General features: G+C 51.8%; 1 protein-coding gene across 1 annotated transcript; it reads left to right on the top strand.

The window, feature by feature from the left end:
• The first annotated feature begins 21,579 nt into the window (after positions 1 to 21,579).
• Positions 21,580 to 91,892, top strand: SPSB4 (splA/ryanodine receptor domain and SOCS box containing 4). The gene is made up of 3 exons (XM_004588349.2): positions 21,580 to 22,131; positions 36,938 to 37,785; positions 91,708 to 91,892. Exons 2-3 carry the CDS (start codon positions 37,092 to 37,094, stop codon positions 91,833 to 91,835), a joined length of 822 nt encoding a protein of 273 aa, XP_004588406.1. The 5' UTR covers positions 21,580 to 22,131; positions 36,938 to 37,091; the 3' UTR covers positions 91,836 to 91,892.
• Positions 91,893 to 101,366: the final 9,474 nt, after the last annotated feature.

Genomic DNA, 101,366 nt, shown 5'->3' with positions numbered 1-101,366 from the left:
TGACTCAGTCTGTCTCCTACACTTCCAAGTCCAAATCTGGGAATTGCCCTATGATTGTGGAATACCATAAAGTGCTTTCAGTTGTAAGGGAAGAAAAAAAACTGTACCACCAAAGGTGTAGCTACAGAACCAACCCTACTGGCAGGCCTTACGCATAATGAGTGTGTAATCTTGAAACCATGGTAGAACATTAGATTATTTAATCCAGACTTTGATTTCCTAAAACTTAATGCCCAGTGTGGAATAACATGAGTCTAAAGGTGGAAACATTTAAATTGTTAGGAAATAGTGAGCATTTAATTATTTTACTGGTACAGATGTATTTTAGATGTGTTTTAAATCACAGAAATACTGGTTTGAATTTGAAGGCGTTAAGTTCTGAAAATCAGTGTATTAACCCCTCCTCTCCATCAGCCACTCGTGGCTGGCTGGCTGTTGGCCCGCTCTTCTGCCCGCCCTTAGTGCGGTGGAACTCTCTCGGGGCTGTTAAACATAACGTGGCCTTCTCCTCTAACAGTGGTAGAGTCCTTAACATTGCTGAGAGGAGAGTTGTTTTGGAATGGTTTAAATTGAAGGGATTTGCCACTTTCTGTGCACTTGTACATCTTCTCCATCTTGCCCTTAGGTTTTCCATGTGTCCGCACGCTCATCTTTATGCAGGTCCTTTCTGAAACAGCCAATTGTAATTACACTCAGATTTGGTATTAAGCTTTTTGAATGTGTGCGCCAGTTGATGTGAACAATTAAATTATGACCTACAAGTCATAGCTAATTAGTCAACTTCAAATGACTTGGTAGCCTTTGATCATTCATGTGACCTTGCTGTTCTTGAGTTGTGCACATTGCTGTAAATCATGTGCGTTTTTTCTGTATTTATGTTAATCAGCCAACTTTTACTTGAATTGCTGTGATTCAAAAATTAAAATATGCGTATGAAAGTATGGTATTCTTTCTTTGCTGTATCTCAGTATTTTGTTGTTTGTTTACTGTATTGATATTTTGTTTATTTACTATATCAGTATTTTGCTGTTTGTTTACTGTATCTCAGTATTTTGGCAGGATGAAAGTGCAATCCTTTTCTCAGGGTTGTTCTAAGTGCCGAAGGATTCATGTCTGGCTTGTTCATTGATTGAGTCGACAGATTTTTTGGGCACTTCTGTGTTAAACCTGCTGCTCTCTCTAGAAATCAAAAGGCCACATAATCTGTGCGTGTTTCACACGAGCTTTTCCTGGGTAAATCCAGGGCTTTTTCGTGTATTGAATACAGTTTGCAAGGAACATTCAAGAAACAGCCATATTACAATAGTTTATATTCTGCTAGGCTAGGATATGTTTAGTAGACGCTTTCTTGGTTTCAGCTGTGGCTATTTGTGGTAATATTAAAAACATGAATAGCATAGTACAGTAACTCCTGTGTTAGAATGATAGAGTGAGGGCCTGGCGCAGTGGCTTGATTGGCTTATCCTCCCCCGTCAATCACCAGGATCCTGTTTGATGCTTGTGACCTGGGAGGACAGCAGAGGATGATCCAAGGCATAAGAATAAGTGACACAGAGAAAGAGTAACGTACTTTGTTTTATTTCAAGTTTGCTAGAATTGTAGCTAGTATCAATCATTACATAATTGAGAAAACCAGAAAATCTCAGAGTTAATAGAAGCTGAAATAGTTGACCAGTGGGAGTCCTGTACTGACGCTGGCAGAGTCATGGCTGAGGTTGGTGTGACCGAGCTCACTATGCCTAGTTTAAATTGGATGTGGTTTTGTTACTAAATGTTGAGCCGTTGTTGAGGAAGGAACGTGTTTATGGTTTCTCAGATGTGGCAACTACACAACTCAGGCAAGCCAGAAAATGATTCGGTGATTTCCTTTGTTTTCACTGCAAAGACCAGTTGGTTGCCTTAATTAACACATTGAATCGGGAGAATCAAGGTGGCAGAATATGGTAAAGACACGTTTAAAGAGACGGAGAAACGTTAGCGAGTGTGAAGCACAGAGGGCACATTCCAGGAAATAGGAGAGGACAGAATGACATCAGAGGGGCACCTGGAGACTGACAGACACAGGCAAGCAGCAGACACAGTGGTGTGGTGTTGCAGTGACTGATACCCCAGCAGCATTCAGCAAGCTACGATCTGAACTGCAGCAGCAACAAGGTGGGAAGGGAAGTTTACCGGGAGCTCAGGAGGTGAACCCAAGGAACTGCTTGTCTTGCTGGTCTGTTTGATTTGAGCAGGAGCAGAGGCAGAGCAGCAGGTCCCAGGAGGGCAGTGCAGGAACAGGATAGGTTTTACAGCTCGGTCTGCACCTAGAGCCGAATCGGGCACCAGTTTGTATAGGGAGGCAAAGGCTATGAGAGAGTACTGCACATGCAATGAGCTGGGAGTGAACTCAGTTCTGGCTCAGTGAACTGCAACAAACTGGCATCTTACTGGTTGCACCCAAGATAGGCAGCCCTCACACGTGATGGCCAGCAGATCAAGGACTCTATTAGTGGCACATCAGGCTCCATTTTTACAGTGTGGCAAACAATTTAAGACTGCAGGTGACAACAGTCATCATATGGGTCAAAATACGTCCATGTGGCCCTCAGACCTAATGGCCAACAGGTTCCAGCAAGATTCGCATCACCAACAGCCTAGCTATATAGGATACCTGGTGTCTCCCTAATCCTGGGACCTGTTCCAACTGTAAGTGGGAGAAAGGTTGTACAAAGATGCAGCCCCAGCAAGGTATCTCAGGAGGTGGAGAGTAGAGAGCCAAGAGCTGTGACTATGGAGACGTGGTAGAAATCTAACATAAGAACCCAGACCTGGAACTTACTAGAGGGAGTGGCACAAGTGACCCTACTCCAGAAACTAAAAAATAATTACCAAGACAACTCAGTGTTCACCTCTAATGAGAAGTAAGTTAGGAAAAAAAAAAGTCACCTCAACAGCTTTTTCGATCTAAATGTAATCCCAATTGGAAAGGCTTTCAGGAAGGTAGTGGAAGGGTGCCCCCAGGGGGCGCCCGACACTGCAGTGGTCCCTGGAGCCACGTCCAGGGTCCCCGGGGATGCAGAGGCCCGGCAGGACTGGGCAGCGTTCCTGCCCTTTCAGAGGGGGCCTGCACGTCTCTCTGTTCGTGTGCAAGGTCCCGAGATGTCAAACAATTACCATCATTAGAACGTGGGCAGAAGTGAAGGCTGGTTTTGCGACGCTGAAGAGCACTTGGAATGCCATCCGCAGCAGTCCATTACCGTTCGGAGCTGGCCCTTTAACGTAGCCGGTAGTACCGTTGTGCGGCTGCAGATGTGTGCTGAGTGTTAATAACTGTGTGATTGGATGCAGAATGGAGCTCAAATGAGATGAGGAAGTTGAAACAGTCGCGGGATGCTCTCACATTCCCTTTGCCATGGGAGAATCATCTAAAAAACACTGCCGTTCTCTTGTTGAAATCATTTCACTCTGATTCCAACTGAAGCTGAGACAGATACCCCCTTTATGCCTCCCTGCAGCGCGTTTAATGTCCCTCCCCACCACTCACGGTGGGCTTGCAGCAAGTGCTTTGCCATGTCAGGCAGGAAATCAAGGATTTCAAGTTGAGCTGTGTTTTACTGGTGCAATTCCCTCCTTGCTCCCTGAGGGTTTCACTTGAAAGCAGGTGGGCAGAGGGGACGAGCTCGCCGCTTCAGGAGCAGGTCCCAGGCCAGGCTCACTGGCGACAGGCGAGGGTGCTCAGGCCCCAGAAGCAGGAATGCATCATTGTTTTCTGGTTGGTTCGTGTGTTCACATTCAGCAAATGCTTCCTGAATGGCTGCAGTTGGGAACTTCCATCGCTGCTGCTGCTGTGCGTCCCGTGAGAGACCACTGAACTGGCGCAGTCCAACAGTTATGAAGGAGAGGACTGTTTCCCCTGGCACCTGCCAGGTCGAGTTTATACTCCAGCTCGTGCCCCCGGAGCATCCGATCTGGGGCCTGGGACAGATTGAAGGGCAGAACACACAGCCTCGGGCTCTTGTGAGACCGCGGAGGAAGATGAAATTGCTCGCTTAGTGGCCAAAGAACAGCCATCACCTCCTCGCCTATTCCGGGAGTCTGGGTGAGCCATTGTCCATGGCTTTCCCCTTTCTAAAGCGACTGTTTTGATACCCAGGGCTGCCTTGGACGCTACCTGGGACATGCACCCGTGAGAAGACTGGGCAGAGGCAGAGCTGGCACCCTGCAGGCTGCCCTGGGCCAGGCTTGGTCTGGCTGACTTTTGCTCAGGAAAATTTCTGCCAGTCTCTTTCTTTACTTTTACAAGAAAAAGGAAGAAGCTACATTGGAAAGGAAAGGAAATAATTGAATAAAGCTAACATTTGTCCTCCTATCAACATGAAAAACAGAAACAGAAGTCAGGAAGTCACATGTTTATCTGGTGCCTACCAAGGGCAAAAGTGAAATCTCGAGGCAAATTTACCTGGCCAAGTGTTCTGCCAAGCAATGCCAGGGCTGGCAGGTGAAAAAAAGCTGCTCAGTGTCTTAGAAGAAAAAGTGACTTCTTTGCCTGTGGCTGCTTCCACTCCTGTCATTGCTTTTGGGATCTCTCAGAAATTTTCATCTTGAAGGATCGGCCACACAGTGACCCCGTGCTCTGGGCTGGGTCTCATAGAGGCTGGGATCATCTGGGTCCAGGCAGCTCTGTGCAGTTACATTAGTTCTTCCCCAGGTCTCCTGCCTCACAAGACGATGACACCAGCCCCACCCTAGAGTTGCCCTGTGGACCCAGAGAAGCCCTGCTGTCCCTGTGTGGGATCACCCTGTAAGTAGGAGGTGTATGTCCTGCTGGCATCACTCAGCGGGGGCTGCCCTCAGCATTAGGGGCATTGCAGAGGACCAGAGAGAAGGATGAGTGACAGGTGGTGTGGGACGGACCCACAGCACAGGGCTGTAAGCAGCAGGCGCGAATACTCTGTTACATACCAACGGTCAATATTTTGATGTCAGTGTGTTTTCTGGAAATGCATGTGCTGTGTGAATCCAGGCAGAGAGTGCTGTGTTTGATTTGATTTAAAACTTCACTAAGGGGACAGGCATTTTGGTGTGAAGGGTTAAGCCACTGCTTGCAAGCGTACTGTGCCCAGCTACTAGCTCTTGTTCCAGCTCCCTGCTCATGCACCTGGGAAGGCAGAAGGTATTGGCTCACGTGCTCCGTGCTCCGGCCCTGCCAGTCAGGTGGAGCTCCTGGTCTCATCCTGGCCCCGCCCTGGCCGTTGGGACCATTTGTGGAGTGAGCCAGTGGACAGAAGATTTCCTTCTCTCCCTCCTTCCCTCTCCATCATTCCCACTCCCTTTGGTGTTTTCAAATTAATTGATTTTATTTTTTAAAAGATTTATTTTATTTTTTGAAATCAGAGTTACAAAGAGAAAGGGAGAAATAGAGAAAAAGATCTTCCATCCACAGGTTCATTTCCCAAATGGCCACATGGCTGGGGCTGGGACAGGCTAAAGTTAGGAGCCAAGAACTCCATCCTGGTCTCCCACATGGGCTCCAGGGCCTCATGCACTCGGGCCATCTGCTTTCTCAGGCAGGTAGCTGGATCAGCAGCAGAACAGCCAGGACTCAAACTGGCACCTGCTTGTAGTGCTGGCATTGTGGCAATGGTTTACCCATTGATCATCACACTGGTCGCTCAAAGTAACTGATTTTAAAAATTAGTATCGAGAGTTTGTTGCGCATTTGGAACGTCATAATACCAAGTGTGGTTCAGGTACGGGGGGTGGGGGTGTGTAAGTGTCTCAGGGTTCAGGTTCTTGGATACGCGCATCTGCATGACAAGAAATCTGAAAAGATGAAACCAAGAGTAACTAAGCAACTTGTTTCCCACACACCTAGAGACTGGCATCAGGGTCATTTGGTACAATGTTTCAATCTTGATTTAAAGCCATGCCAAGAGATCAGCGGTCGAATATTCCACAGGTGATGCATGTCAATGCTCAAAAGCCTTCAGGGTCTAGAGTTTGGGGATTTTGTGACTGGGGAAGCTGCTTATCCTTTCTCTATTTGAGTCATAAATAGAACGTCCGTGTCGTCAGCCTGCGTCGGACACTGCCACGTGTAAGGTTCAGGGTGTTGGCAACTGCCTTGCAACTCCGATGTGGGTGTGGCCAGGTTAGGCCAGTGTTGAGAGCCTGGCCAAGCGTTCCCCGTGCTGAGAGGGCGTGCAGCGGGACACTGCGTAACTCTGAATCAGTCCAGAGCTTTGCCTTGCTTCTGCTTCTCACAAGGAACTAGAAACGAACTTACCTTGTAACTCCATTTTGCACAAACTTTCTCAAAATTGTTAAAATTTTATTCTTTGAAGGGCAGAGAGAGAGCGAGGAGTCCCCTCTGTTCAGCCCCCTAACCGCCCACGACATCCAGGGAAGATGGGCCAGGCTGAGGCCAGGAGCTCAGACTGGGCCTCCCACATGGGTGGCAGGGGCTCAGCTCCTGGGCCATCACCATCTGCTGCCCCCAGGGTGCACATTAGCAGGAAACTGGAATTGGAAGTGGAGCTGAGGCACGATTGGAGACCAGTGGTAGCTTAGCCGTGTGTTACACGCCTGCCCAAGGTTAGTGCTGATGCCAACTTGAATCAGAAAAAAACAAAATTAAAATAAATAAATAAATAAATGGCTGCAGCAAGGCAGAGGGCTGCTTCTCTCACACACAAATGAAGTCCCAAGGGTGGGCTAGCAGGCAGCTCTCACAATTGCCAGGGACCCAGTGTGTCCTGCAGGGCAGTGTCCGCAGTCGTCAGGGACCCAGTGTGTCCTGTGTTTCTGTCCCCGCAGTCGTCAGGGACCCAGTGTGTCCTGTGTTTCTGTCCCCTTCTCCTTCAGTGTGCAGGTTCCACGCTGAAGGCTTTCAGGATTTGAAATGACACTGAGGTTCCAGGCATTGTGCCAGTGTAAGAGGTAATTGAGGAGGAGCAAGACTGGGGCCATGAGGTTGTTGGCAGTTGTCTGTCCCCGAGCAGGAACTTGGCCAGACCCCCTCCCACAGCTCTGTTGGCTGTCCACTTCGCTGCTGGGAAATGTAGTCTGTCTTCTGAGCACAGTGGCTCTTGCGATGGTAACAAAGGAAGGACGCTGGTGTGGCCTCTCGCAATGTCAGGGCCCACTGCTGCTAGCTCCCTCCCTTGCCAGGCTGAAGGAGGCCGTGGTCATGAAAAGAACAAAAGCTGGGACGTCCAGGAGTCCTGGCTCATATTACAGCCACTTCCCTGGCTTGTCTGTGGCATCTGTAGCCAAGTGACCCAACTTCTCTGAGCCTCATTTTCCTGGTCTGTATAAAAGGGCAGAAATAGTATCTACTTTCTAGGTCAATGTGAGGTTCAAATGCTTGTTAAGACCCTTAGCAACCATGCACTCTCCTAGCCTCCCTGCAGCCCCCTCCATACACATACACAGGTAGCAAGAGCAGCACCAGGTTCCTGCACCTTGTGTCAGGTATCGGGGTCAGGGCATAGGGGAGCCCCAAGCTCACGCCTGATAGCCCTGGGGCCAAGTGCTTGGGCGGTTGCTCAGGGCCAGGTGCCTTGGGCCAGATACTCAGGGGGCAGGTGTCCTGGGCCAGGTGCTCAGGGTAGAAACAGCTGCTCTTTTGGCCTTGTCTGGCTTTTCTGTTATTTTTCTGGCTACCTAGCCAGAGACCGCAATCATAAGCACAGTCCAGTCTCTTCAGGGTCTGCATTTCCTGCTGTGCCAGAACAGATCTGACCCACTGGTGGCTGGGTCGCTGCTCCACCTCACTTCTGGAGTGAAAGTGCTCTTACTATGCTGTGTTCAGGGCTCGCACGGTGGTGTAACACACTAATCTCTGCCTGCAGAGCCGTCATCCTATATCAATGCTGGTTCAAGTCCAGGCTGCTCCACTTGCCATCCAGCTCTCTATTTATGGCCTGGGAAAGCAGCAGAGGATGGCCCAAGTCCTTGGGTTCCTGCACCTGCATGGAAGACCCAGAAGCTCCTGGCTCCTGAGCTGAGGTCAAGCCATTGCAGCTATTTGGGGAGTGAACCAGCAGATGAAAAATGTCTTTCTCTGCCTCTCCCTCTAGCTCTAACTCTGATTTTCAAGTAAAAATAAATAAATCTTAAAAAGGAAAAGCTGACTATAGTCACAGAAGCACCATTTCCTGCACAGGGAGCCAGGGCTCCCTGGAGAAGTGGCCATTGCAGGTTGGGACAAGAGAAGCCCAGGCAGGAAGCCTTCAGAGGCCACCTTGGAGAAGCCGTCAGTGCCCAGAGAGGGCCCTGAGCATCAGAAAGAGTCACAGCGTAACAGGGCGAGAAATCGTTTAAACTTTTAAAATGATGTTCATTAAAAATGTATTATGGAGTTCCTGCTTAAGAGTAGTAGAACAGTCATTATTCTGGGGAAAAAATGGAAGAATTTAGTAAGGGCATTTATCTTTCAGAATAAGCAGTTGATAAAAGCAGCAAATGATGGCCAGTTGCATGGGCCCCTGCACCCCCACACAGGACAGCACAATGCAGGGGCCCCTGCACCTCACGCAGGACAGCACAGTGCAGGGGCCCCTGCACCCCCACACAGGACAGCGTCAGCCTGGCCCAGCACTCGCAGTGGCAGCCCTTTCTAAGGCAAATCAGAGGAAAGACTGTGTGTGTGTGCACATGCATGCGTATATGTCCCTTTGCCTTTCAAAGAAATCTTCAATTTAAAAAAGAAAGCCAGTGAGAACGCAGTCCTCACCAGTCAGAATGGTGCACATGCCAGAGGACAAATGATGCCATTTCTTCAATGAATAAATGATATGGAATGAAAAGTCAAACAAGAAATCACTAGATATTAAAATAATGGGAAAAGACATGAAAGACAATGAATCATATGCAATGTTAGAAATTTAACTAGATTATGATTTGGGAAAATCAACTACAAAAAGTCATTTTAACATAATTGGGAAAAGCAGAAGTGAGCAGTCAGGACATGAACCAGTTACCCAGGTGGGATGCCGGCGCTTTCAGGTGGAAGATTAGCCTGTTGAGCCACTGTGAAGGCCCTGTAGAACCCTTAGATATATGGATTTTAAATAAATTTGCACCAAAATAACCATAATTGTTCATCTCACTTTTCACAAAATTTTAAAGTTCCTTCTAAAGGAAAGACAGCTAGAAAGCAGCCCCGTACCCTACACACAAGGGAGGCTGGGACAAAGGGCCTTGTGCACCCTCTTCTTCCTCCTAGGTCGGCCTGCCCGGCCATTTGTGCCTCAGGTTTCAAAAGGGAGGAAGGAAGTTAGGAAGTAGAGGAAAAACAGTGGGAAAAGAAAACACGGGGCTGAATCAAACCCGGCCATTGCTTTGCTCACAGGGCAGGACTCCCTTACGCAGGCCTTGCCTCCTAGACAGGGTGGCCCAAGGCTGGCTCCTCCTCAGCAGGGTGGCCCATCCCCTGGAGGCCAACCCTACAGCGGCCCCTTGTGTCACTCAGGTGGAGGAGGTGGGTCCTGGGGCCAGCACAGTCCAGCTTAGAGCGTCCTCAGCCAACTTGGTCACCTGCACCCTGCAAGCTGGGTGCTGTGTCCCAGGGATAAGAGAAGCCAGGAAGCCTGACCTGGCTCAGCAGAAGGTGAGAGGTGCGGGCAAACTGGGAAGCCTGTGCCAGGGGGAGCATGGCAGCTGGGTGCCTGGATGAGAGCACAGAGCAAGAACGGAGGTGGCACCTCCTGCTGACGGAGCCTTGGGGTCTGCAAGACCCTGGCCCTCCCCATGACCCTGGTTCTGCTTCTCTTATGGAGACAAGACTGCCGCTGACAGCCAGAAAGGCAGACAGCACCCCTCCCGCTCTCTGTCCTGCCCCCCTCTCCCCACTCCTTTTCCTTATCAAGTTAGATCGCCTGTCCCCCCAGTTCAGCTGGAGGGTCCAGCACAGTCCCATACGGGGTCAAAGCATGCCCCTTCCCAACGCCACAAGTATTTGCAACACCTGCAGATGCACTGTGCGTTGGAATAAGACACGTCTCATCCAACCCTTTCCTGGCTGATTCCTCCTGTCCACTGTGGCGCATTCTGCCGTGTGCTGGTCCTAGTTGACACAGGCTGGGCTGCTTGCAGCTTTCCAACTCTAATCTGAGGCTACACCGTGGGCAAGAGGCCAGGGGCACGATTCTCACAGCCTCGCAGGTATAGGGAGCAGGAGCAGAGGCCATGGCCACAGACTGCTTGCTCTGACGCCGAAAGATGACCACTGTCAGGGTCCCGTCATTTGTAAGATGCCAGTTAGAGTGGGGCCGTGAAGTGTCAGGCAAGGGGCCCCACCACTCCCAGCCGGCTGCGCACAGCAGAGTCCTTTCTGTGTATCTGGGGGCAGTGGGCCAGTACCAAGGCCCCCCACCCCCACCTCTGGCTCTTTCTTCATCCCTTTTGTCCACCATCTGTCCAGCCCAGGGGCCCGCCTCCCTCCGAGCCTCAGCCGGCTCCTCCTCCCCCAGCTGCAGAACAATGCCCAGGGTGCCTTGTGGGGACTGGGTCAGGCCTGGCCTTTGTGTCTGTCTGCCAGCCTCCCTCCCTGTGAGTCAGGCCTGTGTGGATGGGGATGTGGGAGCCAGGAGGACAGGGCCAGCCATGGAGATGCCCAACCCCCTGTGGCAGGGCCCACACACAGGGACAGCGCTGACCAAGCGGGGCTGACTGGTGGAACACACACACCTGTGTGGGAGGTGAACGCTTCACCCACCCTTGGCTGTGCCTTTCACTATAAGGTGCTATTCATGCAGGAGCTCACTCAGGATTCTCCTGCCATCACTCCTGGACTCACTCATTCTCTCTCTCTCTCTCTCTCTCTCTCTCACACACACACACACACACACACACACACATTTTTTCTGAGTTGGATTGAGTGTGTAATGAGATACGTAAAAGATCAGAAACAAGTCATTGGTGTACATGGAGATGGAAACCCAGTGAGGACCCTGAGTGGGCAGTCTGTGAGGCAGCTAGTCGCCACCTCAGAACACGCTGGAAGCCAGAAGAAGAGGGACACCCTGAAGCCACACAGCTGGCAAATGGCAGTGGCAGATGCCCACCTGGAGTCCAAGCCGCCCGGTCTCAGGTAGGACATCATGGCTGTGAGAGGGGTGCTGTCATTGTCGTGTGCCTTCCATGGGAGGCCCTCTGGGCTCAGGCTCCCTTCCTGTCAAGTGCAGACACAGAGGCGGGGCCTGAACTTACATCAGACAACGAGTGTGGAGGGCTGTGTGAATGTTTGCTATCCCACGCCTGTGAGCGGTGCAGGCCTGGCCAACAGTCACCTGACAGGAAAGACATGCCACATCTCTACGGCTCCAAAGTGGAGGAAGGGTGTAGTGAGGAAGAGGGTGCGATGAAGATGAGAAGGTGAGGTGGACACAGACAAGGGCAGGAAAGCTGATCCAAATCTTTCAGGCAGAGCCGACGAAGGGGAAACACAAATGAAAGGAAGCAAAAGCTAAGAGAAAGTCCCTGCATGGGATCCCAACTTTCCGCATATTTGGACGCCCCCAAACACAGCCTGCGCCCCAGAATGCACCAGAGGTGTCCAAAGCTGGTCCAGTTCTGTGCTCTCCAAAGGAGAAGCAAGGACTCGGATGGCCAAGACCCTGCCAGGCTTTGCCCTCGGGTACAGAAGAGCACGAACATGGTAACTATCAATAGGGCCCAACATGGTAACCTAGCGGCTTAAGTCCTTGCCTTGCACATGCCGGGACCCCATATGGGCGCCGGTTCTAATCCCAGCAGCCCCGCTTCCCATCCAGCTCCCTGTTATGACCTAGGAAAACAGTGAAGGACGGCTCACCCTTGGGACCCTGAACCCATATGGGAGAAGAAGCTCCTGGCTCCTGACTTCAGATCAGTTAAGCTCTAGCCACTGAGATTTTTTGGGAAGTGAGCCGGCAGTTGGAAAATTGTTCTACCTGTCTCTCCTCCTCTCCATAAATCTGATTTACCTTTTCAATAAAAATCAGAGGGAGAGGCGTAGCAGGCAGACCAGCAACTGGAGGAATCGGGTAGCTCATGTGAAGCCTTGGAGCTCAGGTCCTGGGCATGGACCCTGTGGTCTATTTGCTTTTCCTTCTCATCCGCTTGCTCGTTTTCCTTCTCCATCCACCTCCTTGTTAAACTGTGATGAAAATAACTCGGATTGAATTCAAAGAAAACGCAGTGACCCTTTCTCCCTTCCCTATTGTTGCCACAGAACTAACCATCACCAAAGTCTCTTGACAGTTCTTCCACAACTATTTCACCAGCACAGGCACATATGTAAACTCAAAAACAAAACCCAAGAACCTGATGTGTGAGACAGAGGGGTTGGCTCTGTGCACAGTTTGCTGCACTTGACGATGCTCACAGAGATCATCCTACTGACCGTGTAGAACACAGTCCAGTTCTTACAGGTTACATAGCACTCCAGTGAATGGAGGTACCACAGCTACTTACTCGATTCCTGGATGATGGCTGCTGTAAGCTCCTTTTAGTTGCTACCAAAAAAAAAAAAAAAAAAAGATATCTTTCGGACCCAGCGCCATAGCGTAGTGGTTAAAGTTCTTGCCTTGCACACACCAGGATCCCATATGGGCGCTGGTTCTAATCCCAGCGGTCCCACTTCCCATCCAGCTCCCTGCTTGTGGCCTGGGAAAGCAGTCTAGGATGGCCCAAAACCTTGGGACCCTGCACCCACGTGGGAGACCCGGAAGAGGCTCCTGGCTCCTGGCTTTGGATCGGCGCAGCACCAGCCATTGCTGTCCCTTGGAGAGTGAATCAGTGGACGGAAGATCTTCCTCTCTGTCTCTCCTCCTCTCTGTATATTCACCTTCCCAATAAAAATAAATAAATATTTTTTTAAATGTCTTTATGAACAATCATAAAGACATACTTGGGTATGTGTGTGAATATCGATCTGGGCTAAATGAAATTGTTTCTGTGGAATTTCCTGATGAAAAGGCGCGTCCATTCTGAATTTGACAGGCATTGCCAATTTGTCTTCTGGAGACATCCGGCCAAGGTCCTTCCACTGTTCACCTGCTCGGAAGCATGGCTTCTTGCCAGGGATCTAAGGAAATGATGGAGTGTGGAAAAGCAGATTTGAGCTTTCCTAACACAAAGGGAAACTGCCAATTTGAGATCGATAAATATTTAATTAAACCTCTCTACAATGTATTCCTTGTAATATTATCACCCATAGAAAGTTTATTACATTAAGAAACAATTTGTATTACATTAAGAAACAATGCATTTTGCTCATTTCTCATGAATTCTCATGTAGGTTTAATGACTATTGAGAAATATCCAACTATACACTAAGTAACCTTAATAAATTAAATAATGCATCATAATATTTACTTACTGGAGCGGGTGTTTAGGTCACCAGGGAAGACACTTCATCCTACGCTGCAGGGCCAGAGTTCGGTTCCCAGCTCCAGCTCCGGAGTCCAACTAGTCACTGAGCACATGGGAAATCTCACTCGTTCTGCTCCTCTGTCTGCCTCTCTCCCTCTCTCTCTGCCTCTCTCTACATATATATACATACAGATATATACTTTATATATATATATATATACATGTTAGTTTTACATAGGTAAAAACTAATTCAAAAGCAAATTGACACAAACTCCTTTATCCTTTTCATATTCCAATATTAACAAGCAGTGCGGTTAACATGGCTGCCCTGCCTGTGTGTTTTAATGTAGTTTATATACTTTAGGACACAGCTTCCACAGCCAAGAGGGCCTGAGACTTACAGAGGTCTTCAATAGCCTTGCTTGAGCCAACCATGTTGGAAGCGATCCTTATACCCTCATCAATTTTGCATATTTTCAAACATGTTTAATATGTGCGGATATAATAGGAAACTTATTCATTTGTCTCTTAGCTTTTCATTTATATAATTCTGAGGGCAGTTGAGCCTCTGTTGATATGTGTATCTTGATTTTCTTTGTGCTTCTATGCAGAATTTTCATCTTTTAGATCTGTTTTCCTGCTCCTGTGTTGATCGTTTACTTGTTGAGATCTATTTACTTAGTTAGGAAGTCAGAGTTACAGAGACAAGAGTCTCACTCACAGGTGGCCACAATGGCCAGCATTAGTCCAAGCTGAAGCTGGGAGCCTGCAGCTTCATCTGGGTCTCCCATTGGGATGCAGGGGCCCAAACACATGGGCCATGTTCTGCTGTTGTCCCAGACTCATTATCAGGGAGTTGGATTGGAAATGGAACAGCTGGAACTCAAACTTATAGCCAGATATCAGCATCACAGCTGGGAGCTTTATTTACTAAGCCACAAGGCCAGCCCGTTTCTGGTTGATTTTCAAGGTCTTTTTTTTTTTTTTTTTTTTTAAGATTTATTTTTATTACAAAGTCAGATATACAGAGAGAGGAGGAGAGACCGAGAGGAAGATCTTCCGTCCGATGATTCACTCCCCAAGTGAGCCGCAACAACCGGTGCGCGCCAATCCGATGCCAGGAACCAGGAACCTCTTCCGGGTCTCCCATGCGGGTGCAGTGTCCCAAAACATTGGGCCGTCCTCAACTGCTTTCCCAGGCCACAAGCAGGGAGCTGGATGGGAAGTGGAGCTGCCAGGATTAGAACCAGCGCCCATATGGGATCCCGGGGCTTTCAAGGCGAGGACTTTAGCCGCTAGGCCACGCCGCCAGGACCCAATTTTCAAGGTCTTTTTACATAATGAGGAGTACATCTCTTTGTTAGTCTTGCGGAATTACAAATATATACTTCCAATTTTAAAAAATGATTTATTAATTTTGATTGCAAAGTCAGATACAGAGAGAGGAAGATCTTCCGTCTGATGGTCCACTCCCCAAGCAGCTGCAGCAGCTGGAGCTGAGCTGATCCGAAGCCAGGAGGCTGGCTTCAGCCTGGCCCAGTCCTGCTGTTGGAGCCATTTGGGGGAGTGAACCAGAGGGTGATTCTTTCTCCTCCTTACTTTCTCCTTCTTTCTGTCTCTCCATCTCTCTGCATCTCTTCTTTTCAAATGAATCTTTTATGATCTTAAGAAAAAAGAACCAGCAGACGGAAGATTGGGAGACTCTCTTTCTCTCTCTGTCCCCTTCTTTCTGTAAATCTGCCCAATAAAAATAAGTAAATATATTTTTTAAACAAATGGAGGGACAGTTCCCGGTGCAGTAGCCTTGTGGCTGAAGTCCTCACCTTGCAAGAACCAGGATCCCATATGGGTGCTAGTTCTAATCCTGGATTATCCACTTCCCATCCAGCTCCCTGCTTGTGGCCTGGGAAAACAGTGGAGGACAGCCCAAGGTCTTGGGACCCTGTGCCTGTGTGAGACACCCCGAAAGAGGCTTGTGGCTTCGGATTGGCTCAGCTCCTGCCATTGTGGCCACTTGGGGAGTAAATCAATGGACGGAAGATCTTCCTCTCTGTCTCTCTTCCTCTCTGTATATCTGACTTTCCAATAAAAAATAAAAATAAAAATCTGAAATAAAATGGAGGGACAATAAAGCATCTGGCAAGAAGTAACCCCCAAATTCTTTGGGATGATGAAACTGATCACTGACCGAAATAGCTCAATGAACTTGTGTACATAGACCATAGAGAGTGACACCATGATACATCGTGATCACACTGATTAACACTATTGATGAAGCAATTGTGGTGTGGCATGTTAAGTCTCTACCTGACAAGTCAGCATCCTGCATCAGAGCACCAATTTGAGTCACAGCCACACCACTTCTCATCCCACTCCTTGCTCGTGTGCCTGGCACGGGAGACCCGGATGGCCAGAGAGTGAACCAGCAGATACAAGATTCTCTCTCCTCTCTCTCTCTCAGCTGGTCTCTCCCTTAAATAAATAAATCAGATAATATTTTTATGAAGGAGAATTTTGAAAGTCTGGACTGTGGGAGAGGGCATACATTTAAAACTGGGTCCCCCCGGGGGATGACAGCAGGTTGTCAGTCGCAATGAGGCAGCGTGTTTGAAGTCCTGGTCTCAGTTCCTTTAGCACTGCCACAACCAGTTCCAGAGACAGGGTGTTCTGTGAAGGTGAGGGAATCCTGGCAGCCGGGGAGGTGTTGATCAAGCTCTTGGCAAGACTGCTCATCTTGCGAGGGCTCCATCTTCCACAGGGACAAGCCCTGGGTCCTCCCAGGACTGGGAGCAGCTGGGCAGAGGATGGAATACCTTGGAGCCTCTTTATTAAAGCTCTGATCTCACGCTGGGGTAAGGAACCCTGTGATGTCACCACTTAGCGGGCCCCACCCCCTCAGGCTGACCACAGTGCCAACACCGAATTTTGGAAGAGACACACTCAAACCAAAACAGGGCTGAAAAAAAAAATCCATCAACCTAGAGTTCTTTTTGATGCCATTCAAAATGAGGTTAGAATTTGCAGATACACAAATACTGGAAGACCGCATCAACATCTGGTGTGCACCAGAAGAAATGTTAGAAGGAAATCCTTTAAGGAGAAGATAAGCTACTTCAGCTGGAAGTGTGGATCTAGATTAAGGAAGCAAAATATGTAAGTGACACCAGATAAAGACTTGAAAGTTATTGCTTAGATTTCTTTAACATATAATTGATGACAGCAAAAATAATATATTAGGAGATTTATAGTGTATATAAAAGTAAAATGTATGGCAACATCCTACAAAACTTAGAGAAAAAATGAAAATACAGTTTAAATTCTTACACTGTAAACAAAATGATGGGAATTGGACCATTGGAATTGGACATTCCAAGTAATTGAACATTACTTGGAATTGGACCGTGAAGTTAAAAACATAAGTATAAACTCTAAAAAAGAAATCACTAATGTAAAACAATGACCTCTAGGCTACACACCAAAAAGTAACCAAAATAGACTTTGAAAAATACTCAATCAAAAAATAGACACAAGAAAAGGGGAAAAAATCAACAAAAATGGTATGGACAAGTACAATACAAATAAAATGGTAGATTTAAATCCTATCATGCTAAGAATCATGTTTATGTAACAGTCTAAGCACTGCAAGCAAAGGCAGAAACTACCCAATGAAACGAGCAAGCCAAGCCACAGCTATTTGCTGTCCACAAGAAACTCATGTTAGACATAGGGGCACATACCACTACACAGTAAAAGGATGGAAAAGGCAGGCAAAACTAACAAGGTGGTGATATTAGTATCAAAAAGGGTAGATTTCTGAGCCATGAGTATCCGCAGGCACACACAGTGTTAGTTCTTACAGGAAGTAGGAGGAACAGATGTCTTGGTCACAGGCTAAACTGGGGCTTGGGCCATCGGTGTGGCACCGCGGAGTACCAGCTTGAGGCCTGGTTCGTCTGCTCCCATCCGTCTTTCTGCTGATGATTCTGGAATGCAACAGATGACGGTCCACACACAGAAGTGCCTGTTACTTGCAGGGGAAACCCAGATGAAATCTCAGGCACCAGCAATTTCCAGGGATTTGTAGAATAAACCAATGAATGGAAAATCCCTATCTCTCTCTGTCTCTCCCTCTTCCTTCGTAACTCTGATTCTTCAGTGTAATACACCTTTAAGCATAAAAACAAAAATAAACCTTAAAAAGCAAGACACTAGAAAAAGAAAAGGAAATGGATCCCCAGGAAAGTAGAATAAAGGAAATACAAAGACCAGAGCAAGGTCATCAAGGAAATGAACACCAGAAGACTAGGAAAATAATCGACACCCAAAGCTGATTCCTTGAGCAGATCAATAACCTTGCTCAGCGATGACCAGACTGCATAGCTATCTAAACAGTGGGCGGGGGGTGGGTGCTGCAGTCAGGTGACCTGACACACTGGTAACCACTACAGGCGTTGGTTGCTGGGCCTGGTTGCTGTTAGCAGCTTCCGGCTAATAGCCGGCTAATAACCCCTCTGTGAGAGACCTGGGTGAAGTTCCTGGCTCCTGGCTTCAGCCGGGTCCAGTGCTGGTCATTGTGGTCATTGTGAGAGTGAACCAGTAGATCATTCGCTGTCTCTCCCTCTCTTTTTGCAAATCTGACTTTCAAAACCAGTCAATAAATCTTTTTAAAAAAAGAATAAAATGACTTAGGAGCCATTATTACCAATTCCAAATGTATCAAAAGGATAAGAAAATAGCATGGTCGATTTATTTTTTTAAAAGATTTATTCATTTTATTACAGCCAGATATACACAGAGGAGGAGAGACAGAGAGGAAGATCCTCCGTCCGATGATTCACTCCCCAAGTGAGCCTCAACGGGCCGGTGCGCGCCGATCCGATCTGGGAACCAGGAACCTCTTCCGGGTCTCCCACACGGGTGCAGGGTCCCAATGCATTGGGCCGTCCCCAACTGCTTTCCCAGGCCACAAGCAGGGAGCTGGATGGGAAGTGGAGCTGCCGGGACTAGAACCGGCGCCCACATGGGATCCCGGGGCCTCCAAGGCGAGGACTTTAGCCGCTAGGCCACACCGCCGGGCCCAGCATGGTCGATTTATAACACTATGTTCTACAATTAGATTGAATGGGCAAATATCTTGAAAAGCATGAACTATCGTAGTTCACTCCAAAGCAGATCAGGCACTGTGGCACCCATGGGGTGCTCACATGCCGTATGCCAGCTTCAGTCCTGACCGCTCTGCTTCGGCCCCCATTCCCTGCTGGCTTGCATAGGAAGAGTGGACAGGCCTGGGGACGTGAGCTCTTGATCGCATGGGGGAGTCCTGAATCAGGGGCCTTGATTCCTGGCTTTGGCCTGCTGCAGTCTGGGAAGCGAACCGGCAGAAAGGAGATTGCCTCTCTTTCTCCATGTTTCTCTCCTACGCTTTTCAAATAAGTAATGAATATTTTTTAAAAACAGGTAGCCAGAATAGCTCCATATCTTTAAAAGATCTTAAAACTATGCTTTAAAAACTCCCCCTAAAAGAAAACTCTAGCACTAAATTACTCCAGTGATTGACAGAGTCCAGGTTACACATACGCCCAATGGCAAGGGAGTCTAGGAAATGAAGGCTTGATTAGTTCGATTTAATCAAAAAATCAAGTGTGAAGAAGGTTTTCAAGAAACTGGGTGGCCATGCCTGAGTGGCGTTTTATTTGCACATGGAAATGACCCTGCTTCGTGAATTGGAAAATTCACTGAATTTAGAGACATGATCCAGCTGCTCCCAGTCTGAAGCAACAAATGCCACAGAAAAGGGTACTCTTTTTTTTTTCTTTTTTTTTAAGTTTTATTACAAAGTCAGATATACTGAGAGGAGGAGAGATAGAGAGGAAGTGGAGCTGCCTGGACTAGAACCAGCGGCCACATGGGATCAAGGCGAGGACCCTAGCCACCAGGCCACGCTGCCGAGCCCAAGGGTACTCTTTTTAAAAAAAAGGATTTATTTTCATTTTGATAGAGTTACAGAGAAAGAGGGAAAGAGAGAGATCTTCCATCCATTATTTCACTCCCCAAAGAGCCCCAACAGCCAGAGCTGGGCCAGGCCAAGGTCAGGTACCAGGAGCTTCTCCAGGTCTCCCAAGCAGGTGACAGGAATGCGACACTTGGACCATCTTGTGCTGCAGGGAGCTGGGTGGGAAGCAGAGCAGGTGGGACAAGAACCAGCACTGCTATGAAATGCCAACCTTGCAGGTGGCAACTTTACCTGCTATGCCACATGCTGGCTCCTAGCTCTTCGTCCTGATGGACCGATCCATGCCAGGCTGTGAGGAAGAGACCCTGCTGACCGCTGCTCTCAGCAATTTTCTCATTTCTTTCTGTGACATCTGTCGGCCATTGGTCACCAGGGTGATGCAGCTGATCTGGCTGGTTAGGTGGGTCCTTCCTCCTTCACACCCCATGTGTGTTGCTAGGAAGCTGTGCTCAGGGTGAACTAGGATGACTCCCTGCTGCGGGAGGACCTGTCTTCGGTCAAGGTTTGCCTCTCTTTCCCCCTACCCCCATCCTCCTAGAACCTCCCAATAAGCCCTCAAGGTCTTTTCCTTCAAATGCATCTTCAATTATTTGTAGAACAGAGTACCAGAGAGAACTGGAGATGGTCCACTCTGCTGGTTCTCTTCCCAAGCAGCTGTGAGGGAGGCCAGGGCCGGTCACTTGGAATCCAGGAGCTCCATCCCGCCCTCCCACAGGTTTACAGGCACCTGAGGCCTTGGGTTATTTTCTGAACGATTCCATCAGAGGGAGCTGGATCTCCAGTGGAGGCCAGAGCGGCCTCCCCACGGGCTCATAGCCCGGGTGCTCCGGGAGCTTGCTGGTGAGGCGGCAGGAAGGGGATTCTGCGAAGGTAGGAAGTAGAACTACAGACCAATCAGATTTACCCCACGCGTGCTCGGAACTGGCAGATTGCGTGTGAGAGATGAACAGCACACAAACGCTCGCCTTCCGAGGGTCTTCAGCTGCATGAGGGAGTCATGCAATCAGGGTACGTCCAACGCACACTCGGCCAAAGCACCCTTACGGCCTAGCTCATGGGGCGCCATCTTCTGCTTGGACCACTGCAGCAGCTTCCAAGCAGGCTTCCTCCACCCACACTGCTGCTGGGAAGTTTTTCTGAAATGCAAATCTGATGAGCTCGAGAGGCTTCCGCAGCTGATCTTGGGGAAGGGTGAAGCTGCTCCAAAGGTTGCCATGCTCACTGTCCACCGCGCTCCCTCTTCTTGGCCCACTACAGGGCCACTTCTCCGGGGCACATCCCCAGAATGGGATCCCCGTGAAGGGTAAGAAGCCCCAGTGCCTCCTTGCACACATTGCCTCACTGGGTGCAAGTTAGGTTTCCTGGTGGCCTCTGTCCCCATTAAGAAGGGCACTCCAGCTAGGCGCATCATCCGGTGCCTGTCACAGAGCAGTTGGGTCCGTAAGTGGCTGTGGAATGCACCTGAAGTCAACTTTGGAAACACGGACCAGGGTACCGAGATCCGAACTTCCATGTCCCCAGCAGCGCGCTCCCAGCCTGGGCTCTGGCCACGCCCTGCGCCTTCTCTCCGGGCTCCGGCGTGCTCTGGAGCAGCTCACAGTCCTCACCGATTGCTGGCAGAGCGGAGACCCACCTCCCCGCGCCTCGGGAGGGCGGGCAGGGCTCCGCCAAGCAGGTGCCGCTTGAATGAGACTTTGACAGATGCCTTGGAGCCTGATCTCGAAAATAAAATGTGGACCCGGGTGTTTGTGTGTGTCCATTAAAACGCCCCCTTTCCATGCTGCTTTTTCCCACGTGCGTTGAATGCAGGCTCCTAAGCCGTCTGGTGACGGTGCGGTCTCCGCTGGCTCAGGGGCACCCACCCTTGGCGCTCCGGGCGCACTTGAATGAATGGGGGAGGCCTGTGCGCATGAATGAGTGAGAGCGGGAGCGCCGGCCAGTGAATGGCGACCGCGCCGCCGCCTCGGCCCAGGGACGGGCTCCATTTCCCTCTCCCGCCAGCTGGTGGCTTCGGGAAGGTGGCGGCGCCGGCAGCGGCCCGAACTGGGACGGCCGGGCCCGGAATGGTGGGGGAAGGGGCGTTCCCGGCGGCCGCGCCTTCCGCGGCTATTGGATTAGTGGCCTTCAGGGATGAGCTCAGCCGGATCGGCTTTCAGCTGCAGCCTCCGGGCCGGCCGGGAAGGCGGGGAGCGGGCGGCGGCGGCGGAGGAGGGGGAGGCGGCGGCGGCGGCGGCGGCTGCAGCATCCAGAGCTGCCCGCGGCAGCCGGCGCGCCCAGCGCACAAAGGCTCCTGGCCTCTGGGGAAGGCGATGAGCGCACTGCAGCCCCTACCCGGGCCCCAGCTGCAACCACTACTGCGTGCGTCCTGGGCTCGGCGCAAGACGCCGCGAGCGCCCGGGGCGGGTGGCCCAGGTGCGGCCCGTGCGCCCTGAGCGCGGGACTCGCCGCCCTCCGGGTCAGCGCGAAGCTTTGGAGCGGTTGGAGCGCGGCCTCGGCGCGCGCCTCGGATCGGCGCGGTCAAGCGCTTTCCCACACCGGGCGCCAACTTCGCCAAGAACGCTCCCAACTCCCGGGCCACCCCGCCAGGCAGAGGGGGCGCTGCTGCCGGCCACCAGCCGCGAGAACGCGCCGCTGGCCCTCGAGAAGGAGCCAGCATCTGCGGGGTCGCTCGGGCACCCCTGAGTGGGCGGCGGCGGCTGCAGACGCTTCTCACGGGCGGCGGAGACCTGCGAGCGCTGGGGATTCCTCCAGGGCGGGCGCTCGCTTTCTCTTTTATGGTGAGTACCCTGGAGCTCCCCGGAGCCCGGGTAGGGGCCAAAGGCCGACTGCCTGCGGCGCGGACTTGGTGCGGGGTAGCACTCATCGCAGCCTAGGCTCCGGGAGTCGGTCAGCTCGCGTTCTCCGGGAAGCCTCTGCGGAGGGTGGCAGTCCAACCTGGTGGCTTTGCGCGCAGCACTGGGGCGCTAAGGGCAGTCGCTTCGTACCGGGGTTCCAGAGCCTGCCGTTTCAGAAATACCAACTTCTGAGGTCTCCCACCTGGCTTTGGGTCGCAGGTCCGTCACTCTGGTGACCTTGGGCAAGACGCCTAACCTCAGTTTCCTCATCCTTGAGATGGGGATAAGAAGGGCCCCAGCTTTTCATGGCTGTTGGGTACCCAGGGCTTCGAGGGGATGCCTGGCACACAGGAAGTACCCGCTCATTTCTCAGCTGACGTTTTAATGAGCTTTGGGAGCCCAAGCGTGCCATCCAACTTTCCCGAGCTGCGGCAGCTCCTTGGTTAGTGTAGCTGGATCGGCCATCCCTGCCGAGTCTGCTGGTCCAGAGGATTCAGGCTGGAGAAAAGTAAGGCGCCCGGCGCGGCAGGCACTGAGAAGCTGCGACTGTTGTCACTTGCTCCTGACTCTAGGGGTTTGCGAGGCTGGTCGCCTGCCCGAGAGCTAGCTGCTTGGGTCGGTTCCTGGCTTTGCTTGGATTGGAAAGGCAACCGTTTAGGGGCTCCAAGAAGGGAGAAGGGGAAGCCAGAGCCTCGCACGTGGCTAATGTCCCGCCCTGGTGGTACTGGCCGCACCATGGGCTCCAGGCCAGGACTGGCTGGGGAAACTGTTGGGGGGAGGGGCTGCTCCTGCGCCTGTGGCCCCGAGCTTGGGGCTGCCCTGGGCCAGAAGGACCGAAGGACCAAGAGGACACTTCTGTGTGGTTGTGGCCCCGGGGGTGGAGGGTTGGGCCGCCATCTCCAGCGCCAGCCTGGCCTGTGACCTTGAGCAGGTTATATTTCCTTTTTTTTTTTTTTAATTTTATTGTTATTGGAAAGCCGGATATACAGAGAGGAGGAGAGACAGAGAGGAAGATCTTCCATCCGATCTTTCACTCCCCAAGTGAGCCGCAACGAGCCGATGTGCGCTGATCCGAAGCCGGGAACCTGGAACCTCTTCCGGGTCTCCCACACGGGTGCAGGGTCCCAATGCATTGGGCCATCCTCAACTGCTTTCCCAGGCCACAAGCAGGGAGCTGGATGGGAAGTGGAGCTGCCGGGATTAGAACCGGCGCCCATATGGGATCCCTGGGCTTTCAAGGCGAGGACTTTAGCCACTAGGCCACACCGCCGGGCCCTATATTTCCTTTTTATGATAAAGATGGATCAATTCCATGATACAGAGAAGGACCTGTCCCAGGGAGGTGTGTGGGGGGGGGAGTCAGGGAGGGAAAGAAATCCTCATAAACCTCAGATGACGTAAGACAGATGGGAAAGAATGGCTTCTATCGCAATGGCCATGGTCACTTTTAATGTGTGAAAGACTCTTCAAGTCAACATGCAGAAAGCCAAGTGGGCTGGTTGGGAGGTAGTACCCTCCACCAGACGACCAGAGTTAGAACCCCAAGTCCACTCCTAGTATCAACTCCAGCTCATATGGCCCTGGAGGCGAAGTGATGAAGAGGTTGGTCCCCAGAGTCCACCCAGCCACGCGCTGCCTTTGTTGCCTCTGGGGAGCTGACCAGTGGCTAGGACCTCTGCTTCTATGTCTTTCTACCTCTCAAAGAAATGTCAAAAAAAAAAATTAACCTCTCAAAGGACCACACTGACAAAAGACACTTTATGCACAAACACGAAACAGCATCAGAACACCATGAGAGGACCCACCTGACTCATGCAGACACAGGCTAGTTAAAATCTACACTCCGTCTTACCAGCACATGGCGACTGAGCAGCAGCATCGCTTAAAAAACATAAGTAGATTAAATTCCTGCCTAGCTCAGGTCTTCCTCCAAGCTGTCCTGGAGTCAAGTCTAGACGGCACATAATACTGGGGTATGGTTGCTGCCCCACTCCCACCCCTCTGGCCTTTTTCTCTCATCACCCCTGGCCTTCTTGGGTTTGCTCCAGTACTTCAAAGACTTGCTCACTTGCTGTTGCCCTGCCCAGGCTATTTTCCCTTCAGCTTTTCATGGGGTTGGAACCTCCTCATCATTCATGCAGGCCTACTCTTGGGGCATTTCCTTCCCAGCCTTGGCAGCGGCCAGGGGCCAGCCGGGAGAGTCACCTTGTCCTTTAGCAGCAATCCCCACGCCAGGGACCGAATTTTCTCTGAGCTGCCTGCCTGTCACACGTCCAGCCTCCTGACGGATTCCTTCTCTGTCGCTACAAGAACCAGGTTTCAGGCTGCCCCCGCTAGAGGAAGCCACTTGTTAAGGACAATCAGCCGTATCAAGGTCAACAGAAATCTCTGCCTTGCAGTCGTTAAAAAAAAAGTACTTACTGTGTGCACTTGCTCTTGTAAACATGGCCGTAAGTATGGGGCAAAGATTTTAAAAATAAATATGAAGCCAGCAGCATACATAGCAGCATAATTTTAATAACACACCATTTTTCTGCTTCTGTTCAACTTATGAACTTAAGAGTTGTTCTAAAACTTTAGGAAAAGCAGCTGCTTTTTTGAGAAGGCGAATGGAGCAAAACCCACAATGCCTTCAGAAGAAGTTTATTGGACGGAATTGATTGCATGTGATTTTTAATTCACACACTGAGCATTAAACTTAGCCTCCCTCTAAACTGTGATTTAAATTGTGGAAAAGGAAATGTTTGATGTTCAAAATTACCTAAGGGTGGGCCCAACGGCGTAGCATAGCGGCTAAATTCAAAATGATCTAAGGGTTATAGAGTGGGTATTCCTTCTTTCGTCAGACAAGCACGTCCTATGCAGCCCAAAGTAGCAGGTACTAGTCTAGGAGACAGACAGGGCCTGTTTGGGCACTGGCCCCACCAGCAAGAAATGCAGCACACGACGCCCAATGGATAATCTAGGAAAGGGCTGCTCTGGGTAGGAGGGCTGAGACTGGCTGGTAGGGTGGGGGGGAGGGCTGTGCCTGGACCTGCTTGGGAAGCGAGAGGAAAGGAGAGTCAGTGTCGTCTCTAGGAGGACAAGGTGTGCAGGTGTGAGGTCCAAGGTGGGCCGTGAGGAGAGAATGAGTGTGGGAGAAATGTACAAGAACAGGTGCCAAGCTAAGGAGCCCAGCCTTTCTCAGCACGTGGGTGGTCAGCTTGGTGACACTGGTCCCCTTGGCAGTGCGGAGGGCAAGCTGGAGGCAGATTAGAGTCAGGAAAACCCATTAGGTTTGAACTTGGGTAGAGCATCTGACAGACAAGAGATCTCCAACAGAAAATGGACATGCAGAGAGGACCTGGCATGCAGAATGGGGAGGACCCTGGCTCCTCAGCTGTGTGCCACCCTGTGAGGGGTGTGCTCCTTGGGGGATGCTAAGGATGGAGGGAACCAACTGCCTTTGCCAGGGAGCAGAGGTGCTCAGGAGAGAAAACAAGGCTGGTGTGTATCTTGGAGTACCTGTGTTGGCCTGGAGGCACCAATCATTGAAGGTGCATGAGGCATGGGGCTGAAGCTGGGGCCTTCAGGGTGTGCCATTTATGGGGCCAGCAAGAGAGCCACTGAGTGAGCTCTGTGTCTACATGTGCTGGGTGTGTGTGGAGGTAGAGCCGAGCAGAAGATCCCCACCTGGCTTGTGATGTTGTCAAATGGCATTAACACTGACCCTGAACGTTGCCTTTTCCAGGCATGACTGGGGCCAAGACAGCCCACTATGAGCTGCACACACAGAGCCTGGGGCTCCCCTTCTGGGTGGAGTCTCCCCCTGCTCCCAGCCAGCTCAGCTCAGCAGGGAAACCTGGAGAAATTGCAACAGGTCTCTATCGGGACCGCCTGAGGGAAGACTCAACAGTGGTGCCTCTGTACCAGGCATCTTCTTTTCAGATTACTAATTAGCCGGCCAGGAAGGGTCACCTTGGGAGATACCCTGGGGGGAGTGGGGTTGGTGTTAGCTGTAAGGACAACTGTGCTTTCCTCTTAGAAGTTTCCCCGAATATAACATTAACAGCAATTTGTAACATTATGGAATTGACATGGTTTTGCGTAACCAGTATGTTAAAAAAAAACAAAAAACAAGTTCTTAACCACAACCTATGATTAGCTCATTGACATTTCAATTTTAGTTTGTATACAGGACCGGCTGCTATATACCTTAAAATGGCTATAAGGTACCATTCAGCTGTCTCGTGTCTATTTCATTTTAGTATTTAGCCATTTGTTGTGTTGAAGTATAATTTTACTGATCTTGGCAGATTTTAGGATAATCTAGACTGGCTTGTAACTCTAACAAGACATTTGTCAACAATTAAGGTGCAGAACATTTTTTTTGGGGGGGGGGTGTGCAGAAAAGTCCCCAACACCACGGTGAAGAGTGACTAATCTACAAATTGCTGTTAATGTTATATTGGGACTCTTAATTGACTGGGATGATATTCTACCAGCTCTAACTTTGGACCAGAAATGGTCTCCCCAAGAAACTGTTCAACCCATCTGGACAATAAGTAGCTGGACTCTATGTTTGGTATATGTTTGCAAGGAAAGACTCTTGATTGAATTTGAACTGTAATACTGCACCAAGGTGGAGGAATCCACCAGGGGGGAGGGGCGTGGGGAGGGGTGGGGGGATTCCCAGAGCCTATGAAACTGTCACATAATGCATAATAATTAAAAAAAAAAAAGTAAAAAAAAAAAAAAAGAAGTTTCCCCCAAGCAACCCATCGAGTTGTGCATTCCTCGGTCTCAGGCCCTGCTGTCCCCCAGGAGGCCAGCTGTCCTGCAGCAGAACCCATCATGTGCCCGGAGCAGCCTACTCAGCTTTGGGGGTCGGGGTGGGGGAAGCAGGGACAGCTGTGTGGTGAGCAGGCCTGCCAGAACTACGTGTGGTCCGGCTGCCTTAGAGGCATGTCTCTTTCAAATGACCTTGCAGACGGCGCTGGCCTGGTCACTGCCCAGCAAGCCGCCTTCCTCCTTCTCCTGCTCTCGTAGGCTGCTGACAGCAGAGCTTCCACCCTGGGGCCCCTGGCTCAGCCCCACGTGGGAGGATTCCCATGGAAACCCCGGGAGGAGCACAGGCTGGGGAAAGCCTTATTGATTCGTGCTCCAAGAAGACAGGCATGAGACAGGTCCCCCTAGAACTGGACAGATGGCCCTGTGTGTGCTGCGGTGAGAGGAGGGGCTTGCTTCCGCAGTACCCTCAGCTCCTGCAGGTGCTGGAGGCACTAGCCACTGGACATCTATGGATAAAACCTAGGGCTTCTTCAGCCCAGTCATTGTTGGGTGGGTCTGTTCTGAATGGACATCTTCACTAAATCCACCCCTCTTTACCCAGCCAGCCCCAGTGCCACTGGAAGTCCTGCACAGAAATGAATGTGGAGGAATAATGTGATTCCAGAAATTTTCCAAGTTCACGAAGCTCTGTGGTCCCAGCTCTTTGTGAGGCAGTGTGTTGCTTCGAATCATTTGTTGGAGCTTCTGCATCATGTAGATAGTTCTCACCATCACCATCATGTCCTCCCTGTGAGGGCGTCGTGGGAGGAAACCTGGCCCCTGGTGCCCAGTGGTCCCCAGTCTGGCTCTTGTGTTCAGCACTGTGCTGGGGACCCCCCAGAGGCGTGCAGGCCCAAGCCCATTGCAGGTACCCAGATGTGTGGGCATTGTGATGGGCAGGGAGAGATAGACAGCAGCAGAGCAGAGGGACCATGGGGGTGGGAGGGCTGGGAGGATGGGCTGCAGGGTTGGCTGAGCAAGGCGGGCTGGGGAATACTGTGGAACATGTTAGGAGCATTTGGGTTTGGGCCAAGTCTGTTCTGAAAGTCACAGAAAGACACGGAAGGGCTCTAAGCAGGGCGCACGATGAGCTTGGCTTTGCGTTTTGACAAGTGCTGCCATGTACATTGCAAAGTAGTGCACAGTCTATTAAAGATTTCCCAGTGGTATCGAGCTGCTAATCTTTCACAGTCTGCCATTATTCAGACCTGTCACCGCTCTGATCCCCAGGGTGTGAGCTCCCCCAGAGGTGAGTGACTGCATCTCCGTGTCCCCAGGGGGGCATTACTGCTGATGAGCTGAAGATGTGGAAACTTGTCATTTTTGCTAGTGAGAAAGTACAAAGCCCGCTACCGCACTACGGTCAAGGCATTCCTCCCAGCACCACGTCCCCTTGCACACCCAGTGCCTGGCAGGCGCAGCCAGATGCACTTCTGAAGCCATGAGGCCAAGTCCTGTGGCTTTCGAGACTGCTTGTTCTATTTTGCAACCCTTCTCTCCTCCAGCCCCAAGAGTCCTTCAAGACCTAGCCTCACTACTTCAGGTCTCGTTTTCTTGTGGATAGGATCATGCCCCGGGGTCCTAGTGCGGGCCAGGGTCAAGGGAGTTGGGTTCCTGTTCAGCTGCAATGGACATCCCAGAGCAGAACCCACTGGATAATGTCATTAAGCAGTCCCATCCAACCATGGTGCATGACATTAAATTCGGCTGGGAGAGAAGGTACCAGAAGCCTCCCCAGCCTTGTTCAGTGTGTACTGCTTGCTGGGTGGGGTACTGCTGTTGCTCCTTTTAGGAAGATGCTGTTGGGGTCTCCCACCCCTGGCCCCAAGCCTCATGTTGTGGTGGGATCAAAAAGAGAAAAAAATGGGACAAGACGTGGCTTGGCTTGCTGTGTCCCTCACACGCTAATGCCCAGACCCTAAAGCAACAGCTAAACAGTCAGTGTTTGCTGCAGGAGTAAATGAGGGTTAGAAGCCGGGAATGGGCGCAGAGCATCATCCAACCATGGGGCAGGCTAGCCATAGGCGAGGGTCAGCAGCTGAGTGGCGTTGAGCAGGCTCATGATGCTCTGTGAAGCCATCTCCTGACCCGAGTGCTGGCCTGTCCTTGGCTCCAGCCCTCCTGCAAGAGCAGAGTAGGCCCTTCCTGAGCCCAGGACCTTGTCTCCACACTCCACATGTGTGTTCTTTTTTTTTTTTTTTAAGATTTATTTATTTTTATTGGAAAGTCAGATATATAGAGAGGAGGAGAGACAGAGAGGAAGAGCCTCCGTCCGATGATTCACTCCCCAAGTGAGCGCAACGGCCGGTGCTGCGCCGATCCAAAGCCAGGAACCAGGAACCTCTTCTGGGTCTCCCACGCGGGTGCAGGGTCCCAAGGCTTTGGGCCGTCCTCGACTGCTTTCCCAGGCCACAAGCAGGGAGCTGGATGGGAAGTGGAGCTACCGGGATTAGAACCAGCACCCAATGTGGGATCCTGGCGCGTTCAGGGTGAGGACTTTAGCTGCTAGGCCACGCCGTCGGGCCCCCACATGTGTGTTCTGCCCTCTCTTCAAGGAAAGCATTGGGCTTTGGTCTCAGGGAGAAAAACTGGGTTTGGGAGAATAACATGTAAAGTAAAACTGCTTGTTCTCAGAGGAAAAGGTTAAAGGTGGCAGATCAGCAAGGCCGAAAAGGCATCGCTCCTGGTTGGCTCAGAGGTACAGGGAAGGCGCCTGAGACGCTCCTGGGAGGACTGGCTCTCCTTCCATGAACCAATGACCTTTCAAGTCTCCACCTCCACGTGCTTCCCCCTGGGGATTGGAGCAACACAGCTGTTCTGTGCACAGGCAGCATGCTCTCCAGTGGTGACAAAGTCAGAGGACAGGCAAAATTTAAAAGTGCCCTCATTGCTTCTTGGCACCTGCTGGGTGCCCCGCACTGAGCCAAATGCTGGAGACATCTGCCTTGATCCTTGCAGAGGCAGGCAAGGTTAGCACAGTTAGGCACACCTTTCCATTGAAGTCAGGGCTCAGTGGACAGGCGAGGAATCAGCCCAAGGCCCTCACCCTTTGTTATATCCCGCTGCTGCTGGTTTTCCAATGGCCTCACCATTCACATACCCCAGCACTATGCCCTAGGCCCTGTCCTGGTACGGTGGAGCAGCAGACAGACAATTTTGGGGCCCATCTTGTCAACATCCCAGACCCTCCTCACCCCACATAGGAGCTTCAGGATCCCCGCCTGCCATTCATGGGGACAGTGACTGACACAGCTGTTGGGAGAGTCCCGTGGCCTCCATGACCCAGCCTGGGCCGCAGCCAAGTGCTAGTCGCCAGGGACTGCTGCTGGACTGTCGCTTTCAAGCACATTGGAGGTGTCTCCTCCCTGGCAGCAAGTCCAACGCTGGCCTGCTTGTGGACGAGGAGAAGCCATTTTCCCTTAGCCATTTCACGCCTGGGTTCCACAGCTGCTTTTAGGTGACACCATGGAGAGTCGTGTCTGAGTAGCCTGGCAGGATACGTGAGAGCGCAAGTCTGTTATCAGGGTCCTCCCGCCTGCTCGACCGCACATTGTGTCACTTCCCTGAGGCAGGGGACACCTGGCGTTGGCTCAACATGCCTGCCAAACAACCTGCCACCTGGCCCAGAGACTTGCTGATGTCGGAGTGAAGCACAGGCCAGGCAGGAATAGAAGCAGGGGCACCTGAGGGTTAGGCTACCCAGGGTGGGACGTATTTAATTTATTATTGCTGCTTTTTAAATTTTTATTATTTTTACAATTGATTTTTATGTGAATGGGAGAATGGCCCAGCACAGAGGAGAAAGAGATGTTTCATTTTCTGGTTCACTCCCCACACGCCTGCCACAGCTGTAGCTAGGCCAGATCAAAGTCAGCAGATCTCCCACGGGGGTGGCAGGGACCGCAGGCTTGAGCCATCACTGTTGCCTCCCAGGGTCTGCATGAGAAGAAGCCAGAACCCAGACCCTCTGCTGAGCAGGGCGGGCAGTCTGGGCGGGGCCTTCACTGCTGGGCCGAGTTTCTGTCGCAGCTTACTTTCACATTTTATTGTTTTTAAAAATGTAGCAATTGAAATCATGTACTTCAAGACTTGATGTAGGATTATTTTTAATTAACAGAGGTTTTAAAAATATTTTATTTATTTGAAAGGCAGAGTTACAGAGAAAGAGAGGCAGAGACAGAGGGAGAGCTTCCATCTGCTGGTTCACTCCCTGAACGGCCTCAGCAGTCAGAGTTGGGTGGGTATGATGCTGCAAGCAAGGAGCCTCTTCCGGATCTCCCACATGGGTGCAGGAGCCCAAGTAGTTGGTTCGTCTTCCACTGCTTTCCCAGGCTATTAACAGGGGGCTGGATCAGAAATGGAGCAGGTGGGACTCCAGCTAGGTCCCCGCTGTCCCACAGCATTGGCCTCAGAATACTTCTAGGAAGAGAAACAGCATATACTTGCTAATATTCTCAGGCTCAGTGTCTCTTTTTATCAACACCTTGCATTAGTGTGATACATTCATCTTAATGCACCACCAATATGGATACTTTATTATTACTAAACTATGCTTTTTTCAGATTGGCTTCATTTCTCCCAAGAGTCCTCTTTCCGAGCTGGGAAGGAGCTCTTAGTACCTCATACTGATCTCCCAGCTTCCCTTCCCTTAATGGCCTTCGGAGCTTTGACGGGTACTGTTCTGCATCTTGTTGGAATCGCAGCTAGCCTGGAGTTATAGGTTTTGGGGGAGGAAAGGCACAGGGGTAAGCTGACATTTAACTTTATCATATTGAAGGCGTCGATATACTACAGTAACGGTATGGTAATTAATAGTAACAGAAAGTGATGGATGATACGGCTTTGAGGGCTCTTAGCGATGGGCATATTTAGCCTTGCATTTCAGTCCCCACTAGGGTTAAGCTTAACTCTAACTCTAACCTGTCCCACTCCCAGCTCCAGTTCCTGACTCCAGCTTCCTGGGAACGCACACCTTGGCCGGCAGTGGTGCTGGGCTCAGCTGAGTTCCTGCTCCGCTGGGTGGAGCTGCAGGCAGTTTCTGCCTCCCAGCTTGGATCTCTCCCCAGCTCCAGTTGTTGGGGTGCTCTCTCTCTGCCTTTAGAATACATACATTTGACTAGTTCTGTTACTTTTATATTTCGTTATGTTTAATTCATATATTCTCATTTTAAAGAAATTACGAGTAGGAGTGCCCCAGCACATCTCCCCTGAGCACTGTGTAGAGGGGTCCCACAGATTCTGATAGAATGTTATTTCCTATATGTTTTGCTACTTTTATATGTGGAATTCATTTCTGATCTAAGGTGTTTAGAGAGTTTTGCACTTTTCCAAGTGCTAGAATTTCATGATTCATAATTCTGTGATTAGTTTTTAATATTTCTTTTATATCATGCATTATTGTGTTTCCCTTTTAGATAAGATTTTGTTCATGGCCTATTATGTAGGGAATTTTTTTGATGGTTCCATGAAGACTTGCAAATAGCAGGCATTCCTTGTTTTCAAAGTGCATTGGATCTGTACATCAGTGAAATCTTGTTCATTGTGCAAGTGTGGGTCTTTCTACGGTGTTACTTTATTCAGTCCGTTTGTCACGAGCTAGAAGAGGAACATTATAATAGTGTGCTTCTACTGTGTGTTTATCCAGCCTTCCTTGCACTTTCTCCAGCTTTAGTTCTGAATTTTGGTGGTATTTGGCATATTAGGTCTTCAATTGTGGATTGCATTCTTGATTAAGGACTTATTTTATTGGAAAGACAGAGAGAGAGAGAGAGATCTTTCATCTGCTGATTAATTCCCCAAATGGTCTCAACAGCTGGAGCCGAGCTGATGCAAAGCTAGGAACTTCCTGCATGTCTGCCCTGTGGGTGCAGAGTCCCAAGGACTTGAGTCATCCTCTGCTGCTTCCGCAGTCATAAGCAGGGTGCTGGGTCGGAAGCTGAGCAGCTGGCATGTGAACAAGCACCCATTGGGGATGCTGACACTGCAGGCAGAGGATTATCTTGCTATGCCACTGTACTGGCCCCACAGTTTCTCGATTATGAAGAATTCTTTTTGTAATTTTGTCTAAATTGTTTCACTTAAAACCTCTGCTCCTAAAACCACCTTCACCCACCCAGTGTTAAGGCTACAGCATCTTCTTGGTTCACACTTACTTGGTGTGTTTTTGCCGTTTTTACTCTTTTTCTTGTTGTATTTGAAAGGCAGAGTTTTGAGTGGAAGGGGGGACGGTTCAGGGATAGATCTTCCATCCACTGGTCCACTTCCCAGTGGCTGCACCACTTGGCTGAGCCAGGCCGAATCCAGGAGCCAGGCACGCCAACTGGGTTTGCTCTCGTACATGAACCAGTACCCTGTGCTTCCCCAGGTGCTTCTGTCGGAAGTGTAGCAGCTGGGACACAAACCCTCAGTCATATGCAGTGCTGGTGTGGCAGACAGTAGCCAAACCACAGCTGACCTGTGCCACACCAGAGCCCCAGTCCTTCCCTTCCTTTCCTCCTCTCTTCTCTCCTCTTTCTTCTTATCTTCTCTTTTCTTTCCTTTTTTTAAGATTTAGTTATTTTTTATGGGAAATGCAGATTTATAGAGAGAAGGAAAGACAGAGTAAAAGATCGCCCATCCATTGGCTCACTCCCCAAATGGCTGCAATGGCCAGATCCGAAGCCAGGAGCTTCGTCTGGGTCTCTCACGTGGGTGCAGGATCCCAAGCCTTTGGTCCATCCTCTGCTTCTTTTCCAGGCCACAAGCAGGGAGCTGGATGGGAAGTGGAGCAGTTGGAACACGAATGAGATGCTGGCATCTGAAGGTGAAGGGTTGTTAGCCTGTTGAACCATTGCAGTAGGTCCTCCTACTTTTTTATTTTCAACATTTTTGAATGACTTTGTACAATGTCACAGTGATTAGGGACTTTGTCCTGTTCTCCAAGTCTTAGCCCATTTTCTTTTCAGTAGTTCAGTATGGCCATCCTTTGGTCTTACTTCACTCTAGTAATGTGTGTCTTTGTGCTGTCTGCCTGTATTACTGCTACAGTCTTCCAGTATGCAGGTGTCCCTCGGTATGCAGGACCTCACGGATACCAAAGTCTGTGAATATCCAGTTTGCACGTGAACCTACCCTAGCTTTTTGTATACTCTAAATCTGTCTGCATTGCTCCTAAGACCGAGTGCTTTGTATAAACAGTTCTTATACTATATTGTTTTGGGACTAAAGATAAGGAAAACAGGTCAGTCTGGATGAAGTGTTTCCCCTTTTCCATGCACAGCTGGTTCAGTCTGCAGGTGTGAAGCCCACAGAGAGTTGACAGTATGGCCCACTCTGTTTCATGTGGTGTTCCTTCTAACGATTTCAAAGATTCATATTTTACTTGTACTTGTAGAGTTTGCCTTTAAAAAATATGTAGTTTTTTTTTTAATTTAAGCATTGCAAGTTTATTTGATAAAGAGATCTTTCTTTCATCGACTTTCCCTCATAGGTTGGACCAGGTGGAAGCGGGGGGCCAGGAACTGCACCTGGGTCTCCCAGTTACCTCGGCCAACTCTTCCACTCCCAGGAAGCACACAGCTAGAACAGAAGTAGCCAGGACTTAGCCCAGCAGCCGCTGAACCTGCAGCCCCAGAACACCCACAACTTATCTTTTTATGGGCTGCTTGAGTTGCCTCCCTTTTGAATTAAATGACTGCGAGATGAGTCCGCAGATTTGGCCACAACATGCAGTCTGTGGTAGCTTTTCTCCTGCTGCGTTTCCCTGCTTCCCTTCCACGCCCCCCTCGTACCTCCGACAGCATCACTGACTATCCTGTGCTGATTTTTCTTTGAAAAAGAAGAATCTTCTTGGATCAGCATTTTGCAGGCAGTGCCTGTAGCAGAGGTGCCAGGAGTATTTTAGGAGAGCAGTTGCTGCCTGCTTCCCAGAAGCTCGGTTGACAGGATGGTGGAGTGCTTTCTTGTCTTTGCTCCCACTCAGTCAGCAGAGATCTGCAGCTGTGGCCTTCTCCTGGGTCAGAGTTCTGCCCCACCCCGCTTCCCATGAGGACAGCCTGGCTGCGGCCTCTCTGTTAGCCCAGCTCTCCTTCCTCCTTCTGCCTGGCAGGCTTCAGGGGTGGTGGCTCCTGGTGGCTCTGTGGCCACAGGTGTCTTCTCCAGGTGTCTCCCATGGTTTTTCCATCCCCACTCCTTGGGCAGGCCTTGGCTGTTGGCAATCTTCCTTTGCAATTTATGGTTCGGGTTACAATTGTGCTCTATTTCTGCTGAAGACGAGAGTGCAGTTCAGTTTCTCTTTCTCCTTCATTTTGGGTGATTCAGATCTGATTAACAGCAGTATTCTGCCGTCCTGAAACTGTGTATTGTTGCAGGTTTTTATGTATTCCAGTATTGCCTCCAATCAAACCTTAGCCAAAAGCCATTGTGTAGGGTTGACGTTGGCAAAAGCTATGATCTGACAACGAGAAGGAAAATGGGGAGCTTAGAATAAAAGGGAGAGAACTGGTACTGTGACGTGGCATGTTAAGCCAATGCCTGCAGTGCCAGCATCCCGTATGGCTGGCAGTTCAAGCCTTGGCTGCTACACTTCTAGCCCAGCTCCCTGCTACTGCATGAGAAAGCAACAGAAGATGGCCCAGGTGCTTGGACCCCTGCACCTACATGGGAGCCTGGTTTCACCTGGGCCAGCCACAGCCATTGTGGCCCCTTGGGAAATGCTGCTCCACCCCAAGTCCACCCGTCTGTGTGGCAGCAGGGGGCTTTCCTGGCAAGGTCATGGTCAGGCCAGGCAGGGTGTCGGGACCATGCATCTATCCCAGAGAAGTTGCCTGGAGCCCAGCAGCTGTTGGGGCTGGAAGGAAAGCACACCTGATCCTGTTCTAGCCAGGCAGTAAGCTCAACCCTCCACTCCTCCCCCCACACTTAGGGCCAGTTCTTGCCTCACATGCAGATCTAGCTGGTCTCTTAGTGGCCTCTGCCCTGAAAGCCAGGGTCCTGCCTCAGGAAGGTGTATGGGGAGGACAAGCTTTAAGCAGTGTTTATACACCTAAAGAAAAAAAAAAACAATCTCAGCCATCCAAGGGAAGGGGCACCCATCAATGGTGCAGCCAAAGAGGAGTGCCTGCCCGCACAATCCCAGCCTGGCCCTGTGTGTTGTCTCTTAAATTCCCATTTTATAGATTGGGAAAGTAGAGGCTTAACATCTGAGACCTTCAAACGGACACAGAACAGACGAGGGATTCAGATGCTCTTCTATTTCCAGCCCCAAAGCCAGGACACCAGCTCCCCTAGCCTTCTTCCGTAGCCTTTCCCATGGAAACCAGAACCCGGCATCTGATGCTGCCTCCTGGCCGTGTCCCCAGGTGAGCTTGCTGTACCTGTGCTCTGTGCCTTATTACTCGCATCTGCCTGCAGTTCACGATGCTGCGGAAGCCCCCAGGGCCTTGGGGGTCGGCAGGCAAGCAGCCACTCTCTCCATGGATGCAGCCAGCATGACTTGGGCACCTGTGTGCCCCTTCCCCAGCCTTGGCACAAGGCTTGCCCTCCAGGAGGAAATATGCCTTAGTTCTCATCGGCTGCTATCTTAGGCAAAACACCACTTCTCTGGGATAAGTTCTGCTTTGTAAGACAACATGATCCACAGCTGCTCCAAATGCCATTTGGCCTTGTTGGGATCAATCATTTGTCAACACTGAACCGTGAGCTAAATACCCTTGCTTGGCACCCCGTGTTCCTCATCTGTACATTGGGGTGACAGTGTGCATGTGACAGGACGGTGCCCAGGAATCAATGAGCTGATACAGAGGAATCATTGCCTGGCAAATGGCAAGTGCTCCAAGGTAAGCAAGTGGCAGTGTTCTCCTGCATGTCCACGGTTCAGCCAAGACCTGGGCGTATAGGAAGAGCAAGGCAGATGTGGACACGGCTGGCTGTTGTAACCCGCACGCCCTTTGCTTTCTTGCAGGAGCTTGGGCCTCTGCCCCAGCCTACTGGAGGCTGCAGCTGTCTGCACTCCAGAAACCAGTTTCTGCGGCCGGGACCCACCCCAGGCTCCAAGGACTGGAGGCACCCACAAGGTAGCAGCGGCCTGCGCAGGCTCCTGCCCCGCTCCGGGAACCATGGGCCAGAAGCTCTCCGGAAGTCTCAAGTCCGTGGAGGTGCGCGAGGCGGCTCTGCGGCCCGCCAAGCGCGAGCCGCATGGGGCTGAGCCCGGGCGGCCGGCGCGGCTGGACCAGCTGCTGGACATGCCAGCGGCCGGGCCGGCCCTGCAGCTGCGACACGCGTGGAACCCCGAGGACCGCTCGCTCAACGTCTTCGTCAAGGACGACGACCGGCTCACCTTCCACCGGCACCCGGTGGCGCAGAGCACGGACGGCATCCGGGGCAAGGTGGGCCACGCGCGCGGCCTGCACGCCTGGCAGATCACCTGGCCCGCGCGGCAGCGGGGCACGCACGCCGTGGTGGGGGTAGCCACGGCACGTGCGCCCCTGCACTCGGTGGGCTACACGGCGCTGGTGGGCAGCGACGCCGAGTCGTGGGGCTGGGACCTGGGCCGCAGCCGCCTCTACCACGACGGCAAGAACCGGCCCGGCGTGGCCTACCCGGCCTTTCTGGGGCCCGACGAGGCCTTCGCGCTGCCGGACTCGCTGCTGGTTGTGCTGGACATGGATGAGGGCACGCTTAGCTTCGTCGTGGACGGCCAGTATCTCGGCGTGGCCTTCCGTGGCCTCAAGGGCAAGAAGCTGTACCCTGTGGTCAGCGCCGTCTGGGGCCACTGCGAGGTCACCATGCGCTACATCAACGGCCTTGACCGTGAGTGTGCTGGGCCCGGGGGAGGCAGGAAGGGCTGGGGTCCAGAGGAGGCAGCCCTCTGCTGTGGACGTGCGATTGCACCTGGGTTTTCATCTTACTGGTCTTGCTGGCGCGGGGCCTCAGCTTTCCCATCTGTGGGAAGCATAGGCTGACAGGGACCTTAGCTTAGGGTCGCCTCGAGGATTAAGTGGGATGTGGGTGCTTTAGACCCCTGGCTGTTAATCGAGGCATTGAGTGATAGTCATTCCGTACTGATAGTACGGAATGGCCCAAGCTGAGGACAGAAAGAATTCAGTGTCCCCTCCCCACTGTTCCCTTCCCGCCCGCTAGCATTCACTTGGGTTACTGAGATGTGTTTGTTACCCATCTACTGTGTGTTGGGGCTGAACATCACATTCCAGCTTTTACTGGTGAGCTGTTAAAGAGAGCCCCTTCCTCTTGTTGCCCCACAACTCTTGCCTTGCTGGAAGTGAGAACCCTGGATGGGAATCTTCTCATCTTATTTCCCCAAGCAGAACCAGGAAATCTAGATCAGCTTGAGCTGCCCCAGTTTTTAAAGGTCACGGCTGCTTGAAAACTCCTTATGGGGGAAAAATGTCCTTGCAGCTCACAGACGAGCCTGCGGGCCACTGGGTTGACCTCTGACAACACCAGAGCCGCCGCCTCTGCTTTCATGTGTATACCGGTTGTTCCAGACACCTTACAAACCAGAGGAACAAAAATGGTTCCACTGGGTGGTCTTCTGTCCCCAGGGGAGTCAGGCATGGGTGGGCTTATTCACCTCTAAATGCAGCCACAGCCTTGTAAGCAAAGCTTGTGGGGGAGGCTGCTTTAGGCCGGAATCCCAGTGTTTGAAAGGTGAGTTCCTACTTACTCATGTACACTTAGAGGCATGTCTCTGACTACCAGCAAGACCTCTGTGCTAGGAAGGGCGGTGCTTCAGGACCCAGAGCTGGAGTCCCTGGGGGGTCTCTGGCCTATGCTCCTTGCATAAGGGACTAAGAATAACTTCAAGAAAGAAGTTGAGGGTGGGCTGTCCTCAAGTGGAGTGCGGTTTCCTGTGACTTAGGGGAGGCCAACACCAGACAGCCGGTGTGTTTGGTCTCTGGGACGCTCAGTGGTGCTGTTGCTCATCTCTGATGCCTTTACATAGTTGCTGGGCTTTGGTTACCATTGCAAGGCCACCTTGGTGTTGTGCTTTCTCTGTTTAACTAGTTAAATCTGGGAGCAAGTGAGTATATTTTGAAAGGGACTAAGGTTGTCCACAGCGCCTTGTAGGAAGTGTTTAGAGCCCTCTTAGGCAAGGTGACCAGGCAAACCCAGTGGCGAGACAGCCAACAGCATTAGTTAACACTGTTGAATGGAATGAGAACATAGGCTAGGATTCCTCCAAGGCCCTGGAGTTCGGCATACACAGTGGGCCAACCCAACCCCTTGAGACTGAATGTGTCCTTGTCCCGTTTTTAGTGTTGTAAAGTCTTCCCTGGTAACACCAACAGTGGGAGCACTGGATGAAAGACTTAACACTGACACCATGGCAGTGCCAGTGTCGGCCACTGGGCTCCGTGTGTCACCTTCCTCTTGGCTGTTAGTTCACACTCATCTGTCACTTGCTGTTCAGATACAGAGCTCAAATGCTAACAAGATCGTAGTCAGTGACTCCTCAGTCACAGTAGGACCTAGGAAGGACAGCTGGTTCCTTCTGCTACGTGGAGGCTGGGTGGGGGCAGGTGGGCATGTGGGGAGCTCCTGGGTGCTCTGGGGAGCTCGTTGGGGACAGGTGGGCATGTGGGGAGCTCCTTCTGCTACGTGGAGGCTGGGTGGGGCAGGTGGGCATGTGGGGAGCTCCTTCTATGTGGAGGCTGGGTGGGGCAGGTGGGCATGTGGGGAGCTCCTTCTACGTGGAGGCTGGGTGGGGCAGGTGGGCATGTGGGGAGCTCCTTCTACGTGGAGGCTGGGTGGGGCAGGTGGGCATGTGGGGAGCTCCTGGGTGCTCTGGGGAGCTGGTTGGAGACAGGTGGACATGTGGGGAGCTCCTTCTGCTACGTGGAGGCTGGGTGGGAGCAGGTGGGCATGTGGGGAGCTCCTTCTGCTACGTGGAGGCTGGGTGGGAGCAGGTGGGCATGTGGGGAGCTCCTTCTGCTACGTGGAGGCTGGGTGGGGCAGGTGGGCATGTGGGGAGCTCCTTCTGCTATGTGGAGGCTGGGTGGGGGAAGGTGGGCATGTGGGGAGCTCCTGGATGCTCTGGGTAGCTGGTTGGGGACAGGTGGGAGTGTTGGGGGCTCCTGGGTCCTCTGGAAAGCCAGGTGGGGACAGGTGGGAATGTTGGGGGCTCCTGGGTCCTCTGAGTGTCTGGGTAGGGACAGGTGAGAGTGTCGGGGGGCTCCTGGGTGCTCTGGGTGGCTGGAGAAGCTTGGTGTATCCCATCCTCCTCCCCAGTGGTGATGGGTACACAGGTTGGCAGAATCTGGAAGACTCTTCCACTAGCAAGAGAGCCTGGGATGTCATGGAGCAAGCCTATGGGACCTCCTGTTTGGTGATGAGGGCCTGTCGGGGTGCTAGCCTCTTTTCCACATGGAAGTGATTGTTCTCTGTCTGGCCAGAGGGTTGCAGGATCCTTCAGCCTCTCTGGGCTTGAAAGGCCTGTGCGTCAGCCGGGGACAGTCTCTGACTACAGGGTGACCCTAGGACAGGCTGCCATGGAGTCTGTTGGAGTTGGGGCTGGCTGTGAAAAGACAGTATAACGACTGAAATCAACCCAGAACCCCTGAGGATGGGGCATGGTGTGGTCCCACATAGTCCCTAACAGGAAGGAGGCCTAGGATCGCTCTGTGGGTGGGAAGAATTCTGAACCAATGTTGGTTGTAGGTACAGTGGCAGATTCCCAAACCCAGATCCAACTGGAGAACAAGAGACCAGAGCCAGAGATACAGTGGGGAGCAGGCAGCAGGGCTGCTTGCAGCCTTGGCTCCATGCAAGAGCAGGGCCGGACAGAGCTCTTAGGGGCCCTCAGAGACATGGGTCAGCCCTTGGCCCCAGGGCTCAGCAGGAGGCCCTGGGCAGTTCTCTCTTCTGTCTCCACTTCTGTGTTCTCCCTTACAAAATGGAGCTGAGAAAGCTCACTGACCCAGTGTAACACAGAGCAATTAGTGCCTGTTGCTCTGAGAGCTGAGTGAGCTGGGGCAGGGTCTAAGGCTAACCCATCAAAACAAAAGTGGCCTTCATTAAGGTTCTTCTGCTCATGTGATAGAGTATGGTAATGTATATATCTCTCGTCAATTTTTGAGTTTATATGACTACAAAAGCAAGACTTACAAAGTATTCACTGGACATTATTCTTCATGATGCATGTATTTGTTGAGGGCAAGAGTTCCTGAAGGTGTGGTTTCCTATGACAAGCACATATTGTTCTTGAACCTTCTGCACATGAAATTTTCCTAGTGTGCCACAGAGTGAGTCAGCTCAGCACATCAGGGTTTGCTGCACAGAGCAGCAGACGTGCATCTGAATGAGTGCTGAGAAGTGTGGCATCGAGGCTGGCCAGTGGACAGCTTGCTGGCACTCTTGGCATCATGGTTGTGATGATGATGGCAGTGGAAACAATACTTGCACTAGTCTGTGCTTCGTGCTGTGTTGTGTTCTGAGTGCTGGGCACATCTTATCCTTGCAGTACCTATAGAGTCAGTCCTCCCACCCATGATTTCACTTTGTGTCCATGAAAATTATTTATGATTAATGGTAGCCAAAAATATTCAATGGAAAATTCCAGAAATAAACAACTGATAACTTTTTATTAAGGTATATTGTTATAATTGCTGTTACACTATTGGTTATTATCGTTGTCTCTTACTATACCAAATTTATAAATTAAACGTTCTCCTAGACGTGTATGTATAGGAGCACACATCGTCTGTGTAAGGCTCACATGGTGTGAGGTGTCAGGTTGCAATGTCGGGCATGCCCAAGGACAGGGAGGAGCCACTGCAGTACCCTATTCCATTTGTGAGGAAGTACTTCAGGCACATAGAGCAAGTCACCAAGGTCATGTTGCTGTGCCTGAGGGAACCTGTGTTTACACAAGAGACAGGGAGAGAATGCACCAAAAAATCTGTCCCACCTGACTGGGTGGCCAGGCAGCAAGGGCCCTGTGATTCCCTTCAGCAGTGAGCTTGGCGGTGGCCCTGAGGCCGGCACTGTTGTCAAGGTTGTGTTCCTTCTCCACAGAGGCTTCATGCATCCAAACCCTCAAAGGTCTTGGCTCAGTGCAGAACTCCGCAGGGTGTTCTGAAAAGTGAAGCTGTGTAAAGTTGGCTCCCGCAGCGCCCATGAATCAGGCCTACTTGATTTCTAAAGAACGAATGTCATTGAAAACACCGCACTGCTGTGAGGTCGGCCCTGAGAGTGGGCCAGGCCTGTGGAATCTGCCTGGGTTTCCAGAATTCCTCCTTGGCCTCACAGCCCAGCTCTGTGCAGTCTGGAGTGATGCATGAGTGACATAGGAAGGGGTGTGGAGCCCCAGAGAGAGTGCAGCCTTGGGCAGAGCAGCCTTGGGTGGGGCTGTTCAGTCACACTTGCTGCTGGAAGTGTTTGTGAGGAAGTGTATTTGAGGCCCTGGGCTGAGTGGACTTTTGTTGTCATTTCATGTTTTTTCTGCTTTGCCGTGCTTAAATTTCTTTGAAAGGCCAAGCAACAGAGAGGTGGATAAAGACTTGTCACATCCACTGTCCCACTCCATGAATGACTGTAGCGGCCAGGGCTAAGCCAGGATGAAATTGGGAGTCTAGAATTGCATCTGTGTTTCCCACATGGATGGCAGAGGCCCAAGCACTTGGACCATCATCCACTGCCTTCTCAGATGCATTAGCAGGGCCTCAGTTGAAAGCAGAGCATCCAGGAGTCACACCAGTGCTCCCCAGCGGCAGCCTAACTCTGTGTACCACGATGCAGACTTCTGGGCTGTGCTTCAGAGTAAGTCTCGTGGCAGTACTGTCACTATCCCCCTTTTGTAGATGGGGCATCTGAGCTTTGGAAGATGAAGAATTTGCCAGAAGGAGGCCACCCAGCTAGCGTGTGGCAGAGCCGTGTTCACAGCTAGGTGCTCACCTCCTGCTCTGTGGGACAGCCCTGTCTCCATTCTGCCTTGCCCAGCCCCCCAGACAGCTTGATTCTGCGGAAGGTGCTGGCATGCTGGCCTGCAGAGTGGACATGCGGGGCTCTTGCCTGTAAAGGCTTGTGCACCTGTACCAAGCGGGGGAAAGCTGTATTTCCAGACGTCATTCCTAGATGGTTTAATCGATCTGCCAACAAGTATTTGTTGGTGCAGTGGCTCAGCAGAGGAAGCTGGCCAGCAGCCAAGGCTCTGATCTTGGTGAAGGCCAGAGCGAGTTTTCTGCTGGAAAGACTGCAAGGACACCAGTGCCTTGTAGTCTGGGCCCAACCCACAACCTTTCTGCTCAGCCCCCATGTGACTTTTAAAGTAGCAGGTCCTCCCAGCCTCTACCTGTGTTGCTCACAGAGAGAGTAGACTTCCAGGCAAAGAAAGGTCTCATGGCCTTGCCTTGAGGGAGGGTTTCCCCACTTAACGCAGTCATAAACAGTATATGCAGGTCCTGGGGCCTTTGCAATGTAGAAGCAGCATTTGAAATCAGGCTCAGGACAAGTGTCACTGTGGGGAGATCCACAATGCGGGACCTTCCTCACACTGAGCTCAACTCTGACTCGGCTCCTGGTTAACCATCACCCTGCACATACTATTGCACCTCCAAGTTCCAGTTTCCTTCTCTGAAAATAGAAATTTATTTTGTCAAGTGCTGTCAAGAACATGAGTAGTATGTAGGAAATGACTAGTGGACCTACTGAAAAAAAAATGGCAAGTTTAAAAATCACTAATTATGACTTGCTTTTGCCATGGATTGTTAAAATTACTGAGTTATTGAATGTGTAAATAGTAATTATAGTACATTTTGATCCACATGGTGAATTCCAAGATGCTTCACCCAGGGAGTATCCTGGCTTCTAGATTTTCCGACTCCCATCTCTTTAACACGATGGAAGTGGCAGGTGAGGGTCAGAGGTCACTGAGAGCAGTTCGCCCACTCTGTGAGCAGTTTCAACATTATCCAGCTGGTTGTTTTGTTTGGCGTAGCTCCTGTGATGCCTCCCAGAGATACCCAAATCAGTGGCACCCTGGCTAGACGTGTCGGTGGATAAACTCATCAGGGGGTGAGCTGTGCAGGTAGTGGGCCTGAGGGGTACCTTGCACCTCTAAGCAGCAATGACCAGGCCTCCCCACTGGCAGTGCCCATTGGCCACTAGCTGCACCTCTGCGGAAAAGGAAGTGGCAAGAGGTGAAGCCAGCTGAAGGGTGAAGGTTTAGAGTCAGGGCTAGGGTTAGAAGAGGCGCTCTCTGACAACCAGTGCAAGACCCACATCTTACAGATAAGAGCTGAATGTACCAGATAGCTGGGCCACCTGCCCAAGGCCACCTGCCAGTTAGCAATAGAAACTGGACTGAAATCCAAGCACTCCTTACCAGATACGAGAGAGAAGTGAGTACAGTTTATGAGCCTATATTGAAAAACTCAGCTTCAGGGGCTGGGAAGGGCAGTGACGGGTGCTTCCTGGGTAGTCTTCTGGTGCTGAGTCAGTTTTCAGAAAGGTGTGTGCCCCTCATACAGACTCTGTGATGTCCAGGCACCTCCAACATGTCTTAGAGCCCTCCCCAACCCTGCTCAGACCACAGACCCAGGAGTTGCTGACCGTAGAGATCCAGGCTAGGCACTGGTCGGCCTTTTTCTGCTTGGTTGTTTGGACATAAGCTTCCGCACTTGTTGATTCGCCTATCTCCTCACTTGTAAGGTGGGTACAGGGATGCAGCTGATGCCAGCAGTGTCTCTCAGGCCTGCAGGGGTCTTGTTAGAGTGTACCTTCTAACTTAAGAGTCTGCCTTCCCAGCAAGCTCCTGGGTCGTGTCAGTGAGACTCCACGCTGAGGGCGTGGCATAGAGCAAGGGCTCTGCCTTGTCATCATTTCTGACTCCCCGCCATCCACCTATGTACTTGCCAGGCTGAACGACCCGGCAGCCAAACTCCTTTGCGACTCCCATGTGTCGAGCTGTACTGCCCTCTTGGTTGGAATTTCCCACTTCTCTCCCCCAAGCAAAGCCTACTGTGGCCATGTCTGCTCTGCCCTGTACTCATCCTGCCTGGCCAACTCTGGGGCAGTTTCTGGGCCCCCTTCCAATAACCCAGCTGTGTCTTCTGCTTCGCCTCCCTTTCCTACCCTGCCCACTCTTTCCTCTTGTTCCCATCCTCCCCAGCTACCAAGTGACTTCGTTTATGTGGCCTGTAACCCAAATTCTCAGTAGCCACTTAGGCACACACACAGATCCATGTGAGTACTCTGGAGTTTTCCTGCAAGGGAGAGTTTGTTTGGGAAGGGATTAGCTGCAGTTGGAAACAACTCTTTGTTGAGTAGTCACTCAGTGAGCACTCAGCCTGCTTAGTGTTGCCTATACATCATTGTGTTTCACCCTGCACGGTCCTCTCCAAAGGCCGTGGGCACAGCATGCTGGGCACAGTAGCTCTTGGAATCCCCATGGAGGAGGGCAAGGCACTGTTATCCCATTTCGTACGCAAGGAGGAGATGGAGACTGAGGGAGACGAAAAGCCAGCTCTCAATGTCTGCTGGGGGTGACTGCTTAGGGACGGGAAGCCAGTCCAGGCCAGCCTGCATGCTGTTTGGGTCCTGCTACATGCCCATAGTTTGGGGGTGAGCTAGGCCTCAGCTGAACAAGAGGGCGTCCTGAAAGTGGGCAGCTGCCACTTTTGTAGTGCTTAGTTGGCACTGCTGATGATTCTGGTAGATAGTGCCAAGCAAGCGACGAACAGAGCAAGTGTGTTTGAAGGGGGGATGTTTAAATAAGTAAGGAGAGCCAACTGCCTGCCAGGCTGGCCACAGCATTGCCTTGCCAACCCTCAGGAAACTAGCTGATTCACTGAGTCTCATCCCTTGGTTAGTGTGAGTTACAGCCTGGCCCAGACACTAATAAGGCTGCTTGTCGGAGGCCTTCCATAATTCAAGAGAAGGCTGTGCCATTTAATGGCCCTTCTTTGTCAGATCTTCCAGGACTTGGTGCCTCCTTAATGATTTATTTGCTTGGGATGAAATTAAGCCGAGACAGCATGAGCTTGGAAAATACTGCCGTGTCGGCTCTCCCCAGTTCTTATGATTCTCAGTGGCTGCTTTCCATAAATAGAGCTGAGTCCTGTTTCATGACCCACCTGCTGGGAGTCTCAAAGGGGTGCAGGCTGCCTCAGCATCAGTTCCTGGGGCCACACTTCATGGGGTACCTCCTGCATCCTAGACCCAGGACCGCAGTGGAGAGCAGCTGGAACTGGAACTGCCAGCAAAGAGCCTGCTATCCCAGCCACGTGTCAGGCCAGGCTCTGAAGGGCAGGGATAGTTCACTGAGGCTCCTGGACAAGTACAGACTGAGTCCCTTCAGGAAGGGATGCGGGCAAGGTCCACTGACGAGGGGGCAGGTCTGCACTCCAACTTCCACTGCCGCCTCAACTGGAGGCCTGCCCTAGTTCTCTGAAACCTGTGATTCCTGCAGTTGAGCACTTTAGCATTCTTGCCTGGACCTCAGCATTCTTTAGGGAGCCGGTGGAAGCACAAATTCTGCCACTTCTCACCTATTGAACGAAGGGTGTTTGCAGTGGGTCCTGGAACACACTCACAGGTTACAAGCTTCTGAGTTCCATTGTGTGATCAGCCCCAACACCAGGCACGAGTCAGTTGGGTGATGGGATGGAGGTTGCTGGCATGGGTGGGGAGGTGCAGGGTCATGCAGGAGAGAAGGTGTGAGTGGAATAAGCAGTGACATCCTGGACTTAGAGGAACTGGCTGAGCCAAGGTAAAAGCAGGGCTCTGTCTGCCAGTTTCCACGGGAACAGCCCTGGGGGAGCTGCCAGCACCAGGGCCATGGGTGTTTGGCAGAGTTCAGCCTTTTTCCTTCCCAGAGGGAGAGTGTGTCAGTGTAGCCCCAGCATCAGTGTGGAGTGCCCCCATTTGGAAAGGCTGGCTCTCTGGATGGCTGGCAAGCCCCAGCCATAGTCCTGGGAGGTATGGCATTCTGGCGTGTACCAGTGTTCTGACCTCAAGGTTGTTTCTGTATAGCCTGAAGTCCTCCCAGGTCCCTGCATCTCCCACTCCCGGTAGGGCTGGGCCAGTCTGCTTGCTGTGAAGCCCCAGCACCCAGTACTTAGGAAGTTTTTGGCAAGCATTTGTTGAATATCCAGATAGGCCAAAGTCTACAACCCACAGAGACTTGGGGAAAGTCCGTGGAAGAACAGAATTTAAAGATAAGTTTACTTTGGTGCAAAGGAATTTTAGAAATCTATGTATCATTATTCTTTTAAATACATTTTTCTGTGAACTTTTTGAAGTTTTGTTTGATACCGAGAATTTGAAACTTTTTGCAGCAAAATAAACTTACCTTCTACTTTCTGAGAACTTTTTAATTTAAGTGCCTTTATACAGGTTTTTCACTAGCACTCCAGAAAAGAGACTACTGAGAAGTCCTGGTTGCGCTGAGCAGGAAGTGGAAGAGTAGTCATACTAACTTGATACGGCTATAAAGAGGCCCTGGCTGGTCCTCAGGCACATGTGGTCCTGCAAGAGCCAGTTGCCTGGTAACATGAGGAGGCTTGGCTACACCTGGTCACCTGATACTGAAAACCAAGTTATACATCACTAGACAGAAGCAGTACCTCCAAGATCTTTCCACTGAGGCATTTCTGTTGGGTTTATAAAGATACCTCTGAATGGGATGAATATGGCCATTATCCTTTTATAGACAAGTTGGTCAAGTCCAGGAAAATTGAAAGACTCTTAGGTCACACCATGAGGGGCGGAGCTGGGCTGACCCTCCAGGTTTACTTTTCTGTCTTGTTGCCAAGTGTGGAGTCCCAAAGACCAAGAGAACCATGTGGCAGGCCGGCCAGGAAAAGAGGCTCAGTGTAGCAAGCCTCTGTATTTTTTTTGTCAGGGAATTTCAAGTTTTAAGCTTCCTTACCTGGGGTGGTAGGTGGGGGAAAGGTGTAGGTCCCCCTGTGCACTGCGCTATGACTTCTCCGTGTTCTTGGCTGGGCCATGGAAGGCAATTCCAGGACTACTTGGGTAAGTCCTTTTCCTTATGTCCTGTGGTGTGGCAGAATCCCAAGACTGACCTGGAAACTTAACTCCTTGAGGCTGGGATGGAAATAATAGATTGAGAACTTTGTCTTCTTTTTGCTGCTATGGGCAGCATCTCTGGGCTAATCAAGGTTTGGTTTTTGTTGTTATCCTTGTTGCCAAAATGCATTGTTCAGATGTGTGAGAATGAGATAAGCATTCTTATCGAACCAGCTTTATGTAGCCGGAATGTGGGGTTGGGGGTCAAAGGAGGAGGTGAAGAGTTCCTGTAGGGACCATGGGGTTGGAAGCCAGGCCACCTGGCTCTGGGGAAGGCCAGCTCCTCTCAGAGACAGGAGGGGGTTGCGTGAAGTAGATGACCTCAAAAGGTCTTGCTGTGCTCAGATTCTGAGATCCTCAGGAATCCCCAGGAGTCTGAAGTCGACCAAGTGTACAAGGATGGTTTATTCAAGCTCAGCACATCCGAGCCTGGGTTCTTGGTTGAGAGCAGGCATCTGGGTGACCGACACCTCTTACCAGAGTGTGGCCCCAAACAGCACATTCATAGGGTTTATACTGGGGCAGTCCACAGTGGCTTGAGAAGGGACAATTCACAGTAGCCTGCAAGGTGAGGGGAAATACCACACATTCCCTACCTATCTCAGCTGGACAGCCCCTGCCTCCAGCAACTAAGGTAAGCACCCACTTAATTACTTGGAGCCACCTGTGAGATAACCAGACTTAGGTGGGTCTTGATTCATAAGAATTGGGGCCCATCACTGCTAAAGGTCACATAGGCCGTTTGGCCTGCAAGCAATGAGCCGTGAACAAATGGTTGGGATTTTGATACTGAGGTTCTTCAGCCTCCAGTTATTTTGTAGTCTCTGTTACTGAGAGACCGAACACCTGATTAGTTGCATGACAGACTCTGCACTGCTGTTCAGTATAGTCGCTGTGGGCTGCTTGAATGTTGCTGTTTAAAATTAAACGAAAAAGAATGCCCCTTGGATGCATTCATTACATTCGAGTCCTCCCTAGCCACGCACAGCTGATGCCGCCATATTGGATAGTGCAGACACTGGCCTCTTCCACCTGGACACAAAGCTCCTCTGGACGGAGCCGCTCTGGAGCCACAGGGCAGGTCTGGGGCACCTAACGGAGAGAGTTCAGGATGGTACTGTGTGAGGACAAGTTCTAGGGTCAGCCCCTCAGGTCCCCAGGAGCCAATTTATAGTCTGCAGGGAATGTGTTGGAAAAACATTCAATCTACATAGCCCTGCCTCCAAGGAGAGTGGTGCAGCTGGATCAGGAAACCTTAGAGAATGTCCAAAGGCCTGGTGGGGAGAGTGGGGGCAGGGCAGAGGCAGGAGGTATGCCAAGAATTCCAAGGAGGGGGCCTGGGGGACCCTGGGACTGGAGCGCTGTTGGGGGGAGGGGGGAGAGGCAGCTCTCAGGGTGGCAGCCAGCTCCTGGTTTGATGAGCTAAGGGCAGCACCCCTTATTAATTCTGTGTCCTTGGGCAAGTCCTGTTGTAGAACAACTCCAGAAACCGGTTAGAGGATTTGCTACAGAACCCCTGAACCTGGGTCTGCTGGCCCAGCACACAGACATCCCATCTCTGATTAAAGTAGGTATTTCTTTGCAAAGCACAGAAGAACTGGGATAGATCCCCTAATTCCTGGACTCCCCAAGGGAACTGCAGTTGGGGCTGAAGTGAGTGATCAGTTTGCGTGCAAGTGGTCTTGCTTTGCTTGGCCAGCCATGCCGAGATGACCAGATGGATTCCCATTGAGCTCGGGAGGATTACATGAAGGTGGTCGTGTCATTCTCTCTCTTAACACACCTTCCTCTGGACAGTACCGGCCCTCTAAGTTTCATCTGTTGGAGAAGCAAGTGGCTAATTGAGTCTGGTAATTAAAACCTTCTAGACCCAGCTCCACCACTCAAGCAGAGCACTCCTTTTGGTAACTGGTTAATTCTAAAGGCTGGGCAAGAATGTCAGGCTTAGGGACACAGCTGAGAGGCTGGTCCTGGTGCTATTCCTGACACTCCTAGCCTGCTGAGCCTCTTTGCTGCTAGTTGCAATAGGAAGAAGGAGGGTGCTGTTATGAGGTAGGAAAGAAGCCCCATGCTAACCTTTGTAAATGGCAAGGCCTGCATGGTGGTGGAGACTTCTTCATATGGTGCTGACTTATAATTGTACATCATCCTTAGCAGTGCTCCTAGGCCTGCAACTCTTAGGAGTAACTGTGTTCCTGCTTTGTCCAGCATCCCACCCTCCCCACCCCTTTCAATGCAGGCAGCTCCCGTCCACAAGTCCAGTTGCCGTGGAACAGAATAGCCCTGGTAGCTGCTGAATGGGGTGTGGGGGAGGGGGACATGAGCCTTTTCTCTTCTCCTGACCTGTTGGCCTCTCACCAGCACATGGTCAGGCCCTGACATTGTATAGCTTGACTGGGTCTGGTTGTCATTTTCTGAACTCATGGCCCATCTTGGGCTCTGGCCCAAGGCCTGCCATTTATAAACAAATCAAGGGCAGAGGTCAAAGGCCAGAGCTGGGCTGTGGCAGCAGCTCCCTTGGGGTGCTTGGCAGGAAGCAACCTGGTATCACCTTTCATCTGCATTCCTAGCTGGGAGCTGACACTTCTGGCTGACCATGTTGATGACTGCCTGCTCTACTCGGCCCTGGATGGGGTCGTTGCTCAGGTCTGGCATTGTGTTTTCACACAGTCCCCACCAGATTGTGGACACTGAAAAGGGAGTTTGAATCAGAACTGAGGTGCTTCCAAGGAAATTGGCCATGAAAAGAGTCCCTCTGCCTGATTATCTGACCTCTGTAGCTTTGGGTTAGCACTTGCTGGGCTCTGAGACCCAGGCCAGCCACAGGGAGCCAGACACTTTCTTTGTTTAACCTTGAGTGCCGGGCTGAGCAGATGGAGTAGTGGAGTGCCAGGAGCATGGTCTCTCCCTTGGGGACTGTGCAGCATGCTTTCCCACAGGAGACGGTCACTGTCCCCTGTGTGCACTTCTCTACCCTGACATGTCCAGCAGAAGACGTGGGAAAGGCCGTTGAGCCATGTTCATCCCCTCCTATCACGAGAATGGCCTCCCTCGCCAGGCTCCGCTTCTGGCTCTTGCACCGTCAGAGTGTGACGGCCGCATCTCTTCTTTCAACTTTTCCTCCACACTGTGGTTGTGCTGTGGTCCCCGCTGCCAGCCCCAGTTCCCCATCTCTGTGCAGGCTCAAAGCAGCACCCACTTAATTTCCAGAGTCCTCTAGAGATCCCAGTCCATGTGGCCGCCTGGTCGTGAGTGCTGCCAGGAATGTGGCTGGGCAAGACTCTGCCTCCTCCTCCTGTTGTACCTTAGGCCCTGCTGACTTTGCTGTGCTCTGAGCTCAGTGGAGAGAAAAGGCGCTGGTACAGGGCTAAAGCAGCCTGGGGTTGACTTTCAGCCCATGGGCTTTGGGATTATCAGCAGTAAAATGTGGCTAACAAAGGCAGAGAGTAGCCTGTGACACAGCCAATAGGAAAAGCCAGGAGTTGCTGGGTAGTTGGCATGAATGTTTCTTTTCCCATGTAGTAAGAACATCTGACCCACAGCAGGGCACACAGTACTTGCATCTTAGCTCTGATGCTTCTGATCATGGGGCTCACTTTGCCTCTGTGGCGCCCCTGGCTAGCCCCTCACTCCTCCCCCACTTCCTGCACTTGCCGCACGAGTCCTCGTGCCGCTGCCTGGGTGGCTGAACTGGCCTATAAATCACAGGGCTCCCTGGAGACCTTTGCCCCAAACCAGATGGCCATAGCACATGGCACAGAGAAAGCCCACCTTCCAGTGTGGCTTGACGGCCTCCCCTGCAGAGCCCCAGGGCTTGGAGCTGTGCTTGGCAGCTGCCCTGTCAATCACTGCCACTTGGTGATCCACTGGAGGCAGCTGGGGCTGTGACCTCTCAAAGGCACTCCGTGATGTCTTGGAAACGTTCCCTGAAGTCCTATAAAGTGCTCTGAAGATTTGTGATGCGTGCTTTCTGTGGTTTACACGGTGACCTGGCCCCGTGGCCTCAGCCTGTATGACAATGTCTACCATTTCGCTTGGAAGCCTTCCCTGGAGCTTCTATAGTACGAGATGCCTGGCCTTTTGGGTGCTCATTCTTTCTACAAACATTTACTATGCTTTCTCGGCTTGGGCCCATGGGGAAGGTTGCTGCTGTGGGCTTCCAGGGATAGCTATGGCCATGGGTGATTGTAGGCATGGCAGGCTCCCCAGAAGGTGGACGCGCTAGGGAAGGAGCACCTGAACGGACCAGTTGAAGGCTGTGATAATGTTTTCCTCAAGCAGAGGGAGCAACATGTGCAAGGTAAGTGCTGGCAGCAGGCACGACGAACTTGATGGGTTCAGACACCTGCAGGTGCTGAGCATGCTGGAAGAACATGTGGAGGACTGTAGTGGAGGGGTCGGGAGTGAGTCATGGGGCTGGCATTGTTTTGCAACAAGTTAAGGCTCTACCCAATGACACTGGTGTCCCATACGGCTGCTGGTTTGAGTCCTAGCTGCTCTGCTTCCAATCCAGCAACCTGTTGAGCGCCTGGGAAACCTGGAGAAGGTGGCCCAACTTCCTGGGTCCTTATCACTCACCTGGGAGGTCTGGATGGAGTTCCAGGTGCCTGGCTTTGGCCTGGTTCAGCCCCAGTCATGGGAAGCATTGGGTTGTGAAACTGTAGATGGAAGAGTTCTTTTTATGTGTTCCTTTCTGTTGCTCTGCCTTTCAAATAAACAAATAAAAGTTGCTGTTGTTTTTTTTTTAAATTAGGCCTGCTTCCATGAGGCAAAACAAAACAAAGCAAAGCAAAAAAAAAAAAAAAAACAACCTAATAATACAGGCTCCAAGGGAATAAACAATGATTTTTCACTCCTATGATAAGCCTGAAAGCAGACAGTGCGAGGGTGTTGAGGTCTCCAGGAGGTGGTCAGCATTCAGGTCTCTTCTACATACATGTTGTTGCACCTTCCTAGCTTATGACTTTCGTGTCCTATATAAACTCTCTAGCCCCAGCCATTGCACTCAGATTACAGCAGAAGGATGGCACACTTTTCCCTATAAAAGATATCTTAGAAATGCAAAAACTATGCTTTCATTCATAGCTTTATTGTAGAATGTTATCATGGCCGTTCTTAGCTGCAGGAAAGCTGGGAAATGCAGTTCTAGCCAGTAGGTGCTGTGTGGGTCACTGTTCTGCCAAGGATCCAAGGACCCTGGGCCTCCTCTGTGGAAGGGGTCCCACGATCCTTCAGCAATGGTGCCTATGGCCCACAGTGTGGGCTTGCGGCTGCCAGCATGTGGCTTGGTGTCTGTTGCTACTACTGCCAAGAGGTTGTCTCCCCGAGGATCCTTGATGCACTTCCTGCAGCAGAGCTGGGCATGGCGCCAGCCGTTCTGTACAGCCTGAGAGCTGAGCAGACTTTACTGGGAGAGATTCTTGGTACTCTACAGTCTGCTTTCCTTTCTATCGGTGGCCTCCTCAAGCCATCCATTGACCTTCAGCAAAACTGGCATCTGTAGAATGGTCTGCAGTTGGAACATGACTGGGAGGATGCCGTGAAAGCACGGTGTCATGCAGACAGCTGCAGCCGCATCTGCCTGCTGAGCCCTCTTCCAGAAAGGAGTAATACAGGAAACAGTCGTGGGAAAGGCTGTGCCGTTTTGTTTCATCCCTAGAAATATACTGTCATGTGGCTTAATTTCACTTCTGTGTATCAAAGCTCTGGTTCCCTTTGTGTGAATGGACTGTCCTCTGTGAGGCTCCTACATGGGGTAGTGTATGGCTTGGGACCAGTACATGGCATGTGCGTGCAAATGGGGATAAGGGATCTCAGGTAGATGGCTGTCCACAGTCCTCATCCCCTTATCTGTCAAACCAGGGCACTCCAACTGGCTTGAGAGTGAGGAAGAATTGTCCTGGACTACGTTTTCAGCCTCATGCAAACTGCCTTCTTTACTTCATGAATGTGCAATACAACTTGATAGACTGTAAAGCCAGGAAGATCCTATAGAGGGGGTGGGCTCTCATTGTCATCCCCTTCCCACCTGACCCCACGGTTGGCTGGTTCGGCCAGCTCCCACCTGCAAGTCCCACCCAGTGCTAGAGGAGGTTCCTGGCCTTTGCTCTTTCTCTTGGGAAGCTGGAGTGTGGAGGCTTGCCCAAGGCCATACAGTTGGTAGGAAACAGAGCTAGGCTTGCTCTCTCAGGTCAGCTGGCCTAGAGACTGGACTGTCCCCCTTGGCAGTGTCCTCTGGCTGAAGAGAAAGGATGGGTTGTTGTGGTGGGAGGAGGCAAGCTGTCCTTGAAGTGATGCACACACACCACGGAGGGCCAGGGTTTTCACACCATTCTCCCCGTAGCTGTGAGGAGGACTCCTGCTGCCTGTTTCCAAGGAGAGTTTGCCTCCTGGAGCTGGCAAACAGACCGTGAGCGGACAAGGCAGGCCTGGAGCTCGAGGCTGCGGAGCTGCTGGAGGGGCTGGAGGACTGTGGGAAAGCCATGTAAGAGGATTCCTGTTTAGGGGTAGGATGAGAGGCACCAGGGACCGCAAAAATGTCAGGCCACATGGGTAGGGCCAGGCCCAAGAAGTGGGACCAGTCGTAAGTAAAAAGCCCAGGGTAAGCTGCAAGAGCCTCTAGTTTCAGGGTCCCAGTAGCACCAACCATGGAGGCAAACGTTTTACATCATGATAATGTTTGATTCCTATGTAGTCTTGGCAAGAGAGTGTAATGCACCCATTTTCCAATGAGGAAGCAAGTGGCCTGCCCGAGACTGTACATCCAGGATGCGGCTGGGAAGCGCTAGGTACAGGGCTGGGGTATGTGCTACGCTGCAGGGCCCTGCGTTCCCTCTTGGCTGTGAAGGCTGTTGAGCCATGGGAGAGGGAAGTGATGCTGCCAGGTCTCTCAGGTTATCCCGCTAGAGGGATCGCTGCCTGATACACTTGGCCTGGTCTGTGGCTGGGTGGGGAAACTGATTGTATTCAGTTGAGCAGGAACATGGAAGTGACCTTCTAGGGGATGTTTGAAGCCCCGTTGGCTGTCCAGGCAGCCCTGTGTTTTGTAACTGAGAGCACAGTGTTGGAGTAATAAATCCACTTTGTGGTGAGGAATGGCCAACTGGGGTCTCACCGCTCCCTGAGTTCCATCTGGAAGGCCTGTTGGAAGTGCCCACAAAAGCTGCCCACCCCTCTCTGCAGTAGCCATTAGTGCTGGTAGCAGGGAAGATGTTGCCAGTAGTACGTTGGGACACACAGAGGGCACAATGCTGGAAGTAAATCCATGCCCTCAAAGATAGTGCTGCGCAAGGGTGTGATATGGATGCTCCTCCTCCTTGTGTACTTTGGAATTCAGTATGTGTGAAAGGCTAGCCATGGCGAGTGCAGCGTGCCCTCCATCCAGCACAGACTCCTGAGGGGCACACCCCACGTCCTTCAGGCTAGCCATGGCGAGTGCAGCGTGCCCTCCATCCAGCACAGACTCCTGAGGGGCACACCCCATGTCATTCAGGCTAGCCATGGCGAGTGCAGCGTGCCCTCCATCCAGCACAGACTCCTGAGGGGCACACCCCATGTCCTTCAGGCTAGCCATGGCGAGTGCAGCGTGCCCTCCATCCAGCACAGACTCCTGAGGGGCACACCCCACGTCCTTCAGGCTAGCCATGGCGAGTGCAGCGTGCCCTCCATCCAGCACAGACTCCTGAGGGGCACACCCCACGTCCTTCAGGCTAGCCATGGCGAGTGCAGCGTGCCCTCCATTCAGCACAGACTCCTGAGGGGCACACCCCATGTCCTTCAGGCTAGCCTGGCTCAGGCACTGCCTTGACATTTCACTCTGCGTTCTTCTAAGCCGCAGGCTGCAACTCAACCAACACAGTTCAGCCTGGATGCAAAGAAAAGCTAAAGCCCATGGAGCACCCTTTGGCCACCATGGGGACAGGAGTGCATGGATAAACAGCTCCAGCCTCCAGGACAGCCTTAAGTGCACTGTAATGGGTGCTCAGAGTCCCTTCTCCACAGCAGTATCTGACAGTCGTGTGACGTTTCCTGTCTTCTTCCCTTTTTGTCTCATTCTTATCTTCCTCAATTTTGTTTATTTTACTTATTTGTTTTTTTGACATATTCCTGTTGAACTTCCTGTGCCCAAATCCTTGTCTCAGGGCAACCCAAGCTAAAGTAGGCTCACTCTGAACAATTTCTTGTGGAGCTTTCCAGCTGTACAGGTGAGTGTGGGTCTAAGTACCGATGCCGTCTGCACGCTCACTGCCTGAGGAGTCCACCTGCACCACACTGTCTCCCTGTGGCTATCCTCCCTGACTGGACAGCACAGTCAGGTGGCTTCTCAAGGGCTGTCCTCAGGTCCTGGACACATTCCTGGTGCCTGCAGGCCTGCTTCTGGGTCACCCCCATTTCCTCAGGTTGAGACCAGTGCCTCCAGAGGCTGCGGGGCCTCCAGGAAGGAGGTGCTGCCAAGGTTGTGTACTCTGCCTGTGTAAGGCAGCATTCATTGTCCAAACTCGGGCTTAACCTTTCTCATTATTAGGCCAGACCTGAGCCTTGCCCCTGCCAGCTTCAGCCAGTAGGGTAGGGCCCAGTGAGGAGATCGGGTGCCCTCAGACCTCAGAGAACAGACACAGGGCCCCAAGGAGGTAGGCAGTGGGTAGAAGAGGACCCTCCAGAACAGATGACACTCTGAGTTCTGAGACTGGGGTGTTTGCCAAGACAGCACCCAAAGGTTGGGGGGTTCACTGGGGGTGGGAGGATGAGGAAGGCCAGGTCAAGGGGACAGCTTGCTTCAACATGAGGGTGAGTGTGAAACTCGTGAGGGGCAGGAAGATGAGGCAGGGTCGTGATAGAACCCGAGCTCCAACTCCTGCAGGAACCCCTCACCCTTGGCTCCCTGGTCTGTCTGCTACTGCCTGTTAATGCTGACAGAGGACAATTAAAGTGGATCAGGTGCTGTTCACCAGCATGTGGAAGGCAGCTCTGCTGGGGACGAGCCCCAAGGGCTGTGCTTGGCACAGGTGGTCCCGGGGGCCAGATCTGCCCTGAGACTACAGAGGGGACCAGGGCCAGGCAGCTTTCCTTTGCCCACTCGGCGCCTGTTTCAAGGCAGCTGAGCAGGCCCAGCTCCATGACACACCACCTACGTCACAAGGCGAGTGCCTGGCCCCTCTCAGTTGTCAGCATAGCCTCAAGCATGACGGGAAACAAACTGAAAAAAGCTGTGAGCCCCAAGTTGGCAGCATGGGCACAGCAAAGGCCTGGGGGTGCCGGAAGCACAGTGTTGGTTTTGAGTGGCACTAATCTGGGCTCCAATCTCTGCTTCCTTTTGCCCAACCTAGAGACCCAAGGGGAATCCCCTGAGCTGCAGCTTTCTCTGTAACTATTATTATTAGCATTTACATTAGCATACGAAAGGATGGATTTCTGGACAAAATCAGCCTGCATTTAGCAAAGCCTTTCTCCTTCGCTGGACCATGGAAAGATAGTCAGAAGAACCGGCCAGATTGCTGCATTCAAGGCACACCCAGTATCTCTGCATGCTCTTCCATGCCATGCTGTTCCTGGAGTCTGGGGTGCAGGCACACTCTGCCAGGCAACTTGGGGCAGCCCTGGGCAGCTTGGAGCCCGGGGTGCAGGCACACTCTGCCAGGCAACTTGGGGCAGCCCTGGGCAGCTTGGAGCCCGGGGTGCAGGCACACTCTGCCAGGCAACTTGGGGCAGCCCTGGGCAGCTTGGAGCCTGGGGCGCAGGCACACTCTGCCAGGCAACTTGGAGCAGCCCTGGACAGCTTGGAGCCTGGGGCGCAGGCACCCTCTGCCAGGCAACTTGGGGCAGCCCTGGGCAGCTTGGAGCCTGGGGCGCAGACACCCTCTGCCAGGCAACTTGGGGTAGCCCTGGGCAGCTTGGAGCCTGGGGTGCAGACACACTCTGCCAGGCAACTTGGAGCAGCCCTGGGCAGCTTTCTGCAGTGCCCCTCTAGGGGCTCCCGAACTTTGCTGACTGCAATAAGCAGGGCTCCAGCCCTCTGCCCCATAGGAAAGAAAGAAACTGAAGCTTGGGCACTGTCTGCAGGCAGAGGAAGGGGCATGGAGGGAGGGAGGAGGAGGAATGCTTACCTGCCTGCTCTGGAAGGGAGCCCTCCTGGATGCCACTGCTTGTTCATGTACTGATCCTCCCCTTGGTCCCCCACCACTGCAGGGAGGGGAAGTGCTCCCTGTTTTACAAAGCTCAGAAAGGTTGATTGATGTACCCAAGGTCACACAGCTCTTTCCAGACCAGCTGGTGTTTGGACTCTGCTCTGTCCCCTGCTCCTGTTCCTGTCCAGAGAAGGCTATGGTCACGCAGTGGCTGCTGGCATGCAGCGCAGACTCTGGGAAGAGCCTGTGGGCAGGGGATGCCTGTGGGGGCTGGACCAGGAGCCCCACTCAGGAAGGGAAGAGGAGGTGGCAGGTGGGGTCGCTGTCACAAAGTGAGGGCAAGCAGCCTAAGCACAGGGCACGCGCAGGTGAGCTGTCCTCTTGTCGCGGCCACAGCTGGTAATGAGGGCTTCTCAGAACTTACACCAAAAGCTGCCAGCTGACCGTGATGACAAAAACAACAATAAAACATCCAGTGACACCAGGTGCTGTGGTAAGCACTTTCAACTTGTAAACCTTCCCAGAGAATCTGCAGAGTAGGTGTTAGTTCATTTTGTGCTTTTGAAATGAGGCAACTGGGGCCCAGAGACTCCACTTAATTTGCCCAAGGTCACCTAGCTCACAAGTGTCAGAACCCGGATCCTAACCTGAGTCCATCTCAATGTGAAATCACAGCAGGCTGCTAGAACACCTGAGTGGTGATTAAACTCATGGGGCTGTTCAGTGTCAGGTAGCTAAAAGAAGCAGCTGTGCCTGGGAGGTGAGGCTAGGCTCCAGACTGGGCAGCAGCTATTTGCACTGCTGTGCACTGGGCTCCATAGCAGCTGCTGCAGCAGGGAAGGTTCCAGAAGAAGCAGCTTACGAACCAGAACCTGAAGAGGACCCAGCCGATCTTGTGCCTGCTCCCAGGCCCTTTAATTTTTATAACCATCCGCAAAAGACTTTCAGGTAAAAACTGCTATATTGCACCCTGAGGAGAAGGCAAGTTGCCTTGAGCTATGGCACTGGCTGGCTGCAGCCCCTCCGCCACACAGGCTGTCTGCTCTGCTCCCTCTGCCTCATGGCAGCCTCACAATGGCTCCTGGTATTCAGCTGCCCCTGAAGAAGTCCCCAGCTGCTGTCTGGAGGGAGGGCTGCATCTCTGTGACAGTCGCCTGCGCCTGGTGGGTTCACTCTGAGACATGCCTCTGGCTGCAGCTCTCAGGAGCGCACACCCTCTGCGGGTCATTCCCATCTCCTGCCTATGTATCCCTGCCGTCCCACACCTGCACTGGCCCTGCACCTGTGGCATTGGGAGGCATTCCATAGCAGGGAGAAAGGGGTGCAGAGGCTGGGCCAGCTGGCCCTGTGCTAGGCTCGGCCCTCCTGTGGAGGATCCTGTGCTCAGGCTGTCCCCTGGGCTCTGTGGGGAACCGTGCAGGGTGCTGGGTGTCAGGGTGATCCTTCAGCCTTCCACAGAGTTCCAGGAGAGTTGCAGGCCCAGACTGCAGAGGGCATGTTCAGGAAGGGATTTCCGGGCTACTCCGAGGCGGAAAATTGGAGAACATAAGGTCCTCAACAGCTGTGTCCTCTGTATTGTTTGGGCCGCTGCCTAGAGCACCATGGCTACAGAATGAATACAAATGCATAACGGAAGAGGCCGTCTTGGGCTCAGAGCAGACTTACTCATCCTTCGCTACCCACCTGCTCCAGTCCCTACTCCCTGGGATCTTTGCTGCGACTCAGTGTTGTCAAAACTTACATAAATCCTCGTGTCATCTGGCTCTGTCGCACAGCCCAGACATCAAGGGGGAAATAGAGAGCTTTCACTATTCCCTGCAAGTGAGGGATTCATGCCCAGTGCCTGTGCCCACCCAACTTCCTGGGAAGCAGCAAAGACCTGGATCGCAGGGGTGACTTGGGCCCCTTGTGCCATTCTAGGTGGTCTCTTCTAGTCTGCCTGCTGGGGAGATGGGGCCTGGGGCTAACCCCATTGGAACTGGCTCTGTGGGCAGAGGCACTCTCGCAAGGTGAAGGGGCAGATGTGGCATTATTGGAGCTCTTGGGGCCAAACTCAGTGGGCAACCAGAAGATTGCTGGGAACCAGGGCTTAGATTTGATCAGGAAGGCTAGAGAGGTTTGGAATAGTACAGAAAAGTGGGGGCATCCCCTGCCCCAGCCAGAAGAGAACCCAAACCTTCACCCACCTGCACATAGGTGGGTAGAATGCAGTTGGCTGTTAAGGTGACAAGCATGTTGAGTGTCCAGAGAAGGTTGCTGTATAGTAGGCTCTGGGCCTGCTCAGGTGCAGGTAGCAGTGGAGCCCTCCCCTCCCTTCGTCTGCATCTCATGCTTGTTCTGATGCCGGTCCTAGCTCCCGTTGCCCAGTGCTGTGTCACCAGGCAGGCCTGCTCTGTGCTGTCAGCTGCACTCACGCCCAGGGCCGAACGGAGCAGGGCTTTGCAGGAGTCCTTAGTGGCTTCCATCTTGCTTTGCTAAGTCACATTCCCTTGAGTGTGGAGAACATTGGGTTTGGCGTTTTATATTCTTTGTGTTATCTATCTTCTCCAGCTTGTACCATACACATTCGGAAATACCGTAATGAACCCATTGAAACAGAACACCCAGTCTGAAATACAGTGGATGTGTAGCTTTGTGATTTGAATTGGGTCGGGTTGCACAAGACTACTTGACATAAGGGTCCTTTGGGGTAGATATTTAATTAACCATGGGTTGACTTTAAGTTTGAAGTTTTCTTTCAGTAGTTTCAAACTGGCAAACTCGCACCAGATCTGAAAACTTGAGAAATGTCCTCTCCAGCTCCATGTTCAGTACAAGCCCATCCTCTCGTCCCCTCACCTGGTCAGCTGATGAGGGCGTGCTGGCCTGCATATCTCTCTGGACTCCCTGCCCTTCATCTCCTGGCTTCTGTCCGTGACTTCCAAGTGACCATTTCTGTCTGGCCTCCCTGGACTGTCAGTGTAGAGCGTGGGGCCTGACGGTGCTGCTCAACCCCTGGTGGGGAGGACTGCCCTCACACAGTCCATTGTGGCTGAAAGGCCCTCCGTTGACCTTGGCCCGCCAGGCAGAGTCCTGTGTTCCCACCATGCTGCCCTCCGACAACATCATTGTGGGATGAGATTCAGTTACAGTGAAAATGGATGTAACACAAAACATGCCTGTTTCCTGTGGATGCCCACACTGGGGGGTATCAGAGAGCATGTGGTCGCTGCCACTCTGGTGAGTGATTCAAATGGAGTGTGAGGCTCCTGGTTTGGGCCCCGAACTTGAAGGCATTTGAGGAGTAAACCAGGGAGTGGAAAATTTCTATCTCTGCCTTTCAGATAAATAAAGCATTTGAAAAATAACCCATTTCCAGTCTTAAACTGGCCATGCTCATCTCCACTCAGCAGGACTTGCTCACTTGGGGTTCTCTAGGGTCCCCCCAAGTGTTTGGGAGGGCACATCTAGCTTGTCTGATACTCCTTCCTGTTCCCGTGCTCGGTCCTCCAAGCGTTCCAGCAGCACATCTGACGCCTTGCCAGTTGGGCCATCTCTCATGAGTTAGCTGCCATTCTCAGCTTGCTCACTCGTTCCTGCTTTCTGAGGATGCATTCATTTCTTCACCCGAGAGCAGGCAAGGAGACTTATCGACAAACCCATCGTACCTCGTCACGGACAAGCCGTTGCTCCTGTCCTGCCGGTGGGAGAGTGGCCACATCCCCACTATGCCCTCTGCCTGGTGGCCTTGGGGTCCCCACTGACTGCGCTCAGCACTCCTGGCCACACTCTGCCCTACCCTCTTCATCCAGACTCTAAAAGAAAAAAAGCAGGTGTATGTTGGGGTAGATGACGGTGTGTGGGGGCGTGGTACAGACTGGGAGATTATTATGCCTTTTAAAAATATTTCTTTCTTGTTTCTTAAAGGATGATCTTTCTTAGATTTGTTTTTATTTGAAAGGCAGAGTTACAGAGAAAAGAGATCTTTCATCTGCTGATTGGTTGCAAATGACTGCAATGGCTGGAACTGGGATGGTACAGTTCCAGGACTTGGGCCATCCTCTGCTGCTTTCCAAGGCCATTAGCAGGGAGCTGAACCAGAAGTGGAGCAGCCAGGACATGGACTGGCACCCATATGGGATGCTGTAGCCACAGGCAGAGAATTAGCATGCTACACCTTCACGCTGGCCCCTATTTTATTTTCTTTATGTGAAAGACAAAGATACAGAAGCAGGTATCCCATCCTCTAGTTCACTCCCAAATGCCTAAAATAGTGAGGGCTGGACGGGGCTGAAATTAGAAGCCATGAACTCAATCCGGATCTCCCCTGTGGGTGGCAGGAACCCAGGGACTTGAGCCGTCACCCACTAGCCTCCCAAAGTGTGCATTAGCTGAAAGTTAGAAGCAGATTCGGACCTGGGACTTGGATTAAAACACTGTACTGAAGTAAACCTTAAGGTGAGCTACACCCACAGATCAAGTCAGCTGAAACTTGTTGCTGGGCCCCTGTAGGTCAAGTACAGCATGGCGCAGTGGGAGTGGTGATGGGGAGCAGGGAGCTCCCTCTCCACTCTCACCACCCAAGGAAACACCTGCACAGCACTGGCTCACTTGTTGGACACCTTGAGCTCTGCATATCCTGCCCACATGAATGATTATAGAAGATATATGTGGGCCCAGCAGGATGACTCAATTGGCTAATTCTCCCCTTACAAGCACCAGCAGCCCATACTGGTGCTGGTTTGTGCCCCAGCTGCTCCACTTCCCATCCAACTCCCTGCTTGTGGCCTGGGAAACCAGTTGAGGATGGCCCAAAGCCTTGGGACCCTGCACCAGCGTGGGAGATCCAGGAGAAGCTCCTGGTTTCAGATCAGCTCAGCTCCAGCCAGTGTGGCTACTTGGGGAGTGAACCAACAGATGGAAGATCTTTCTCTCTGGCTGTTTTCTCTGTAAATCTGACTTTCCAATAAAATTAATAAATCTGAAAAAAAAAGACTTGCATGACTCTTGGAACAAGCTGGTTTCTGTATGAAACTTATTCAAGGCTACCTCAGATATTTTATGCAATTCAGTGACCCTCCCCAAATGTGCAGACGATGGCCGTCTGCCTCCCACTCCTCAACGGAACTGTGCGAGGCAGAGAGCGTGTAAGGGAGGCAAAATGCCCACAGTCACCTATGCATGAGAGGGATGCGGAGCCATGACGGCAGGCACAGCACTCACCCAGGGACCAGCAGTGCTGACCCTGCACCAGGCTGTGTGCAGGTGACTTCTTTCTAATCTGAGCCTGTCAAAGTGGATCCAGCCGTGATTATAGAGTGAATGGTTTAATAAAGGGGAACATGTGTTTTATGACAAATCCCCCGATCTTGGCGTCTTGCCTGTGACGCTAGTTCATGTCCCAGCTATGCTACTTCTGGTCTGGACCTCTGCTCATGGCCTGGGAAAGCCCTGGACGATGGTTCCAGTGTTTTTGGTCCATTTTAGACATGTAGGAAGCCCAGGTGAAGCTCCTGGCTTTGGGCTGGCCCAGTGCTGGCTGTTGCAGCATGTTGGGACGTGAGCCAGTGGATGGAAGATCCCTGTGTCTTCCTCTTTCTCTGTAACTCCTTCATAATAAGTCTTATAAAAACACCCAAATAGATTTAAGTAGAATTTGGTTCCTTAAAAGAATAATAAAAAATTCTAGTAATATTGGAAAAATCTCAGCAGCTTCAAATAGATGAAGTGTCAGTGAAATAAGTCACCTTGGTATGAATCAATGAAAACTCCAAGCAGGGTCTGATTGCTCTAAGGAAGGGTACATGGCCAGAGTGTTGTCAGCTTACAAAGGGACAGCACCTGTGGTGGCCAGCCCAGGGCTGGAGAAGAATGGCGTTTCCTGGGGACAGAGAGGAAATGCCCACCCTGACCAGGAGTATTTGTAGTGCACCTGTTGCGGTCAAGCTGTGGCCTGCGCACGCTACATCAGGGGCTGCTGCTGACCAGCCCATAGCAGAGGTTCTGAGGGTCTTCCAGGCAGAGCCCTCTGCACAGCTCGTGACTGGTGGTGTCTTGGCAGCTCAGGTGCTGGGAGTCTGTGTAGGAGGAGATGGCTCGACAGGGCTCAAAGGCTGCCAGCCTCACGGTCTGTACACAGGTGGCTGGTGGCAGGTAGGCAGTGATGTCTGCAGACCTCACAGGCCAGTCTGGGCAGGGCCCACCAGGGCATCCTGGGAGGCAGTGCCGGCTGCACAGCCAGCCGTCACAAGTGAGCCTTTGTGGCCCCGGTCTATGAAGCAAGCCGCATGTTTTCCCTGTCACTTTATGAGGTGTTAGCTCTGCCCATTTAAACCAGGAAGAATAAAACATCACCTAGCCCCTGTACAGCCGAGCCTGCAGTGAACCAGCGTCCCACAAGAGAATTCTGGCCCCTGGCAAGGCCATTCGGTGCAGACGCAGGACCCACACCCCCCGGGCTGCGGGCACCCTCCAAGCCAGCTGCAGAGAAGGCCTGAGCCAGGAAGGTTGGCCTGTGAGATGGCCATGTCCGATGAGGAGGCCAGTCCCTTGGACTCTTCAGCCACGCTGCTTCCAGAGACCCTCTTAGCATCGCAGGTGAGGGTGAGCAGTGTCCCCACAAGGCAGAATGCATGCTGGGAGCATTTCAGAGATGAGCCACAGGCATGGTAGGAAGGGGATGTGGGGCAGGCACCCGTGCACTGGGATGGCCAACCTCTCAGGGAGTTCCGCATCCCCGACCTGGCCCCATTTCCATCTGGCCATGGCCTGTGATCTCATTGGTAGAGCTGCTTCCTTTTTGCCTCTAGTAACACATGCCATCTATTGGGCACTGTTGTATTTATTACAGCAGTGAGCTAGCTAGTCCTTCAGCTTGCTCAACAATGAAATCCTCCTGCACAGCAACATTGTGTACAGTACTAATGATCCCTATGGTGCCAACAGAGGAGTGGATGGCCAAGAACAGACACCTAACGAAGGGCCAAGTTGGGTTTCAAAGCCAGGCTGTTCCCTCATTAGCAGTTAGAAATGGGCAAGTAACTAATAAAGAGACTACATAATATCTATTATAATTCTTTGGTCTGCATAAGAGGTAAAGTAAAACGGAGCATAGCTTCATGTGCTAATTGTCTTAAGAGGCAGAAGGAAGATTTTAGTAAAACACTATGGTGTCCACACCACAGGCAGTGGCTCTACATCGCCACCTGGTGGCGGATCTTTGTATAGCTGGCTATAAATTACTCCAGAGCAAGGGTTATTTAACTAGCTAAGCCAGTGGAAGAAACCCCAATTTGGAAGTGAGAAACGAAGAGTTTTTAGTCTCGTCTCTGCTCTGATTTGAGTCAGGCACTTCAGCCCTATAGGCAGCATATCCTTGACCATGAATTCCCACATAAACTGGTATTCCTGGGGAGGTGCCGTTCTCAGCTGGCCATTCCCTGAGCATCTCCTTCTGTGCTGCACAGAACTCAAGGAAGATGCTCAAGTGACATTTGAGGCAGCAGCAGGGAGGGTCTTGGGAGTCCTTCAGGCCTCCGCTGAAAGCAGCGTGTGCCACTGGGCACCCTGGACTCAGGGGCCCAGTGCAGGCCACTGTGGACTCTAAGCTCACTGTGGGTACCTGTGTGACACCAGTGATTCCCTTTTGGGTGCTACTGAAACACATGTTGTTGTGTTAGCAAGAACTGCATGTCCATGGACCACATGACATCTCGACACGTGTACACACATGTACCGATGGAAACAGCAGAGTTAGCACTTCCCCTCCCAGGCATTTCTTGATCGGAGACTTGGAACTTCTTTCTTTCTTCAAAGATTTATTTATTTGTTGAAAGGCATTGTGTATCGGGGTGGGAAAAGAGGAATGGGGAGATGTCTTCCATTTGCTGGCTTACTCTCCAAATGGGCACAACAGTTAGGGCTGTGCCAAGCCAAGAGCTTCTTCTGGGTCTCCCATGCGGGTGCAGGGGCCAAGCCCATGGACCATCCTTAGCTGCCTTCCCAGGTGCATTAGCAGGGAGCTGGGTTGAAAAACCAGCCAGTACTCCAACTGGTGCTCTTGTGGGGTGCTGGCCTCATAGGAGGAGGCTTAACGTGCTGTGTCGTAACTCGGGCCATGACTCCATGACTTCATTCCTTCAGTCTGACCCATCTCCCTCTCTGCATCCGGTATCACCATTCTGTGTTCAGGTGAGGGCTGTATGTTTCCCCCCCACCTGTCAGGGAGGGCATAGGGAAGCTGTTGTTCTGTGTCTGGTGTATTTCGCCCAACACTGAGCCCTCGGCTAGCATTCCACCGTGTACACACTGTCTTCACCTGCTCACTGTGGTTGAGTCCACAGAGCCCTCCAGCTAGCATTCCACCGTGTACACGCTGTCTTCACCTGCTCACTGTGGTTGAGTCCACGGAGCCCTCGGCTAGCATTCCACCGTGTACACGCTGTCTTCACCTGCTCACTGTGGTTGAGTCCACGGAGCCCTCGGCTAGCATTCCACCGTGTACACGCTGTCTTCAGCTGCTCACCGTGGTTGAGTCCACAGAGCCCTCCAGCTAGCATTCCACCATGTACACGCTGTCTTCAGCCGCTCACCGTGGTTGAGTCCACACTTTGGCTGGTGTGAACAGTGTGCAGGTGCCCCTTTGACACGGGTTCCCTGTCTTTTGGATATGTAGCTGGCAGTGGGATTCCCAAGTTACACGGCAGCTTTAGTTCCAGCTTCGAAGAAGTCTCCATACTGCTTTTCATCATGCTGTACTAATTAATGTTGCTACTCCCAGTGTGTGAGTTCTGTCTCCACACCGTTACTGTCCTTGCTAGTAGCCATCTGACGGGTGAGGTGCTAGCTCAGGGGTTTTGATTCGTGTTTCGCTGAGCATTTTTCATTTGCTGAGAACCTTCAGTCTTCCTAACTGGCTTGGCTGTTTTTGTCACTGATTCCTCAAGTCCCCAGTTTGCGCTGCATGGGAATGCCTAGCAGGTAGGCAGCCAGCTGTATGACCTCCCGGTTCCCTTCACTGACGCCTTGTCTCGACAGAAGCCTCTGAGTTTGATAGAATCCCATTTGTCCAGTTTTTGCTTTTGCACATGCTCTTTCATTCTTCTCCAAAAAAAAAAAAATCATTGCCCACAACAAAGTCTGCAAGTATTTTCGCTGTGCTTTCTCTTGGCTGTTTCATAGTTTTAGATTTCATGGTTCTTTGATCCGTGCTGACTTGATTTTTGCACATGGTGAGAGGTGGGGATTTAATCTGTAGCTGTTAGATGCGATATTCAGTAACTGTGTGAGATCGATTTTCCCTGTAGTATTACCCAGCTCTGCCAGAGTTCAGTTGTTTCTCGTTGATAACAGTGAGGTGCTCAAGTCCTCTGCTGTCTGTCTGTGTCGATCGAATGATACTTGCTTTATGAATTTGGGTGGTTGTATGCCGGATGCACAGACATGCATAGACATACATTTATACATATGCATGTACATTTATATACATGCATATTCATAGTCCTCTTATCAGTATATAATTTCCTTCCTTGTCTTTTTTTACACTTTTCCATTTAAACTCTCTGATTTGACCACTTCTGTTTGTTACTGACTTTTGTATCATCTTCCAGTCCTTCCTTTCCAGTCCGTGTGTCTGCCTGCGACCGTTCTTGTAAGCAGTGTACAGCTGGTTATCTTTTTCATCTGGTGACCAATTTATCTTTTCTCTAGGGAATTTAATGTGTTTCCACTCGGAGATAATATTGAGAAAAAGTCACTCCTGCCACTTTGCAAATATTCTCTTTGCTTCTTGCTCTGTTATTTGTGTGGGGAAAGTCTTCTGTCAGGACAGCTTGGATTCTTTCTGTTTTGTGTATCCAATCTGTTAGTGAATTCTGTATTGCAATGTGTTTTCATGATGATTATGATCTTTTTACTTTTTAAAAAAATATTTATTTATTTACAAGGAGAGCTGCATCGAGGAATTTTATAAAGAGGTCTTCTGTTTGCTGCGTCACTCTCCAGTGGCCACACAGCCGGGGCTAGTCCAAAGCCAAGCACTCCATCTGGTCTCCCCTGTGGGTGCAGGGCCACCTGCCGCTTTCCCAGTACATTAGCAGGGAGCTGAATCCTGGTGGAGCAGCCTGAACCCCAGCAGACACTCGAAGGGGATGCCAGCCCTGCAAGAAGCACTTTAACTCACTGAGCTCCAGAGCTGGCCCCAGGGTCCCTTCCTTCTCACCAGCACTCCCCACAGGACTTCTTATTGGGAAGGTTTGGTAGCCATGCATTCTTCCAGTTTTGGTGGATGTGAAAGATACTTTATTGTTCTTTGTTGCAAAGGGTAGCTTTGCTGAAAACAGTATCCTTGGTTAGAAATTTTATTTTCTTAAAAGTTTGAATGTATCTTTTTATTATCTTCTATGGAGTTTCTTCTGATGAGTTGGCTGTTAATCTAAAACAGTTTTTTCCTTCTATGTAAAAATGTCTTTCTCTCACTATCTTTAGCCTGTAAAACATATGGAATTCTGTTAAACAAACCGATACTCACAGGGATGCTTGAAGGAGAAGTGAAGAAAAAAAGCCGTTGAGAACTTGTTGAATGAAAGCCTCCCAAGTCTTGAAGAGATATGAATACCCAGAGACAGGAAGCTCAAAGGACCCCAGCTAGACTCAACTGAAAGAACTTTGTCAAGGCATATCATAGTCAAACTCTCAAAAGTTGTAGACCAAGGGAGAATCCTAAAGACAGCCACTCTCTCCATTCTTAGCTCTTATTCCTTCCAGTCTGGTGTGCAATCAGGGTATCTTCAGGGTTCTTAGGCCTCATACCATCAGCCTACACAAATTAATATGATTTAAATAAAGAGTGATTCCACACTGACACCTTAGGTCTCCCATCACACAGAACACCACACAAATCCCAAAGACCATGGTTTAGGGACCTGGAATGACTTTAAGGCCCCTCTTTTTCAGCACTGCCCAGTCTGTCATGACTGGCCTCCCTTGAGTCCTCTCTCACTTCAGCCACTAGCTTGGAATGTGTTGATTGGCCCAACCGCTCCCCAGGCTTCACCCTTGAACTACTGTGGGACAGTCTTGGCAGCACACACACTCCCCAAGGGCGTTTCACCATAAAAGAGGGGACGATGCCAGAGGCACGACAATCAGAAATCCATCAGTAAGCAGCATATGGGTTAATAAGCTCATGAATGATTCCTCCTTCCCCTGAACCAGAGGGAACCAAGGCTGTCATTGTGGTGGCATCATGCCTTCCCTACACATGTTTCTTTGGTAGCAGAGATGGGTCGAGCATAACGGATGTCCTGTACTCCCGGTGCTTCCTGCCACCGGGTAGGCAGTTGGTGAGTTGGGTGAGTTATGTGAGTTATGTTTCAAGCTGTTGGAGGCCAGGGCCATGGGAGACAGTTCTTGAGTTCCTGAACCTCCTCCTGAGGGCGTCCTGTTTATGAATACTGACCTCTAACGAGGAGGAGCAACCTCACAGCCCTGCTCTGGGTCCCTGAGGTTCAACTGGGGATTTTTACTTACTTCTTTATCTGTACTGCCTTCTCATTCTTCCTCACTGCTTGGCTAATGCTGAAAATTTCAGATGCAGTGTGCAAGCAGACAGGGCCTCCAGACTGTGGTTCGGGACAAGCAGGAGCCAGGGTCTTGCCAAGTTTGCATAGTCAGTGAAGTCACAGGGCTAAGAAGCCCCTGTCTGGCAACCCCTTCCCAGGGGCGCCCCTGACCACAGGGTTCCCAGGCAAACAGACAGGCTGGCAGCCAAGGTGAAGACCCAAATGACACCTGTCCATGAATAATCCATAACATCAGTTCTGTAGAGCCGGCCGAGCTCTGAGCCAGGTCCTTGGTGAGACTACTGCCTGCAGGACCTCCCTTCCTGATCGCATTTTGCTCAAGCTAATATAAAAAGTCAACTTGCCTAGCACTTGAAAGAGACATCAACAGAGGTGTGATTTTTGGTGATGGATAAGCTGAGCTCTGGAAAGTGCAGCAGGAGTACAGTGGAGGGACAGTAAGAGGTATTAGAGGGAGCTGTGGCTTTGGGGGAGTCCATGCAGAGGAGAGGCATTGGAGGTGACAACTAAAGATGGTACTGGATGGAGAACACCAAGACAGACATTTCAAGGGCAGGCACAAGCTGGGCAAGGGCTCTGAGCTTTCCAACCCAGACCGGAGCTGAGGGCAAGCCAGGAAGTCCCAAGTGCATACACAGGGACAGACCATGGAGGGCCATTCTGTTGACTCCATGAAAACTGAAGGCTTTTGGAATCCAGTTTTTTCTTTTTAATGCAGACTTATTTAAATGCATTAGTAAGGTTAAGTAATGAGTCTCCTGCTTCCCCCTGCTGCCAGCCAGCCTCCCCGAGGTGCCAAGCAAGCCTGGTCCCTGTGTGTTCACCCGAGGTCTGGCCCATGGGTACAGACGGCAGCATGCCCCTCACATCTCACGCAGACCTGGCCTTTCACCTGTCTTGGAGGTGCCTCAGCATGTGGAGAGCTTCCATCTTCCCCCCTTGATGGGCGCTCGGCTGCAGAGCCCCGCTGTGCGTCACAGGCTCACTCAGCTCCTCATTCAGGTCCTGGATTTGGACAAGCCCGAAGTCCAGACATGGGAAGGCCAGCCCCAAGTTCGCCCAGCAGTCCAGGGGTTAAACCAGGACTCTGGCTTCTGACCTAGGCTGGCCAGGTCACGTCCTCACCTGCCAGGGGTCAGTGACGAGTAGAGGGGTGGCAGGGTCCTCGCTGTTGCTGGCAGACAGCTGGTGTGTGGAGTGTGTGTTTTCACTCTCCCCTGATAATCTACGCTTGAGTGTTCACTTCCCTCCTTCTCTTCCTCTTCCTCCTCCACTCCATCCTGGGCCAGCAGTCAGTCACTATGGCAACAAAGGCCTTCCAGGTATTTTATTTTGAGCCTCAATTAAGCTGGGCAGGCTGCAGGCTGGGAGCAGTGTGGGAAGTGTGTTTTATGGCCTGTGAGAGCCCAGGTGCTATTTATAGCTCCTTAATCGGTGTTGCTAAATGGGGTCTTACTGCAACTCCTGTGGCAGCTGTGTTTCTTCCTCCCAGAGAATCCCCTCCCAGACCCACTCCCTCCATCTGTCAGCCTGAGGGGAGCCGGGCCTTCTTCAGGATCAGCAGGACACCTGGCCCTCCTGATGTTCTCCCATACCGGCCAGCCCCTGGCAGCCCTGCCTTTGGGGCTGTTTGGTCCACAGCTGTCACTTCCATCAGTCCTCAGGGGGCTGTCTGTCCCAGCCTCCCCATCAAAGCCAGGGGAGGATGAGGGTGACCTGTGAATGGGACTATCACTACATGTTTGGTGAAAACTCAAGAGAATCCTTCCATTAGTTCTCTGACTCAGTAAGTCAGAGCAATGGGACTCCATGTCTGAGAGCTGGGGAAACGGAGGCTGGGAAGAGGAGAAGGTACTGACGGCCATCCATCGCTGGGCATCGGCTTGGAGCTTTTAGAATCTTCACGACATGTCTGATGGAGGAGGAGCCTGTGGCCAACAGACTGGAGCAGCGCCCACTGCAGTAAGATGCACCCCAAGCCCCGGGAGACTGTAGATGAGCCCTGTTTGGTTTGACACACACAGAGTACCTGTCAGGGAAGCTGGAGGCCCTGTGCTGCCAGGGGCGTAGCAGCACTCCAGTGGTCACTGGTGATAAAGAGCAGGTGGCAGAGTCCTTGCAGATGACTGTGGATTCTGTCTGCAATGACACACACCCCTGCCCTGGCATCATCTTGGCCAAAGCGGGTTTGAAGTCCACTGTGAACTTGAAGGGCAGGGGAAAGGGCAGGCTGCTCACATGCCCAGCGGCAGAGCTGGAGTGTTTGAGAGTGGCCTTCAGGACTTCCACATCTTCAGGAGGCCCAAAGTACAGCCACACACCCGGATTGCACAGTGGATTTGAACTCTTGAGCTGCTTCCTTGTGCAGCCAGTTTCACACGCAGCCTCTCCAGTAGGCTTCTAGCTTGAATTCTCTCTCCAGAATTTGTGACCCTGGCGAGGCAAGTCACTTATCCTCACGTGTTCATCCAGGAGACAAAGATGTTCCTGCAGTACTGTATCCTGAAAACCAAAGTTTCCTGTGTTCCTAAGTTTAGGGAAAACTGACACGGCAGCCTGGCTCAACCTGCACCCGGGTATTTATATTTGTCTCTTAATTCATTCAGTGTGAATATTCATAAAGTTCACTGTAGAAATAGTCATGTGTTTATTGCAGGTGACTGGGGATGCACTCTCATCTCTAGGCCCTGGAATGTTCTTTTGCGAGATGAGGGGCAGTGCATCTGTAGCACCTCCCATCGTGAGGGCCAGGGGGTGCTGCATCAGAAATTCTGAACTCGGGGGTCCGTGCAACGGGAGTGCCCCTTGCTTGGTGGTGGGCTATGAGAGGGCCCAGGAGCAGAGAGAACAGCCAGCAAGGCCTGGGAACGCCCCTGTTGGCACAGATGAGGCCAGCAGATCCGAGCTTTCTCTCCTGGTAAACAGAGGGTCTTTAGGGCCTCGTTCATCCTGGGGTGTGCTTTTGGAATGATTCATCCTGACAGCAAATGGAGTGTTTGTGAAAGTCCTCAGCACAGGCAAAATGCTTCGTATGGATAAGGCATCGTTCTCTTAAAAGCATGTGTTCTTTTCTTGGGGCAAGAGTCTGAGGTTTCCCCACTTCTCAGAATCAGGGAACCTCAGGAGGGGCTTCCAAAACCCTGGCCCTAAGGACCGCAGAGCCCTGCCTTGCCGCTGGAATGGAGACAGATCCCACCCCAGAGCTCTGTCCTCTGCTTCACTTCCTGGCTGTGCCAGGAAAAGCCAGGGGCACAGGGCTCCATGTGGATCTCCCCTGTGGCTGGCAGGAAGTCCTTGATGCGTCCTCAACTGCCTTCTGGGAAGCTGTCACCAGGAGCAGGCCTGGTGCTCAAACCCCACTGCTCCGGAATGGATGTCCCCTGCAAGCACACACCTGCCCTTCACTCTCAGAGCAGCATCCCTGCTGGGCTGCCGGGTAGAGTGGAGTTCTGGGGAGTTTTCATTTGTCAAAAGGGTTTTTGCCTGGGAGGCGCTGGAAGTGATGGTTGCACCTGGGTTAGAAAACTGAGTTAGGTGAGGCCTAAAGGATTCCTCACTAGCTTCAGGGCCCCAAGGGCTGTGGCCCAGGCCTTGGGGTGGAGCTTCAGGGCCCCAAGGGCTGTGGCCCAGGCCTTGGAGTGGAGCTTCAGGGCCCCACGAGCTGTGGCCCAGGCCTTGGAGTGGACAAAACCTGTGGCAGACCACACGTGGCCTCTAGGAGCCCTTCCCAGGGCTTCTCAGCAGGTGGCTCGACTGGAGGGATCTTGAAGGCTCTCCAAGACTCTTCAGGTCGCTAGGATGACAGACCAGTGGGTGTCCCGGAGGGATGTTCCCTTATTTTCCAAATATCTCCAGATGAAGAAAAGATCAGGAAGCAGTGCTTTGAATTCAGTGCAAGGATTTAAGCATCAGTCAAATGCCACTTGCACCCACTGGGCCAACAAAACCACAAGAGAGAGTAACAGTTGGCGGTAACGCAGAGAAACTGCTCATGGTGGTGTAAAACGAGGCAACCACTGTGGAAACTCCTCAGAGTGTGGCCGCTCCTCAGAAAGTTCAATCAGGACTCCCCACTTGACTCAGCCATTTCCACTCCTAGTTAGACAGCCAAGAGAAATGAAACAGGTGTTCGAATATGGCACCATTCGCCAATAGCCAAAAGGTAGAAACAGCTGGTATAGCCACCGAAGGATGAGTGGGGAAGCAAATGCGGCATATCAATACAATGAAATGCTTCATAGCCACATGAAGGACTCAGTTCCTGCACCTACTACACCTTGGTTGCACTTTGAGAACGTGACAATACATGGGCACTGGAACCAATCGTCACGTACTTGTTGATATGGTTCCATTTATACGGAATAGCCAGAATGCATGAAATCAAGGAATCAGAGGCAGGGTGTCAGTCTGCAGGGGCTGGGGATGGGGGATTGGTGGGGACTGATCCTGTCTGGTGCCAGCAGGGGCTGCAGCAGCCAGAGCTGGTCCAGGCCTAAGCCAGGAGCTGGGAGTTTCCTCCAGGTCTCCCACGTGGGTTGTAGGAGCCCAGGCACTGGGATCATCTTCCACTGCCCTCCCAGATGCCTGAGCAGGAAACTAGATTTGAAGCAGAGTAGCCACGACCCAACCTGGCACTTGGAAATGGGACAGCAAAGCCACATGCCATAACTTAACTCTCTGCACTGCAACGCCAGCCCCTGAAGCAGTTCGTTTTATGTGGTGTAAGCTTCATCTCAATCATGCTGAGAGAAAATTCAGCAAAAGGGGTTGTTACCAGACCTAAGTTCACAGGAGAATTTTGTTCAGACAAAAAATATAGAGGGGTGAACTCAGTCCCCTGACACAGCGTTGAGGGTACAGCCCTCATTCCCCATGACCCCCAGAAAATCGTGCTTCTCCGACTGAGAGCATCTGGTCTTTTCACTCCCTTGGCAGGTGGCCTGGCCTGGAAGAGAAACTCAAAGAAAGAGGGCGTCTTGCAGGCAATGCACAGAATATCACATGTGTCCTGCCATCACAGCTCCACAATACCATGCAAATAGCTAAGCCACCTACTTAGCCTTCTGGCTACAAAGCAGCATGAGCCATGGTGCTGAGGCTGGACTCCCCACCCTGCACCCCCAGCAGACCCTGAGAGAGGCTGTTTGGGCCAGGCGGGGCTAGCTGGCACGCTGACGGCTCAGCTAGGGTAGCTTCTTATCAGGTCACGGGGCTCTCAATCTGTGTTCCTTTGGGAAACTGGTTTTACCACCAAATGAATGAATGTAGGATTGTTTCTTTTCCTAATTCACACATAGAAAAAGAGTTAATTTTCTTCTGTCGTTATTTTTCTCTATCAGGACAGTTTTGTTTATTAACCTCCAGTGTTTGCTACCCCTTATCAATATGGGGAGAAATAAGAAGGTATCTGTTTTTATGGAAAAGCAGATGTTGTCAGCATTTAATACCAACTATCTCTGTGGTCTGGATATTGCGGGGGGGCAGGTGACAGCCCTGTCCTTGTGTCTGGGAACCATGTGGCTCCTCTGTGCCTGAGCAGCCTCATCGCCAAATGAGAATGGCAGAGGTCCCTACCTCATGGAGCAATGGCTGTGTTTGGCCCAGTCTGTAGTGGGAGCAGAGAGAGAAGGTGGGTTTTCGAGCTGATTTTGTGTAATGATGGTTTCTACTGGTGGCCATGGTGAAAGCCCTGGGTCCTGTCGAGGCTGTCCTTTCATGGCTGGTCTGAGAATAGGCCACCTGCGCTGGGTAGTACAGTAAAAGGTGATGGGGATCTTCCCCATCAGCTCAGGGCTGGGGCTGGGCCTGGAAAGATTTGGTTTGGCTATATTAAATTAAAACAATGTAGAAATGTAAGATAAGACTCTGGACTTCTAGTTCTTTTTGAACAAGTATTGCTAGTCCCAGCATCCTATTCCGAGCTCGGGCTGGGGCTGTCTGTGGTCTCCTTGTGCATTGCTGGGGTTCTGTGGACTCAGCCCCCCACTTCTAACGCCCATTGTGCACACCTGCTCCTTGTCATTCACTGGGTTACCGCCCAGCCCAGCGCCCTTGGCATTTGCAGTCTGCAAGTTATAAAAACAGAGGAGCAGGTGGATGGTACAATGATTAAGAGCCCCTCCTGGACATCCCATCCCATACCTAGTTTGGGCGTCAGCTCCAGCTGCTGTGCACTCTGGGAAACAGCTGTGATGGCTCCATACTTGGGTCCCTGTCACTCATGTGGAAGGCGCAGATTGAGTTCCAAATTCCTGCCTTAATTAACCTGGCTCTGCCCTGAATGTTGAAAGCATTTGAGGAGTGAGCCAACAGGTAGAAAAGTAATTCATTCTCTCTCTCTCTCTCTGTGTCTTTCAAAAAAAAAAAAAAAAATTGCTTGTGGCACTGAGATGGTCTTCACTCATACATTAAGCATTAACTTTAACAAGCAACCTAAACCTAGAAAACATTTGCCCTGAAACCAGAAGTGGAAATAGAGCTGTTGTTTCCCAAAACTCCTGAATTAAGCTGTACTATGGCTCTTCATGTACTGTAAATATTTATTTGCAACCTTTTTCCTTTACCACTAAGTAGACATGGCTTTCCTTTTCTGGAACTATCTTGTAGATATTGGCTTTCTCTTGGGCCTAATTAAATCCTTTGACTAAAGGAGGGAGGCAGTAAGGGTGAGAAAACTAGGCGGTTTCCATCCAAGAATCCAGTTTACTTGTCGGTTATGCTCAACTCAGGAAAAACAGGCCCCCACCATCTTCCTTTGGGCCCGTTTCTAAGTTCACACGTGGAAAGGCCAAGCAAGGACATTAAATCCATTAGAAGGTCCCGGGGCTTACGCTGTTCAGCAAGGAGCCAACGTGATGACATGTCCCAAGTGGAGGGAAATTTGCCTGACTCACCGACGCGGGCAGGATGCCACGCAGCCTCAGTGCTGGCTGCTTCGGGGAGAGGACATGAGGGCAGGGGGCACTGGGCCCAGGCCTGGGGTAGGAAAGATCTTTTTTGTAGAATTTATGTTGGCTTCCTTCTGTCCAGATTCTTCAGGCCAATAATTCAGGTGGTACCAGGCAAGTCGGACCTGTAAGAAGCTGTCCTCTCTTCTGCAGGGTCCTTCGTTCTGGGCCACCTCCCAGCCCCACTGCCCTCTGTGACTGAGCACTACAGCACCAGGGTTCTGTTTGCAGTGACTGCGTGGTGCAAGGCTGAGGGGCGTGGGCCTGGGCCCACTGACACCAAGTAACAGTCAGCAGGACAAGGCTAGCTTTGCTTGCAGTGACCACCCCTCCTCTTCCTGAAGGGTTAACAACAGTGCACATCCTGTTCCCTTCTGCCCAGGTCCCAACCTCATTTCCAGCACTGGTTCCTTGACCTTCCTAAGAGCAGTAGCTACCTCATTGTGTGTGATAGAGGCTGCACATAGAAGGGGATACTCCAGAAAGTTTATTGGAAAGTTGCATTAAAAGATAAATTTGGTTCGGGCCTTGGGTTTGGGGGCAAGTGCCGCTCCTCACAGTGTGGCGGCTGTGGGGGGTGCCCCTGCTGAGTCGGACCCAATGCTGGGGGCTCACGCCAAAGACACTGCCGCAAGGCAGTGAACGAGTCCTCGGCCTCCCCCAGGGCGGCCAGTGCACCATGTGGTGCCAGGCTTTGCCTGCTGGCCGACGGCAAACTCTGGGGTTTTTTAAGATATGTTTGCTGCCTGGGCTCACCCATGACTAAGTCCAATTTTAGTGTAGGTGAGTAGTGAATCTTGGGTGATTCCCAGTGACAGGGTCATGGAAGTTTTAGGCATGCGTGGGGACTGAGACCTGGTGGGTTGGAGGGAAGTACCCAGGAGACAATTACGGTTAGTCAGATACACCAACCCAATTCGGAATACAAAAATGGCCTGTTTGCCTAGAACATCACTGATCATGACACACCAGCCCACACCAATGCTATGGATGGGGGCCTCTTTGGCAGTGATGGGTACCATTTCCCAACTGTTTGGTGGAGTGGTGGAGTGGTCACATTTGGCAGGGTCAAGACTATCCAGCACGCGAGAGAACTTGGTTTGGGGGTAGACTCTATGGGGTTGTGTGGGCCCAACCCTGTGGAAATACAAGTTCCCCTGGTTAGCTCGCAAGCTGGGGTTGGGATGGACTAAGCTAGATGTGACCATGCCACCTACTATCACACACGGGTGCAGGAACCCAAAACAGTCAGCATAGGTCAAGGCAGCAGCACCTGAAAGTGCATCCTTTAACAGGATGTGGGGTGGGCCATGCTGCCACTGGAAGGGGACAGAATGGGCAGGGCTGAACAAACCTTAATTCACAAGAAACAACAGAAATCAGGTTGGAGCACAGGTCATGCTAAGTAGGTCCTTGTACCTACTGATCTGCGTAAGACAGGGATGCTAAGCCACAGCATCTACGGGGACAGGATAAGAGAGGGGCTCTACCAAGTAGAATCAGAGCAACCACTGGCCTTCACGAGATCTAAGGCTGGGAATAGGCCCAGTTGGGCAGCTAAGGGGATACTCTAGCTGGGTTGAGTTTCCCACCAATGAGCGCATGGGCTGTAAATGGGGCTGCGTTGCGATCAGGATACGAGTGTAATCCCACTTGGCACAAGTGTGGACTGGGAACGGAAGCACCAAGCCAGACCAGACTCCAACACCATCTGGTGCTCTGCAGGACCAGGGGAAATGTATGACAGACTAGGCTAGGTCTCAGCCCTTACTGAACCATGTGTATGCTGTATGGGGGTATGGAAGAGCCATGGCTGGGTTGAAACATCCAACAATAAGAACCAGATTGGGTTGAAGAACAGTCAGGAAACACCACTGTTCCTGCTAGGACAGGAGGTGAACTGAACAGGGCTGGCTCATGGACCCACTGGTATGCGCGAAACCTGGCACTGGGAGAGTTTCTGATGGAGGAGCCTGGGCAACTCCTCTGGCAGGACACAGTCCCTGCAGGTAAGCGCAAGAAGCACAATAGGAAACAGCCCAGAACAGGCTATGGAAATTATCCCACTGTTATACACATGGCATGGATTGGGGGCACACCAGGCTGAACCTGTTCACATCACCTGCTGGTGAGTCCAAGCGCCAGAACAGAGTGTGGGTCGAGACAGATTCGGTTGTGACACGTACTAGTACACAATAAGGAATGCCAAGGTAAGATGAGCCGTACCAGATGTAGTTGCAGCGCCCAAACAGCACATGTGGTAATCAGGGGGAGGAGGCAAAGCTGACAGGGGAATGTGGGCTCCCCTGCTGGACAACTACTTCCATTGGAAAGCGTGAGTCGGGATGGGGACAGATCAGAATAGGCAGGGCTGTAACACCTGTGGGCCTCATGTGGGCTAGATAAAGGAAGGGCCACGGTGGGCTGACTGTTCCGACTGGTGCAAGCAAAAACTAGAGTGGGTGAGGGTTGGTTGGGCTAGCCCTAGTACTAGCTGGCAGAGGCTGGCACTTGGAGCTAATTCTGTCAAGTCAAATGCCAAAACTAACTGGAGAGTGCATAATGTGGGAGTGAGTGTGGCCTATAAGGGAAGTAGTGGGCACCTCCTTCGGGGCTACCACTCTCATTGGACAGCACGAACACCAGGACAGGGGCAGGGGTGGCTGTACAGAAGGGCACCTGCCAGTAGGCGTGTGGGCTGGATAGTAGGTTGGTTGGGTTGAGCTGGGCTACAATGCCCATTGACACGTGCGAGAGCTAAACAGGATGTGGGGACAGACTTGACAAGCCTGCGGTGCATACTGGCAAGCATGGGAACCCGGGTAGGGGGCAGAACTGGTGGGGGTTATGGGGAGTCGCCCCAACTAGGCTGCAGCTTCAACCGGTTTGCGTGAGGACCGAGTATGAAGTGGGCAGGATCGAACTGGACTACAACACCCGTTGGTTCACGAGGAAGGCAGGGCTGGAAACAGAATGAACCCAGCAATCCCAACGACCAGCATGAGCATAAGCTGATTGGTGTGACGGACGGTGTCGGACTCTGTACTAGCAAACTCGCGCAAGAATCAGGCCTGGGATCATCTCAGATGAAGTTTCTTTGGAGATCCCTCCAACTGAACTGCTGATCTCAGAACCCCAACCATGAAGAGACTGTCAGCCAGTGGATTCTGAATAGGATTCATTGCGATTAGAACTGAGACATTGGCAGCAATCCAGAACTGATGAACTATCAGAACTGTATGAGCAGGACCCTCAGAGTGTGCCTCCCGTTGGGGATCTGGGATGGGTGGGAGGTTGGGTGGGGGTTTTCCCTTTGTTTTTTTCCCTGACCCCAGATACCGGGTAAAATGATATTGATGTGGAAACAATGGAATTACCCACTTTCACCCTGTAGCCCTTGACACTTTGTTCCCTAATCAACTAAGTAAGATTATTAAAAAATAATTAAAAAAAAAAAAGAAAGAGAGAAAAAAGAGATAAATTTATCAGGGCACAGAAACACCTGGAAAACCCTGCCTGTTTTCTCCACAATCCACACTTTCATGAACTATTGGAAGTACTCTGCTGTAAAATGCTTAGAAGGGCTCAGGACACAGAACGGGCCAAGACCAGCCTTACTGCAGCACGTCTAAGGTTACTGCTGAGAACCTAGCCAGGCCACCCTCATGGCTGCCGACAACATGTGACCTTGTTGGGCTTTCCTGGGGAGAGGTTGGCAGGAGAGTCCTGCAGTCCATCAGGCAGGTGGCTAGGGCTGGAGCCTGGGATTGCTGCAGCTGCACAGGGTGCTGCCCCAGCTTGCTCAGCCCTCTGCTAGGAAATGCACATGGCCATCAGCATGGAGACATCTGACTGCCCTGTCCTCTACTGCACCTGCCTGTCTGTGCTTTGCCTGCTCTGAGACAGTAGTGACAGATGTCCCTGATTGCCCCTTACCACAGGGCTGTCCCTGCCTGATGGAGGGAACCCCCTTCCCTGTTGGTCCCCCTCCAGGCCTGGACTCCTCCCTTCCGGTCCTGCCTTGCTCACCCCCAGGCAATGCCAAATGGTAAATAAGTAAGAATCACTCCTTATTATTCATCAATTAGAATTCAACTGTAATTCATCTGGCCAAACTCTTGTTTAAGTTAGAGTGACACCGGCTCATAACTTTCCATGTTGCTTTTGCTTTTTTCATTGAATTTCTGATACACAGAATTGGGTCAGACACAGTCAGTCATTTGTTGTAGAAGCACTGTGTTATGGGGTCCCCTGCAAACCTTCTTTTAATCTAATTTGCTTATTCATGTGTGCTGATTCCTTTATAATTTAGCACACTTCCTTGAATCCACTACCCACTCTAAGGATCAGAGCTTAACTGTCAGGTGTCGCTGAGTCTGCATTTGCGTCTGCATTTTGCCCATGTACTTCTCACATGGAGATGTGTGCCTGAACCTGCCTTGTTTCATTTCGGTTGCCTTGGAGCACCATCATTTTTCTGCACCTGTGCCAGGACCGTCCCAGATTCATTGATGCAACTTTAAGTAACCAGATACCTGGTAGGCAAGTCCTGCTGCCCACCACCCAACTCCATATTCTTTAGACAGGGGTGCTCCCCAGAGCAGGGAGGGGGCGTACTCAGAGGGCCTCAGCTCTGCCCCACATGGGACTAGCACCCACAGTTCCCCCTGCCTAGCCTCCTCCCCATGTGGGTGTATTTCTTCCTGTATCTGTACGGCAGCTGCAGGATTCCAGGGTTGCAGGGATGTGCTGGGAAGGCTGGGAAGATCTGTGCTGTAGCATGCACACTGGTCCAGGGACCCTGGTCCCAGGCCCACTCCTCATGTCCAAGGCAAAGACTTCTAGCCATCATGTGACTCTTGGGGCAGCTCCAAGTTGAGCACAGTCTGTTTTTTTGGGAGGATTTTCAGCTGAATCAAGAGCATCCCTCTATTAGACTAGGGAACTGGCAGAGCGGGTTCCTGATTCCAACTGCCTAGGGGACTTCACTGGAGGGCTCCACAGTCAACTTCTGGCACAGTGGAAGGGCCACTTTTCAAAAATAAAATCCACTCCCAGCATTGAAAGAGCTGGGCTACAGTTCCTCTATAGAGGTGAAGGGTCATTTCAATTGCACCCTCTATCCCCGATGACAGACCCATTCCCGTTGACCTTGAACCTGTGCTATGCAGAGTAGAGTGAGAGACTGGGCAGCTAACACAAGACCCAGTGCCCACCCAAAGGAGCTTACAGTCTAGGGAAAATGATTCTGGAGCAATTCAGGGTGGTCAGCGATTTGCCACGGGCTGGGGACAAGGAACCCCTGTTCCCCAAACTCAGTAAAGTGAGGGCAGTGGGATCCAGCGCAGGGTGGAGTGTTTCACCCTGGGTTGTCTCATAGAATTCTCAGGTTGTTTCCCAAGTGTTGGGAAGTCCTCCAAGACAGGGCTGCAGCGAGCCATGCTGGGTGGGGAGGCTGAGGAGCTGCTCCTCCTGACAGGGTCAGGAAGACCCCAGAGGACTGAGCGTGAAGGTGGTACCTGGGGCTAGAAGCAGGAGGTGCCAGAGGTGGGCCAGGAAAGGCTCAGGGCTGAATGGGGCTGGCTTGGGGCTGGCTTAGGGCTGGCTTAGGGCTGGCTTAGGGCTGGCTGTATGGAAGTATGCGCTTGTCTGAAAGGCTAGGTCTCGGAGCCTGGTGACATGGCCCCAAGGACAAGGGATCCTGTGGGAGAAGGGGCGGGACTGGATGTCTTTGCTGAGGGTTGGAGTGTCTTTACAGCAGCTCCAAGGATTGGGCCTGTAGACAAAAATATGTCAGAATCACTGGAAATTTTGTTAAAATGTTGATTTGTAGGTGGGAAGCCTGGGCAGGGCCCAGGATCCAGCATCTCCGAGGTTCCCCAGGGGAATCCATTGCTGACACGGGTCCCAGAGCAGAACCAGGGCAGAGGCTGGCCACGTGTGACCATGTCCCTAATGTGGACAAGAGCAGGCACTTAATGCATGTTGGATTGAGAGGTGTCTACCTGAGCACCAACCAGAGAGAAGCCACAAAATAATGATAATCAGATGGAGTGATAGAATATCTCAATGCTAATCTGCAGACATATTCAGACAGGTTCACCCAAAGGGAAGGTTGAAGGGCAAGATGAGGGGGCCAGTATCATGCCTGCAGTGCCTCCATCCATATGGGCACCACTGGTTCGAGTCCTGACCCAGCTCTGGCCATTGAGTGAACCAAGAGATGGAAGATATTTCTCTCTCCTTCCCTCTATCTTTCCTCTCTTTGTAAATCCGCCCTTCAAATAAAAATAAATCTTTAAAAAAATGCTGTTTCCCATCCAGAATAATTCTAAATATTAAGAAATAAATAAAGGCAAGGTGAGAAGCATTGCATCAGCAAACTTTGACTCTGAGCTGTGATGTCAGGCGATGACATCAAGCCTTGGCTCTGAGCTGTGATGTCAGGGGGTGACAGGAAGCCTTGTCTCTGAGCTGTGATGTCAGGGGGTGACATCAAGCCTTGGCTCTGAGCTGTGATGTCAGGGGGTGACAGGAAGCCTTGGCTCTGAGCTGTGATGTCAGGGGGTGACAGGATGCCTTGCCTCTGAGCTGTGATGTCAGGGGGTGAAAGGAAGCCTTGTCTCTGAGCTGTGATGTCAGGGGGTGACAGGAAGCCTTGGCTCTGAGCTGTGATATCAGGGAGTGACAGGAAGCCTTGGCTCTGAGCTGTGATGTCAGGAGGTGACATCAAGCCTTGGCTCTGAGCTGTGATGTCAAGGGGTGACATCAAGCCTTGGCTCTGAGCTGTGATGTCAGGGGGTGACAGGAAGCCTTGGCTCTGAGCTGTGATGTCAGGGGGTGACAGGATGCCTTGCCTCTGAGCTGTGATGTCAGGGGGTGAAAGGAAGCCTTGTCTCTGAGCTGTGATGTCAGGGGGTGACAGGAAGCCTTGGCTCTGAGCTGTGATATCAGGGAGTGACAGGAAGCCTTGGCTCTGAGCTGTGATGTCAGGAGGTGACATCAAGCCTTGGCTCTGAGCTGTGATGTCAAGGGGTGACAGGAAGCCTTGTCTCTGAGCTGTGATGTCAGGGGGTGACAGGAAGCCTTGGCTCTGAGCTGTGATGTCAGGGGGTGACATCAAGCCTTGTCTCTGAGCTGTGATGTCAGGAGGGTGACATCAAGCCTTGTCTCTGAGCTGTGATGTCAGGGGGTGACAGGAAGCCTTGGCTCTGAGCTGTGATGTCAGGGGGTGACATCAAGCCTTGGCTCTGAGCTGTGATGTCAGGGGGGTGACAGGAAGCCTTGTCTCTGAGCTGTGATGTCAGGGGGTGACAGGAAGCCTTGTCTCTGAGCTGTGATGTCAGGGGGTGACAGGATGCCTTGGCTCTGAGCTGTGATGTCAGGGGGTGACATCAAGCCTTGTCTCTGAGCTGTGATGTCAGGGGGGTGACATCAAGCCTTGACTCTGAGCTGTGATGTCGGGGGGGTGACAGGAAGCCTTGTCTCTGAGCTGTGATGTCAGGGGAGATGACATCAAGCCTTGGCTCTGAGCTGTGATGTCGGTGGTGTCAGTATGCCGCTGAGCAGCCCACTTGGGGCCGATGTCCACTGGTAGGGTTTTTGTTTAAGGTTTTACTTCTGACCCAGCCTTTGCTCAGGGTTCTTGGTCAGGCACTCATGCCTGGTTTGTGCTTCACAAAAGCGACTTTCTCTGGGTTGACAATTTTCACAGGTGTGTCATGTCCTTTATGTTTCTGCCCCCCAAAAAATGTCGTTAAGTGTCAGGAATACCAATATTGAACATTCTGATCACAATTTAGAGATACGGAAATGAAAGGCGAGATCTCAGGCCTTTCTACAATGTTTTCCATTATGAGTATTTTTTTACTGATTTGTTTTTTATTGGAAAAGCAGATATACAGAAAGAGGAAGAGATATTGTGTCTGCTGGTTCACTCAAATGGCTGCAATGGCAGGAGCTGAGCCGATCCAAAGCCAGGAGCCAGGAACTTTTTCCGGGTCTCCCACGCAGGTACAGGATCCCAAGGCATTGGGCTGTCCTCCACTGCTTTTCCAGGCCACAAGCAGGGAGCTGAATGGGAAGTGGAGCAGTCAGGACATGAGCCAGTACCCATATGGGATCCCAGCATGGGCATGACCAGGACTCAGCCACTAGGCTACTGTGCCAGGCCCCATTATAATGCTTCTAACTCTCAGAGGTACACATGTAGTTGCAAGAAGTGGAGTGCAGCCAGGTTTTCCTTCTTCCTCCCCTGAGTGCTTTGTTTTGTTTTCAAAATTAGCTTCTTGCTCTGCACTCCGCTGGTCCGTGATGTGGTCGGCCACCAGGCCTGAGTAGCTGATGTTACAGTGACATCATTCAGTGCTTTCCCAAACCAGAAGCTGCAGACCTGGGCACACAGCACTGCTTCCTCACAACATCTGTATCCAGGTGTACTTAGGCACTTCGCTTTAATTGAAATGGAAGTCAGTGCATGCCACCTGCTGGGGTTGACAAGGCTGGGCCCTGCCCAGGACTCTGTCCACGGACACCTCCTCCTTGGACCACATACCCGGGAGGATTGTTGCCCTGCACTTACCTCTAATACTGAGCTTGTTCAAGCTTTGATGGGAGTTGGCTTCCTTTGAGGATTTTGAACGAACATTTGGCTAGGGATATCCTTCATGCGAGGTCTCTTCTCCTAGAGGTGCAGAGATAGACAGGCCTCTGGGATCCTGGCTTCCTCTAGCTGACTGTAGAGGTGGAAAGTGGGGGGCCCCGGGAGAGCTATGAAGGCCCAGCTCCTTGCCAACCACCGAGTTGCTCCCGTGACTGGGGCTCATCAGGGCAAGGGCACGAGCTGCTGAATTGCAGCACCGACCAGATGCCGTTCAGATGGGGAAGAGAAGCTTGAAACAGAAAGGGTTCTTGCAAGGTGCCCAGGCCTGGGAGAGGAGTTCAGGCTGTAAGCCCTGGTCCTCCCCTTCCTTCGTCAGAGTGCTCAGATGGTAGCCCTTCATCTTGGAGTCCCTGGGATTTCTGCCTTCCAACATGCTGTCAGCACACTCTTTACTGGCCTGGGGGAGATTCCTCCACAGCCCTGGGAAGAGCAAATCTCAAGCTTCCGTGTTGGCAGGTGTGCCAGGCAGCACCAGATAGAATCTGCGGCACCTTGGTCAGGAACTTCCTGGCCTTCAGGACCATGAGAAATGAACTTGGGTTCCGTATGAACCATGCAGGTTCAGGGATTTCAGAGCCTGTGCCCATGTGATGGGCAGCAGCCAGGTGGGGGCTCATCCCAAACCCATCCATGAAATGGCCCTGGGATGTGGGTATCCCACCAGCCCCTCCTATAGAAGCCTTCACTGCCAGTGGAGCATGGCTGGGGCTTGACAGTGACAGTATCACCTCCAGGACAGCTCTTGATATGTCACCCTGGGCCCTCAGAAGCCTCCCCCACCCGTCAAACCCAAACACAGAGTGTTCTCCAGGCTGTGTCTGCTTAGGGTTCAAGAAGCTCAACAATCGCCAAGGCCACAGCTCCCGAGGAGGACCCAAGCCCCCCTGGTGGGCCACCCGTCCTTCACACAGCTGGGAGAGTAAACAGACACACTGCACACTTCAGCCAGGGGAGGGGACAGCAGCAAAGTGAGCAGTGGGCCCGCAGTCCAGCCCTGCTGAGACCTCAGCCAGGAAGGCTCTGCAGGCCGGGTCCCCCTTCCCTTGATGAGGCTCATGGGAACCTGTGGCTGAAGGGAGCCTGGCTGAGCACATTGGAGTAAGGCTGCTGGGCAACCAACCCTGGCTGCAATAATGGCAGCGGGCAAGGGTGAGTCGGTCCTCTGGGCCTGGCTCAGCCCTGCCACCCCAGGCAGCCTGCCCGGGCTCAGGAGCCATGACGTCGGCTCTGTCTCTAAGGCTCATCTCACATTTATCTCACAGGCATCACTTACTTTCCCATTCACGCTTTAGTGTGTGTGTTTTTCCATCATACCTAATTTGATTTGGTCCAGTCAGAGCCCATTTACTGCCAGGATTAAATGTGATTTCTGTCCTGCCAAACATAAACCAGTGGAAAGGCACTTGAGGCATCCTGCCAAGCCATTTGCCACTCTGATGGAGACCCCAGGGCTAGAGAACAAAACGTGAGGCCACTCTGCCAGCTGCTGGCTGAAGCCAGCCAGGAGCCCAGGTCTTCCAGTTTCCTGTCCACTTTATGCTCAGATGTGCAGCGCAGTCAGCAAAGGAGGCCAGATCTGTGGTGGGCAGGTGCTGAACAGAACTGAACAGAGCTGAGCAGAGCTGAGCTCAACTCAACATCACTCCACTCCCCAAGCACGCACTCCCCCTGCCTGTCCCTGGTGGTGCCATGACAGCTGCCTGAACCCATCCCCTAACTCCTCCACAGCTAGATGGAAGGAGCCGAAGGAGGCCTCAGGGCTGGGCTTCCCTGGGAGCGAATAAGAGAGACAGGTGGGGGTAATGCTGGGTCCACGTGTGGGCAGGGCAGGTGCCCATGTGTGGGAGGAAAGGATCCCTGAGGAAGGGGGCATCAGTCCATGAGCTCCATGATGACAGCTGTCCCACGGAGGTGGCATGGGTGGCAGAAGTGATGGAGAGAGGCCTGGAAAGTTGGGCCAACGTCCTGACCAACAAGGGTGTAAGAGGAAGAGACAAGCCAACATAGGATTTGCCTCAAGCGTCTGGCAGGGTGAGCAGACAGTCCCCAGAGAAGGATGGCAGGGTGAGCAGACAGTCCCTGGAGAAGGCTGCAGGTTCTAATGTCTTAGGAGCAAGTATCTGATTCAGTTAAGATGGGAGGTGGAGGCTGTTCTTGGAGATGCTGAGATGCAATTTCCCACATTGTGGGTGGCTGTTGCAGAGGGTAACGTAGAGGAAGACCTGTATAGGGGAAGCTGAGGGTTGTAGGCGGCAGGGAGGGAGCCCAGCAGCACGCATGGCGGGTGGAGGGTTCCCTTCCGCCTTGCCCCCGCCCTCGGTGTCCCATTGGCTCCGTTTGCTGTTTCTGGATGTTTGTGGGTCGGAGCGCCGTCTTTTACTTTCACACAGGTGGGCAGACACTCTTCAGAGCACGTCTGTGTTTTCTCTGCAGCTGTGGGAGGCAGGGAGGCTTCAAATGACAGTGTCACTGAGGCAGGGAGCTGATGGTGGGCTGGTTCTCCATCTAGGCAGAAGTGCCTTACCTTTCTCAGTACAGGAAGGGTTCACTGGAGGTCCATTCAGCTTCTGGCCACGTGGCTCCCCAAAGGCTGCCTGCCTGTGCTGAGATTGCCCTCGGAGCCCAGTGGCCCTAGAGGTGGAGAAGACAGCTCCTGTGCCCCAGTGTCTGCTACTGGGGCGTCTCAGGGTTCGTTAGATGAGAGCTACACTCAGAGCAGGTGCACAGGCCTGCCAGCTGTCTTCCACTTCCTGTCCTCTTAGAATGTACTCCCATGTCCAGCCTGCTGACTGCCTTCCTTGCTTCCCTCTGCTGCTAACATGTTCTTTACACACTCACGCACACACACACACACACATCTGTCACTTTGGGATAGACCATGGAAAGCAGCCACCCCCCTGTGGGGCCCAGCTCAGCTAAGAACCTGAGTTGGAACCCTAGTGTTGCCTGTGCTAGGTCCTCCCCCTCCAGAGGTCCCATCCCTGCTCTGCGCTGTTGCTAGGGCAGACTGGGTCTTGTTTAAAGCTGTTTTCCCAAGCAACACTCCTCAGTGCACACAAAGTAACTTGATAGCCGTCTGTCCCGGGAAAGAATGCAGCCCCACCTGGGCTGGGGGGCCGTCTGTGTGAGGAACGCTCCTTGGGGCCAAGTTCATCCAGAAATGCTGTTCTGTCCCGGCCACAGTCACAACCCCTTTTTTGCTGGGAAAGCAGTAAAACTTGTCAAGAGGAAACTCCCAAATTCCAAAGGCTTTGTTCATGGGAGCCGTGGGCCCTGTTGACCCGACGAGGGACGGTTGGTATTGGGATGCCATATGTTTGAAGCAGCGCATTAGTGCAGCTCATGATGCACTTGGTTGGTGTATACCTGATGGGATAGCCACAGGGCATGCAGGGACCAGGCACTGGGGAGGACGGAGGTGGCACTTGGCTTGAGTCCTGGCCAGCAGGGCACGGGAGGGCTTCTCAGCGAGAGGACCTCTGTGCGGGAGGGCCAGAGGTATGCACTGTGAAGGCATAGCCACTGGGCCATGATGAGCTCAGTGTGCGTCAGAGCACGCCTGCGTGTGTGCTCGTGCGAGTGTCATCTCTTCATCCCTATTCCTGAGACAAGCCGTGCCCAGCTCTCCATCAGTTCCGTTTCAGGCCTGTCATGTTCACTTCTTCATCTGCTGACCACTGTCTGAAATTACAAGCAATTTCACCTCCTGACCTGAAAATGTTGATTTTTGTTCCCGCAAAAAATGTAACAAAGGGATGAGGGTATCTTAGTGTCCCCTTGCCCACAGGTAGGGGAGACTTCCCGGGGCAGGGAAACAATTCAAACTCAGCCTCATGAAGCAGCCCTCCACCCATTTCCATCACGGAGACAGACTGTCAAGGCCAGACAAGCTAACCTCTTTTACTGGCAGCAAAAGAGAGTGCCTGGGTAGTCCTGCGGCTGAGCCAGGGCCGAGCCAGGGATTCAGGGCACACACGGGTCACCGGGGAGATGATTGCCACTTGATATTCTTAGTACAGAAGCAGACCAGTGTCCTGGCTGCACTGACTTCATCGAGAGCAGTGCTGTCAATCAGCTTGATGAACCGAGGCAGCTGCAGAGCCACAGTAAGTAAGTTAGACTATTTTTAAAACCACCTCTTGGGTGGATGGCCCGAGACAAGGCATGCGCAGCAGGCAAGCAGGAGCTTGTGCTTCCCGTGGCGTCATCACTGCTACCCAGGAACAGAAGAGCTGGCCAGACTGTGCTGCCGTTGGTGGGAGCAGGAATGGAACTCCAAGTACCCGGCTCTAAGGCAGGCAGGCAGGCAGGGGCTTGGCTCCTGTGGGAGGAGCTCATGGCTGACTGGACTTCCACTCAGCGAAGACATGTGGTTGGGTTTTGCAGATCCCACAGTGATAGGAGGGGACACCCTGAGGAGGGGTTGAGTGTTGATCTGAGGATGTGAGCAGGGCAGGGAGGTGGTGGGTTTGGATGGGGCAGTGTTGTCAATCCACAGAGTAAGCACCCTTCCATATTGGTGCCGGTTAGGGTCTCAGCTGCTCCACTTCCGGTCCAGCTCCCAGCTAATGCAGCTGGGAGGGCGGTGGAGGATGGTCCAAGTACGTGGGTTCCTAGCAGCCATTTAGGAGGATGGAGTCCCTGGTGCCTGGCCTCAGCCTGGCGCAGCCCTGGCTATTGTAGACATTTGGGGAGTGAACCAATGGATGGAAGGCCTCCTCTCCTTCCTTCTCTTTTTCTCTCTTTTCCTCTGTTTCTTCTCATCTCTCCATTGCTCTTTCAAATAAACAAATCTTTCTAAAAGAGCTTTTTAAAAAGGATTTTAAAAGAAAAGAGAGCGTGGTTGAGCCTCACCTGGCCAACCCCATTGTGAGGACAGCTGTGGACGTGGAAGTGACATCACTAAGATGCCATGCACGAAGCCGTGGGCTGTGTACCGTGCACCATGCATGGTGGGCGTGCCAGCTCAAGTGGATACTCCTGTGCAAGGACAGCTTGACCTTGGCTAGCTCTGCTTTTAACTGCAAATCCCCCATGGAACGCACTTGGGAGCACATTCCCTTCCCTTGTCCCCATCACAGCTCTTATCCTAATGTCTGCCCATGTTAGAGTTTTCTTGTATATTAGTATTCTATAGAATTTTTACTTTTTTAAATGTATGTGTTGGAAAGGCAGAACAAATGGTGACTTCGCTGGTTCATTCTCGCAATGGCCACAGCAGCGAGGGCAGGGTCAGGCCACAGCCAGGGGCTCCCACATGGATGGCAGAAGTCAGGGCCCTTGGGCCACCTTCTCCTGCTTTCCCAGGGGCAGCAGCAGGTAGTAGGCTGCAGAGCAGCCAGACTCAAACCAGTGCCCTGACACAGGACGCCGGCATCAGACACAGCAGCTCAACCACAGAATGCTTTTATAACGTCGCTTACTCTGTTACCAAAAGGCAGTGAGATGCAGTTTTGGGCTGCTAGCATGTTCCTGCAGGCGTATGGGGAAACCAGGCCTGTGGGAGCCACACCAGAGGACGTGTGACCGCCACCACGCAGCCCTCATGCAGTGAAAGCCAGCTGACCACCTGCTGCTCTCCCTCCACGCCTGTCCCAATTTGTGCCTCTGTGCCTCAGACCCCACTTGCACCTCAAGGGTTTCTCTGCAGCCCCATCAGGCATCTTCTATTTGAGAATTGAAAACAGCTCTTTTATGCAGCAACTGCAGTGTCTGTCCCCATGCACGGAGTTGCAGCATCTGTTACACTCTATTAACATTAGTCTCCTATTTAAAGGCCCAGACCGTCAGTCCTGCCCCACTTCCTAGCCTTCCTCTGCCCCTGGCCTAGGTATTTCGGCATCTCCAGGGTCAATTGAAGTGCTTAGTAAGTGCGTCTGCGCAAAAGCTAGTTAAGTCTATCTGGTCCTGTATCCTGAGGCTGCACTGCCTACAGATCTTCAAGCAGGAAGTTTTCCAGAATTGGGTGTTGAAATGCTTGCTTTTGCTGGCAGTCCAAGGAAGCCTTGGAGGTGTCAGGATTCAGAGGCATCCCATCTCAGGCCCTGACCTGTACCTGGAGGAAAGCCCTGACACGCTTTGGTCCAGAACATTGCCCGGCAAGCTGCCCTGTCACCTGTGTGGAACGACCCTGTGGAACTCAGCTGGGCTGTGGGCAGCACTGCCTGGGAGCCCTTGACAGTCACTAGCCACTAAACCAGCTCCAGAATTCTTCATTCTGCCTGGCTTCGTTTCAGTCTGTGAACGCTGACTTAGACCTTGGACTGGTGGAACCAGAGAAGCCCGGGGCCCCGAGGGCAGCTCAGAGGTCGGCAGGTGGGTGGGGTAGGAGGAGAAGGGCCAGTGCACGCATGAGAGACTAACCACTATGCTCCTCTGCCGTCTTGTTGCAGCCGAACCCCTGCCGCTCATGGACCTGTGTCGGAGATCCATCCGCTCGGCCCTGGGCCGCCCACGCCTGCGAGACATCAGCACCCTGCCCCTGCCTCAGTCCCTGAAGAACTACCTGCAGTATCAGTGAGCCAGGGCACCCAGGGGCTGACCGGCCCGTCCCCCACGCTCACACGGCGCATCTCCAAGGAAGGCCTTTCCCAGGACTTGCGCACTGCTGCTGACTGCACGTATCGACTCCGCAGAAGCAGCCTTGGCAAGGCACACACGTGCTTGGAAGCCACAGAGGCCTGGAGCCCGAACCTGCTCCCGGCCCAGGTGCTGCCTGCCCCCCAACGGGGACAGCAACTGACAGCACTGAGCAGAGCCCATTCCCTCACTCAAGAGTAAGAATCAGACGTTGGGCTGGGAGGCTCTCTCCCGGGCATGCCCTGTCTCAGGTAGGGCTGGGAGAAGATGGCAAGGGAGCAAGCCCCACCCCCTGCCAGGGCAGCAGGGTGGTCCTGGCAGGTCATCCCTGGGTGCCCTCGGGGAGGAGGGTTCCCAGCAGCGCTAGCAGCAGACTGATGAGTGAGCAGAGCCCGTTCGGGCCCTTGCAGGTGAGCCCTCTGGACGTGGCTTGCCCTATTCCCACACCCTGCTCCCTGCTCCCAGGTTCCCAGGGCTCCCTGCAGGATGACCTGCAGGATGACCTAATGTCCCCCAAGCCCGGTGGTGCCCTGACCACAACCACGCAGATCCTCAGCAGTGTTTGCATTTTCCAGGGGGAGTGTGGAGAGGACCACTGTAGGCCAAAGGTGCTAATGTACAAGGGGGCGGGGGCCCTGTGACAGCCAGGTCCCCTCCTGAGCCCCTTCAGGAGGTAGCCTGGATGTCACAAAGGTTTCTTGAAGCGAATTATTTTTTCACTTTAGTAGACCTCCACAAGTTTGTTTCCTGTTTCACCGTGTGTGTGATGTGCTATTTATCAGCTTGAGGACCACAGGGGCAGCCTTGTAGCTCGAAGGGTGGGTGTGGGGGCGCCTTCTCTGCGTGCGCCACTCACAGGAATGCTGCCGCTGCCACCACCCTTGGCATCTCCCGTGTGCCCTGGCCTCGCCCTGCCCATGCTCAGCAGTGGGAGCCCAGAGCCCCAGGCAGTGTTGCCGGTCCCCACTTCAATGTGAATCTACCCTGCGAATGAGGAGCGTTTCTAATAAAGTTTGTCCTGAGTCCCCTCTGTCCACCGCGTGCTCCCTGGAAAGTGCTGCTGCCACCCAGCTGTCTACTCAGCCCTTACACCCGGCTCTAGGTACTTCTCACCCCTCCAGCTGGTCCTCTGCAGCCCAGCCCTACAGAAGGCAGATGTGATTGGGCCCTGGGTGGTAGAACAAGCCAAGCTCCTGGGGTCAGCAGTGAGCTGCCCGTGGGGGCCAGGCAAGGCAAACCTTATGGGATGCCATTTCCAGGTGGAACTGGCAGGCAGGATAGGAACACTGAGTGCATGTTCTCACCAAGGGCCAGCACAGATTGCACAAGGGCAGGTGCCAAGCAAGAGACTATGGGCACACAGCAAGCTGGGAGTCAGGGCTGACCCAGAATTCACTCAGTGGCCTGGCCCCATTCACCCAGCTCTCAGCTGACCCAGTACCAGCTGCAAGGGACAGTCACGGTGCCACAGGTCCAGTGAGAAGGAGCCCATGGTGGGGAAGAAGAGGGGGAAGCTGCCTCTTAAAAGAGGCAGTTGGCATATCTTTTTGATTGGTTTCTTCAGTCGTCCGAAAGGCAGCCCTTCCATTTACTGGTTAACTACCCAGTGGCTACGATGGCCAGGGCTGGGCCAGGCTGAAGCCTGGAACCCAGAATGCCATCCCGGTTGCTCACAGGGGTGCCAGGGGCCACACAGTTGGACCATCTTCCACCGCTTTACCAGGCACATTAAGGAAGTTGAGTTTGGAAGTGGAACAGCTGGGACACGAACTGATGACGTGGAATGCTAGAATTACAAGCCAGCCTCCAGGCCCACTGTTTGAAGGGCAGAAGGGTCCACCCCTCACCTCAGTGCTGGCCCTGCCCTGGACTTGAATCCCAGCTGTGGCCTGGGAGGTCAGTCCCACCTCTGGGCCATTCGTAGGCAGGTGCCAGGATGATGTGTGTGGCCTTCAGTGGACAGTGAGTTGCTGGAGGACCAAGAAGGAGCCCATGTGAGGCAGCCTGAGGAACCGTGTGGACTATCCCAATGCCCGGCTCTTCCCCAGGCCGGAGAAGTCAGGGCCTTGGGGCTGGGCTGGGCCTGCTGCCATCTGGCCCGCCCCACTCTCTGTCCCAGTGAGTCTCAGGTGAAGCCGGACTGAGCATCAGAGGAGGGGCTCCTGACTGTGGTCTCCAGAGAGCTGCTGAGGGTGGTGAGAATACATGACCTGTGCGTGCCCAGCAAGGGGAGGGTGCTGGGCGGCAGTCAGCAGAAGCATGGCCAGGGTCACCCAACGAGTCCTCCGCAGCTTTCTACCTTCTGTCCAGGGGTGCTGAGTCAGAGACGGAGCCCTGCTAGCTCTGTCTCCCTTCTCCCCGCCTGATGATGCTTCCCAATGTTGCCCATGTGGACTCCAACCCCGGCCGCTGACCAGTGAGGAAGGCAGTGTGTGCAAAATGTCATAGAGAGGATCCTTATGAACCTGCTACGTCTAGAGGTGGTCAGCTCTGGATGGCATGGGGTGGCTTGTTTCCTAGCATTTCCAGAACTTGCTGCCTTAAATGAGATGGATACTTGTCACAACCCTTCTGTCCCCACCCCTTTCCCTGTTGAGTTTGGGGAGTGAAGACCTGAGACAGCTGAGCCTGGTGTGCTGGCAGCAGCTCCAGATGCTCTGTCTACTAACAGGCAGGAGTCCTGGGCTTGTGGGAGGGTCAAAACCCAAGGCGGTGATTGCCCCCTCCCCTGTGTAAATGGCATTCCCCTAGGCCCAGGGTCTCTCCATCCCAGGGAAGCAGCCCGCTGACAATTTGCTGCATTTAAACAGCCGCCTAGTCATCATCACTGCGTGTCAGCTGGTGATCCTGGGCCAGAGCCAAGGGCACCCATACACCTTGGCAGAGAGACTGGCACACAAACAGGTGAGTGCATTACACACTGCCTGCTGAGTGCACAAGCGATGGGGCTGGATCAGGCCAGTGGTGGGGGCACGAGGGATTCAAGGGTGGTGGGCAGTGCTGAGGGGTCCCAGGCAATGGAGGCAAGGGCAGAGGGATGAAGCCTGGGGGCCTTGAGGACCGTGGGCTGTGTTCTGCTAAGTCTGGCCTCCAGCAGCAGCAGCGTAAATAGTCTCACTGTTGCAGAGCCAGGATCAAGCAGCATCAGAGCAGATACAGTGGGCTAGGTGGTTCCTTGGTCAAAGGAGAATCTGATTCAGTCAGGATTGCAAAAACGCAGCACTGGAGCGGAGAAGAACACAGCAGCTGCACTTGCGAGGCACAGGGGAAGCTTTTACACACTGCTCCCCACCTGCACATCATGTGTGAAGCCACTGAAACATCTCCCGGCAGCCTTAGGTGACCACCAATGACACATTCGTTCCCAAGTGCCAGCTGGGTGGCAAAAGAGGCAACCCAGAGCCAGGTGCAAAAGCTGGCAGTGCTGCTGCCGGAGCCCCAGGCGATTTGGAGTGGAAATGCTGAGGCTCCATTTGTGCTTTTGTGCAGCCTTTCTGGAGGGTCTGTGGGCTGGGCAGACTTGGTTAGCAGGCGAGAATGGAAGTGAGAAAACACTTTGGTGCTGGGGGAAGGGAGGGCTTCAGAGCAGGCCAAGCCCACAGTGTGTGGCATGGGAGTCAAGCGAGGGAAGCTGCAACGGCACTTGGAAGTCCTTCACGCCTTCACTCACTCAGACTCTCAGTGTTTATGAAGGAGTTACTAGGTGCCAGGCACTGCTGTGGGTGCCAAGGATACTCCAGGGAAGAAAGCAAATGCCTTCCCCTGCATAGAGTCCACACACTGAGAAAGAAGGTACACAGGTCAGCTGGTATGTATGGAATCTGCCATGTGCTTGCTTGAGCTAGGGAGAGGAGGAGGTTGCGGATGACTGGACTGCCACTGTGGTGTGCCTGTAACTGTTTAACAAACAGCTCTCTGGGGATAAATGAAACTCGGATTTACAATGTTGGCTGTGTTGATGATGTAAGCACTACAGTGTTTGCTGTTTCCCATGCTATAAATCCATGGCCAGCATCCAACGTGACACCACGGAATGCAGAATTGGGAAGACAGTCCGGAGCTGAGCATCTACCAGGCTTCCACCACACAGACACAGGTATGTGAGCTCACAGTTGTAACAGTGACAATGAAAATAGGGCAAAGGGTAGTGAAATGTAGCAAAACAAGGGAAACATGAATTTTGAGTATGATCTTTGATTCAAATACAACATTTCATGCTGAGAGTGTGTAATTTAATCTTTACTAATGACTGACCAACAACCAACCTGAAAGTTCCTGAAGTTTTTGCCACCAGGTGTTCCAGGGCAGCCTGAACTAGCTCCGGGACACCACTGGGTTGCTGGAATGGGATGACTTGAAGACTGGGGTCTCGTCTGGGGACTGGAACGGTTTTGAGAGTGTTCTACTTGACCCGACACTAAAGTGCTCTGGTTTACAGCAGGTGGGAGTGAGCGAACCAGGCCTGGCAGAAGCCCTCAAGGCAGGGACCCCCACAGTCAGGAGTAATACATATGACCTTCCCTGCAGATCCTCTACACACACATTGCCAGAGACACAGAGGAAAAACCTTCAGCAAATCAGGTCCAGGGGTCCAGGAAAGGCGTGTCGTGGCCACACTGGATTGATGTGTGAGTATAAAATTTACTTAACAATTGAAAAATGATGAATTTATCATATTGAGTAAAACCAGTTCAAGTATTTGCCAAAAATCAATATTTACTTATGATTTTAAAAAACTTCATCTAGTAAAGGATATCTATAAAATGTAACTAATGTCATGTAATACTTTCCTTTTGAGATGAAGAACAAGAAAATTATCCACTACCAGCAGTTTTATACAACATTTTATTGGAAATCCTAGGCAGTTAAAAAAAAATGAAAGGAATTTGAGGCCATTGTTATGGGACAGCCAGTTAAGCCACTGATGGTACCCAGCATTTCATGTAAGTGCCATTTCAAGTCCTGGCTACTCCGTGTTAACACACCAGGGCAAGCAGTCGAGGATGGCCCAATTCTTGGGCTGCTGCCCACGTACTGCAGGCCCAGGTGGAATTCTGGGCTCCTGGCTTCAGCCAGTGCAACCCGGGGAATGAACCCACAAATGGAAGATTTTTTTCTTTGTCTCCGCCTTTTACTTTCTCAGTACTCTGTCTTATAAATAATTTCTAAGAGAATGTGTTGAAAAATAAATGCAGATTTATCATTATTTAGCATTTCAGTTCTTCCCCAATTGATCTATAGATCATTGTACATTTGGGAAGAACTCAAGACTGCTACGCCCAGTGCAGACAAATCCGATGGTAGACACAACAACACATTGATCCCATTTTGCTGACTGTAAAAGTCCCGTGCCATTGAAGAGGTCAGAGCAGTATTACTTCTGCAGAGGAGGGTGTGTGACGGATGGTGGGAGGAAGTGTGAGGGACCCTAGAAGGTTCTCTGTTTCCATTTGGGCAGTGGTTACAGTAACATGCACAAACATACAAACTCACCCATCTGTGTACATAGGGTACCTGTCCCTTGCTTACAGTCCACCTAATTGTTTTCAGAGGTAAGGGTGTTTCCCCCACACTTCTGGCTTCCACAGTATGCGTCCTTTGCCTGAGAAGGGCCCTGGCTTCAATGCTATTCCTTGGCAATAGCTAGCACAGTCAGTGCATCTGACAAGGAGATGAGTCCCCAGCAGGAAACACAAAATACCTCCAAAATCAGAAGCTTTTCAGGATTAAAGAATCCCACCATGTGTGAGACCGGCTCCCACAAACTGTTGCCCCAGAAGCTCTGGGGTGTTCTGGAGGGGTCAGGTGGCCTCCCATACAGCAAGGAGCACAGTGGGTGCCCCCAGGAGCCTGACTGCATGCCGCCCATAGGTTCTGAAAGGGCACTTTTCCATCTGCAATGTGCATTCCCTTACTGGAATCAGATTCATGTTAGACAGTAGCTCCTGGGACTTTCACACAGGGTCAATAGGATTTCACTGCCCACTCACTCCAGAAAAATCCAATTTTTTTTTTTTGAAGCACAGAAGATACGCTCTTTCTTTTTCTTAAGAAAGTCTCTTGGCAGGTAACTGCCTTCTTCCTCAGTGTGTAGGCAGTCCCACATTCCTCAGCCGCCTCTCCAGGCTTCTCAGATGGAGTTACTAGTCACTGGCTTTAGATTGCCAGAGGGTTAAAACAAGAACTGAAACCAATCATTTGCTTGTAGAAATACAAATGGATATTTTCAGATAAGATGGTGGTGAGATTGGGTTGGGGACAAGGGGACATACAGAGAAAACCAAATAGCAATAAGATAGAAATTGTTAAAGTTGAGTGAAGTAAGCATAGTGTTTACTCACTTCAATCCAGTTACTTAAAATCCCCCATGATTTTTAGAAAAGAACAGATTCTCCACAGATGACTTGATTTGGAAGCCTCAACCTGACATCTAATCACGTAGCTGAATAATTGAGGAAATTCTGTTGAAATCAACCTGTCACTTCTCTTCAAGCTTTTTCATTAATTATTTTAAAAATATTTATTTGCTTGTTTGAAAGAAGAGCTTACAGATAGAGAAGGAGAATTCATCCCCTGGTTGCTTCCCCAAAATGGCTATAACAGTTGGATCTGAGCCGATGCAAAGCCGAAGCCAGGAACTTCCTGCGGGTCTCCCACGTGGCAGGTCCATCCTCGACTGCTTTCCCAAGCCACATCCTGGGAGCTGCTTGAGAAGCTGGGCCATCAAGATGAGAACCAGCATCCATGTGGGAATCCAGCATATGCAAGGTGAGGACTTTGACCACTAGGCTACCATGCTGGGCCCTGCAAATGTCTTAATGTGTAAGTATATTTCTTACAAATAGCATAAAGTTGTGTCTTGTTAAGGCCAATGTTGTGATGTAGTGGGTAAAGCCACCACTTGTAACATTTGGCATCCCATGTGGGAGCTGGTTCATGTCAGGCTGTTCCACTTCTTACCTAAGGCCTGGATAAGCAGGGGAAAATGCAACCCAGGTGCTTGGGCCAGGGCCACTCACATGAGAAACCCAGATGAAATTCCTAGCTCCTGGCTTCAGCCTGGTCCAGCCCTGGCCTTTGTATTTGGAAAGTGAACCACCAAATGAAAGATTTCTCTCCCTCTCTTTCTCTTTCCCTCTCTCTCATAACTTTGCCTTTCAAACAAATAAATATATCTTTTAAAAAAGAATTATTGTAGAAAAACAAGCAATAGGGCCTGGCACGGGCTCAGCAGCTAAATCCTCACCTTGCAGGCACCAAGATCCCGCTTGGGCACTAGCTCATTTCTTAGCTGTTTCACTTCCCATCCTGTTCCTTGCTTGTGGTCTGGGAAAGCAGTAGAGGACAGCTTAAAGTCTTGGGACCCTGAACCCTCATGGGAGACCTGGAAGTGGCTCCAGGCTCTCGGCTTCAGTTCAACTCAGCTCCAGCCATAGCAGCCGCTTAGGAAGTGAACCAACTGATGGAAGATCTTCCTTTCTGTCTCTCCTCCTCTCTGTATATCTGACTTGTCACTGAAAATAATGAATAAATCTTTTTTAAAGTCTACAATTCCCAGTGTTGGCTGGGTTGTGAGAATTGGAAACTTTTATACTCTGCTTGAGATCTGCAAGATTGTCCAATTACTGTAGAGAATTCTTCATGAATGTTAACAAAATGAACTTTTGTGTGTCATGCAATCTAGCCATTCCACTCCTAAATATTTTCCTAAGGCAGATTAAAAAGATTTCCAAGGAGACTGGCATTGTGCTATAGTAAGTAAAGCCAGCACCTGCAACACCGATTCCCACGTGGATTCCAATTTCAGTTGCTGCTACTCCATCTCTGATCCAGTTCCCTGCAAATGCCTAGGGAGAAACAGAGACAGATGGCCCAGGTGCTCGGGCTCCTGCTGCCCATAGGCCAGATCCGAAGGAAGCTCCTGGCTCCTCTCAGTCTGGCCCTGTGCTGGCCATTGCAGCCATCTCAGGAGTGAACCAGTGAATGCAAGATTTGCTCTCTAACTCTTTCAAAATAAATAAATGAATGTTTTAAAAATAAGGCTTTTCCAATCAAAGGCATGTCACAAATATTTATAGCACTTTTATTTAAAATTTCCCCTAAACGGAAGTGGCTCAAATGTTCACTAATAAATGAATGCATATGCAAAGCATCATACCTTCATAATGGAATTCATTGCCTGGTGTTGCTGGATGGGGTGCTGAGGCCTGATAGAAATCGCTTGTGCCCTGAGTGCTGTCATCAGTGATGTGGCAAGTCAAGCTGGACTTCTGGTGGACACACCTGAGTGCATGCAAGTTCTACCTAAACATAGTTGGTTAGAGGTCAGAGTGAAGGACTCCCAGCTTCAGGATTTAGGAAGTTGCAAGGTGCTGGTGCAAAGGCTTAGCTGGCTAATCTTCTGCCTGTGAGTGCCAGTTCATGTCCCAGCTGTTCCACTTCCAATCCCACTCCCTGCTTATGGCCTGAGAAAGCAGTAGAGGACAGCCCAAAGCCTTGAGGAAACCCCTGGCTTTGGACCAGCTCAGCTCTGTCCACTGCCACCATTTGGAGAGTAAACTGGTGGGTGGAAGATCTCTTACTGTCTCTGTTTCTCCTACTATAATTTATCTAAAATAAATACTGAAACATTAATTTAAAAAAGAGCAAAACCAAACTAAGATTAAAAGGGTCTGCCAGAAGGTGGGAAAAAATTGAAAATGCAAGAAATGCTCATGAAATAGAGCAGTCTTCTAAAGTGATCAGGAAAGGGCTCTGCCAGTGAGTTCACTACCTTACAAAATAAAATTCACACTTTAAAGAAATTGGCTGTAAGCAAAAATGTAACAGAAGAGACATGATGTGTACAGGAAGTGCAGAAGCCTTATGGATGTATTAATATAAAATAAAGTTCTAATCACAGTGTTCCCAGAAATAAATGTGAGCAATTCATGAGATCGCCCTGCCAATTTCTCAGGCTGTCCCAGCAACCCCAACAGCATATGCAGCAACAAGATCCTCCAAGTACACGAGGGAGAGACCGGTGGGATGGAAAGAACAAGGCAAACCCACATCCATCCTTGTGAATGTTAGCACTCCCCTCAATGACGGATAGAGCAACCAGACAAACCAAGCACAAAAAACTGAACATTTGGGGCTGGCGCTTTGGCTCAACTAGTCAATCCTCTACCTCCAAGCACCAGCATCCCATACAGGTGCTGGTTCATCTGGCTGCTCTACTTCCGATCCAGCACCTATTTGGGAGACCTGGAAGAAGCTCATGGCTGCTGGCTTCGAATCGGATCAGCTCCAGTCACTGGAGCGTGGGGAGTAAACCAGAGAAAGAAAGACCTTCTTTCTACTCTTCTACTCTGCAAAATTTGCCTTTCCAATAAAAATAAACATTTATTCTTTAAAAAGTGGCAAATCCACCAAAACAATGGGTTTATCACAATAAGGTGTGATTAATTATTGAAAAGTTAATCAGCGCTTG

The sequence above is a fragment of the Ochotona princeps genome, chromosome 30 (assembly GCF_030435755.1).
Source record: "Ochotona princeps isolate mOchPri1 chromosome 30, mOchPri1.hap1, whole genome shotgun sequence".
Lineage (NCBI taxonomy): Eukaryota > Metazoa > Chordata > Mammalia > Lagomorpha > Ochotonidae > Ochotona > Ochotona princeps.
Note: the sequence above shows the minus strand (reverse complement) of the source record. Positions and strands in the feature narration are given on the sequence as shown.

Bases quoted from the DNA above. Each gene is read 5' to 3' on its own strand.
- SPSB4 (XM_004588349.2), top strand. From the start codon at position 37,092: ATGGGCCAGAAGCTCTCCGGAAGTCTCAAGTCCGTGGAGGTGCGCGAG. The intron at 37,786-91,707 runs GTGAGTGTGCTG...GTCTTGTTGCAG, and splicing joins CTACATCAACGGCCTTGACC to CCGAACCCCTGCCGCTCATG.